This window comes from Telopea speciosissima, chromosome 1 (assembly GCF_018873765.1).
Source record: "Telopea speciosissima isolate NSW1024214 ecotype Mountain lineage chromosome 1, Tspe_v1, whole genome shotgun sequence".
Taxonomy (NCBI): domain Eukaryota; kingdom Viridiplantae; phylum Streptophyta; class Magnoliopsida; order Proteales; family Proteaceae; genus Telopea; species Telopea speciosissima.
The window spans coordinates 25,327,656-25,447,478 of record NC_057916.1 but is presented as its reverse complement, the minus strand read 5'-3'; the positions used below and the strand labels follow the sequence as shown (position 1 = coordinate 25,447,478).

General features: G+C 38.6%; 7 protein-coding genes and 1 long non-coding RNA gene across 13 annotated transcripts in view; 6 read left to right on the top strand and 2 right to left on the bottom strand.

The window, feature by feature from the left end:
- The first annotated feature begins 4,263 nt into the window (after window positions 1-4,263).
- LOC122658456 (protein FAM32A-like) lies at window positions 4,264-23,863 on the top strand. Of its 2 annotated transcripts, XM_043853441.1 has the most exons (5): window positions 4,264-4,269; window positions 9,625-9,627; window positions 21,752-21,759; window positions 22,683-22,835; window positions 23,376-23,863. In XM_043853441.1, the coding sequence occupies exons 4-5, from the start codon at window positions 22,688-22,690 to the stop codon at window positions 23,630-23,632; spliced, it is 405 nt and encodes a 134-aa protein (XP_043709376.1). In that variant the 5' UTR covers window positions 4,264-4,269; window positions 9,625-9,627; window positions 21,752-21,759; window positions 22,683-22,687; the 3' UTR covers window positions 23,633-23,863. The 2 variants fall into 2 exon arrangements, with proteins under 2 accessions (XP_043709376.1, XP_043709369.1); XM_043853434.1 differs by lacking the exons at window positions 4,264-4,269; window positions 9,625-9,627; window positions 21,752-21,759 and adding an exon at window positions 22,269-22,333.
- A 2,549-nt stretch (window positions 23,864-26,412) lies between these two features.
- Window positions 26,413-28,540, bottom strand: LOC122648750 (casparian strip membrane protein 2-like). Its single transcript, XM_043841970.1, has 3 exons — window positions 28,141-28,540; window positions 26,867-26,990; window positions 26,413-26,733 (listed from the first exon to the last, which is right to left on the bottom strand). Exons 1-3 carry the CDS (start codon window positions 28,446-28,448, stop codon window positions 26,518-26,520), a joined length of 648 nt encoding a protein of 215 aa, XP_043697905.1. The 5' UTR covers window positions 28,449-28,540; the 3' UTR covers window positions 26,413-26,517.
- Window positions 28,541-33,919: 5,379 nt separating this feature from the next.
- On the top strand, window positions 33,920-47,940 carry LOC122658501 (OVARIAN TUMOR DOMAIN-containing deubiquitinating enzyme 6). 2 transcript variants are annotated; one of them, XM_043853495.1, is made up of 10 exons: window positions 33,920-34,147; window positions 34,360-34,432; window positions 34,518-35,416; window positions 35,747-35,908; window positions 45,536-45,613; window positions 46,210-46,288; window positions 46,371-46,516; window positions 46,617-46,682; window positions 46,840-47,014; window positions 47,640-47,940. In XM_043853495.1, the coding sequence occupies exons 3-10, from the start codon at window positions 34,736-34,738 to the stop codon at window positions 47,861-47,863; spliced, it is 1,611 nt and encodes a 536-aa protein (XP_043709430.1). In that variant the 5' UTR covers window positions 33,920-34,147; window positions 34,360-34,432; window positions 34,518-34,735; the 3' UTR covers window positions 47,864-47,940. The 2 variants fall into 2 exon arrangements, with proteins under 2 accessions (XP_043709430.1, XP_043709437.1); XM_043853502.1 differs by lacking the exon at window positions 34,360-34,432.
- LOC122658494 (nicalin-1) lies at window positions 39,597-88,245 on the top strand. The gene is made up of 15 exons (XM_043853483.1): window positions 39,597-39,601; window positions 54,107-54,406; window positions 58,468-58,637; window positions 59,308-59,411; window positions 67,908-67,974; window positions 73,056-73,148; window positions 73,229-73,393; window positions 73,569-73,709; window positions 73,850-73,927; window positions 76,831-76,943; window positions 77,031-77,091; window positions 84,062-84,229; window positions 85,992-86,093; window positions 87,839-87,928; window positions 88,013-88,245. The coding sequence occupies exons 2-15, from the start codon at window positions 54,127-54,129 to the stop codon at window positions 88,073-88,075; spliced, it is 1,695 nt and encodes a 564-aa protein (XP_043709418.1). The 5' UTR covers window positions 39,597-39,601; window positions 54,107-54,126; the 3' UTR covers window positions 88,076-88,245.
- Window positions 70,334-71,186, top strand: LOC122658515. The gene is made up of 2 exons (XR_006332455.1): window positions 70,334-70,401; window positions 70,827-71,186. It is a non-coding gene; the product is annotated as an uncharacterized LOC122658515 (long non-coding RNA).
- Window positions 88,246-88,923: 678 nt separating the features above from the next.
- LOC122660461 (small RNA-binding protein 11, chloroplastic) lies at window positions 88,924-95,927 on the bottom strand. The gene is made up of 4 exons (XM_043855775.1): window positions 95,773-95,927; window positions 89,363-89,431; window positions 89,163-89,269; window positions 88,924-89,084 (listed from the first exon to the last, which is right to left on the bottom strand). The coding sequence occupies exons 1-4, from the start codon at window positions 95,900-95,902 to the stop codon at window positions 88,983-88,985; spliced, it is 408 nt and encodes a 135-aa protein (XP_043711710.1). The 5' UTR covers window positions 95,903-95,927; the 3' UTR covers window positions 88,924-88,982.
- Window positions 95,928-98,990: 3,063 nt separating this feature from the next.
- LOC122662721 (mRNA-decapping enzyme-like protein) lies at window positions 98,991-113,339 on the top strand. 2 transcript variants are annotated; one of them, XM_043858441.1, is made up of 8 exons: window positions 98,991-99,300; window positions 99,382-99,422; window positions 99,648-99,697; window positions 102,837-102,981; window positions 106,407-106,463; window positions 107,296-107,422; window positions 111,328-111,801; window positions 113,087-113,339. In XM_043858441.1, the coding sequence occupies exons 1-8, from the start codon at window positions 99,142-99,144 to the stop codon at window positions 113,141-113,143; spliced, it is 1,110 nt and encodes a 369-aa protein (XP_043714376.1). In that variant the 5' UTR covers window positions 98,991-99,141; the 3' UTR covers window positions 113,144-113,339. The 2 variants fall into 2 exon arrangements, with proteins under 2 accessions (XP_043714376.1, XP_043714383.1); XM_043858448.1 differs by having other exon boundaries at window positions 98,993-99,300; window positions 107,299-107,422.
- Window positions 113,340-117,630: 4,291 nt separating this feature from the next.
- Window positions 117,631-119,823, top strand: part of LOC122662703 (protein phosphatase 1 regulatory subunit SDS22) — a 4,280-nt gene continuing 2,087 nt past the window's right edge. For 2 of the 3 annotated variants that reach the window (XM_043858421.1, XM_043858412.1), the window contains exons 1-7: window positions 117,631-117,774; window positions 117,927-117,998; window positions 118,256-118,348; window positions 118,674-118,755; window positions 119,002-119,058; window positions 119,549-119,613; window positions 119,705-119,800. In XM_043858421.1, the coding sequence (XP_043714356.1) occupies window positions 117,676-117,774; window positions 117,927-117,998; window positions 118,256-118,348; window positions 118,674-118,755; window positions 119,002-119,058; window positions 119,549-119,613; window positions 119,705-119,800 (564 nt within the window). In that variant the 5' untranslated portion in view covers window positions 117,631-117,675. The remainder of the gene's footprint in view (window positions 117,775-117,926; window positions 117,999-118,255; window positions 118,349-118,673; window positions 118,756-119,001; window positions 119,059-119,548; window positions 119,614-119,704; window positions 119,801-119,823) is intronic. The other variant, XM_043858430.1, reaches the window with a different exon arrangement.

Here is a 119,823-nt window from a genome sequence, read left to right as displayed (position 1 = left end):
GACCCACCCAATAGTTTATTGGTCTGGTTTTGGATCTACCGATTAAGTTATGGGCCTCTCAGCGGTTCCAAAACCAATAGACCAACTATGATCCATTGGAACTGGAACTGCTAGGATCGTTGGACCAAAACAAATCCACATCTTAACACTCTATATTATATAATTCTTAAGACTTAAGGTCATGAAAGTTAAGCTTGTGTTCTTTTTCTTTGTTTTTATGTTTGTTTTAATCTTTAATTTTTTATTGGAAGAAGAAGAACAAGGATTGAGAAGATCAATGATAACTGGATAAAAGTGAAAGAGCGCTATTGATTTGTGCCTCATTCTAATCAACCATCTCTTCCTTGGCATTCTTAAATCCATCTAACCTTGATCTGCTACCTCTCCACTGTCAATCTGATCTGAAACTTTCCTTCGTTTGGTACATGTGGACTAGTAACTGACACAGAATATCAAAAGCTTATTACGTGGAATCCCATGTTTTTTTTTAACGAGTTGAGGGGTTGGGCATTATTGGTGGAGAAGAAGCAATAAATTGGGGTTTATCAGGACAAATGCTACGAGCTTCGGAAATCTAATGGGATCTTTGTAAGGTTGATCATTATGAATGGTCCGATGAATTTGATTGGGAAATTCAATTTGATAACGAGCTTAGGGTTACTCGCTCTAGTAGCCAGAGCAACAACTACCCGTACTAAAAAAGGGAGGGAGGTGCTTCCCTTGGCCACTGGAGTGAGTGACCCTAGAGAGCTAATTGAGTTGTGGTCCTACCCATAAGTTCCTTGTTGAAAGCAGGAAATAAAGGTTTCATTTAGACGTTTCTGAGGTATGTAAGGGTGGAGCTTCAGTCCATTCATCCTTTCGCAGGACCAGACCAATCATCCCAAACAATTGATTTATCAACTTCAAAATTCCTGTGCTGCCCCGAAGCTCGAGACGGGACTCATGTTTGAAGAGCATGTGGAGCACTTACGAGCTGTCTTCTAGATTACGTGACAACCAGTTTGATGTCAAGAAGAAGAAGTGCTTTTTTGCTCAACAAGAAGTCTTGTTCCTTGGACATCGGATCTAAATATAAAGGTCCATTTGGAATGTTAACTGGTAACTTAACAATATGCCTAAAAAAAAAAAAAATTAATCGAAATAAAAATATATAAAACTAAACAAAAGAAGAATACAAGGATATAGGAGGATTATTATCCTCAAAGTTACACCATTTAATATAAAACAAAAGAATAATATAAACTTTCATAAATAAATAAAAAACGAATAATATAAACTAGTTTATGTAATTCGCGGAAGAAAATAATTGTGGTGGGTTGTATATCTCATGTGATTGAAATTAGTGTCTTATGATATATCATTGGGTATGTGTATGTGTTGAGATCATGTACAAACAAAAGATGTTTGGTAGTTTAGAAGACTAGTTTTGTGACTGGATAAAAAAATTATGATATGCAACAAAACCACAACACCCACAATAAATAAATAAATAAATAATATATATAAAAGATGAACTGAATAAGGTAGCTTTGAAAGTTTTGGATTTTTTTTTTAAATATTTTGGAATGCTTTGGATCGTTTAGGAATCGAAATCGGGCCACCATTAATTAATGGTTTTCAATCTGGTTCGGTCTTGACCCTTTAGGGTCAGAATTGGATCGATGGCCAAAACCGAATCAATTGACACTCTTACAGTCACTCCACGCCTCTATGCATTTGCATCCTAGCAACATTGCTCCTATAGTACACAATGCATCTGTTTCTTGGACACATCTTGTGAGCCAATTTCCATATAGGCTAAGGGTCTCTTTGGTATGATTTGTATTTGTATTTATTCTATTAATTTTTATTTGAGAAATTTTCACATACCCCCCTGAGTTTTAACGAAAGGATATTTTTAACCCTCAGGTTTGGAAAATTCTACGTACCCCCCTGAGGTTTGCAAACGGTAACAGATAGGTCCATTCCGTCAATTCATGACTAACACTGTTAAAAAATAGACTTGAACTTGTTGGGTAACCTAGAGGGGGGTGAATAGGTTACCACTAGTGGATTTTGCCTCTTTTTCGATTGGTTGCACACTTATATTAAATACAAAAAGCAGAAGTAAATGAGGCACAAGATTTATAGTGGTTCGGCTAACTTAGCCTACATCCACTCCTCTCAACCTTGAGAGAATTCCACTAGTATTTCCCTTTCAATACAATAGGTGGGGAAATGACACCTTTACAACTCTTTTTAACAGGATAAGAGGATCCTTACAATCTTAGTTCCAGGACAAGAGTATCCTTTCAATCTCTTAAGGATGAGAGGGTCCTTGTACTAATCTAAGTACATCTAGATTAATACAACAATGCTTTATCAAATCAAAAGCATAAACAAGTAAATACAATAGAGGTTTGGTATAAATACCTATCAAAGAGTAGTGACACTTTTACCCTTTGAGTGATGGTGCTCAATGATATGAATGAGAGTGATGCACCTTGAGTCTCCTAGATGACTCTCCTTGATGGCATGAGTTGGAGAGAGTGGAGAGTTAAGAGCTTGGTAATATCTCTTTGAAGAGCTTGAATTGAATAATTTAGCTCAATGACAAATTCTCACTTTTGTACCTTCTCAAATGTACAATGCACTTTTTCTATCAAAAGTTGTGTTTTGTTCCTTGTTTGGATGTGTTTTATAAAGCCAAAAGTTGGAGTTTGTTTGTTCTCCAACGGATATAAAACTGTCATATTTTTAGGCCGTGGTCGACCTATAAAAGTTGTCGGTCGACCATCAAAAATCTAGCCGTTGAGCCCAAGTTTGGGGCTGTAGGTCGATTGTCGGTCGACCTATGGATCGACCTACGGTGTCGGTCGACCGATAGATCTGGTTGCTGCAACGCAGGCTACTGAAACAGCTGTATTTTTATATTACGTAGGTCGACCACAGTGCCAGTAGGTCGGCCGACGGATAGTTATCCTAGTTTTTGATTGTCCGTCAAGGGGATTTTTGGTCCACTTGCTTGGGGACTTCATAGGTTTTTGTCTAACACTTTAATGGCCATGTTTCTTGAGTCTAGGGCATGGGAATGAGTTCCTCCTAGGGTCTCTTGCATGTGAATGCAGTGTGTGTGTAATGTGATATGTACATGTAATGAAATGTGTTCTAATGCACTTGAATCTTCTTGGAGAGTCTTTGTCTTGGCTTCCTTTAGAAGATGTTCCTCAATCTTCAAATTTCTTATTTTCCTTAACTCTTCTGTTGTGAGCTCCGTTGATCAAGTCTTTCCTGGATGCTTGATGCTCCCAACGTCTGACTATGAGGTTTGCTTAAAGATTGGAATATTAGTATTAATCTTAATGTTTGTTATCATCAAAATTAGTTTATGGAGGAATGTGTTTTCCAACAATCTCCCCCTTTTTGATGATGACAAACATGTGATTCAAAATATGCATTACTCATGTATGTATGCAATTCAAGATAAATATATGCATTATTCATGTGGGCATGTAACTCAAGATGAATTTGTATTATCATACATCATAATTCAAGGTATGCATTATCATAAAATGAATATTTGAATCATAATAACTTCTCCCCCTTTTGTCAACACAAAAAGGAGGTGTAGAGCATGAACAAGCACAACAATCTTAGGGTGGCTCCCCCTAAGCCAGTGCTGGTAATCATGAACAAACAAAAACAATCTTAGGGTGGCTCCCCTAAGAAAATGACTTCTGCATGGTTAGAAGAACAGAGAGAGCAAATAATATGAAGCCTAATAAAGTGTTAATTTTAAAAGCATCACATGCTTCAAAATAGAAGTTCCATGGTGTAAAAGTATGTCATAAAAGTACAGATTAAAAGTTCTAATATAAAGTCGGTGATGTCAACTATCTCTACTGGGAGGAGGAGGAAAGAAATGCGATTGAGACGCCATTAAGATCACTTGGTTCTCTGTTGGATGCGAAGGATCTCGCTTGATCTTTGTGGAGAGAGGTGAAGTGATCATCAAAGCCCTTCAGGCGGTGTCAAGTTGTTGGCGAAAACTTGAAAATTCTTCTCTGTGACATAGTCCCCGAGGGTTCACCAACATAGTCTTCATCTTCACCGTCGTCCTCTTCTTGTGACTCGCTCGTCACTGTGACATGTTGGGTAGCTCGCTTCCTTCGGGCTTGGTGTGAGGGAGGAGCCGCAACAAATCCCGCTTCATCTTCTTGATGGTGGATGAGTCGATGTCAATCATCTTTGGGTCAATGAATTCCCAGAGAGATCCACGTCATGGAACTTAAGGATGGCGCTTATGAGTCGCCATATGGAAGGTTTCCCCTATAATGAGGTATCGCACGGTATTCCATGGTCTTCATAATCACATATGGAAGATTGATAGGATTGGCGGTGACAAGACACCAAGTAATGTAGGCTTGAAAGGGATTGACTTGGTCTCTATGGCCTCCTTTGGGCAAGATGTTGTAGCGACTATGAAGTGATCATCCGGGTAGTTCATGAAGTTTTATAGCTTTACAGTTGGTTCAAACCCAACATAGTCTTTCATGATGGCACCATAAACTTCATCAACATTCATAAAGATTTTGGCATCCCCTTTGGGAGGAAGATAGCTCATATCTCCTACGGTGGGAATTCCCATGATCTCTCCTAGATCTTCATAAGTGAACATGATGGGAACACCCTTTACTAGGGATGTGATGGCAAGCCTATCATCCACTATTTGGGTTCTCGATTACGATAAAAGTGTCCGCAAGGTCGGGATAGCAGGATCAACATAAACTAAGGTATTTTCCCAACCCAAATATTTGAAATATTCTTCAATGTCATATTCAAGAAATTGAGAAACTCTTCTTGTTCTTTCCTTGTCAACCTTTCTCTTCTCAAATCTTCCCCGGAGAATGGAAGCTTCTTCCGAGATGAAGAGAGACTTGTCATATGCGCAGAGCTCTCTCCAACTTTGGCTTTCTTCTTTGGTTGCTTGCCCTTGCTTTGCTTTGGAGCCATTTGAAACCTAGGGCTTTAGAGAATAGAGAGAAATAGAGATTTTTGGGTTGGAAGTGGGTAGATTGTGTAGGAAGAGTGATTTGGGGCTTGGATTTGGTGAAATCTCAAGGGTTTTTGCGGGTTTTGCCTTGGAGTTCGGAGAAAAAGGGTTTTGGAGAGGAGAGGTCTCGAACATAAGAGGAGAGAAATGAAAAAATCCTCTCGGTTTATGTTTAAAAGCGAAATTTTTCCGTGTCGGTTGACCGATACTGAGTCGTCGGCGGCCAGACGGTCAAAAACAGGGATTAATGGGATTTTAGCCGAATTCTCTAACAACCTGATTTTTGGGCTTTTTGAGGATTTCACTTTACTCAAAAGGGTTGCAAATCCGAGTTCTCTCCTCAAATAGCGAGAATCTCTCTTCACTTAATGGCTTGGTGAGTATGTCCGCAAGTTGTTTTTCGTTTCAATGTATTTTAGAACAATTTCCCCTTTTTGAACTGTGTCTCTAAGAAAGTGATGCCTAATATCAATATGTTTGGCTCTTGAATGGAGAATGGGATTTTTGCTTAAATTGATTGCACTTGTATTGTCGCAATTAATTGGAGATGACCTAAAATGTATCCCATAGTCCATGAGTTTGCCTCATCCAAAGGACTTGGGCACAACACTGCCGCCGCAATGTACTCGGCGAGTGGAAAGAGCAACGAGTTTTGTTTCTTGCTAAACCATGAAACCAAGCAAGATCCTAAGAAGTGACATGTGCCACTTGTACTCTTGCGATCAAGATGGCACCGCAAAGTCGGCATCCGAAAAGCTTATTAAATCAAAATTTTGGTTCATTGGGTACCATAATCCTACATTTGTAGTACCTTTAAGATATTTAAAGATCCTTTTAACGGCACTAAAGTGGGATTGCATTGGGTTGGCTTGGAATCTAGCACAAGCACACACGCTAAACATGATGTCTGGCCTACTAGCGGTGAGATATAGAAGGCTGCCAATCATGCCTCTATAGCGTGTAGGGTCTATGGGAGTACCTTCCTCATCTTTAGATAGCTTTAGAGAGGTGCTCATGGGGGTGCTAGATGACTTTTGACCATCAAAATCAAATTTCTTGAGAAGTTCTTTAGTGTATTTAGTTTGACATATAAAAATTCCATTTTTGGTTTGCTTAATTTGAAGTCCTAAGAAAAATTAAGTTCACCCATCAAACTCATTTCAAATTCATCACTCATGCATTTGCTAAATTCAACACAAAGATTTTCATTTGTGGATCCAAATATAATATCATCAACATATATTTGCACGATAATAGAGTCTTTTCCTTTATGTTTCACAAACAAGGTTGTATCAACCTTACCCATTTGAAATCCACTTTGGATTAGGAATTCACTCAATCTCTCATACCAAGCTCTAGGAGCTTGTTTGAGTCCATAGAGAGCTTTGTTAAGTTTGAAGACATGATCCGGATATTGTGTATCCTCAAATCCGGGAGGTTGTGCAACATATACTTCCTCCATGATAACGCCATTTAAAAAAGCACTTTTGACATCCATTTGACATAGCTTAAATTTTTTATGACATGCAAAAGCAAGTAGCATTCTAATAGATTCCAGTCTTGCTACCGGTGCATAAGTTTCATCAAAATCTATTCCTTCTTGTTGATTATATCCTTTGGCAACTAATCTAGCCTTGTTTCTAATGATTGATCCATCTTCATCAAGTTTGTTTCTAAATACCCATTTGGCTCCTATAATAGAATGATTCTTGGGTTTTGGGACAAGCTCCCAAACATTGTTTCTTTCAAATTGATGGAGCTCTTCTTGCATAGCTACTATCCAATCACTATCTTCCAATGCTTCTTTTATATTTTTAGGTTCAATTTTGGATATGAAAGCAACATTGTTGCAAATGTCTTGAGTTTTAGATCTAGTTTGGACTCCTTTGTCTAAGTCTCCAATGACATGATCCAAGGGATGGTCTTTCCAAGGTCTAACCTTTTTGGGTAGATCTTTTGGTTGGTTTTCGGGTTCTCTTAGAGAGAGATTTTCTATGTTCTCCCTAATCTCAACAAGTGTATCATCATCATCAACCAATGGCTTGTTTCTATCTTTAGGAAGAGATTCATCAAATTTTATATTCATTGATTCTTCAATAATCAAGCTTTTCTTATTGAAGACTCTATAAGCTCGACTATTTGAAGAGTATCCAAGGAAAATGCTATCATCGGCTTTAGCATCAAATTTTCCTAAGTTATCCTTAGTATTCAATATATAACATATACACCCAAACACTTTAAAGTAATCAACTTTAGGTAGTTTATTATGATAGAGTTCATAGGGTGTTTTGAGTAATATAGGTCTAATTAATACACGATTTAACACATAGCAAGCCGTATTGACCGCTTCGGCCCAAAAATATTTTGGAAGAGAGTATTCATTTATCATTGTTCTAGCGGTCTCTTGGAGTGATCTATTCTTTCTTTCAACCACCCCATTGGATTGAGGTGTTCTAGGAGCGGAGAAGTTGTGGGTTATGCCTTGTTTACGCAATAACTCCCAAATTGATTGAGATTGTCAAATTCTCCTCCATGATCACTTCTAATGGTTGTTATGAGATATCCCTTTTGGTTTTGTATTATCTTACATAGAGATGCAAATTCATCAAAGGCTTCATCTTTATGTTTTAAAAATAGAGTCCATGTGAAGCGAGAGAAATCATCAACTATTACAAAGGTGTATCTTGAACCGCCTAGGCTAGGTGTAGTAATAGGTCCAAACAAGTCCAAGTGTAGTAGTTCTAAGGGTCTAGTGGTAGACACTTCATTTTTTTGATTTATGAGATACCTTGGTTTGTTTTCCTCTTTGACAAGCATCACATACATGGTCTTTTCCAAATTTGAGTTTGGGTAAGTTTCTAACTAAATTCTTAGATGCAATGGTCTTAATCACTTTTACATTAACATGTCCTAGTTTCCTATGCCATAGGTAGGGATCAACATCATTTGTCACAAGACATGTATTACTAGAATTTGCTTCATCCAATAAGCAGATATAGATATTATGTTTCCTAATTCCCTTCAAGATAGTCTTATCATTTGAATTTTTTACTAAGCAATGAGAGGTTTTGAAAATGACACTATATCCTATATTACACAATTGACTCACACTAAGCAAATTATACTTTAAATTGTCAACTAGGCATACATTGGATATGATTGTACCTCCAATGGTGATTTCACCGATGCCAATGATTTTTCCTTTGCTATTGTCCCCAAATGTCACCATTCCTCCATTGTACTTGTTTAGCTTGGTGAATAGATTGGGGTTGGCTGTCATATGCTTGGAGCATCCACTATCAATATACCATTCAATTGCTTCACTGCTCTTCAAGCATACCTACAAAAGCAATCAATTATATGTTGGTCCCCATAATCTCATGGGTCCATTGAGGTTAGGATCGATCATACCCTTAGGTATCCAAGCTCTTCTGGAATTTTGACTTTGTATTGTAGGTGTGATAGATGTAGGTTTTCGATGTCCATATGATCTTTGGGTTCTTCTTGGCCCTTGAAATTCATAGTGTCTATATGGAATATAGTAATTTTGTGATGTGTAAGACTTATTGTTGATGTAGGCCCTTTGGTGATCATAGGGCCTAGTGTATGTGTTTGGTCTATAGTGATTTTGAGGTCTTTGGGGTGCATATGGCATATATGAAGCATTTTGCCTATATGGTTGAAATGGCTTAGGCTTGGGATATTGTCTTTGTGGCCGTTGGGGCACAAATTCTCTTTGAGGTTTGTTGGTCCTCTTTTGAGAAGTATAGTAGAATGCATGATGCTTCCTTTTTGTATCCGGTTCTTTATATATCACCTTACCATCAATATAAGCACCGATGCAAGTTTCATGTCCGGGTAAATGACATTTTTCACATACAATGGGATGTGAGGTTTGGCCTTGGTTTGATTTTCTCCATCTTGGAGTTCTCATCTTTCCCTTTCCTTTGGCTTAATGTGGTCTTTTACCATCATAGCCTAGACCTTCTTTATTTTGAGGTTCCTTTTGTGGATTTCCTAATAATGTATCTAAGGTCTTTTGACCCTTAGTAAAGGTGTGCAATGTGGAAGTTAGATTCTTATTTTCTTCTTCTAGGTTGTGTGCATGTGAAGTCAACTCATCAATTTTGTGTAGAAGATTGGCTACTTCTTTTTCTAAGGCCTTTTTAGAGGCTTCCTCTTGAGACTTACATTATAAAGTTCTTCAAAGGCCTCTTGAAGTTCTTCATATTCTAAATCATCATTGCAAATTGACACGAGCTATGATAGGGAGAGTTTACCTCGTCATCATCATTGTTGTGAGCCATTAGTGCCAAGTTGACGGTCTCTTCATCGGATTCATTATTTTCTTCTTCACTATCACTTGAATCCCATGATATCTCGGCGGTGCAAGCCTTTTTCTTTCTGCTTTCCTTTCCTTTTAGCTTGGGGCACTCGGTTTTGAAGTGTCCGGCTTTCTACATTCATAACACACAATGTCCTTGTTAGTATTGAAGGGTTTTTCCTTTGTGTATGTTTTACCTTTGTTTTCTTTTGATGGTTGTCCTTTGTAGAATCTTCCTCCTCTCTTTCTTAGGAATTTTTGAAACTTCCTTGTGATTAGAGAGATTTCTTTCTCTATATCCTCTTCATCGCTTTCTTCTTCTTGGATTCGCAAGAGGTCTTGAGTGCGATGGACTTTCTCCTTGGTTCTTTTACTTCTATGACTTTATCATCTTCAGGAGTTCAACTTCATGGGTTTGTAGAGTACCCATCAATTCATCCATGTGTAGAACCTCTAGATCTTTTGCTTGTTTGATGGCGGTCACCATTGGTCTCCACTTGGAGGGTAGTGATCTCAAGATCTTCCTTACATTCTCCGCTTTGGTGTATTCCTTTCCTAAGCTTTTCAACTTGTTAATAATGTTAGTAAACCTAGTAAACATGTTAGAAATACTTTCATCATCAAGCATTTTAAACAATTCATATTCATGAACAAGTTTGTCAATCTTGAGTTGTTTAACTTGTGATGTTCCTTCATAGGTAACCACAAGAGTATCAAACATCTCCTTAGCCGTGTTACACATACTAGTTCTATTGAATTCTTTTTCACTAAGAGCACATTGCGGGAATGCAATAGCTTTGTAGTTTTGTTGTATGTGTGTTTTATCCGATGGTGACCATTCGGATTTTCCTTAGGTACAATTCTTCCTCCAACTTCTTTTGTGATTTGGAAGGGACCTTCCTCAATCACGATCCATACATCGATATCATGAGCACACACATAATTTTGAACCTACACTTCCAGGTAGGCAAATCCTTCACCATCAAAGTATGGTGGCCTAGAAGTGTTGAGCCCCTCAATTTGGTGTGTAGATGATGATGATGCCATGGATCGTTTTTAGCACAATATAAAGACAATATGGTCTTAGTTTTGAGCTCCGCTCGATACCAATTGTTGGGTAACCTAGAGGGGGTGAATAGGTTACCACTAGTGGATTTTGCCTCTTTTTCGATTGGTTGCACACTTATATTAAATACAAAAAGCGAAGTAAATGAGGCACAAGATTTATAGTGGTTCGGCTAACTTAGCCTACATCCACTCCTCTCAACCTTGAGAGAATTCCACTAGTATTTCCTTTCAATACAATAGGTGGAAATGACACATTTACAACTCTTTTTAACAGGATAAGAGGATCCTTACAATCTTAGTTCCAGGACAAGAGTATCCTTTCAATCTCTTAAGGATGAGAGGGTCCTTGTACTAATCTAAGTACGATCTAGATTAATACAACAATGCTTTATCAAATCAAAAGCATAAACAAGTAAATACAATAAAGGTTTGGTATAAATACCTATCAAAGAGTAGTGACACTTTTACCCTTTGAGTGATGGTGCTCAATGATATGAATGAGAGTGATGCACCTTGAGTCTCCTAGATGACTCTCCTTGATGGCATGAGTTGGAGAGAGTGGAGAGTTAAGAGCTTGGTAATATCTCTTTGAAGAGCTTGAATTGAATAATTTAGCTCAATGACAAATTCTCACTTTTGTACCTTCTCAAATGTACAATGCACTTTTTCTATCAAAAGTTGTGTTTTGTTCCTTGTTTGGATGTGTTTTATAAAGCCAAAAGTTGGAGTTTGTTTGTTCTCCAACGGATATAAAACTCACATATTTTTAGATCGTTATCGACCTATAAAAGTTGTCGGTCGACCATCAAAATCTAGCCGTTGAGCCCAAGTTTGGGGGCTGTAGGTCGATTGTCGGTCGACCTATGGATCGACCTACGGTGTCGGTCGACTGATAGATCTCGGTTGCAACCGACAGTGCTACTGGAAACAGCCTGTATTTTTATATTCTGTAGGTCGATCGACGATGCAGCGTAGGTCGACCACGATAGTTATCCTAGTTTTTGATTGTCCGTCAAGGGGATTTTTGGTCCACTTGCTTGGGGACTTCATAGGTTTTTGTCTAACACTTTAATGGCCATGTTTCTTGAGTCTAGGGCATGGGAATGAGTTCCTCCTAGGGTCTCTTGCATGTGAATGCAGTGTGTGTGTAATGTGATATGTACATGTAATGAAATGTGTTCTAATGCACTTGAATCTTCTTGGAGAGTCTTTGTCTTGGCTTCCTTTAGAAGATGTTCCTCAATCTTCAAATTTCTTATTTTCCTTAACTCTTCTTGTGAGCTCCGTTGATCAAGTCTTTCTGGATGCTTGATGCTCCCAACGCCTCGACTATGAGGTTTGCTTAAAGATTGGAATATTAGTATTAATCTTAATGTTTGTTATCATCAAAATTAGTTTATGGAGGAATGTGTTTTCCAACAGAACTTACGGAAATGCCCTTACAAGAAAAGGAAAAAAACACACCTACAACTCATCTTCCCCAATCAATTGGGGAAGATGAGTTGCATGTTTCAAAACCCTTTCAACCCTGATTCTTCACCTCATCTTCTTCTTCTTCCTGGTTCTCACGCTCCTTTTCTCACGCTGATTTGGATTAGCACGGTTCACACCCAATCTCGGTTTGGAACCCTAAACCTGAAAAAATATATATTGAGTTTCAGGAATTTATCCTGCAACTCTGATTCGATAATACTCTTCTACTTATCAAAATTCCAGCAGATGATAAAAATAAAAAATAAAAAATCTAGGGGAGAGCACATAAGGAAGAAAGGGCATGAAGGATTTAGGGGTTCCAAACCAGAAACCTAAAGAGCGTTGTCATCTTGAACACCAGCAACACGCCAAAGAATATGGCGGCCATTAATCCCTTTCTGATCGATCGATCGATCTAGGTATGCAATTGTTGTCCATTGTCACGTTCTATTGCTTATTTGATGTTTATCAGGAATTGAGATTTGATTTCAGAATACAAAGAAATTCCTCCATTATCTAATAGTGACCATGAGTTTGATGGCTTGCTGCTAGAATTCCTCCATCTTCTTGTAATCGAAATTGCCCTTGCAGCTCCATTATCCATGGCAGCCTTCACTTAACATAGCAAGCCATCAAACTCATGGCTTTAATTTGTACGATATCAGTCAAATGGATGGAGCTGAGGATCCGAGGAATGGAAAGTGAAGAGAAAAGGAGGTGGGGGTAGGGGGCTAGGGGGTTACATACATCCAAAAATCGAACCGAGAAAATGAGAGAGGAGATGGAGATTGAGGCTAGAGAGGACTAGCGTTCATGGCCCTGATGACACGGGACGGTGAAGAACAAAGATGAGGGAAAGTTATTAGAGAAGATGAGTTGCAGGTTTGGGAATCTCAATCTCAGTCGCAAGGTATCCTTTCGGATGGCCTTCTGATCCTTTCATCCTGTTGCATCAAGAAATAGTCGAGCGGTCCTGCGAGTGTCATCACCTGCAAGTGGACCAAGGGGTCAACAGAGAGAACCGGTGTGGTTCCGGCCTAGGGCTCTCCGATGCCAAAGTTAGATCTCCTGAACAAATAGATGAATAGTGATTATTCAATATGAGTTTAACTGTCCCCTAATGGGGTTGTGTACCTTGCCTTTTATAGTAGTATATGGCGGTGTGGAGAGTCCCAGTTTGATGGCGATTGTGCCGTTGAGTGGATAGAGGCCCTGGGTAATGGGGCTCTATCCTGATTGGCCATCTCCCCGCGGGAGGGAGTGTCCTGGTGGTATCAAGATCCTTTGTGGATAGATACCCGCATGTGATGATAACGTCATTGGTGCTTGAATCCGTATGGGTGACGTGACTTCTAAGCGGTGGCCTAGAGTCCTGGTGGTGACATGAGTCTGTAGTGACACGATTGGGTCATAGACGAGTGGCCCCGGTGTCCGTGTACATCACGTCTGCGTCCCCGATGCCGCGCCTGGGTGCAGGCTGCGCCTGAGTGAAAGGCCGCGCCTGGGTGAGAGGTCGCGCCTGGGTGTGGCCTCGCCTAGGTGAGGCCACGCCTGAGTGCAGGCCGCGCCTGGGTGCTGGCCGCACCCGGGTGGGACCCCCGGTTGGTTCTCCTTGGTTCTGGAGCGGGTCGCTCGGTGACACGTGGCAGCCGCTGATTGGTCCGGTGAATCTTGGATGTATCACATCCCATGGTGATGATGCTAGAACTGCATTTGAAAGTTCAAGAGTTGTTTGTCTCCGCTACCCATCTCCCTGCTCATTGAACAACCAAGAATTTAATTGAAAAAAAAAAAACAAAAAACAACGGAAAAAAAAACCCTACCTGCTTTTTGGAAGAAAGAAAGGAAGGATATCTAAGGATTGCGAGAAACCTAAATCAAATGGAAGAGGGAAAGGAAGGATATCAGTCAAATAAGAAATAGATCAGGTAAAGGCTGCCATGGATAATAGTTCCTGCGCAGGTTCAGGTTGCTTGAGAATGCCAAGATTGATCAGGTGAAGGCTGCCATGGATAATGGAATGCTCACTCTTACTGTGCTCAAGGAAGAAGTGAAGAAGCCAAAGCTGAAGGCCATTGAAATCTCTGGCTAGGCGTATTCGTTCTGACAAGAGAGAGAGAGAGAGAGAGAAAGGAGGAGAGAAAGGGATGCCTGCATCCCATCTTCCCCAATTTGGGGATGATGAGTTGCACGTGTTTTTTTTTCATGTAAGGGCAATTTCGTCAGTTCAAGTCTATTTTTTAACAGTGTTAGTCATGAACTGACGGAATGGACCTATCTGTTACCGTTTGCAAACCTCAAGGGGGTACGCAGAATTTTCCAAACCTGGGATTAAAAATATCCTTTCGTTAAACCTCCAGGGGGTATGTGAAAATTTCCCTTTTTATTTTTATTTGTATTTGGTATAATTTATAATACTTATTTATATTTATGACAAATTAGAATAAATCAAAAATCACAAATTGGTCTGGGCCTATTTGTGATTTGTAACTATAAATCATTTATTCTTATTTTTATGTTTATCGGGAATTTTAACTCTCGAGTCCCAAATCCGTCTTTACCTCTCTCTCTCTCTCGCTCTCGCATTCGTGCCTCTCGCGAAGAAGGCTCTTGCTTGCTCGTGATCCTGAGTGAAGGTAAGCTCTCTCTCTCGTTCTCGCATTCGACGCCTGATTCGAATTCTCGGTCACAGAACCATTTGATTCAGTAATATCGTCCCAATCGGACTTCTTCTTCTTCGTTTCCGTCGACGCCTGATTCGAATTCTCGGTCACAGAACCATTGGATTCAGTAATTTCGTCCCAATCGAACTTCTTCTTCTTCGCCACCGTTGCCGTTGCCGTTGCCGTTGCCGTTGCCGTTGTCGCCGTCGCCGTCGCCGTCGCCGTCGCCGGCGGCGTTCTTGTTTTCGCATCATTCGAATTCTCTGTAACAGAAGAGGATGGAAATGAGGAGGAGGAGGGATTCTTGTTTGTAATGTAGGAAAGTAAGGAAGGATTATCAAAGAGATAGATAGGGGTGATAGTGAGAATAATTAGGGTAAATGTGACTAAGAGAATCAGTTTAGGGGTGCTGTGAAGGGCTATCTTCCAATGCGGAAGCTCATTCAGATGAAGCTTCTTCATTGGAACCAACAAATCAGTAAGAAAGATGAAGAATGGAAAACAAAGAAAAACAGAATCATGAGGGTTTTTGGTTAAGGGTAATATAGAAATTGGGGAATTCTAGAAAAATATTGGAAGATCGATCTGGGTTGGACTTGATCTGTCTTATCATGGAAGGAAAAAGAGCTGGAGTTGAAAATGTCAAGAGGACCCTTGCTTGAGCTGGTTTTCTCTTTGAAGTCTCTCTCTCTCTCTCTGTGTCTCAGATTCCTAATTTTCCTCTTGTTATATTTCTGTGGATGAGCAACACAATAGTCTTTACTGTATTTGCGATGCGGCTAAGGAAAAGAGGATATTGTTAAAATTACTAAAAGCCCATGATGGCTTTCTACAATGAGATATCTTAGAAGTAAACAATTGGATGGTGGGTCCAGTTCTGTGCACATGATCCACCTATACAGGTTTCCCATTGGTAAATAAACACAAATCTGGGAGAACTGCATTCCTCTTAACTATTTGTAGTCATTCTCATAGCATTCTAAGGGTCTCTTTGGTATGATATATCCTGATTTCATAGGGTTAAAATGAAATTTTTAGGACTTTTGCCATCGGGGTATATTGATAATTTGGGATTTAAAGCCCAAAAATATAGGACAAATTATGTTTTTTGTGTTGTTATGAAAAATTATGTTTTTAGCCACTGTACAGTTTTTTTTTTTTTAATCACTGTAACTTCTTTTTTGTTTAATTAAGTTCTTCAAATAATTCTAACTTGTAAGGGTGGTGGTGTTCCAATTATTCATTAGGGAAAAAGTTCTATCTCTCTCCTCCCATGTGAAAAGACACCTCTGCCCCTTTGTTTTAAGGATGAGAGAGATAGACACATGAGAGTGTTGGCGTAGGCCACACTCCCGTACAGAAAACTGCTTCCCTATTCATTAATACCAAACAAGATGTAATATAGATTAGTTATGTGATTTGAAAAAAAAAATTTATGAAGCATATCTCTTGTGATTGAAATTAATATCTTATTATAATTTATAATATTATTAAATATATGTAGCCTGTGTTAGAGAATTTTATTTTTAAATTTCAGATTGCTTGGAACCATTTAGGAACTAGAACGGACTCATCCATTAGTTAATGGTCTTGGATTTTGAAACCGATTAATTTATTGGTCTGGTTCTGATCCTATTCTCTTAGGATTGGAAACGTTGAGAAACCGGACCAATTGACACCCCTAGGTGGGGTGGTCATTCCGTCAACCCTAAGGGTGTCAATTGGGACAGTTCTCGGTATTTGGGACAGGATGGTATCGGTACTGGCACCAAAAGTGCCAATCCCAGTACCGTCCCATTTAGTTAATGGGACCAAACCTAGATCCCAGTCCCAATTACTAGCGGGACAGGACGGTACCGATTTTTAAACGGTTCTAGGCACTATAAAAAAAGGGAGAAGAAGTTTAATTGTTTCCAACAGGGCGGGTTTATTAGTGTTGTGAAATTTTTTCACTCTCATGAAATCTAAGTTGTCTACAGCTTTTTATAAAGCAACTTAAATTATGAAATCATAATTCGTACCAAAAAAAAATTCAAACTCCCTAAGATCATATGTAATAAGCTTCTTAATTTTTTAAATCTAGAGAAGTCCTACAAAATGGAAGAATCCCATTGTGTTTCCTCTTTGATTTTTTCAAACAAAACTCTATTTATCACACATGTCACATGGTAGTATGGTACGAAATACGAAGTATGAAGTGCAAAAAGGAAGAACCTAGTAGATGTAGTTGGTCGAGGGAGGAGGGAGGAGCACCGTAGCAGGTTTTGTGAGGAGAGATTTCAAGTTACGGCTGTTGACCTGTCGTTCCTCTTCGTATTCAAAAGGCAATTAGTGAAACCCTAATGAATCGTAATTCTTATACCCTTTCTTTAAAAAAAAAATTATTATTTACTCTTTCTTTTTAAATGGTACTCGTAGTTTCGGTACCATCCGGTACCTAATTGGTATTTCGGTACTGGTACCATTGGAAATCCCGTCCTAAAATCGTCCTGTCCCATTTATCATTCGATACCAAAATCAGATACCAGTACCGTCCCATTTACTAATGGGACGGTCCGATACTGGGTTTTAGTGGGATGGTATTGGGACGGTTCCCAATTCCGGTCCCAAATTGACACCCCGACTCAACCCCCGTGTCCGGGCGCAGGGGAGCGCAACCAAGCAGCGTTCTATAAAAAATAGATAAATAAAAACACAAAACCTAAACAAAACCAATCCCCAAATCGAAACCGAACACTGAAGAACTCGGCGGTCTCTGGTTTTGGAGCCCTAGCCCCCTGCCTCGTTCTACTTCTCCGTTCCCAATCGTTTGCAGCGGCGGCCGGCGAGTGTCCATCTAAGTGTATTGACTATTGAGCGTCCTTTCCTCTTTCTCCTCTCCTTCTCCGTTTCAGCTGATAGCAGCGGCGACTCTTCGTTCCCAACCCAGACCCCAGTTGATTTCAGCGGCAGCCAGCGACTCTCTTCTCAGTAAGTCCTTTCCTCTTCTATGTAATCCGTACTCTATATCTGTGTTTTTCCTCCCGTGGGTAACGGTGTTGAACGGTGAACCAGCTCATTATATGGTGCGAAGATAAGCCCCTTGCTTAGCCACCGTATCCGCCATGTCATTTACATTTTTTGGCCTCCATGGGAACATTTGATCTGAAAAGGGTTATCTTCATGGGGATGTTTTATTGAATGCCAGAAAACTTTACTAGTTACTAATCTCCTTCAGCTAGGATGTTGTCACTTGCCAAAAAACCTCGCAAACAGCAAAGACCAACCCCAACGGGATGGAAAGCAATTATACTCTGGGCTTCTGAGTTTCGCTCCCCTATTGGTTCTGATTAAAACCTAAAACCGTATCACTGGTCAATCTAATTACGCTCCCAACTCCGGAAGGTCCTGGTTTTTATAATGTTAACATAGAGGTCTTAGTCTGCCAGTTGCCATTTTAGAACTTAACCGTGCATAGAAAGGACAGTGGATGAGAAAACGCATTCACAGTATGCAAACTCGTCTGATTGGACAAGCAACCAGATTGAGACCTAACAAGATGGTACTAAGTGTTAGGCCCTGTGATTGATGACAATGGCGTGGATTAGGCATTCCCCATTGGTAATGGGGTGAAAACATTAGATTCATTAGTAGAAGTATTATGAAAGGTGGGGGGGATAACCTTGTATTCGTTGACCTTGACCTACAAGTCTGCAATTCAAAGTCTAAATATTAAGCCTCTTTTATGATCTTGGCTGAACACCTGTTGAACTGATATGTATTCATAGGTTTGTAACTCTAAACCAGTCCACCATGTCAATCCTATCATCCCAAAAATCTGTCCAATCTGGCTTGCTTCCGTTGACTTGTATCCCTGATGTTTGGCTTAGAGAATGGAGGGAAGTTCTTTGAGCTCTGTCTGCCGCTGGATTATTTGGTGGTTGGATGACTAAAGCTTGCTAGGCTCTAGCTTCTTTCCCTCTCTACTGAACTAAATTAGTTCTCAGCCTCTCCCTCTACTCTAATTTGAGTGCGATGAGTCCTCCGTTCACCTTCTCGAGTGTGATGAAACACAATGACGTTTATCAGTGAGTGTTGGGAAACCCTGCCTTTAAATACTGAAATTGACACTTCATAATGAAATTTGTTCTTTTAAAAAATCAATACAGTGGCTGTTTATTTTGGTTATTTTTTGCGTGTGAAAGCTGCACTGTTTTAGGTGTTGTTGTTGGAGATTGCTACACTGTTTTGGATTATTTGTTCACGTGTTACCTTTTATGTTTGATGAGATAATGTCATTGACATTTTGATTTTGTTAAATGTTAATCTTATGGATGGAATAGGTGATTCAGTAGTTATTAATTATATTGTGTTTATTTCAGTTGTAGAGGCTTCCTTTTGATAAAATCATTGTCTACATGCTATTATTTTGTTTATTTGGTTGTGTACATGCCTATATTTTTCTCCCAGATTTATACAGAGCAATTGTATAAAAAACGTACTATATCATTGCCATACGCACTTTATTGCGCTGGGTTATTGAAAAGTATTATTGCCGTCTAGTCTGTTTAATACCCATATGTATCTGTACCCTTCTTTCCATTTACATCTTAGGGAGTTTATGGTGCATTTGTTTCAAGTTTCTAAAGTACTTTCTTATCAATTAGATGAACCGGGAACTCTGTGATTTTATACTTTAATTTTTTTTTTTTTGTGCTTGTTTGTTTTGGGCTTGATTGTATGGAATCATTGTAATGATAATTGTGGCCGAATTATTGCATTATAGGAGTGAATAAGATCGTGTTTTGCCTTTGCTAAATGGCATTTATATGCAAGTTAGTGACTTGATTATTGTTGTGAATAGGCTATTAGGGATTTTCTACAAGGTCTGAATCTCTGAAAATCTCAGAAAAGAGGTACACCACCAAGATTCAAATCAAAATATTCAACAGATTTGGTATGGATTGAAAATCTCTAATTTCTGACCAAGAGTTCCACCTGTTTTGGGAAATCTTGTAGGCAATGTAAACTTTCATTAAACAGCTAACTAATGTAAAACTAGAACCAGAATAGGTCTTATCACAGGTAGGATTAAATAGAAAATCTCCAAAGAACAAGTAAGAGAGCCATGGGATTCCCAAGAGAACAATGGGATCTCAAAAATTTGGTTGGAGAAGAATGATGAGATCTCAAAAGATAACCAAAAGAAATAATCCCATAGAGTATTAACCTGTTGAAGCAGCAATCAAGAATAAATAATATACTGAATAGAGAGAAGCCGATCAGAATAGAGAACGGAGATCGAGCTGCAATTAGGGTTTTGAGAAAACCCTAGATTCTCCTATATCGATGTTTGGATTGCTCTGCTGATTTGGTTGATAGAGATGTACCATGACAGCAATGATCTTAATGTAATAATCTTCAAGAAATTGATGTGAAAATCAGTTTTAAAAGATCCCAAAAGCTTGTAGCACTCTTGAACTCGATTTGACTGACATTAAGGGTTGGAATCAAGAACCGATGGAAGGGGATGGGGGAAGGGAATGGGTAAAGGTGGGGTTGGCTATCTCAGCCTGGGCATCTCACCCATCCTATCTCAGGATTTTCACAAAGGCTCAACCCAATATTTCATTAATCTAATTTGTATATAATGTTGATAGAAGACTCAAAAATAGACTTAGACATTAAAAAGGAAAGGCCTAACCCAGTCCTTAACTAATAAGGGAACCTAAATTCACTAGGAAAGTCAAATAACAAAGAAAACAGACTCAAAACAGGACTCTAACTAAACTATTAAAGTAAATTCCGTTTTCCTACTTTCTACCTATACTTTAGGCTTATTAAATTGGCTAATTACAAAGTAAACCCATGGGATCAAAAGTTCAACACATATATGACCCAACCCAAAGCTTACTTTCAATAAAATAAACCCTTTTGCTCTGATACCAAATAATGTAGGACTAGAACCAGAATAGGTTTAATCCCAGGCAGGATCAAATAGAAAATCTCCAAAGAACAATGGGATCTCAAAAAATTGGATGGAGAAGAATGAGGAGATCTCAAAGATAACCAAAAGAATAATTCCACAGAGTAATAACCAGTTGAAGCAACAATCAAGAATAAATAATATCCGGAATAGAGAGAAGCCGATCAGAAATAGAGAACGGAGATTGGGCAGCAATTAGGGTTTTGAGAAAACCCTAGATTCTCCTATATCGATGTTTGGATTGCTCATGTTGATTTGGTTGATGGAGATGTACCATGGCAGCAATGATTTTGATGTAGTAATCTTCAAGAAATCGATGTGACAATCAGTTAAAAAAATCCCAAAAGCTTGTAGCACTCTTGAACTTGATTCGACTGAAATTAAGGTTTGGAATCAAGAACCGATGGAAGGGGATGGGGGAATAGGGAAAGGTGGGGTTGGCTATCTCAGCCTGAGCATCTCACCCATCCTATCTCAGGATTTTCACAAAGGCTCAAGCCAATATATCATTAATCAAATTCGTGTACAATGCTGGCCTCCCTTACAAACTTATATAGAAGACTAAAAAATAAACTTAAACGCTAAAAAGGAAAAGCTTAACCCAATCTTTAACTAATAAGGTAACCTAAATTGACTAGGAAAGTCAAATAATAAAGAAAACAGACTCAAAGCAAGACTCTAAACGGGATTGAAGTAATTCCCGTTTTCCTATTTTCTACCCATATTTGGGCTTATTAAATTGACTTATTACAAAGTAAACCCAAGGGATCGAAAGCCCAACACATATATGACCTAACCCAAATCTTATGTTTAATAAAATAAACCCTTTAGATGACTTATCTACATCACTAACAATAGTGGATGAAATTTAAATCCCTACCTGGTTCAGCTATTATAATACTGATCTATGATAGCTTTGAAACAGTAATACTTTACTGCTTTACCAGATCACTTGACTTGATGAAATTCACCTACTCTGTACCTAAACCAGAACCTAAGGTACTGACCAATCATTTGATGAGGATAAAACACTGGAAACCTCTCCGAGATCAGGAAGCCAAAACCAGAACCAAAGTTACCAACCAATCATTTCATGTAACATAGACCACTGATAATTACGACACTATGTATCTATTATCAACATAGCATTCATCATTACAGACTTGCTATCTCATACACAACCATCTTCTCTACTCATGGATTTAGTTTACAGTATCAGTGACGGTATCGATCACCGCTGACACAGATTATAACAGCATTTTTCATCATTAAAAAAAAATATTTGTACCGTATTGACCAATCCCTATCGATCAGGTATTGGTATCAATATCGGTCACGGCTGACACTGATACAAATGGCCAATATGACCAATCCAGTACCAATTTTTAAAATTGTAATTCTATTAGCTACATTTCACCTGTGGTAGTATTTTGCAAATTTGTTTAACAATTCATCTTAGAAAGTGAATATTTCTGTTCTAACAAGTGTATGTGGCTTGATACAAACAGTTTTCAAAAGTATCATAATTCTCATAGTGATAAGGCAAGCCAGGCGGTGGCCAGGCGTCTAGAGGCTTGCAGCCTAAAGAGAGTGTTTTGTGGGTGAAATACTAAATTTTAATGGGTGACTTATGTGTGAAATAACTTAATAATGTGTAAAAGTTGTATAAAATAGCGATGAAATATTTTAAAACGAAAGTGAGAAATCCAGAAGGATAGACGGCACCATCTTCTTCCCTTGACCTTCCTCAACCTCAGACAACTGAGTGAACAGGTAGATTGATCTGAATCCGCAAGGACAGCTAGGTATCTTCCTTCTTCTCCACTATTTCCCCTATTTCCATATGGACCATACGGATCCCATCTTTGCACTTTGTATTCCACAGAATTCACACACTTTCAATTTGGCTATCTATGAGTTATCATACTCCTTTTGGTTTACCCTCAACAAGGGCAGTCTTAATTCATCAAATTATATGCTTCTCTGGAATTTTTTTTCCTCCAGATTTTCTCACAACTGTCAAGCTTTTGTGGACAACATAAGTTGCAAAGAGGGGAAGTGGGTGGGATGTAGCCCCTGATATTTCGTCTATATTTCTGTAATCTTTTATGCTTTCAACTGTCATAATATTTCCAAGTTTTTTCTTTCTGGCAGGGAGTATGTCGGAATATGAAAATGTTGTTGGTGGGAAGCTGAAGCTGAAGGGAAAAGCCCTGGATGTTAAAGCTGGTGGAGTCAAGAAGAAGAAGAAGCAGAAGAAGCATTATGATGAAATAATTGAAGTCAAGGGGAATGAGCTTTCAACAGGTTGGTCGATTCTATCCTGTCATTGATACTGAACTTCGTTTCACCATTCTTAAAGAATTAAGAAAGAAAAGGAAGTTTGTTTTTCATCACCAATGGATATAGTTTTTTTGCCTGATTTATATGGTTTTGAAACTTATCAACGATATGGGATTCTGAGGAATCCTCTGCTTTAGACGGAAGGAATCTCCTTTTGGTTCCGCCGTACTAATGGCACACATGCATTTGGCATTGTGATTCCCTTTTGATGTGGTCACCAATCAGATGTACATGGTCAATGAATCTGAGGACCTGATGTATGCATATTTGCTTGTTTTCGTCAATGTATTATATTGAATCGTCTGATCATCTCAAGATGGCACTTAGGTTGAACACTCTGGATGGTGGTTTGTGCTCCATTTGCATGTGTATCTATAGTAACGGCGGCATTGAGGGCTCCCTCCTGTCATTTTTAAACTTGAGGTTTCTGGGATTTTCTAGATTTTTTTTGGGAGGGGCATTTCCTTCTGATCTTATGCTTATATTCGTTCTTCATTTTGTAAGGTGGAGGTACAGGGATGCCCGATACTAATGAGGCTATAAATGAGGCCAACCAATTGGGCGGGGATGGAAATGTTACTACTCATAATGATCATCTCACACCTGCTGAGAGGCGGTATCATGAGCAGAGGGAGCAAATTGAACTCCGAAGGCTGGCCAAAACTTCCAATAAATCGCACCGTGATCGCATTCAGGATTTCAACCAGTATCTGGCAAATATGAGTGAGCACTATGACATTCCTAAAGTTGGCCCAGGCTGAGTTGGCAAACTTATGAATGCAAATATTGCCCAGGACTCATCCAAGTATGAAATTTTAATGGTCCTCTGTGGGTACTTGCCCCTGTTTCACTTATGTCTGTACAGTGTATATTTTTCCATTCTCCCATTAACAGGATTGTATTGATTTCTGCTGGTATGAACTTTTAAAAGAATTTTTGTGCATTCTGAGATCTAGTACTGCTGGTTGATAGAAATCTACTTTGCAAGTTTTGTTTATGTTTTTTCCCCTTCACCCTTTCCATTTTCTTGCACACAATTTTTTATTTTATTTTTTTAATTGTTGAATTCTCAGATTTTAGCTTCCTGCACATGTTAAGTTGTTTTAGCCATTTTATTGATTATGCAATGAAAGCGATTTATATTAAGGATCTAAATTTCCTTGTTATATGACTGATTAATCATCGTTGTGAGATGGTTGAAGTTGGTTGAGGTGGAAATAAGAGCATTTAGGGAATGCTACCAACTCCTAGAATGCTGGCATGACTCTTGTAATTTTAATAACGGATACTTGTTTGCATAATGAATTATAATGGGTTTTGGTGGATACACTGAAGCATAAATCAAGAGTATTTTCTGTTGCAAGAAGACTCGTTGAGCAACCAAAAGTGGTGGCTGAATCAGTGGAAGATTTATTGGAATTTGCTGATCAACCAAAACAGGGGCTTGCATCTGTGAAGGTTTTCTGTTCTCAACATCTTCACAGCCACTTGGTGCAATTGCCCACCCAGTGTGGATCCTGAGCAAACATCTTCAAAAACTCATCCAGGCTCCATCAGGTACATGGATGGCAACCTTGTCATTTTCTCTATTTTTCCTTTAGATGTAGATTCATGTTTGTTGTTCTCCCTATTCTTCAGTCATTCTGCTACTTTACAGGCCCGTTTTAGGCCCTTTTCTTGTGCCATTACAGTGGATATTTTGAACTGCTCTGTTGATACAAATTTTCTTCTCTTGCAAAGTTTTTCCCACTTAATTCTGGCCTCAGCTTTGCTTACTGAGTTCCTTATGAGGCACTAAGCAGGTTGGTTTTTATCCATCCTCTAAAGACCCTTTTGACTTTGTTTCACTCTTCTGCTGCGTGTTAACGGTGTCACCTTGTCATTGTAGAATCTGTTAGTCTTGGCCATTTATTTCCATGTGTGCAGGACTGTGGCTTTTATCCCCCTCTTCTTAGGGAACATATTTTTTTCTTTATTGACATGTGGAGAATATGTATAGGTTTAGCAGTTAACTCACAATTAAATGATGATATGAATAACATGTTTCATTAAATTTCAATCCCATCAAATACCAGCACAAGACCAAAAAGCTACTTCATATGAATCTTAGACGAGTTTTTATTCTTAATGTTTGCCACCATCTAATAGAATATAATTCTAAAAGTGGCTCTGGCAAACGGTGGCCTGAACATGAAATCCATGGATTGGCACTTATGGTAAGTGGTAGATTTAGATAGTGCTGAAATTTTGGATAGCTAGACTCTTAAGGTCTACTCCCATGTCAAGATTCAGCCCAATAAGGTGGTGTTTAATGCAAAATAAAACAAAGTTTTCAGTGCTTAAAGGGCTAAGTCATTGGCAGATTCGCATTACCCAAGCACGACTTCAAAGCATACTTATTTTTCATTTGGCAAAACCAAGGAGCAATAGAGACTTCAGTATTTGATGGTAGACGTTTCAGTCTCCTCCACAGATTCTGCACCGAGAGTTGTACTCGTCTCTTCTCATGGTGGTGTAACAATCATAACCTTCAATTCTGTTTTTTTTGGGTAAGATATCCTTCAATTCAGGCCAACCTCAACCAAGAGTCTGGATCACAGTCTCGTACGAGAAACATTCTTGTAAGCCCCTTGGTTGCCACATCGATGTCATTCATTCCCTCTCCTCCATTAGGATAGGTGTATGGATTGAGTGGAAGCCATGTGGCGATCAAGGGACACACGAGAATGGTTCTCTACTTCTCTTGCAAAAATGTAATCTAGTCTTCTGAACCAAATGGAGCTCCCCATATGGATTCGCCAAGTCCATTACTTTGTGGATCCATTTATTCCATGCCATGGGAATTAGGAATGTCTCGACGATGAAGCAATTTCCATAAATGCGAACCCTAAATTACAGACATTCTCTCTCGATCTTCAATGAGGGGAATGGATTTAATATTAAGCATCTCTTTTAAATATGGTAAAAAATTATGAATTCGATCCATCAATGTATAGTCAATAAGACATCAAATTGTTGGTGCAATAAAACGTACAATGCGTAATCAAGTTGATAAGGACCTCTCAGGTCAAAGGATCGACTGTACATTACATACGAGAATTTTATTTCTATTCGACAGACAATAATACACATATGAAATTCTCATATGATCCATATGTTCTAAGATTATTACTATGGCTTTGGAGCGGTTGTTTAGACAACGTTTCAGATTTTTAATACCAAGTTAGCTAGTAGTTCTCTCGTTTGTCATTACCATCATTCTTACATGTATACACCGTCTTCACGGTCTTGGATTTTTTAATGATTGTTTTTCTAAAATGACCAACTCACATTAAACTAAAACTTAAAAAGTGTGTAGGGGACTACGTAGGTCAACCAATCAACAAAGTTGGTGCTCCAAAAAAGCTGCCACTTGGTAGAAGTTTGATTTCAGGTGCGATCAAAAGTTGCGAGTAAAGAGGCGTGCAACACAAACTTATATTATGTAAATGTATCACTCACCCCACATTCCCAACATAACTAAAAGTTGCAAAAGGTACCTAACCCTAGAAAAAGCGAAAAGTCAAAAGAAAACACAAATTAAAGAAGATTCAGATTGACGTAGCAATCAAACAGGAGGGGTTTCAAGTAAAGAAGGTCCTTGCAGTCAATGCTTCCGAAGGGCCAATGCTGACATAGCGACCAGCAACATGAGGATGACCGCTGCAACGAAAGACGCTACTACAGCCCCACTGATTTGATCACAGAAGCTATTAAATTGTCGACAGATGGGGAGCCAATTTGCGTTCGGGTTCCCATCGTGAGCTAAATAGACAATCGCAGCTGCCGCTGCAGCGCCTGCCGAAGTGATGCCAACCATCACCTTCAATTCATTACCCAAACAAGAAATATTTCACGTTAAATGCATGGGAATTAAACACCAATATTATCTTATGGATCAAATACGTTATTTCTAACTATCATGATTGATTCATATGCCATGTAAAGTAACTTACTGTGTCAAGGATTAGCAGAAGGAGCCTCGGTCCTCCTGCATTGGGTCGAACGATGCTGGCAATGGAGAAAGGCAGGGAGAGGACGAGATACCCACTGGCCACCGCATTTGCCACAACGAATAACCTGCATATATATATGTATGTAACAGCTTGAACTTCTCGTAGATTTGTAGAGATTCATGCAACAAGGGTTTTGCTTTGTGTAATCATGGTTGGTTAAGACTATAAAAAGACGGAATTGACCTTGTTCGCACTTTTTTTCCCCCCTTCTTTTGAGTCATTCTTTACGATGGTCCATATGCCAATACAATGGAATTTTTATCCTCTCAAGTGTTGTGTACTGCCCAGTGCACCTTCAAAGTACATCAAACATGTTCTTGGTTTTTTATCCTCTCAAGTACAGTGGCCATCGTCGGATCCACTTTAAATATGAACTAGACAGTGCACCACACTTGAGAGGATGAACATCCACTACGATGGCGTCCCAAGTGGGCGCCCAAGGGAGCATCACCGCAGACTCACAGAGGGTGGGGGACCCCAAGAGGGTGGCAATAGCAACTAGCTCTGCAAATGGGGGGGGGGGGGAAGAGGACTCAAACTCGAGACCAAGGCCCATGCCTATGCGAGGTGCCCCGCAAACTCAATTGTCCCCCGTCCAAACGTGTAGGGGACCGGTCTTCTTCATGCTATGTCTATTTGTAGGGTAAAAATGATATTAAACACCATAACCAAAAGTTTGTTCACGTAAGATGGTTACAATTTCAATGCAAGAAGACATTGTTATAGTTCACAATTCAGATCGTCTACGACACAACTGTCCGTAGCAGCTTGTGCGGCGCAGACTAGGCTGCACACACAATGACCACCTTACCCCCGCTTGGGCCAACAGCTCAGTTTGAGCGGCTCAGGCCGCTACGGGCAGCGTGCTGTAGAGGATCTGGATCCTATGGTTCATTCTGGCCAGTTTTCCCAAGTCCGAGTTGGTTGACCCAAACTCCAAATAATTTGATTGACTGGCCCTTGGCTTTGACCTAGACCCTTTATCAAGAACCATGGACAGTTCACTGTTGGGCCTTTTGGTTGGCCGACTGAATGCTCTCATTGGTCTGACCACCCGGTTTAGTGGCCCATAAGAACACTGCAGATGAGAGAGATGCAAATAATTCTCCAATGATAATACTTGAAGGGAAAAAACCACATCAGGTCTAGTTAGATCAAGCTTAATTTCTATATTATCTACTATAATTCATACAAAAAAAAACAAAAATACTTACGTGAAAGGAGGGAAATCACTATAGGTAGCTCGAAATTGAAATGACTGAGTGAAGAAGGGAAGAGTTTGATTGGTCGATCCCATTACAATAGCTCCAGTAAGAGTAGCCGCTAGAGCAATGAGCCTTATAAGGAAATCGAAGACGGCAATCCCTTTCTTCCATTCTCCCTTTCCGTAGTTGATAGACTTTAAAGACTTGATAGATTTTGTGGTGGCAACCACCGGAGCAGCGGCCGAAGATTTTCCTTTTGTGTCCACGGTTGCCTCTCCAATGACGATGGTGGTCGCTTCACCTTCACCGCTCTTCATTCTCGTCAAACGGATTCTATGGAAGACGAGCGAGGTGATGAGAGATAATGAAGAGGAAAGGATCAGAGGAAGACCTGGTGCTGTTAAGGAAATTGCAGGGCTTGTATGAAATCCTTTCATGGGTACGTGATGCCTTATATAAACAAAGATTAAACAGAAAATAGAAGAAAGAACATTATTTTAGTTAATTATCGCTTAGCAACATCTCTTTGTATCATGGAGGATTAGGTGTTTGAACAAATTGGGTAGCAGGGGGAGTTGTTAGTTACTAACTTAATCCACTATATCAAAATTAGTGAGTTGGTAACTTGGTAATGACTATGGGTACCCCTCAAGGCTCAAGTTTAGTATAGTACTATAATTTAAGAGTGTCAATTTAGGACCGATAAAAAATTGAACCGGAACTGACCTGTTAAGAATTGAAATTTATCCATCCATTAATTAGTTATTGGTCCGGTTCTAAATTTAGATTTTGAAACCCATTAAAAAATGGCACATGATTCTAAGATGGAACCATTTAAAGGTTGTTCCATTGTGACCAAGTGGTCATGGGTTCGAATATGGAAAACAGCCTCTCTGCGAAAGCAAGGATAAGGTTGCGTACGATATGACTCTCCCCAAACCTTGTAGTGACGAGAGCCTTGTACGCTACTAGGTTACGACCTTATTTAGAATCAGAACCACCATGACGCATTTGTAGCTTAAAAGGCATATAATCATATATAACGTATTAATGTAAGTTGGATTATGAGATGTTAGTTACCACAAAAAATAAAAAGATTATGAGATGTTGATTTTGGATTTTGGATTTATTTAGTGGTGTCAATTTTCAGTAACAAATAGCAACCCGATAATGGACCGGTTAAAGGCCATTAAGTGAACTGGATAAAATATCAAATTAGACTAAAACAGACCGAAATTGAACTTTGTATTAACAGTTTGATTTTGATTTTGCCTATCCAAAAATCGGATCGGACCGATTGATTGACACCCTTAATTTATTAACTGTTAGGTTTCCTTTTACATATTTTGATTAATATTTTTATTTGCTTGTTTATGGATTGACATTTAATTATTTATATGCTTAACAATAAATATTTAATTATTTTTATATCTTTTTTTTTGTAAACAACTATTTGTATTAAAAAAATTGATTCTGGACACCGTTATAGTGTCTGAAACCGATTAAGAGTCAGAATCGTCCCATTCAATAGTAAATGGTTAGAAAAAACTTAACGCAAAGGCTGGAGAAGTAAGATGATCAAAGTGGAACTTTCTTCCTTCATGAGATGACAATAAATGTATCCTGGAAACAGATTAAATGTTTTCTTGCAGGAAAAGTAGCCATCAAGGGTCAAAAATGTTCTTCCCCCTATAATACGAAGATGATAATGTTCTTACTGTTCCTCGATCCCCGATGGAGACCATCTGAATCTCTCCATAAGGTTCAATAACAGGACATAAATATTGACACTAAAATTTAATTAATAGATTTAGTACATTGTCATTTTCATAATTTTGATGTCACGTATGGGGTAATTAGTAATATTATTATCGATACTGATTGAGAGATTCTTCAAATAATTTTTTTTGTTTAAATATTCCTCAATGAATGGAGTTTTATATAAGTTAGGAGAAAAATCAAGCTTTAAAAGTTAGGTAAAGCTTGAAACTAGTTGAAAGTAATGAGTAGTCAATTAACAACAATCCATCAATCCCTCTCTCTCTCTAATTAAAAAGGGGAAAGTTCTTTTTGAGGGAGCGTGGTCCCTACGTGCATAGAAGAATCAACAAGATACGTATTTTTATTTTTCATGGGGGTGGGGGACAGTCATTTCACCCCCCTCCTGTGTCTAGACGCAGAGGCCACGCTCCTCCACAGAACTACTAGGGAAAAAAGATCTCTACTGGTTGTGTAGCCTGCACCTACGCACATTGCCTTTGCCCCCAGCCTTTGCAAAATGACCGGCTCACTCCTTGAAATGAAAAAAATTCACTTCGTTGATGCCCCTGTGCTTGTGTAGGGGTCACGTAGCTTGGCTGCGATCTTCTGCCCCTAACTTTATGAATGAAAGATGAGATTGATCATAACCTAAATGCACTTATAGAATGCCTTAAAACGCATAATTGATATGAAATACATAATCAGAAGTATTAAGTTTTCCATAGCCATGTGATTGGACTTTTGGACTATCATTACACTTCCACCTACCTTTGATGAAGTCAACACGACCTCTTCCCATGCAAATCTACTACCACGGCAAAGGTGAGGGGATTCCTCCTTTATCATGGATGAAAGAAAACTAGGTCCTAATTAAAATTAAAAAAAGAGATTGCTTGTGATGCCAGAGTGTAGTTTTCCATTAATGAGGGGATGGAAATGGAATTGTCGAGTAGGGGGGTTTTAACAAAAAGATAAGGCATAGGATCCACGGGAATGTGAGAGGACATGCACAGGAATCTGTTTATCGATAACATTTTTTTTTATGAAAGTGTAATCACACAAACCACACACCAATCGATAACATGATAATTTGTTTCCTTTAAAATTAATAAAATTCTAAAATTGACCACTATTAAATGGTACAAATAAGAGAAAATCCAAAATAAATCTCTTTAGCACATGATCTTGCTGTCCAGGCAAGATGTCCCAGAAAATGTAAAACTTTTGATGTATTATCTCCTTTAGCATAATGGAATTTTGTTTTCTATCAACAATATATATATATAAGAAAACTGTAAAAGTTCTGTCACTCCATTGCCCTATCAAGGATAACGACATACATCCATTCAAATTTTTGTTTAGTACAATCATTCAAATGAGTAGAACTACTTAACTAGCAAACTACAACTTAGATAAACGTAAAATAATTTCGATAAGATAGTAGATTCATAAATCTTTAAAATGACACCAATTTCAGCTCAAGAGCTGCTCAAGGCTCAGGCAGTCGTCATTGAATGATACCTCTACTATGAAGAGGCTCTAAACATTCGCACTTGGCACGTTTTTCCAATGGTGATTAGTGTTAAGAGTTGAGACATTACATATTTATAGATGTTTTTTGGTGAGGATTAAGTTTCCCTCCACCCATAGAGGATGGTTCACAAACTCCTCCTAGGGTTTTAGTATGTTCCAAAATACCCTTTGGATTACTAGCCTCAATCTTTAAGTTTAATAGTGTACTAGATAATTTTGTGTGCAATGGTTTTTAGATGGTCAAGCTTCAATCAATGAGTTTAGCCTTCCATTGTTAAGAGAACCTCAATAAGTCCACCTTATGCCATGGTGATGAGAAGCCCAATGGTGAAATCAAGCTTTCTTCAGTAAGACCATCTTTGAGATCCCCAAAGCAACAAGTAGATATTCTTCAAGGCAACTTCTGTAGACTTGGGATTTATATTATAATTTGTAATTCAATGTTGTAATCCTAGGGAAAATGGCCTAGGGAAACACAATGGATGAAATTAGGTACTTTGACTTAAAGAATTGCAAAAACATGATAATAATAAATCAAAATCATAGGGTGCTACCCAAGACTATTGCTTCCATATTGTCTCCTATACCACCAAAATCCGTCTCCACAAAAACTACTTGATTATGAACATATAGAACAACAATCCAGCTTGCCAAACGGTTAGTAGTATAGCTTGGAAATAAAATCAAGAAGAAGATTACAAGTGAATGGAGAGACAAAACAATACTCTCGGAATAGGACTCAAATATGAGATAATTAGAAAGGTTATTACTTAATGAAAGATCCACAATCCATTTGTAAACATTATGTAGAAGAGGCTTACCACGGAAAAGGGCTTGATTGCGATGATCCCAAATGAAGTAGAAGGTTATCAAGACTACACTAAAGAACCACTTACATTTCAAAGAAGATGAACAATTTGATGTCCCAGAAAATAAAGAAATGAAAAGGGCTGAGATAAAAATGTTTGACCAAAATTCAATATGAATACCTAACACTCTAGCAGCCCAAATTCTTTTAATAAAGGAGCACGATAAGAATAAGTGTTAGTCAGATTCTTTTTACTATTTACAAAAAACACAAGTTAAATCATTCGATATCATTTTGCAAGTCTACACTTAGTAGGAATACCATAATGGCACACTTGCCATAAAAAAATCTTAAACTTTGGATGGATGCTTAATCTCCAATAAAATCTCTACCATCTTTTCAGAGTACCATTCCCAGAAGAGCCCACATTATACCTGCTATTAGCAAGCATTTTGGAGGCTACAAGTTTTGTTGACAGGCACCCGACTTGTACTGGTACAAACAAATGCATCCCTACTTTGGACATTCAAGAGAGAAATCTTGATGATCGAAACAGCAATATGAGTAGGAAAAATGTTTTTAATCAAACAGACATTCCATTGAGAGCTACACAATAAATCAGTAACAAAAGTGTATAACTCATTCTGAATGTAGGACTTTGGAATAGTAAAAGAGGGCAACCCAAGGATCCAAGGATTAGACCAAATATAAGTAAATCTACCATTTCTTATACAAATGCAAATAAACTTTTCAGAAGTGGGAGAACACTGGTGATATTATTCCAAACCCATGATCTCACTTTTGAACAACCCTGCTATTAAGAAGATTCCTTGATGAGAAATATTAGAATGAAGGCCAGAGGCCTAAATGCTATCAGGGTTAGTTAAAAGCCACCAACCAGACTTGGTTAAGAGAGCCACATTAGCATATCTAATTCCTAAGCCTCCTAAAATCTTTGATCGACATTTTATGTCCCAAACAACTACATGAGATTTATTCTTATCCACAAATGTAAAGCATATTGGATCCAACTTTTTACAGACTCTAGCAAGAAAGCGAAAACAAATAATCCAATAAGATGGAATTACCGTAGGGACTGATTGAATCAAGTTATCTCTCTACCCACATAGGTAAAGTGAGATGCTTTCCATCCTGTTAGTTTCTTCTCCACCAGGTTTATGATGGGAACAAGGTCTTTAACCTTGGAGTGAGAATAAAAAATATTGATACCCAAGAAAAGCATCCAAACTTAATTCACTCGGTGAAATAAGTCTTGAAACATTAGGACTAAAATAAATGCCACACTTATTATAATTAATCTGTTCACAACATAAATCTCAAAATAAATCAACAAAAAAGAGAACTCTAATCTGAATTCTTCCAAATAAGCTCAAATGCCTATGCCACTTGTTATTCTCCCAATTTTTTGAGTTTAGTTCCTTCACGTTGCAAACCTAAAAAACAGCATAAAAGTGCCTCCGTATGCGCAAGAACTGTGTGGGTCTGAGAGCGTGATCTCACGCACGCTTTTCCATCCTTGCGATCGTGCACGTAAATCGAACCCTTAGCGTGTAACCACGTGTTCGTTAAACCGGCGACGAGACGTCGCTGGCAATCCTCGTCACGGGACAGTGCGCCTTCTCACGATAAAAGGCAGCCTCCCACCTCTCTGCAGGTCTGTTTTCCTCTGTGCGAAGAAAATAAATACTTTTCTTCAGCTCTACGCTTCTTGATTCCTCCCTTCTTGAGTGTCTTCGTGAGTGTGAGTCTGAGTTCGAGCTCCGTATTTATCTGAAAACCCTAGAGTTTCTCACCTGATATCCGTCATATTCTTCACTTGTCGTGAATCATTCGAACTGATTGAGCTTCTCAACTATTGCAGATCTCAGATGCTTTGGGGTCTATGTCTACCAGGTCAGTCTGTTCAATCTTGTCGGGGCTTTTGCGAATTATTGCGATTTTTTTTTTGTTTACTTTTGAATTTATCTGATTTCGTGTGTTTTGGACATTTTCCTCTTTTAAGTGGCTGATGTTATTGACGATTAAGGGGTTTTGGAAGGAAAACTTTTGAGTTCTTTTAGGGTTTTTTGGCTCATTTGCATGCATATTGATGGTTTTGGTCGCAGAGCCGCATATTCGCGAGCGGATCCTCGGTAGTTTTTGTTATTCGTTGGATTCCGGAGGAACTACTTCATTTGGGTTGGTGAATTGCTTGTTAGCTTCGAAGGTTAATTTGGTATTGCAAAAGAAGGTCTTTTCTGACAAATTTGAGTCTGTTCTTTAGGTCAAGGTCTGGGTCTCATGAGAATTGTTAGGGGGATGCAGAGATTGATTCGGGAGGAGCAGAAGGCGCTGGGCTGGAAAAAGTCGTTCAGCCAAGGTATTGGCGTCACCGTTCCCAAGGCCAGGGCGCGTGATAAACCTCGCACTTTTAACCTCTGAGTTTTGAAGGGAGACTGGAAACAAGAGTAGTTTCAGCCGGAAAGTGGAAATAGAACAAAGATGACTCGTATTTTGGTTCAGCGTGGCTCCTCTGGTTCTTCATCGAACCCTAGTCGGTCGTCCTTGCCTAGCTCTTCTTCGGCTCCTATACAGCAACTCGTCACACCGCAGCTTTCTTCTCCTCTCAAGGAAGAGGAACAGGAGGATGTGCAGGAACCAGGGGCTTCAGATGATCTTCTGGATCTTTGTGGAAATGGAGATGATGATAAGTCAGCTAAGCCTGGTGAATTACTGCCTGAAAGCAATCAGTTTGGGCAAAACGAAAATGTGTCTGATGAATTTTTTGACAAGGAGAAAACTATTGATGAGGATGCTGTGGATTTTGGGGTCGTCACGAATGAGTTTGGCAACATACGGATTTCAGAGAACCTCGAGTTAGATGAAAATCAAGGATCGAGTGGTGGTTCTTCGCAGATTGTCTCTAGTAGCTCCTATCCCCCTCCTCCTCCAGTCCCACCACCTAAGCCCCTGGTAGCAAACCCGAGTTCAAGGAGAACTGTTTTGGGCAATTCAAACACCGGTCGGATTGGATCTTCTAGAAGATCAGTGGCCTGGCCTGTTACAGCCCGGACTTCCCCATCTGGTTCACGACCTTCTTCTCCCAGGCCCTATGGTGAAGGGGAGGGTTACAATAGTGCAGATGAACAGACTCCATGTTTTGGATCCTCCTATGACGATGCGGTGAGTGAATTTGTTTTGTTACTGGGTTAGAAATTATTTAACTCAGTGTTGTATCTTTTTAATGACAACTTGCATCCAGCATGTGGAAACTTATATTTATTTTTCTGTAGATAAAAATTTTGTTTTCCTATAGATCAAGGTTCCAATTTGGTTTACTTGTCTTTGTAGTTATCTAGCTCTCTTGGAGACCTAAGCCTGGTGCCCAATTTTGTGTTTTCTTTTGTGTGTAACGTAAGAGGCTGATTGTTTCCTTTTTCCATTACAATGGAAAGGAAGTTTAGTAGCTTACTGAACTAGTGCAAAAACATTAAATTATTGTTTCCATTTCAGGAGAGAGAACGCCAGTTTGAGATTGATATAAGACGAGTCAAGGGTTTAGAAGTTAGACGAATGGTGGAGGATGGAAACTGCCTGTTCCGTGCTGTTGCAGATCAAGTGTATGGGGACACTGAAGCATATGATTTGATTAGGCAATTGTGTATCGATTACATGGTATGCCCATGAAAATGTTTCCTTCAGAAAAATGAATCCTTTATTCTTGCCTTTTTGCTATTTAGGTTTGTTTTTGAATCCCTGTTCAATGTTTAGCCTGTTCAATATCACTGTGACTTAGTTGGGGAGAACAGGTGCTCCAAGTGAGACATTTCAACCTCTAAAGTGACATAATACTTGGACCTCACTGAGTTGGTAACATGTTATAGCATGAATTGTATGAGATTTCCGTTTATAGATTTATAATCATTTCAGAATTTGATATTTAATCACTTTTAACTTGAGCATATGCCGTTCATATTAGGGAGGAGCTGATTTTGCCTAGATCAGCTACCATACGGGGGAGGAAGTCTTAATGACTACAGCTTAATGTTCATGATGCAGTGGAAGAGTGTAAGGAGTCCTAATTGTTCTAAGAGTAAGATTCCTTGTTGCAAAAGGCCAGAAATTATAATTCCTATTGACATAAGTCCTTGTTCCAATAGAATTAGGAGTTGAGAGTTCTAGTCAACTCAACTCAGTCTTATCCCAACTAAATGGGGTTGGCTACATGGATCCTTCCCCTCCTATCAGCTCTATTCAAAGCCATACTTGTAACAAGGCCTAAGCTATGCCTGTATTTCCTGGCCACTTCTGGAGTCATTTTAGGTTTAGCCCTGGCTCTTTTAGCTCCTTCAATCTGAATCAGATCTCTCCTCTGTACTTGAGCATCTAAAGACCTCCGTTGCATGTGTCCATGCCACCTCAAACGACATTCTCACAGATTTTCATGTATTGGAGCTACTCTTAAATCAGCTCTAATATGATCATTCCTTATTTTATCTGTTGTAATTTTACCACTCATTTATCTCAACATCCTCATCTTAACTACACTAAGTTTATCTATATGATGTTTCTTTACTGTCCATTATTCAGCTCCATACATATTGTCGGTCGTATGACTATCCTATAAAATTTTCCTTACAGTTTTGAAGGAATAAGTTGATTACACAACACTCCGGATGCAACTCTCCACTTCATCCATCCTATTTTAATTCTTTGTGTGCTATCATCTCTATTTCTCTTTCTTTATTAATGATTGAGCACATGTACCTAAAATAATCACTCTGCAGTATCTCCCTCATCAATTTTCATCACCTTACTATCCGTCCTATTGTCACTAAATTTACACACCATATGCCCTATTTTTTTGTTCTACTTGTCTTTGAGCCTTTCGACTCCAAGGTAGGTCTCCATAATTCCAACTTGACGTTTATCCCTTCTTTAGTTTAATCCACCAAAATAATGTCCTCAGCAAAAAAGCATACACTAAGGGATCTGATCTTGAAGGCTCAAGTCAATTTATCTATGATTAGCGTAAACAAATATGGGCTTAAAGCTGATCCTTGATGCAACCCAATTGTAATTGGGAATTCAGTACCTTGTCTCCACAGATTTCACACTAGTCGCCACACCATTATACATATCTTTAAGACTTCAACTATGTCCTCATATGTACTTGAAACACATCTCTTCTCTAATACCTGCCAAAATTAACTCTTTAGGGACTCTGATGTCAGTTTTTTCTCTGTCAATAAAGACCGTATGGAGATCCTTCTTACATTCTCTACATCTTTCCATGAGTCTAGGAAAGTAAATAAATAGTTTTGTTGTTGATCTTCCTAGCATAAAACCAAACTGGTTATCTGTAATATTTTCAATAACTCTCCCATAATATCATATTACGACTCATAAGATTTATGCCTCTAAAGTTGTTACAACTTTGAATATCACCTTTATTTTTATTAATTGGAACTACAATGCTTTCCCTCCATTCATTTGACATTTTTTGTGTTGATAATTATAACTTTATTAAACAACTTAGAAAGCATAGAGAAACCACTAATTCTTAAGCTCTTCCACACTTCTAATGGAATCCCATTTGGACCTGGTGCATTACCTACTTTCATCCTCCTTAAAGCTTTTTTTACTTCAAGCACCTTAATTTTTCGTATATCTATGACCTATGGTATATTTTTATTTTTATTTTTATAATATGACCTATGGTATCTTTTTATTTTTATTTTTATAATATGACCTATGGTATCTTTTTTATGGTTGTCCACTTTCCAGGACACTATTTCTTAAAATATCATCATTTAGTAAAATGTAGAATAGTTTTTCCATCTCTCTCTAATGTCCTCATCCTTTACTGAACTTTATCATATATCTGACATAGTTGAAATCTCCTCTTCCTTTCCCTCATTTTAGCTATTTTTTATAGACAGGTTTTCCCTCTTCCTTTGTGCTCAAATGCTTATGAAGATCCTCATATTTCTTCGCCCTTGCTTTTCCCACAATCTTCTTAGCTTCATTTTTAGTAAATTTTTTATACCTTTTAAAATCCTCTTCATCATTAGTCCTTTGCCATGTCTTCAAAACAATTATTTCTTAGCTGTAATGGCAGCTTGAACTTCATCATCCCTCCACCAAATTTCCCTAGGTGTCTATCATTTTCCTTTAGATTCACGTAGCATAGTTGTCAAGGCTGCTAGGCGACCCATAGCTTTACTTTGTAATTGGCCAATTTAATGATCCTAAAATATGGGTAGAAAGTAGGGAACAGGATTTGCTTCATTAGTTTAGTTAGAGTCTTATTTTGAGTCCGTTTTCTTTATTATTTCACTTTCTATTCAATTTAGGTTACCTTATTAGTTAAGGATAGGGTTAGGCCTTTCCTTTTTAGTGTTTAAGTCTATTTTTGAGTCTTCTATATAAGTTTGTAAGGGAGGCCAGCATTGTGCACGAATATTAATGAAATATTGGCTTGAGCCTTTGTGAAAATCCTGAGATAGGATGGGTGAGATGCCAATGCTGAGATAGCCTTCCCCAACTCCATTCCATCACTCTCCATTCAAGCTCCAGTTCTGCCCTAGCCAATTCTTGAATGAACATTCTCAGCTGCTGGAAATTCTCCGCATGGGTCAAGAATAATTTCAGACAAGTGAGTGCATCATCCCCAACCCAAATCCTTCTTCTTCCTCTAAACCAAACCCTAGTATCCCTTCCATAGCTGACATCATTCCAATAACCTAAATTCTGTCTAGACTAAATCAGCCTTCAAAATCCTTCCTTTTTTTTAGATCGAACTCTCCTCTCATCATAAGGGAAACTCAATCCAGGTATCAGCCCTAGGTGACCATCCTCAACCCTAGATACCCTCTTCTTTCATTTTTTCAAAACCCAGAAAACCTAAACCTTACCTGTTGTCCATTCAAGTTTATATACCTAACTCCATCAAAACATCTCAGGACCTTCACTTGAAGATACCTCTACATCAACTTACCCTAACCCTACCATTAAACCCAAGGTACCATCAAACCCTAACCGTAATTTACACTTTCACCAATTTTAGCCTAACCGAACTACCTGTTCAGATCAGAACCTGTTTATTTGGCTTCTAGTTGGTCTCCTACCAATCTAGAACTTCATTAAGTTTTTTCCTTTAAGTTCCACCACCTTATCCTGCAAATAATTTCACCTTTTTTACGAGTCAACATTTTGAGACACACATATCTATGACGACTAATCTATGTTGTGTGGTTAGGCTCTTACATAGCAATCTATTGGTCCTTCTATAGTTATAAAGAAATCTCTTTGACTACTACAATGCCTATTTTTTAAGGTTACTAAATGTTCCTCTCGCTTTTCGATGTATGTGTTTACTATGGAAAATCATAAGTCACCACAAAATCTAAAATTGAAGTCCTCTTTTCATTCCTTTCTCCAAAACCGTATCCTCCATGAACTCTTTCATAGCCTCTACTATCTTTCAAGATAAACATTTAGATGTTCCCCTATAATCTTTTCTCCTTGACTAAAACTTTGCACTAGTCCATCCATGTGTTCCTGAAATTGTCTCTTGCTATTTTCATCCAATTCTATTTGGGGTGCCAAAGCGCTAATTATATTGATAATCTCTTTCTCCAGCACAAGCTTGATGGATATAATCATAAAACCAACTCTTTTAGCATCTACAACATTATTTTTCAAATCTTTATCCGCTACTCTGCCCACCCCACTTCTCTTACTTCTATCCCCAATATACAAAAGTTTATAGTCATCCAAATCCTTAGCATTTATGTTCTTCTACCTAGTCTCTTAAATACAAGTTATGTTAATTCTTCTCCTCATAACATCTATCAATTCTAATCTCTTTCCTGGTAGGGATCATATGTTCCAAGATGCTAATCTTATCCTACACTTCTAGACTAGTTTCCTTACATGTTGCGAGAACCCTTTTCTACTTATCGCCGCAACCGGGTATCGAAGTAGTGTGTCGTTTACAGGGAACGCCCTAGCTAACCCTTGCTCACTATTCACTACACCTAGGTCAAAACAAAGCTTAGCGCGTTGCTTCCAGGGGATGCCCTAGCATAAGGCAAAAAATATAAGGTTCTAGGATCCATGCAAAAAAGGGTTTAACTTTTTTTTATTCTTTTTTTTTTTTTTTGGGGGAGGGGGGGGGGGGGAGGGGTTGCTGCTGACCTGATGCAGCAGCCCTTGTCTGGGCTTGGGACTGGCAGCATAAAACACTGGCTGAGTTGAGAGTCCTAGTCCACTAGGTCAAAATAATCCTAGATCTACTATTACAGTGCTAAGTAATTCAAAATCAAGTAGGAATAAAGAACTGTGAATAGTATCAATTCTTGAATCAGATTTAGTTTGAGTGAGAATTTAATCATTGTTATAAGTCAGCAAATCGGCAACTGACCTATTCAGTGTAGTTTCTTTGAGTTTATGTTGTATGCGTAGTTTAAGACTGGAGATTGAAGTAGAAGAACAGTTGCTGAAGAATAAAACAGATGCAAAGTAACAATGGCTGCTATTACAGCTGAGAGATCCATGGTTGATGATTTCTCTTTCAAATCTCTAAATGATTTCTTCATTCAAATTATTCCCCTCACCTCCCTCCTCCCTCCTCCCTCCAAAAAAGTACAAGAAAGGTCCAGACTCCTTTTTAAAAAGCTTGAACCCTACTGACAATGGAATTCCATAGACTCAGATTAGGTCTTTTGAAATGGTTTCTATTTTGTCTGAACATCTCATAAGCAAATTTATTACCCAAAAAGAATCTTCATAAGCAAATTAGACTATTTAATAATTGTCATGAGTAATGAACTTCGTATTGCGCATAGATACCAGCAGGTCAAAGATGAATGGCATTCACACTTATACTGGGTGAATGACTCTTAAGGGGAAATTGATGCGATCCCAGGGTTCAGAAACCTTATTCGGGGGGTTCGCAATGGGCCCAACAGATTAATAGAACTCAAATTAAAGGTTCAGTGGCTAATCCATAATTTCTGAAGCAGAATAAGTCCTTAAGTAAATATTAGCTGGCATATATCTGGAATTAAAATCTTAAGAGAATGGACTATTTTGGAAGTCAAAACAAGCATGGGATGAAATAAAAGAAACTTCGAAGTGGAGGGGCTTTAGTGTAAATACTGTAAAAATTGCTTTTAGTGGTAATAGGAAGAAGAGACCCTCTTCTTCCTCACAAGAAACTCGAACTGGTTTCAAGCGAGGTATCTTTGTCAATGGATATCCAATCCAAACAAAATTTTTGGGAGTGGTCCAATCCTTAGGACTATTGAAACGATTCAACAAACACCCAAATTAACAAGCAGAAAAGTAATATTTAATGATTGAAACTGAACCTGGTGGTAAGTACAGGTTTTGGTTCCAGTTGCAGATCTGATTCTCACAGCAGGGGATGAAAACAAACCCCAGAATCTCAGTTCCAACAGCTTGAACAACAATTAGTTTGATCCAATACTGTTGGGCTACAACTATCGCCCAAAATTCAAAGCACACCATATAGGTTTAAAAGAAGATGAGATAAAACGAGATAAATGTGGAAGAAAAAGGTTAGAAGAGTAAGTCTGACCTGAGAAAAGATGAAAGAATCGAACAGGAATGAGGGAAGAGGAGAACAAACGCAGCTCCACAACCACGAGGGGCAAACCGAACTCAAATCTCATTCAATCTTCAATTCAAGACTATCTTGCGTTGATTACATGTTTGTTTTTAAATAAGAAAATAAAAAGTCTCCTAACTGAACTCTAAACTGAAACAAAACTCTTAAACTGACTTTGAAACCAACTACTACTAACATTATCTAAGAAAAAGTCAAATTACAAAATCAACCCCCACAATTAAAAAAAAAGCACTCTTATTTGCCCTAGTGGCAAAGCTGCATCAGAGGCCCTTGGAGTTCTCCTTGATTCAAAAAGCTAGAATTTTTTAGTAGGAGGAAATGTTATATTTCACTAGAAATAACAAGCAGGAAGAGCTCCTTGGCTGAAGATCTAGCTGAGGGTGGAGTGGCCAGGGTGATTCATATGTGGGATATTCTATTGTGTAGTGCTGATTAGGTGCAAGAAAGAGTTCTTATGTCATGTTGTACCATTAGTTGGATCTGATATCAGGACATCCATTGGTTTTTTTGATGAAATCTGTTGGTTGCTCTCAAAGGTGTCACCCTTTGAGCCTGGGCTGAACTTAGTGCAGACACCACTGAAACTGGAGACCAGAATTTGGGCAAGTTCTCAAGTGTGTGCTCACTCTCTCTGGTGGGTCTGAACACCCACCCCTTTATTTACTGGAGCGGAAGGGCTAAGTGACATGACAAAGGGGTGAAACACCAACTCATGTGGCACACAGTTGGAGAGGGGTAGAGGCATGCAGCAATCATTGGCCCGCCTTCAATTTTAGGTTAGCAAGGCAAAGGTAGTGGCACTCTTTGGTGTACAAATGTTGATGCGTGCCTCTTTGATGTACAATTGTTTATGCCCACCTTCAATTTTACGTTTGAAAGGCAAAGGTAGTGGTACTTCTTTTTTTTAACCCAAAAAAAATATGTTGATGCGACTGCTGAAAGTCGGCCACTTTTGACTATTTCAAATTGAGGAATTTAATTAGGGAGTGCTATGGGGTGGCTTGAATGGACAACTGCTGCGTATATTAAGGTGTAAAAAGGCTCTTGGGGAGCATTACATTATGCTAAAACAAACATTGGTCATTGCCCTGAGCATTTATAGTCTATGTCTGTTCTATTTACTTCTTTTTATCACCTGTCTCATTGAATCTCTGCATTCTTTCTTGCCTGGCCATGTGGCTCTTTTGCCAGTTGGGCTAGATGCTAGATTCACATATGTGAAGTTTGGATTATCCACAGCCTCAGTGGTTGGGTCTTCTTCAAGAATGTGCCTCCCCTCCTCTTCAACCCCACCACTCTAAATATGGGGGCCAGATACTCTGTCTGTCCCTCTTTATAGAATGATAAAACCCAGAAACGTATGAACCAGGGTAGCAGTTCTCTGAGACTTGGCCTGTCCACGAATCCGTATTGGGGCCAACACAATGGCCCATGACGCATAGTGAAAACTAACCTGCACAAAAAGCAAACTAACCTGCAGAAAGAGATTAAATTCACTTGTGCCATCATGGTGGGAGGATTTGGTGGTGGAACATGGTACACCCTCTAAAAAAGGCTTTTATGGTACCTTGTTTTAAATGCAAGTTTGGTTCCAATAGATGCTTAAGAAGTGCTAATGGGGTGGCTGATGATTGGCAAAGCAAGGGGTTGTTCAAAAAGAATATGTTTTGGAGATGATATACTTCTATGATATGTCAGCCCAGGTTTGGGGTGGGTTTTAATGTATTGAGGTTAATTGTCATTATACTCATAACTCTGTTAGAGATTTCTTTGTTGTTCTTGTTGTTGTACTACTACGTTGTGTTCTCTTTCTCTGTGAATATCACCAAATAGTTGCTTACTTGCTTATCAAACACCCCCCCAAAAAAAAATAAATAAATAAATAAATGGAAGAATGGTAAGAAGGAAAGGAAGAAACTTACAGAATCATAGATGAGATCCGAAAACAAAATGTACAATTTAGATTTGTAGTTTTTATCAACTGTGATAACTGGACCCTCTACTAAATGTGCCTTTATCTGAGGCAACTTATGGATTTAATAGTGGAATGTATCAGTGATGCAGAATTCCAGCAAGAAAAGAAGACATTTTTTTTTTGGGGGGGGGGGGGGTCCAATTGATCCTACGATTCAAGTTTGGTTTAAGTTAGGCTTTATTTGAGTGCTCAATGGATTGTATGGGCTGTGGGCTTGATATTTTTGGGTTTACTGTTGTAATGGGTCAATTATATAAGCTTGAAATTAGGGATTTAAGTCCTATACAGGATTAAGTAGTAAGTTTATATTTTGTAATGTTCTAAAATAACTTCTATTTTAAAGAGAGACTTAAGTTGTAAGAGATCCCTCCTATGATACGTTGGTGTTTCCTACTTTAGTGATTGTTATGGTGTTATAAATAAAGGAGAAGGGCCTAGACCCTCCAATGATTTTTGACAACAAAATTATGCTCTTTGCTGTGAGATGCAATAACAACCTTGAGGGGATGCTAAAGTAGCTTGTTGGGAAGCCCAGTTGACTGGTGAGATGCTAGTCAAGTTCTATGTGGGAGGCCTAATTCATATCCTCCTCCTTCTATCTTCTGTGTTCTTTTCCTTCTTTCCTTAAGGTTATATTTCTCCATTAGTTGCACCTTGCACACATCAGTATTGTTTCGCTTTTCTGTTTGAATTTTGACTTGCTATTTTGTTCACTGATTCCTTGATGCAATGTTCTCAGTTTCAGAATTTTGATTACGGTGCAGGAACAACCACCTTATCAGTCCACAAATCCTTAGTAGCTGCAGTTCTTTGTTTTCTCTTGTGATGACCTGCGGCAGCAACTTGCATGCTCTAGTTTCTATATCTGTTACTCCTCCTTATTTTGTTTCCTTAGTGACTAATTTCATTCCCCACTTTCTATTTTGTTTTCTTTTGTTATTCTACTCTAGTTTCTATTCTCTTGTGGTTACTAATTCTGAACTCCAGTTTTAGCAAGTTACTATTTTTGTTATCAAACTTTAAGGGTTTATTGTCCTTCCCTGTTAGCCCACTCAACCAGAATTTTGGCCACATCAGACTCGCTTTTTCTCTGCTTAATTAAATCTCAGTTGCTGGTTTTGGTTCCTACTTCCTAGAATTCACCATCAGTCAGCTTCACCAAATCTGTATCATTTTTCTTTTTCTTCTTCCAAATTTCGTGTGCATGATAGTCTTCGTGTCAAAAGGTTTGGTGCTGTATGCAAAGCCCCTAGTCACACAGCCACATGGCCACACCCAACAACTTTTATTTTGCAGGCTGTGTGGCTTTTCTTTAATTCTAAGTGATAAATGAACTTATGAATATGAAAATTATTGATCCATCTTTTATCTTCTTGAAGGAGTCTATGGTATGCATTAATTGGAATTGTCTTGTGCACATTGGAAGATTGAAGAATGGTGGATTTACTTGCTCAGAATTAAGTGTTATACTGTTATTGACTATAATTGTGATCCTGTTCAGATGCAGAATTTTTTGTATCTTAAAGTTTTGATATATGATCTTAAGATGGTTATTTTGTGATGTTTTTAATTAATTCAGTTTTATTAATGGTTATTATGGTTGTGCTTTCTAACTGTTCTCAGATCTTTCCAAGTATTTCGTACTGATTATTTGTTTATTTTGATTCAGGAGAGGGAGAGGGATCATTTCTCCCAATTTATAACAGAAGGTTTCACATCTTATTGTAAGAGGAAGAGGCGAGACAAGGTACAGCTACTTAGCTTATCTCTGCTGCCCATGCATTCATTAGCTTATCTTTGTTGCCCATGCATTCATTCTTGTATTCTTGAACAAGAATCTTAATCTTTTTGTTATAGACTGCAATATTACATTATTCTGTGAGCTTGGAATGGTGATTTACCACAGTATTTTCAGCTTCTTTTTGGGTGTGTGACCCTACGATTTCTTCTTAAAGAATTCCCTATGGAAACAATAGTTAAAATGTCTAAATCGGTCACTTGTGGTTCAAGAGAACCTGCTGAATTGTTGTACCGAACTGTCGTGTTGAGGGAAAGTTCTTATTTAAAGGGTAATGTGGTTGATGATTTTAATGGTCTACTAGAATACTTTGTTTTTTGTCTCGCTGAATAAGTATTTTGGTGTAAGGTCTGGTTATTTGGTGTGTGAGCAAGGCATTGAATCAAATATTGTCTGGAAGAATCCTAGATCAGCTATAGCCATTCCTAGATGTTAATGTACTGGTGAAGATTACCTCATATAATAATCCTGTCTGCTGTGTTGTGAGCCCCAATCTATGCCCCCACTCGCCTTTCTGGAAGTAATGAATTGTTTTATTGTGACAGGTGTATGGAAACAATGTGGAGATCCAGGCACTATCTGAAATGTACAATCGTCCTATCCATATTTATTCGTATGGCACAGGTGCTAATCTGATTGACATGAATGAGTATATATTTTTACTGAAACTGGTTATTGCAATTGCTCACTAACACTATTGATGCAGAACCTATCAACAGTTTTCATGGTAGCTACAGTACAGATAGTCCTCCTATCCGTTTAAGCTATCATCATGGTAATCATTACAACTCTCTTGTTGATCCACGCCGATTGACAATTGGTGCAGGCCTTGGATTCAACAGTCTCCGTGGGGTAAGCCTTTTCACATGACTGGCCATTTATTTTTAATTCGCATCTCCTATATAGTTAATAATTTTTATCTTTAATAACCTGTGCATTGTTTGGTTCACAGACAAACATTGATAAAGATCAAGTCAAGGCTGCTATCAGAGCTCAACAAGATCAGCAAATTGATAATGCAAGTACCTTGATTTATTGATTTATCCCGTCCTCATGTGTTTGGATAAAGAATGGGGGCAGTGAACCAATTTTGTGGGTGATGAATTAAATTGGCATTGACATATAACATGTTAGTGATGAATTTGCTTATACTGTTAAATGTTGTCTAATGACAGGCTCTTCTTGCTGAGGGACGATTTTACTCAGATCTTGAGCTCACTGAGAAAGAAATTGAGCGGATGGTGATGGATGCTTCACGGGCAGAGTATCTTGCTAATGACAAGTTCAGGCAGCAGGTTGGCTTCAGGGAATCTTCCACTTCTAGTGCTGAGCCATCATCCTCGGGAGCTAGTAAGTACTGAATCTTATATCCTCAAATTCGTAAATCAGAAGGATCAAATATTGCTCTTCCTTGGTTCCAAAGCCAACTTGCCCTTGCAATGCAACTTAACATATGTTTGGTTGTCAAGAAATGAGAAGAAAAAAATTCAAATTTTTTTGAATTGGGGGAGAGGGATCGTTATCCCCTCAATTTCCTCAATTCCATCTAATAGGGGGTGGAAATGACCACCCTACCCTCTGCCCGAACACACTGCTCTAGTGGACTCCGCCTCCCTCTATTAAAGGAAATTGAGGAAATTGACGGGGAGGGCAATTGAGGTGTTAATTTTTCGGGGAGAGATAAAAATCAATCATTCCGTCATGGTTGTCTTATTATGTTTTTTTTTTTTTTTTTTTTTTTTCATTTCTTGACAACCAAACACTAATTTCGCGTCTAACTGGAAACTCCCCTCTAATCCACCTCCAACCCCCCCCCCCAAAAAAAAGAAGGGGGTGGGGGTGGGGGTGGGGGGGGGGGGGAGGAAAGGTTAATCTTCAGCTTTTTTTATTATCAGAAATTGATGTTTGACATCTAATGTTAAGACTCAGTTTCAAGCTATGCGTCGTCATTTGTTTCTGACGAGTGTGTGGGCAGTGACAGGGCCATCGAGTAGGGAGTCCAAGATGGAATCTGCGACACAGAGAGGTTTTCCTGATACTGTTCTTAGTAGCAGCATGGAGATGGTTTTATCAATGGGGTTCAGTTATTTGCAAGTGATTGAAGCATATAGCATCTTCGGGGATGATGTGGATTCGGTGGTTTGCTACCTATTAGAGACGGACAGTAGTAGTAGACGCAAAGGGAAGGCAGCAGAATAAGCGGAAGTAGGACCAGAGATAATTTAATGGTAATGGCTTCCTCCGGATTACAGTGTAGGGGTAAAGAGAACTGATTTGTCATGTAGAACTACTACTACTATATATATATATATATATATATATTATATAAATGTTAGAAGAGTATATTAGTACAATAAAAGATTATGGATATATCTATTTAAAAAAGATGGAGCTTCAATTTAGTACCTACATGTGTGTCTTCCCTCTATTCATCCTGGTCTTATTCTATCTATTTATTTCTTGCCAACAATGCAAATTTAGAAGAAAAGAGAGAAAAACTGAAACTAATTATTACTTTCATCATAACTTGTTTTATTTTATTTTTTTTTTCCTCCTATCCATTTCGTGTCAACCAAAACAAATTAGGCACGGCTGCTTCCCACGAAGAAAAATTTCTCGGAACATTTTTCTCTTATATAGCTCGGGTAAAATCTTACATGTACAAAAGTATTCCAATGCAAATGATTGTATGTAAAAGCACATTTCAGAAGAATCCGAAACAAACCATTTAAAGAAGAAAAAAAAAAGGGAAACAAACCATTTTTTGGATGCCTATGGAGATTATTGAACTCGAACTACATGTGGAGTTGTTTGATGTTTTTCGAATGGTGGATTATTGAGGATTATAAGGTAATTGCGTATTGGTTTCTTAATCTTTTTTCATATTAGATTTGTTTTTTTAAATGAGGCAAAATATAAGTGAAGTTTTTCTCTATTTAAGAAATCACTACTACTAAATTAATACATCGCTATAAATCTTTTACATAATCGTTCCAAACAAGTTCCAGTTCTGCTATAGCTGAGTGGTTTCAATGAAAACCCGAAGCTCATATGGGATCTTTATACTCCCAGGTTCCTGCCCAGTACGATTTGTCCAGTTTCTCTCATAGGGGGGGTTAGGGGTTCAATTTTGGATCGGATCCGGTAACCGAACCAAAACCATCCCGTTAGGAACCAAAATTGACCCACCCAATAGCTTATTGGTCTGGATATGGTCTTAGTGATAGGTTATTGGTCCGGATCTAGTCTGGTCCCCGGACCGTTAAGGAACTGTTGGAACCGGAAGAAATGCATACACTTGAACTTGTCTTGCACCAATTTTTCTGTTTTAAAATGTTAAAAGATGATCTTTGCTATTTTGACATATAGTTAAAGTGATTTTTATTATACAGTTGTTATCCAATTGCTATTAGAACATGACCCAAGACTAAGCAAGACACTTGGTCCCTCAAATTCTAGTATTCTACCCCTCTCAAATCTATTACACATAGAGGACACACACCAGTAGTTAATGAATTGCTTTTGAAAGATTCTAGCTCGCTTGAGATTTCTCGTTCCAATGGGAAAAATGTTTTACATTTGGCTGCTCAACAAGGGCATGTTTGGACCCGATTAGGAACCGGAACCGGACCACCCATTAGTTAATGGTCCTGGATCTCAGATTTAGAAAAGGTGAGCTTATTGGTCCGGATCTAGTCTTGACACATTAGAGTCGGAACCGTTAGAGAATCGGACCCGTTGACACCCCTAGGGGCAGAAATGACCACCTACCCCCTGCCCGAGTGGGGTCCACCCCCCTCTTATTAGAGGCACTAGGGAACTGTACCGGGCAGAGAACGTGAAAGGATAATTTTCCGCTCATATGCTGCACGTAAAATTATCTGCTCCATTTCCTGTCGGTCTATTTCCCCAAGTCTCTCTAATAGTGGGTGGACCCCACCCGGACAGTGTGTTTAGGAAGGGGGTAGGGTGGTCATTTCTGCCCCCCTATTAGAGGAACTAGACCGGGCATAGACATGGAGCAGATAATGATCCTGCGACTAGTTTAGTTGCAAGGAAATCAAAGGGAAGAGACGTGAAAATTTTCAAACTTAATAAGGAAATTTATGTTTCTAACCCTAGACCTACAACATATATTCATTTTTACCATAATTTTTTATTTTGATCAAAATGACCATTTACACCCTTCACTTTCAGCAAAATCATGAGCTCAGTAAAATATTGTAATCTGATAACTAGCAAGACACTTTTTTAAAAGGGATTTTCTTATTGACAGCCCCCCTTAAGGTGTCAAATAAATTTTAACATTATTTTTTATTTCTTTTTTTAGTGAGGGTAAAATTTTATTATTTCACTTGTATTCGAAAAAAGCATGCAAAACAACTACTCTTGACAATGATTTTATGTTAAGTAATAAATTAAATTTGAAAGTTTGTTTTTATCAAGACAAAAAGAACCTTTGAGAATAAGATGAGCAATCAAAAGAAGGTTATAAGTTCAAAGTACACCTATGAAGGCATTATCTAGAGAGTCTTTTTTAAAATGTTTATTTGATTTTATCTTGTTGGTGGTTGTTGTTGTTTTATTATTTTTAGAACATTTTTTATTAGGTTGACCCTATAGGAGGGTAAAGTGGTAAATCAAATTATCGAGAATATGACTAATTGTTTGAATTGGCCACATGTGTCAAATTTTATAGTCTAATTGAATTGAAGACCCTCTTACATATGCCAATGCATCCATGAGAAGTTTCTGGCTACACACGTCTTGCTAGTGAATTAAAATCCTCTGCAATACGCCAGTACCAGTGGGGCGGCACATGGTAGGTCAAATGCAGCTGAAATTTTGTCGACAAGAATATACCAAGGTCCCTTGGTCACTTGTCAAGTTTTAACTCAAAATGGAGTCTGGGATTGAGAATGAATTTGGCACAGGATATGAGAGTGAATACTGAGTTATTATCCGATGACTAAATTAAGATCTACAAAAATATGTTCACAGTAGCTAGGTAATTTTTGAATTACAATAGTTCCTACTCCATTTGTGGTGCAATCGGTACAAGTTGGGCGCTGCCTCTACAACGTTAAAATGTCACAATTGTTTCCGATTCCATTGTGGTCCAATGACTCTATGCTTCCATTAGCAACATCCATGGAGATGAGAAACAGAAAAACCGAGCCATGTACTCTAGGGTTTGAATTAACACACAAACGAGAGAGGGGCTGATTGGTAACGATTTTGCTCTCAATTTCGAGCAACAACGGTGTCCAGGTGCTCAATCTGAACAGCACGGAAGAGACCATGTTCGTAACTGGCTCTGCAACTTAGTCCCTGACCCATCTCCATTCCCCGCCCTCTCTCTCTCTCTCTCTCTCTCAAGTTGTTTTACATCCAACAGCGGGACCAGAGGATAAATCGCTGACGCCGTTGAGCTCCAACCCTCCAATGAGTTGAACGATCGGAGAAAATGAAGGGGGGCACCGCTGAGCTCCAACTAGGGTTGAGGGAGTGTTGATCGGGAAAGGGAAAGGGAGAAAGGGCGATTTGGGTATTTTGCTTTTGCAACTTCTATCATTTTTTGTTTTTTAACTTAAGGGCATTTTGGTAACTAAGCCTTATAAAAGGTATAATTGTTTCATTACCTTCTTCACGTTAGCATTTAACGCCTAAAATTAACGGCATGGACTTAAATGGCTTTAGGTTAAAAAATAGGGTTAAATTAAGCCCTCCTCATGCATGCTTAAGCTCTCATCTAATTTCCCATATCACCATCATTACTGCACTCTTGTTACGTTAGTTGCACATCTTTTCTTTACCATCTCATTTATCCATGCATGATATTACTTATGTTCTATGCGTTTTCGCTGTTCCTTTATCAATTTTTTTCTTTACTTTCATGCATACAAACCATTTTCTTGCAGCTGAACCTCTGGGTATTTCTTTCTTATACTCTCCTATGCCGTTATCTTCTTTATCCTTTCTATACTTTATTTCATTACCCGAAGCATGTTATACCCAAGCCTAGGCAAGTAATAGAAAGACCGGCTTGACTGGGCGAACTGAGGTGCCTAATATCTTCCCCGGATAGTAACTTGACCCGTACATAGACCAATGGACCGATTAGTCCCCAAAGGGCATTACAAGAGTCAACTCTACATTATGGGTCCTGGACCCTTACTATAGGTGGTGATTCCAACATAGCTTTCCATCTCTCTCTCTTTTCTCCAAAGTGGGAATGAGGTGGATGACATGTGGCGATCATTCGACCGCCATGTCATTGTCCTCATAGGAGGACAAGGCACGTCTCATGTCGCCTTCACTACTTCCTTCATATGATCATATTGTGACTACATTGTTGTTCACTAAGGATACTCTCAAACTTGAGAGGTTATTGTTGCTTTGCTGATATATGATCATGAGGGAAAAATAACAGTGAGGAGGCATCAGAGGAGGTTAATGCCTTGGTACGCAAGCACTCAATCGGGTCCACCTATGTGCTTGGGCAGTGCTCTCCGACCTTTAGACATATTTTGAAGACACATGGTGATGCCTCAAGATGCATACGATATCTCCTCAAAAAGGGATCTAACACTTTACTATGGTATGATCCCTGGTTACCTGGTGGTCCGATCTATAAGAATGGTCTGCTAGTGGTGGAGGTTGTTGGACGACACACATTTGATCACGTCAATGTCCTGCGTATTGGGGAGGATGAATGGGATACAAATGTTGATGACCCAACGATTCTTGCTCGTTGGGATGAGATCTCTAGCACCAGGACATAAAAGACTTTCTGAAGACTTAGTGGTCTGAATCCCCAACACTAATGGCATTTTCACTCTCAAATCGGCATGGGAATCAATATGGGAGCATGGTGTGAAAGTTGACTGACATAATCTGGTTTGGTTTCCCTCTACCCAACCCAGATTTTCGTTTATAGCGTGGCTGGCTTTTCATGAAAGGCTATTTGCGAGAAGTAAAATAGCATTGTGGGGCATTACCAACAACACCACCTGCGACTTATACAAGTGCTTCCCAGAGACCATGGACCACCTGTTCTTCCAGTGCGCATACACTGCGGCTATTTGGATGGGAATTCTTGAGCTTAGTGGGTTCACCAGGTGTGCTACTCTATCTTGAAAAGAAGAAATTGAATGGATGTCGCAACACTATAGAGGGGACACTATGAGTCACATTCAGAAATTCAGCATGGTATCTACAATCTATTGGATCTGGGCTAAGCGAAACAACAGTGCCTTTAGGCAGCAGGAATGCTGTTCGAGAGGTGTCTTTCATCACATTGCATGTGCGTAAGACTCGAAGCGGATTTATGGGACTGGAGGTTCGAGTTTCGGATTCTAGTGGTAACTTGGATTTCTTCCAACGATGGAAGTGTAAGGTCTCCTTCCATCCTGCTATAGCTCCACACGCTTGGCTACGACCCCCACCAAGCTGGGTGGCGATCAATTGCGATGGATCAATTAGGGGGGAACATGGGGGGGGGGCTATGCACAATCGCCCGTGATGCTGTAGGGACTACAGTATTCGCAATAGCGGGCACTACTAGTGATGACATTATTTTGCGTATGGAGCTCCTTGTGATCAAACAGGGTCTATTGAAGGCTAGCTCGCTAAGACACACCCACATTCAAGTTCGATCAAACTCGGTGTTTGCAATTCAGGTGATAACGGGGCAATTCAATGTTCCATGGAATGCTTTGGGCATTGTGAGAAACATTTATGAGCTATGTAGTAGCTTTTGTTGATGCATCTTCACTCATCATGTGTGAGAGATCAACTGATGTGCTGACTTCCTTGCGCGGTTCCTACTGTCACACTAGAAAGTTCACTTGTGTATAAACAGTCTCCTAGAGGGCCGAGGCTCTTAGCGATTTGATACTGGACAATGCCAATAGGAAGCAATTTATTAGGATATAAATATCCCATTCTTTTCATGCACGACTGTGCATGAAAACATTGTGCCTTTCCTATATTAATATGGGTCAAATGTTTTCTGCGCCAAGGGCGCAACCTGCGCCCAAACACACATGGGGGTAGGCAAAATGACCACCCTACCCCTAAATGGCAGGCCCATGTGTCTGGGTGCAGGCTGAGCTGCGGCACAGGGAACATCAGGTCACCAAAAAAAAAAAAAAAAAAAAACACAACAACAACAACAACAACAACAATACTCGTGCCCGAATGACTTCCCACAATGTTGGCGAAGGAAATACCCCGCTTCTCCGGCCTCCCCCCCACCCTTTTCCTAGTGCATGGTTCAGGCCGGGACCTGAGTACGCAACTTTCAACTCTCCTTCGGCAGTCCCCCAATTAATTTAATATTTCAGATCGGGGCCTGATAGAAGGCCACAAAGACACAAACCCTACGAGTAGTTCGTTCTCTCTCCCTCTCTGTCTCTCCCAGTCTCCCCCCATTTCGAGCTCTTCTACTTTTCTCTTCAATGACGGGGAGAAAAGGGCGCCAAGGTGAGATGCTGGAATCAGTATACTCAGTCCTGGCGTTGGTTTTTATACTGGTTGCCTGTGTGGAGCTCTGCGATGCTGCGACCGTTGTTGATGTCTACAGGCTTATTCAGTACGATCTCGCTGGTGTTCCTTTCGGATCTCGCCTTGCCGGCCTTAATCATCACGCTGGTTCGTCGCCGTTTGCTCCTGGAGCGGATCTTTCGCGTACAGTCGTTATAATCCCTGTTCGAGAAATCAATATCACTCTTCTCCGAGGTAGGCATCTGTTAAGTATGCAAGTATCAGTCTAATCTTAAATTCCACTATTAAACTCTTATCTCCAATAACTATTAGAATTCCATCGAGCTTCATTGAATTTTAACAAAGATATAGCGTTTGTTATAAGCATCTATCATTTCACCTTTCAAGTCACTTGTCTGTCATGCACACGCACTCTCCTCGCTCGTCACCCTCCCTCCCCTAATATTTATCCTTAGTTAACATCAATTACTTCCGAGTGAAGTCCGGATGCCTTTCTTTAAGACGAAGTTGAACTTGTATGTTTATTTATTTACCGCTGCTTTCCTTGCTTCACGCCCAAGTATTATTGGATATTGGCATATCACCGCAAATTGGGAAAGCCTTTTTTTTTTTTTTGGGGGGGGGGGTTTGTGGTTAGAGAATAAAAAGAGGAAGCATTTAGGTGTAATAAGTCAAAATATCCATGGAGTTTAATGGTATGCATACTGCTAGTTAGAGAGAGAGAGAGAGAGAGAGTTTGGTGATTCAGATTAAGATTTTCCTTTTATCAGTGAGAATTTTTTTTTGGAAAGGGAAAGAATTAATTATATAAAGAGGAATGTACTACCTTTGGTAAAATTGACCTGCAGCATCTTTAGAGATGAGATGCTGCAGGGAGAGGGGTAAGGAACCTAAACAAAAGTCAATCTCATTATGAGACTGTACAAAATTAGCAAGCCAATCTGCACAATAATATCCTTTCCTGTAGCAAAAAGTAAAGGAAGTAGATCTGAGGTTGTTAGCAATATATTTGATTTGATGAATGGTATCCCACACTTGCCAGTGGGTAGAGGTGATACCAGTGATACCATCTCGAGTCTGATTAAATGATCAAATTGAGGAAGCCCAAGTCTCTGGCTGTATGGAGACCGCAAAGGATTACTTCGAGCTCTGCCTGGTAGATGTTGACAGAAGGAATTGCTCCAGCTTTAGCAAAATGATACCCATCATGAAGTCTGCCCATAGATCCGTAACCTCCTAGTTCATTCCTGAAGGACCCATCACAGTTGATCGCTACCAGCCCGTTTGGAGGGGAAATCCACTTGTGGAGGGTGTGCTCTTGGAAGTGAGAGATTTGAATTCCCCATTAGTTGAAGAAGAGCCGGTTAAGGCATTGTCAACAACCTTCCCCTTATAATGATTAAACCGAAGCATTGTGTCATGCACTATGCTAGAAATAATCCTATGTTGCTGCTCGCAATCCCTAGAATGGAGCATTGCATTGCGCTCCACCCAGATTCTATAGATTGTGACACACATGTTGAACTTCTTCACAAGCTGGGCTGGCTGGTTACCGTTGAAGCGGTGCAAAAGCCAAATCACTTCATTGTGCCAGTCGTTTTCCGGGAGCCTGGTGTAGCCATTGATTTTGAGCATCTCTCGCCAAATAGCCGATCCAAAGGGGCAGGAGCAAATGAAGTGGTCAAAGGATTCCAGAGAGACGTGGCAAAATGTGCATAGTTGGTCTGGAGAGACGCCTCAAGCAAAAAGCTTGACCTTTGTGGTAAGAGCTCCCCGCATTGCAAGCCAGGCAATGAAACTGAGCGTGGCATGCGGTTTTTGAACCAAACCAGCCCGTGCCACCAGACATGGTTTGATCTCTGGCGAATAGATTCCCAACCTGAGGCTCTAGTGTACTGCCCTTTGGGATTTTTGGTCCAAATCAGGGTATTGTTGGCTAACCCCGGATGAATCTTGAGGGTAGAGATCTCATCCCAGTATTAACAATCAAAAGATCAAGGGGGGGGGGGGGGTCGATCCAGGAAGTACCTGCGATCCAGGCTGACAATTTATCAACTTTGCATCTTCCGAGAGCAGAGGAGATCAGCACTCCAGGTTGCCAGATAGGGTGGTGGCCAATCCATGGAACAAACCAGGTGGAGGTCTGCTGGCCATTATGAATCAAATATGAGGTATTACAAATGGCAAATGACCGAGTTTGTAAAATGGCTTTCAAGGTTGGGGCAGCAAAAGCAGGGGATGGGATGGACCATAAGGAATCTTGAGTCAGCCACTTACTTTTCACCCAGGTGACCCAGAGGATTGGCTTCTCTGTGATTAACGCCCAAAGATGTTTCGTAAGAGCGCAGAATTAGTGTCAGCAATGCGTTGGAGGCCCAGACCACCTTCATCATTAGGCACACAGACATCTTTCCAAGCAACTTTATAGACACCTTCGGTGAGAGAAAATATCTCTCTCCACCGCTGGAAACTAGAAAGATGCAGATATCTCTCTTCACCCCTGGAAACAAACACCCAAAAAAGAGTTCAGCTATAAACTTGCCTAGAAACTTACTGGAAAGATACAAAGATCTCCCTCCACCCGAGGAAACAAGCACCCAAAAAAGCGATTGGCTATAAATTTTCCTAGAAACCTACCTTGGTAGTGTTGACTTAAAATGCAAGTGATTAAGTACCATTTTTATTGGATTTTCAAGCTATCATGTCAATGCACAGTCTATGTAGGAGGGCATGATGTACCTATCCATTGACAAGGAAGGAATCACCATGCACTCATCAAATTTTTTTTTTTTAGGGATTCATGCCAAAAAAATAAAAAGTGATAAGAAGGAATCATCTTGCCAGATAAGAATGATCTCTCATAAACTTCATCTTAATACAATCTTTGTTGTTTTTGGATTCCCTTTTTAACTGTTTAATTGGATACCATTTGCAACTGGGGTGATTCATAAATATAAACAAAATGTTTCAGGTAGTGTATGATATCTTTTTTTCGTTATTTTACAGTATTATATTAAATTGAAAAAGCAAATTGAATAAATGATATCAATTGATTCAGAGAGAGAGAGAGAGAGCTGTTTTGTAAAGCATTTCTGTAATGTAATTTACCTGTACCGTACCCCTTTTTTGGGAAGAATCTTTGGCTGATCTTTTTTCTTTTTTGGTACTAATGTTTAACTGATCTTAGTATCTACTTATTTGGAAAGTATCATTGTTCTTGCTAAAATCCTATAGTTTTCCTTGAATTTCCTCTTCTAGCAAGTCCAGAGAAGCTCAGCATATAGTAATCCTTGAAAACTGTTGCCAGCCTTGTTTGTCCTATGTCCTTCTTTCACCATGTGTGTGCATTCATGCTGAGCAAGCTGGGATTAAATGTGCCAGTGCAACAACAAAATTTCAGGTTTAGCATATGATTACCTGTGCTCTAGTGCTCTAGTGCTCTATGATGGCATCGACCACATGCCATCTGCCATGTTATTTTCACTGTTCTTGTCTGTTGATTTCAATGCCTCTGTAGTGCTACTTTGGCTAAGTAATTAATGATCCTCCTTCAGTGAAAAATAAAAATGGCATAATATAAAAAAAGGAGAAAGTTTTTCGCCACCCAAGGTGAAGGGAGAAACTCTTCATTCAAGGTGATTTGACGCTACGATTGGACTCCTGGAATAGTGAATGTCATCATTAACTCCTGCCCCCTATTTACGAAAGTCCGAAATACTCTTTCTAAGTCTAATTGGAGGGTCAGATCCCGTGGATTAAGAGATTCTCTCTTCACTGTCGGGGAAGTGAAACTCGGTCTTAAAAAAATATATACCCCTGTAAACGTAAATCGCTGGATTTGTCATGCAGTAACCGTAATTTTTTAGTGTTAACTTCAAAACATTAATGATACTTCATTCAGCTAAAAAAATTAATGTTTCAAGATGTTCAATGTTTATAATACACGTACTCTTGACACTCCGAAAATTTAACTTTCTCTAAATAACCAGATAAAAAGAAACAGGGAAAAATATCTCAAATCTGAGGTGCTCTCTCTTCCCAGAAAATTCCCTGGAATTCAACTAAAAATAGAGCCTTGTGGTCACTCGTATCAGTAATTCCTCTAGTTGGCAGCTGATATGGCTTATCTAGGTACAGTGGTCAGAGCATGCCTGCATCTGGTTATGGGTTCGTTCGTACAGGTCATGCCACATTTATCTACCTGTTACTGGTTGATCAGTTATCTTGTTTTCTTTTTTATTGTCATTCTTATACTACCTCCTGATTCTTCTTATTTTATGGTAAAATTTTGGCAGACTATATTAGACAAGGACAGGCATTGGGTGGGTTACTGCTCTTTCTTCCTCAGAAGTTTATTCCTGGTATTAGAGAATACACAGTTGAAGGTGACCAAAGTCAAGGAAAAGAGCTGATGCGAAACATATTGTTTGAGCTGGAACAATTACTTATACATGCCAACATCCCTGTGAGTGAAACAGATTATTTCTACCATTCATCACATGTTCACCCTGTGACAGCTTATCTTCGCAAGCAAACTATTACATATTGAGTATTATTTTTTTTGAACTTCTTACTTTTCCATCTAAATTTTGCTTTTATTCTCTTACAGTCTTATCTGTATTCCGTTTTTAATTGCTATTGTTTTAGTGACTGGTAACCTCGACATTTACTTGCCCTTAATGCTTATTTGTAGATGTATGTTTATGGGAATGGTAGAATTGTTGATTAATCTAGTACTCAGTAAAACTTATAGCAATATTGTTTCTATCAGCATTGCCATTTATCTGTTACTGTTAGGCCTCTTGGTATTAATGGCTGGTAATCATGACTGATTGTCCTGTAATCCAGGAAAAGGGAAGTAGGGAACACAGGAAAAATGTTGGTTTAGATGTTCAGTTTCAACTGTATCTGATACTGTTTTTCTTCTTTCAAGAGGAAGAAACCTTTTTTTCTTTTGGGGGGGGGGGGGGGGGAGGGGGACAGAGGTTATAGTCTTATAGATGGTATCTTCTTGGTTTTTACTTATGATAATGATACATAACTTGGTGAATTTTTTTCTCTTCTATTGCTCTTCTATCTTTCCTTTGTTTGCTCCCTTCTTTAGTTGTTCTCTGATTATGGCCTACGGTTTACAGTACCCTGTCTATTTTGCTTTTGAGGATGACAAGATTAACGCTGTCTTAGCTGATGTCAAGAGGAATGATGCTATTGGCCAGCCTGCTTCTGCGACAACTGGCGGGTTAGTTCATAATTCAGATTTTATCAATGAGACCTTGGAACTTCTGTAGAGCAACTAGAATGCTATAACCCTCTGATTTGCAGTATATTGTGTCTTGTGTCTGCATGTTTGTAATGTCAGATCCCCCTTGATAACATCTACAATTATTTGGACTTTCATCAGCACCTCTTGCATGCAATCTGCTAATGTCTTTTTTTTCCTTCTATTGCACATTTTAATGTGGTCCAACTTTGATGTTTCTTATGCCTTAAGTAACCAAGTTGTTGTAGATTTATTCTTTTGACTTGCATTAGTGGACAAATTGTGTATAACACAAAGTCGCAAGAGCTCATTATGTACTTTAATGATCTAAGTAAAGAGTTAAAAAACCGGGGTGCAGTTTAGATTTTCTTCTTTTCCAAGGATGCAAAACATTAAACTGGGGAAGAAAAAATTGCATAATTCAACATTCAACAATATTTTAAAGAAATTTCTCTGGAATGTTCAATTATCAAAAAATTTGTAGTTCTTTCCTTGCTAGAGTTCCAAATATCAATCAGTATTTTGTGGAAGTTTTACTGATGTGAAAGGAAATTTTCTTTGACCTACACTTTTAAAAAAATAAAATTCTATTATGTGTTTTTATTTTATTTATTTAGAGAAAAATAGCAATTCCAATTCTTAATTGGTAAACGGTTTTTTATATTTGAAAATACTAATAAAGAAACCAGAAATTAACTTAACATTATTCCCGAGTTACATATTAAATAACATATTTCTAAAGTGTTGAGAGGAGAAATATGATATAATGATTATAATCAGCACTCAACTACCATATGTGACTTTTGAAAGAATAAGCTCTTTGAGTAGGATGGGTGACCCAGTCCAACAAATATGGATCACATCAAGGTCTGGGACTTTCCATACAAGGTGCGAATGTGGTCAAATAAGGCTTAGAGAACTATTAGGTAAAGACTTATTATGCAGGGTGAGACGATAGCTAGACAAGGTCAAAACACCCCATAGAGTATAGAGTTGAGACTTGGCAAACAAGGCAAGAGTGAAACCAGACAACTGGACAAAGTTGAGACGCCCTATTAGGGTGAGACTTGTGAGACAAGGTGAGAGTACAGCCAGATAAGGCCTAGGTGCTTTGTTGTGGGATGCTTTTCGAGGTTGAGGTACCCTTCAAGGGTGAGATTTTCGCCTCTAACGGTGGCCGGGTACCATAAAAACCGGACCACATCGGGTGCAGTCTTTTGGATACTTCTTTCCACGGTTCGATTCCCCATATTTGGATCCAGCGCGAAATCTGTACCCACAGATTCTCTGGCACACCCGATGAAGGTATCAAAATAAGTTTATAATACGTAAATATGGTTTTGCCAATGGGTGTTGAACCTCATAATGGTGACAGTACCTCGCAAGGTTGTGGTTTGGAAGAATATTCTTAAATTTTATGGTGACTCTGTGACAACCGCCAACTTTTTATTGTGGCTAGAATCCAGTTTTGGTAAGATGAATGGCTTGGTGGACAGAAAGTTATGTGATGTATGCCCCCGGTTATGTTCTCTAACATCTTTTAAAGTTTTAAGGTGAATCAGATTTTGGAAGTTAGTGAAGATCTATTATTGGGACATTATTAAAAAAAAAGAAGAAAAAAATCTCATGGATTTCAGACTGATCTAGTGCTTACCTCCTTTGGATGCCAGAGATTTATTGATCTCATTGTACCGGAAAAGAAGTGACAGTGTTGTGGGCTTGAGTTCTCCATAAATCTTACTACAGTTATTTTGGTGACGAAGAATCAGAAATTGATGACTAGGCATGCATCTGGAAAGTACAATTCCCCTCAGAGTTCATTCGTTCATTTGGTTTAACCCTTTAACAAGTCAAGAGGTTTAGTTTGACGAGCAGGTGCTTTCTTTGTTTTAAGGTTGAGGAAGCATACCAACATGATGTAGATCACAAGTCCACATGTACCCGCAGGAACAAGTCCCAAAACCAGCCCAGCAAGGTTGTGGGATTCGATTGCTGTGAGAGGCAGCCTGGTCTGATGATGTAGCAAGTTTTTGTTGGTTCGATGGAGCATCACCTAAGGCAGCCCCAGCCTAGAGAGAAGAGACCAAGACAGAAATAAATAAAAAAAAGAAGTTACTGTTCACATGAACAGTGATTTCGGGGCACATATGGACAGCTTTGTTCCTATTTTATGTTAGTTTACCTTCTTTCTATTTTCCAGTTTGGTTGTAATAGGAAATTACAAAGGAGGTATGGGGACACCCCAGTAAGGAGGAGTGATCTGATGCCGATTGAAGGAGCTAAAAGAGCTAGGGGCAGGCCTAAAATGACCACAGGTGAGGTTGTAAAGAATGACATGCTTAGTTTGGGTCTTGTGCCAAGTATGACCTCAGATAGAGCCTATTGGAGGGCAAGGATCCACATTATTGACACTATGTAACTGAGATTTTCCTGATTTCGTGGGCTATCCTCTCTCCTCTTACTTTCATTTTTCATTTTCCATCACTCACTTTTCTTATCCCTCCCCCCCCCCCTTTTTTTTTGGTGTGAAAGGATCCGTGTATCCGACCCCATTTAGTTGGGATAAGGCTGAGTTGTTGTTGTTGTAATAGGAGATTAGATAGTATTTAAATTCAGTTTTAGCAAGTTGGTACTAGTTTCTAATTTCAGATTTAGAAAGTAGGCTTAGCTTTTATTTAGAATTCTCTATTTCAGTCCTTTGTTTCCTTTTAGTTAGATTTAGTTTCTATTTTTGTGACTTTCTATTTTGTGAAGCTTAGGCCAAGCTATAATTAGGCATAATCAGTTGTACTTGAATTCAGACTGAATTAATGGAATTTCTATTGCTTGCTTGCAAGTGGTTGGTCTGAGAAGACTTGTGTTCAACAGTTGAGATAGCTGTGGGTGAGAGACCCAAGGCTGATATAGCCTACTGGCCCTACCCCCTCCTATCCCTGTCCAAAGCTTCAGTTATTCTATTTGATCATCCTTATTGTGTTGATTCTGGCTGCAATCAATCTCCCGCTGGTTTACCTGGTTCGAGTTCAGGTTTGCATTACAACATGAGCTCCACAATTATGAAATGGCTATTTATTTATGGACATTGTTTGGGTCTGATTGAAGAGTGTTGGAGGTAAACATTTTTAAACGGCAAGGCTGTGTTTGGATGTTGATCATCTTTTGGCTAAATGAGCAAGTATTTCAAAAGAGTTCGAAGGATTTAGTAGCTAGGAGCTTGGGTGGACTATTTTGGAGTGAGCGCAGCCTTGCATTTGAGATATGCTTTCTCGATCCTGTATTTCTGTATGTAGAATGTACTGTACATTTGTGATTTGTAAAGATTTATGTATTTTTAGGGCAAATAAAGCTTTATTTTTTCTCGCTGCAGGAATGGAATTTTATTTTGTTGCCAATAAAAAAATAAATAGAAGGCAAGACACCTGCTTTACAAAGGAGGAAGCCTTGGTCTGCTGTAGTTCTGGGCAACCTCGGAGACATATGCTGGTTAAGGTGGAAACAGTTGAGAAGTGGGAGTGAGGCACCCCGCTAAATATACAAAGAATGCAACTAATTTTGGAGCAAGTCTTCTGCATAGTAAGATGAGAATTACCAGACAAAGAGGGGTACACCATAGGAGGTCCATTATTTCTGCCCATAGTTGTCAAGGTGCCTAGGCTACCCAAGGCATTGGAGGGTCGTCTAAGCTCTTAAGCAACAAGAGGCCCACCTAGGCACCGTAGTAGTTTTTTTTATGCGTCCATTATATCTAGTAAAGCAATAATATCATCATAGTAACAATTCTCGCCGGAGATATTTCGGAAATCTCGACTCTACAGAGATGAAATTCTACTTCGAAATGAAAAAATACAAAATTTCGGAAATTTTAGTCATTTCGCTCATTTCGGTCTATAATATGCACCGTTCTGTCGAAATTTCGGTCATTTCGTTACGGTATTTCTCTCATTGCGACATTTTGCATCCCGAGATGGCCAAGCAAAACTCATAAAAAAAATACAGTGTTTTGGCGAAATTTTTACCGAAATTTCGGTATATCGAAAATTTCGATCTGTGGCTGAAATGGACCTTCGAGAAAAGATTTAGTACTATGAATACTACAGATTGAATATATGCACTAATTTACCATTGTATTTAGCAACATCATTACAACATTACACCAACAACTACTCAGCTCAATTAAATGGGGTCGGCTACTTGGATCCTTGCCCTCCAATCAACTCTATTTGAGGTCATACTTGATACAAGGCCTAAGCTATGCTTGTCTTTCCTCACCACTTCTCATAAGGTCATTGTAGGTCTGCCCCTGGCTCTTTTAGTTCCTTCAATATGAATCAAATCACTCCTCCGTACTGGAGCATCCAAAGGCCTCCATTGAACATGGCGATGCCACCTCAAACGACTTTCTTGTAGCTTATCATATATCGGAGCTACTCCCAAATCAGCTCTAATATGAACATTGCTTACTTTATCCTTACTAGTTTTGCCACTCATCTATCTCAACATCCTCATCTGTACTACATTGAGTTTATCGATATGATGCTTCTTAACTGCCCAAGATTCTGCACCATACATCATAGCCGATCATATGACTGTTCTATAAAATTCTCCTTTAAGTTTTAAAGGAATAAGCCAATCGCACAATACTTCGGATGCCTCTCCACTTCATTCACACTTGATGGATATAATCCTTTATCAGAATCTTTTAACATCTACCACATTATTCTTTAAATTTTTGTCCACTACTATGCCCACACTCCACTTTAATTACTTTTATCCCTCGTATATTTAAAGTCGTCCAACTCCGTAGCTTTTTTTTATCCTTCAAGTCTAGTCTCTTGAATACAAACTATGACAATCCTTCTCATAACATTTATCAATTCTAGATTCTTACCTGTTAAAGATCTAATGTTCCAAGATGCTAGTCTAATCTTATGCTTTTGGACGAGCTTCTTTACTCGCACTCGTCCACAGTGTGAGAATCCTTGCCTACTTGTCACTGCATCTAGGTGCCGACGCGGCACGTCGCTTAGAGGGGATGCCCTAGCTAACCGTTGCTCACTTTTCACTATCCCAGGGTCATAGACTCATAGTGTAGCGCGTCACTTATTCTGTCGGGGAAAGCCATAACATAACGTTTATAATATAAGGTTGTAAAATCCAAAAAGGGTTTGGCTAGGGGTTTTTTCCGGTGCCAGCTGCCGACCTGAAGCCCCAATCCTCCTCCTTTATCTGGGCTTGGGACCAGCAGCAAACACTGGCGGAGTCACAGCATTACAGCAATAACATTATGTTAACAACAACATTATTTAGAGGGGGAAAAATGAGTTAACAAGAGATGGAGAACAAGAGAAGTAAACTAGTGAAGTTTGATTTCTTTCTTAATTTTTTTAATGTGCTAAATGATCCCATGCTTCTTACCTATACACAAATTTGTTCGCAAGCCAATAAATGTTAGAAACAGCTTTATTTAGATGGAAAAAAAAACTTAAGTAAAAAAAATCAACCGCCCAAGGGCCTAGGCGTCCCGAGGCGCCCTAGGTGATCCCTAGGCGATGCCCAGGCTCCCAAGGCGGCGACTGCCCAGCCTTTGGAAAAGCTGACGCCTTATCAACTTTTTTTCTGCCAGGGAGGTGCCTTTGGAAAGAGTGATGCCATTGCCTTATGGAGAGACAAGTTCCACAATTAAGACTATTGAAAGGGTGCTTAGGAAGAGGACTGAATGAAGAGGGTTGGGGGATACAAAAGGTAATGTTTGGAGAGCAACAGGTAAGCAACTAAAGTGTTACCTCAGCCACAATCATGTACATCCTGGGCAAAAGGAGGCACCATTGATTTTGGAATTAGCTAAGCACAATTGAGAAGGATATCCCATGGAACTCGCTTTCAATGCTATTCTTCACTCCTAAAATCCTGTTAAATTTTCTGAGATTTATCCTATTTCCAAGATGATATACTGCTAATCACCCCTTTTTGGTCTGCTTCTGCTTATCTCTGAAGTATTTGCTGAATGCCTGAATGCTGCTGAGCTGCTATCTTCATCAGCAGATTAATGGCTCCCTGGGTTGTTCTCCTACTCTGAACAGAAAGTTAAGTGAGTGGGAAATCCTGCGAACTTGCTTGAGTTCTTGTCCAATTTTCAGAGTAACCCCTCTACTCCTGATGTTTGGAAATGGAAAAATGCCAGAAAAGGCAGTTTCTGGACAAATCTGTTTTCCCTCTGTTACAGGCTTACAGCCCAGCGATGAAGACTCTGATTATCCTTGGTTCAGAATCTTCAAAAAGCTAAAGATTCCTAACAATGTGAGATTCCTCCTTTTAACAGTTGTAAAGACAAGATCCCCAAGATACTGAGGGTGGACCATCGCATCTCTAGGAGCTGAACTATCCCCAACCGTTGTCCTCTTTTTCAAAGATGAATGGGAATCTGTCCCTATGTCACTGCTGGCCTGCCCTTTCTCCTGGAAGTTCTAGGTTCTCATTCTGTAAGCTTTCAGACAGTATTCGACTTGCGTTATTGACATTCCAAGGCTTCTCTTAAGTTGGAAAGTGGGTTGTCTACTTTAAGCATCTGGATGCGATGCTTGTACCTGCTCTAACTTGCTGGACTATTTGGCCCTGGAGGAACTAGACAGTTTTTGAAGAGCTGAAGAAGAACGACAATCCAATTTAGTTACTTTATCCTCAAGTCTTCAATATCATAGATTCCACCTTGAAGGAGTGCAAGAGTTACAGGTGGAAAGGGTTTCAATTCTAACCTGTCACTGTTGCAGGAAAGTGAATTCTCTGAATGTAATGCTTCTATTTCTTTTCTTCTTTAAGCAGTGAGTGCATGTGCTTTTTTATCCTGCCAAACACAACTTCAAATTTTAGAAAGAACTATAATCCAAACTTTCTACTAGGGATTTGAAAAAAGGGTGAAAATTAAAGAAGGCAATGGTAAGCCTTGTACCGAAGTAGACCTTATACCAGGCTACTCTTGGATGAGCTCAGAAGTCTGACCAGTGCTTGATGCTCTTGATGTTAAGGACTGCTCTGGACCAGGCCTTTGTTTGAATGGATTCAAATTGCATCTGGTATCTGGGCTGTTCCTGGCCCAGCCTGGGGAACCTAACAATTCATCCTAGCCTGACCAACTCATCAAGCCACAAACCTCAAGATGCATCTTGAACTGTTTAATTTTTCAATTGAACAAACATAGAATGTGTTCATTGTATATATGATTTGTGTCTTGAAACCTGTGTTTTGTGTTGGATGACAGCAAGACATAATTGCTGGAAAATCATGGCTATAAGTTAGATAAGATGGAGGTAGTTCTTGGAGGGATTCTCGAAACCCTGTTCTTTTCTTAGGAGGAAATATTCTTTTTATTCCCCCCAAGTTTGTTAGGATAAAACAGATCTATCTTCCAGGAAGAATGGGTTGAGGCATCAAGCACTTGTCCATAGGTAGGAAGATGCCGGGAAATAAACCCCCACCCCACCAAAATAAAGGAGGAGTTTGTTATAATATATTCTTGTTCAATAAAAGAGAAGTTTGGAGGAGCACAGATTTTAGTGTTACATGGATGCATGGCGGCGTTTAAAGAAAGAACTTGGTAATCTACTTTGTGGACTGTAGTACATCAGTCGATCTGGTATTCTGGTTTAATCAATTAATTTTTTATTGATAAGTGAGTTAAAGATCAAGGATGAGATTTTTCTTTTTCTTCTTGTTCTGTTAATCTTTGGTGAGTTTATTAATAGCTAAAATCTTGCCTTGAAGAAATTCATTGGGGATTAAATTGCTAAAGATGACACTAGGAGGGATCCTGAATATATTTGAACTAACCTTTAAGTCAGTAGCAATCAGTTGTATATAGGCATCTCTTTGGAGTGGTTGCAGCCTTTCAGGCCTTTTTGTCTGTATTCTGTCTTTGCTTGGTCTGATATGTATTGTATTTTTCTGTACTAATGGGCTATCTCTCTTATAGAATATTTTGGTGATTAAAAATAAAAAGGTCTTAGTTCATGTACATGGGTTTGGAATCTTGGTCATTGTTTTGCTAATCATCTCTCTAAAGCATTTCAGATTTGTTACATGACCTCCCTTGATTTTGCCCTTTGAGGGAGGATGTTATTTGGGCCATCCATCAGATAAGAGAGCTTTTACTTGTATTTTCTTATTGTTTTGTACCTATGGCATGGTCTGCCTCCACTGTTGTTCGGAGTTTGATTTGTTTTGTCTAGCCATGCATGTTATTCATTATCATTCTGGTTGTTATTTGTATTTCAGTTTGATCATTGACGATCTATCTTACTTGGAGTATTGTGAGCACTGTGCTTATATATGGCAATCTGTTTTCTCATCCTTGTGTGGGGAAATAGCAACATCTATTGTCATCCTAGTTAATTCTTCTCTGAAAAAGCTGGCTCTGAAGATATGGTTGTGCTTGTGAACTACCATAATGTGCTCGTCTAATGCCTTCTTGTAATATTGCAGATACAAGCTTGTTGTCTCAACGCCAGAACCTAAGAAGCTAACATCTCCCACCATCACAAACATTCAGGTTCTCATTCATCACTTCCTTCCCTTAATAATTTGGGGAAAAGAAATTGAAACGATAAGTTTCTAGAAAGATGCAACACAGATTTTGGATTTCTGTTTCTCTGTTATTTTGCATTGCTACCGTAATGTCTGTTCATGACCAAAGGTTTCTCTAAAGCAGTATGTGTTCTTAGTCTTCAAACAGCTTTTCCAAGTGTATGCTGGATAATTGATTCTTTTTTTCCCCTTTATACATTTCTCTAGTAAAGAACGGATTTATAGTCTTACAGTCTGCAAATACAGAGATTACAGAGACTCTCTCTCTCTCTCTCTCTTTCTCATGCAAGATAAGGTCCTGCTCATTATTACCCAAAACACAATTGAATTCAAACCCAACACCAGAATCAATTTAAGAAATTCACCAACAGCCTGATTGATATTAAACACCAAAAACCAACTCAAAATCTCGACCACTATAAGTTATTTTAGATGAATCTAGTGTTTCTACTAAACCAACCTATATGGATTGTATTTATTTTTAAGGGAGAGGGATTGGCATGCAACCCACTTACTTTGGCATCATAATTTCTCGAGCGGGAGAAAGAAAGTCAATGGGTGTCGGTTTGTCAATAGGGGCCAGGGGGCACATCATTAATGTGGAGGGAGGAGGTAGAAACTGTGAGGGGGTGTATGTTGCATAATTTAGTTAAGCAAAATCTGAATTGATTGAGAATAACAAATAGCACCATTATGCATGTCAAAACTTATTTTCATATCCATTTTTGGTGTACGGTAAGGACAGAAAAGCATTCCGAGCTCCAATCTGTATCTCTTCACAAAGAGCCACAACAAAACTAACAAAGATTCAACAATAACAGCAACATAGCCTTATCCCAACTAAGTGGGGTGGGCTTCATGGATTCTTGATCTCTAATCAGCTCTATTCGAAGTTATACATGATACAAGGCCTAAGCTATGCATGTCTTTCCTCACCACTTCTTTTAAGGTCATTTTAGGTCTGCCCCTGGCTCTTTTAGTTCCTTCAATGTGAATCAAATCACTCCCCTGTACTGGAGCATCCAAAGGCCTCCGTCGAACATGATCATGTCACCTCAAACAACTTTCTCATAGCTTATCATGTATCGGAGCTACTCCCAAATCAACTCTAATATGGTCATTCCTTACTTTATCCTTCCTAGTTTTGCCACACATTCATATCAACATCCTCATCTTTGCTATACTTAGTTTATCTATTTGACGCTTCTTAATTGACCAACATTCTACACCACACATCATTGTCAGTCGTATAACAGTCCTATGAAATTTTCCTATAAGCTTTAAAGGAATACCCCGATCACACAACACTCTGGACGCACCTCTCCACTTCATCCATCCTATTTTTATTCTAGAGCAACATCATCCTCTATATCTTCTTTTTTATTTATGATGGAGCCTAGATACCTAAAATAATAACTTTGTGGAATCTCCTTTTATTGCTGATGAATAACAAGGACTAAATCTATACCGCCCTAACTGAAGAGGATTGATTAGTAGGAGTTTCTCTAGTCGGATTATTGAGGGAGACTCAACCAACGTTATCTGATGTATGGAAACAAGTAGAGAACCTTGGCTTATACATCAGATATCAGGCCTATTTGGATCTTTGTTTCTCAAATGCAGCTTCAGTTCCGATCGAGACCGAGAACTGCTAATAAGGTGGCAGATGACTTATCCAAACAAGAGTTTGTTCGGCCAAGACTCTGCTTTGGGGATGACATTCCTTAATGATGTTGGGCTTATAATGTTTTTCGTTTTAGGAGCATGCTCAGTCTGTGTTTTCTTTGAATAAGGTTTTATCATTATTGTTTCTGTATATTCATTGTATCACGATGTTGTACACTTCTCATTTCTGTGGTGCTGAAATTTTATGGGCAAGTAGACCCCAAGGTCCCATGCTCCCATCTCAAATTTCAGCCCAAATGGACTTTGCCAAGTGGCAAATAGCGTTTAAAAAATCAGGATTATGAGAGGCATGCATGGACATATATGAAGATGCATGCCAATACATGGGAGGGCATTTGATTGAAATTAGGCCCTGAAATTTGACACGTGGTTAATCAAGACCACCAAATCACCTTTCCACGAGGCACAAATAGGTGCTCTAAATGGGGGGAGGGAATTTCATGTACATTTTTTAGGTGGCTTTAATGAAATAGAACTTTTACCTTTTATGCCAATTATATATATATATATATATATATATATATATATATATATATATATATAGAGAGAGAGAGAGAGAGAGAGAGAGAGAGAGAGTAGTTTACCCAATTAAAACCTAGTTGCCCTAGGATAAAATGATGGTGCAATTTAAAAGAAGACAATTTGGTTTTATGCCAGGAATATCAACCACAAAAGCTATTTATTTGTTTAGGAGACTGATGAAAAGGTGGGAAGTTAAGAAGTATCATATGAATAAACTGATCGTAGCTTAGATGAGGATGTTGAGATGGATGTGCGGCAAAAGTAGGAAGGATAAAGTAAGGAATGACCATATTAGAGCTGGACTCGGTGTTTCTCCGATTTAGGATAAGCTTCAAGAGAGTTGTTTGAGGTGGCATGGCCATGTTCAACGGAGGCCTTCGAATGCCCCAGTACGGAGGAGGGATTTGATTTAGATTGAGGGAACCAAAAGAGCTAGGGGCAGGCCTAAAATTACCATAGGTGAGGTGGTGAGGAAAGACATGCTTAGCTTAAGCCTAGTATCATGTATGACTTTGAATAGAATTGTTTGGAGAGCAAAGATCCATGTGGTCGATCCCATTTAGTTGGGATAAGGTTATGTTGTTGTTGTTGTAGGAGACTAATGAAAAGATTTAGAGAATGTAGAAGGGATTTCCATATGGTCTTTATCGACTTAGAAAAAGCTTATGATAGAATCCCTAGAGAATTAATTTGGCAAGTGTTAGAGAAGAATGGAGTAAATATGTGGGCATGGTTAAAGATATTTGTAATGGTTTAGTGACTAGTGTAAGCACTATGGTGGAGCAGGGTAGTGAGTTCTCAATTACAATTGGATTACATCAGGGAGCAGCTCTAAACCTGTACCTTTTTGCACTAATCATAGATGAGCTGACTAGAGACATTTAAGATCAGATCCCTTGGTGTATACTTTTTGTTGATGATATTGTTTTGGTGGATGAAACAAAAGTAGGGATAAATGCAAAGTTAGAATCATGGATATCCACTTTGGAATCAAAAGGTTTTAAGATAAGTAAAAGAAAAATAGAATATATTGTGTGTAACTTTAGTAAAAATAAGACTGAAAGTGGGGTGGTGAAAATTGATAGGGAGAGAGCAAAGTGAAAATTTTAAGTACTTAGGTTCAATCGTAAATAAAGGAGGACAAATAGAGGATGGTGTTGTACAATGATTTTGGTAGTGTACATGAAGTGGAGGGGTGTGACCGGAATGTTGTGTGATAGACGTATTCCTTTAAACTCGAAGGAAAATTTTATTGGACAGTTATACGACCAACAATGATGTATGGAGCCGAATGTTGGGCAGTATAGAAACAACATTTAAATAAACCTAGTGTAACTGAAATGAGGATGTTGAGATGTATAACGTAGAAAGATAAATAAGGAATGAATAAATTAGAGCTTATTTAGGAGTAGCTCCGAGCCTCCGACACATGACAAGTTGCTAGAAAGTCATTTGAGGTGGCATGGACATGTGTGACGGAGACCTTTGAATACTCCATTCCGGAGGGATGAATTGATTCAGATTAAATGAGCTAAAAAAAGCCAGGGTAGGCCTAAAATGACTCTAGGAGAAGTGGTGAGGAAAGACATGCATAGCTTAGGACTAATGACAAGTTTGGATATGAATAAAGCTGATTGGAGAAAAAGGATCCATGTAGCCGACCCCATTAGTTGGCTAAGTTTGAGTTGAGTTGAGTTGAATACCCAATTAGAACTTACAATGGAATCTTGCATGGCATTGAGTAAGGAACCACTGTATATACCTGCTACATATAAAATTGTGAAATAGTTAGACAAAGACATTATTTCTGCTTGGAATGTGATCAAAAAGTTGAAAGTCAGATATCTCCTGGGCTTACTATTAGCAATGCTTCCTTCACCAATTGGGTGGTCAAGAAAATCCTGTGGCTTCCCTTCATTCGGTGGTCACTTATTGGGACCCTTTTTGCACCTTTTCCCTATGTTTTTCTGTACTTGATTTCTTAACTTACAATGAAATAAAACCAGATTAATTTACTTTCCCAAAGAGCTTCTCTTATGGTTTACACATATATGAAAAATTTAGAAACTACTTGTCCTAGCCCTCATAGTTGTCAAGGTGTTGCTTAGGCGCCAAGGCAGTTTTCTAGGTCCTAGGTGACTGGCCGCCTAGTTGTCTAGGTGCCCAGTTGCAGAAACCATATAAAAAGGGAGAGAAGGAATGGGGGAAGCAGGGAAATGGGGGAAAAGAGAAGAAATGGGCAAAGAATGGAAGAATAAGAAGAAGAAAAAAATACAGAGAAGAAGCAACTACTGACATTAAAGTTGCAGCGGCATCCACTGTCACCACAGTAGAAGAAAGAGATGAAGAAGATGGCAAAACTCGCAACAGCAGCTGCAGGAGATGTGTTGCCATTGCCGTTGCTGTCTCTGCTGGAAGAAGAAGCAAGAGGATACGTTGCTGAAAATGTAACTGTCGCCTCTTCCAGAAGAAGAAGAAGAAGATAGAGGAAGGAGAAAGAGGGAGGTATGTACCTGTAACTCTTGGAAACATCGTGGAACTACTTGACTCTACATCTTCGGCTAGTGAACAAGTAGGTCCTGGTCCCAAATTCATCCTGTTTATCGTAGATTTGACTGTATACACTGGCCCTGGGCTGGCCTTCTTGAACTAATGGACTGTCTGAGAAATCTAGATTTGGGCTGAACAAGACATTCCATGTGCACAGTTTAATCTTGGAAATACATGTAGAGATTCAGACTTATGTATGTTCCAATTTATAATACACTGCTTGATGTTGTTCGTATGTTGTGAGCACATTTGAAGTATTTTTCATTAAAGACTTATTTCTGGTGGCAGGGATGGTTACCAGGATTAAAATCTGATGGAGATACAAATCAACTCCCAACAATTGCTATTGTTGCATCATATGACACCTTTGGTGCTGCTCCGGTATAGAGACATGTTATTTGTTCAATTAAATTATAATCTTGCTAGGTTGTATGAAGTTCTGAGGGTATTTGTTTTTGTAGGGATTATCAGTGGGAACTGATAGTAATGGAAGTGGTGTTGCGGCACTTCTGGAAATTGCCCGGTTATTCTCTCGTCTTTATTCAAATCCGAAGACAAGAGGTTCGTACAACCTACTATTTGGGCTGACATCTGGTGGACCTTACAACTACAACGGAACCCTAAAGGTGGTTAGCTCCTCATGGGGTTTTTCATATTTTATTTATTCTTTGTTAAATAAAGTTTCCTATTTTTATTCATTTTCATTTGTGTTTCTCATCCTTTAAGCCTCATCTGTGTACTTAATTTGTCCTTCACTTCTTAATGTGTGGCTCACATATTTCCATTCTGGACATTGTATAGTGGCTTCGGAGCCTTGACCAGCGTTTGCGTGAGAGTATTGACTATGCTATTTGCTTGAATAGCATTGGTTCTTGGGACAATGAAATGTGGATTCATGTGTCTAAGCCTCCTGAAAATGCTTACATAAAGCAAATTTTTGAAGTAAGTTAAATATTTAATGAGGAAAAAGAAAATTTGTGTTGATGGTGGCAGATAAAATAAATCTATCTGTCTGCTTGATGGTTTTTCTTTACATTTCTTTTCTTTTTCTTCCTATTTTTTATTTTTCCAATTCTTGGCAGAGTTTCTCGAATGTGGCAGAGGAATTGGGAGTCAAAGTTGGTCTGAAGCACAAAAAAATAAATGTCTCAAACCCACGAGTAAGGAGATGTGCCTGAAATGTGCTTTTCATGTGTTCAGACAAATATATCGGTGTTTCTGTTACTAGACAGTTTCACCCCTGTTATTGGCCTTTAATATGCATAATGACATATTCTAAAAATTGATCAGGATTTTGTTTTAGAAAACTGAAAATGAATGACCTTAATGCATAGTGTCGGGAAGATAACCCTAATAATCCAGTTTACTTTAGTATTCGCCTGCTCTTTATTTCATTCTTTATTATAAAATTGTTCTTATAGAGGCATACCTGCAGAACCACTGTCAAGCTGATGTGATGAACAAGATTAGAAGAAAGATCTTGTATATGTTTGGTTTGACAGTTTTAGAGTCCCTATTCTCATCTTCTTTCTTGCTTGAAAGTTGTTTTTCTCCCCCCCCAATCTTTTTGAGCAATTGATTGCGATCCTGCAATCTCTTTTTTAATAATTTGATTACCTTATTATAGGAAAGAACATGGCTGAAGCCTCTTTTTCCTTCTTTTCTTTTATTTTCTTGCGTAGCTGATGTAAAGTGAAACAAGTTAGTGCTGTGAGTATTCATCATAAGGGGTGGGAGGAGATAATGCTGTGCGACTTAAAACCCCTGTGATTGCATGAAGTAGTATGCTTTCAAGAATCTATGACAGCACTAAACAGTTGGTTATTTAGCCACCCAAAAAGGGGAAAGGGGGGGGGGGGGAAGCAATTTTTTTAGCTTCAACGAGTCAACCTAAGCTGAGACATTAATCTGTAAAGAGGGGAAATGGGAAGTAGTATACATAACAGCCACATAAAAACAAGCTGAATTCAAAGTACAGAAAGCTTACTTATTGTGATGTAGTGCTTGTATCACACCCCAACACTCAGGTAGGACCCAATGCTACTGGTGTGACACCCTGATCAATAGCTATGGTGAAAAGCATAAATTTAATTAAACTATTAACAAACAACCCTTGATCAACAAAACCCATTTAAGGCTAGTTTAGATCATATAGTCATAGCCTCAACGCATACAAAATAACAATACCTTCAAAAATACACAAAATACTTGTCTTCCAAATCTAAAGAGTTGTAGATCAAATCAACACCACCAAAAGGGTGTCTCCACTCAAAGGCTTTAGCCAAAGTACTAACCATCAATCTGAAAAATTCAATGACAATGGGAGTGGGCAAAACTAGCTCAATAAGTAACTAACCACAATCCAAAAATAACATGTATGCTATTATAGTATAAAACCAAGTTTGGAAGATTTTAAGTCCAAGTCCAATGATTCAAATTCAATGGGTAATTCCAAAATTAGAAATTCAACAAGGAAATGATCTAAAACTTGTACATATATTTCCAAAGGTTCACACCCTCTGCAAATATTCAATGAGGTCCAAATATACCACCTGGCCAGAGGTCTAAACATACCCCCACCGACCTCAGATGGGGTTCAAATATACCCTCAATTGTAAAGCAATTGAGGTCCAGAAACACCCTCACTGATGACTCAGCTGAAGTCCGAATAAACCACCTGGCCAGAGGTCCAAAATTACCCACAACTGATAAATCGACTGAGGTCTAGACATATCCTCATTGAAATTCTCGTATTTCAAAAAAAAAAAGATCCATGATCCCAAACAAATGCAATATCTGAATTCAAAAATAGCATGTAGCTTCAATCTTCATTGTAAGCACTAGTCATTCTCTTGAACAGCATTCACACACACCGAATAAGGTTTGGCCAGAATACAAGTCCTTCAATATAAATCAGATTTAGGGAATCTTGGATTTGTTGGGAAGCTGGTTTGATGCTCTGCCTAATACAAAAACTCTCATGTAAAAGTAAAATCATTTGATCAGTAAAACTTTCTAGAGAATAAGAACTTTTCTCTAAATTGAGAACGGTTTAATTATTTATCGATAAGATCATATTTTCCAAGAACAGTGTAAATCAAATATGAAACTAGGTATGCCAGGACAATGATTAATATTATGTAAATTTTATAAATATAAGTTGGGTTGTATATGTTGCGTCCTTACATCTTGGGCCCATCAGAACAGCAGTAATCGCTCACAAGTCACAAGCATTCCTAAGTGGAACATCGATGCAGTCAGCCCCATGGGCTTCCTATTTGTGATGGACTTATATATGTACTGGACCTTATCATGGGCCTGGGTTTTGGTTCTTATTTCATTTTTGGTTAATTAGCTAAACTAGAGGGGGTTTAGGACGTCTATTGTTTATATAGACTAGGAGTGTCTAGTAGGGAGGATAGTTAGTTCTTCAGTTTGATTAGGAAAAGAGATCAAGTCTACAAATACGATTTCATTCATATTTCACAGAAAGAGAATATGGTTTAACAGATGCTATAAGGTTTGATCTTTTCCAAAACCTGCTCTAGAATTTAACTTAGTTCCCATTTTTTGATGCAATTGGGCTGTGAAGTTGGACCTGTGACTCCTACCTAGAGCCCTCTGAGCTTGAAACTTCTACAGTTGGAACCCCTACCCGAGACAACACAGTACTGTATTCATTAGAAGGTCAAGAGACCTGATATCTTTGCATTGTTTTATAACATTTTTTTTAAAAATTTTTGCTGATCCAAAAGAAAATAGGAAAATGGGTCATTCTTCACAAATAAGTGGTTAAGGCATGCATTCACTAAAACAGAGAAATTATGAAGGCAAATATTTCATTAGAAGGTCAAAATTCTTCCTTGGATGTCTACATCATATTATTTTTATCATTCAATGTATCTTTTACAAAATCATAAACTTGCGTTACTGGTAGTTTATTTCCTTGAATTAATGAATGTTAAAATTTTTGTCATGTTGTCCTGACATATTATATGCATTTAATGCTCTCTTCTGTTGTAAGGTTTTGTTGTCTATCCTAATGCTGTCGAGTCTGCTGTAGGTAGCTTGGGAGCATGAGCAATTTTCAAGGTTAAGAGTTACTGCTGTCACCCTCTCAGAGCTTTCTGTGGCACCCGAATTATTAGAAAGCACTGGGGGCCTATATGACAGCAGGTAATATTCTAACAAATTAAATGATTCTTACATTGTTGCTAAAACTGTGTTAGGCCGCCATCATTAAGACTTCTGTATTTTCTACAGGCAATTTGTGAATGAAACTGCAGTTGCTAGAAGCGTCAAGTTAGTTGCTGAGAGTCTTGCGGTAAGATATACGTCTCACAAGTAATCTAGAATAGAAGTTGTTGTGGACATTTCTGTATTGTGATTACGTACTAGTTAAAGAATTTAATCTAATAGTTTTAAAGAACTCTACAGTACCTCTTCTGAATCTTTTTTTTTGGGGTGGGGGAGGGGGTGCGATTAGAAACCAAGTGCTTTCTATCATGATCCTTGGTAACCAAAAGTCTAAAACCTAAATGAACATGAGAGATAAACATGCAATACACCATTATATTAATTGCCAGAAGGCAATCTGGTGATATTTAGAGAGAGGCATGCATTATGACTTAAATGTAATAAGATGTTTTGAGAGAGAGAAAGTGGCATGCAGTAGGAGTTTGATGATGAGTAAAACAGGCCCTTTTCTTATTGGGGATCGAGGAACTTGAACCCTCACTGATATTGAGTGAATAGAATTCTGGATATTATGATGTTCATGGGAATGCCAAGTTTTTCAGGACCTTGCTTCACCAATTTTTGTTGAGAAACTTAGGAGAAGCTTCTGTTAGTATGCCTTTGTCAATTACCGAAGAAGGAGGATCATATGGTAATCTGATAATATTCATCTCATTCATTTCAATGAGTTTGATGGCAATGAGTTTTGAGGGGAGAAATCATTTGCAAGTTGATCTGTAGTTTCATGTATGTTTTCTGGTGCCAACCATAATGCAGATCCAAGGTTCAAGCTGCACTATTGTAGGAAGAAGACCAAGCACCAAACTAGCCTGTGGTTGCTCCGGTTCACTTTTGGATCAGTTTTTTGTTCAAACCAAACCATGCGGTTTGAGTTTTCTGGTTCTTTCAAAACCCAAATCATGGGTTAGATTAGGACTTTTATTTCTTTATTTTATGGTTATATGAACAAGATGGATTAGGATATTATGGCTTCATTAAATAACACTTCTGTTCCATCTTCCGTGGGAGTGTTCTAAGCTGATCCCACCCCCCTCTTTGAGGAGCACTTATGCGGGAGTGAAATTTGTTTGGTAACTGGGTGTAAGAAGTGTTTCTGAATCAGAAAAGAAACAAAAAAGCGTTTAAAAGGTACTTTAACCGAAGCACGTCTAGAGTATGCCGCGAACCCCTAGCAAACGAGGCCCTTGTTCTGAAAGGAACCTGTCTAAAGACCCCGTAAGCACAGGGGAACCCGAGATCAGCAGTTAGCGTCTCACCGGTGAGATGCTCTCTGGCAAGTAGGGAGCTGAGCTTCTCGGGTGTTCGAGCTGATCTACGAGCACCCTTGTGTCTCTTTCATATTATAGCTTGGTTACGAACAGACTCTGGAAGAATCTTTTCGTTCTTATTGATTATGTATGGAAAGATAGAAATAAAATGACCACAGTTTTGCGTATTCACTTAATCTTGTTAGGTGTAGGTGCTTTTCTTCTAGTACTCAAGGCTCCTTGCTTAGGATGAGCAAGCAACTGAAGGAAACTCGTATAGAAACACAGGTTTTGCTTCCGCATAAGAAAGGTCTGGGTGTCCCAGTTCATTCGGACCTCACAACCAAAAACAAGAAAAGCTAAGCAACAGCATAGCAATAGAGCGTGAAGAAGCCCCTAATACAGTAGCTTTAAGCGTGCTACAAACCAAACAAGCATAGCACAAATGAGAACAGCGGGAGGTGGTATAGGGGGTCAGCAAAGGTCTCAAATAAGAATAGATAGAAGTACTTTCTTCACCGCACACGAATTTCTGTCACAGGGAAGCCAGTCCAGCTTACACGATGGTGTGCGAGGACAGAACGCAGACAGGAATCTTCTTCGACCGGGCATTTGGCCAAGTTTTTACGCCGGAGCCAACCAGCATCATCTGAGCAAACCTGTAAAACAACACCCAATTTCAATTTTCAAAGCGCAGATTCACGCGGAAGTGCCAAACTATGAAAAAGGAACCTTTCCACGTCTGTCTCAGATGTTGATATCCATAATTCCATATAAGGGCAAATGCTCTCAGTAAATATTTTATTTCATATTTGTCCTTCACAAAATTATAAATATAATTAAAAAAAAAAAGAAAAAAATCCTATAAATAAAAAATGGACTGACAACCAAATATCAACTAAGCAAAAAAGGAACAAGCCGGTATGTTTCATCTTCTGATGACGATTTCCGCTGACTCAGATTCATTCTTCTTTATCTTTCTGTTCTTGTTTCTTCTTGGTTATGATTTATAGAGACTCTAACAAAGAAGAGTTCCCCGTGGTCGTTAATGGTGACGATGTTTCGATTTCCTTTTTTTTTTTTTTTCTCCCTCTTCTTCATCTTATTTCTTTGACTTGAACAGAGAAGGAGCTCTTGAAAAGGATGTTTGATTCAGACTCTGAAGTGCCTAAAAACATAGAAAAAATTACTAAAAAAAAAAAAAAACAGAGGAGGTTTGCAGATAGAACATAGGAGAGGAAAACAGAAAGAGATGGCAGATTCAGAGGGAAACGTTGGTATGAAGATAAAGATTGCTGTCTGCGTTATGGAAAAGAAGGTGAAATGCAGGCGTTTTTTTCCTTTTTCTCATACCTAGATACGTGCTTTTCCCCATTGCTTCCTTTCTTGTTCTCCTTCGATAGTGCAGTAGGGGAGGTGCTCTGTTTTCTATTTTACAGAGAGGGAGAGAGGGAGGGAGGAAGAAAGGGGGTTGTTGGGTTGGAGATGGAGGGGGAATGAGAGATGGGAGAGTGAAACACAGAAGAAGGGGAAAATACTGGAGCAGGAGAGGGAGAGGGAGAGGGAGAGAAGAAAAGGGAGCCAGACCGACGAGAGTACCTGCAGTGGTCTTTGCTGTTGAAGATGATACTTGTGACTATCGGGTTGGAGCCCTAGAATGGTTGATTTTCGTTTCCTACTCTTTCTTCCTTATTTGTTCCTGGAACAAAAAAGTGTATTTTTTCTTCTGTCCTTTTTGTGTTCCAAGTTCCAACTAACCGGTTCACTTCAGGAGAATAAAAAAATGAACCAGACATACCAAACGCATTTCTGTTCTTTTTATGTTCCCGCAAATCTACAAAACACTGGAAACACTCCTGCCGAGTGTTACCAAATGCAGCCTATAAGGCGCTTTTTTATAACACTCCTGATTCTTAATTCCGCTGATTCCTATTCTTCAGGAATAAAACGGGAGTGCAATTCTGTTTGGCAAAGCCGGTCTAATTTCATGCTTCCAGAGAACAGACTGGCCCCAAATGCCCTCCAAAATCAGGAATTACGGAACATCAATCTGTTCCAGAACAACCCAAGTTGGAACATCCCGATACGTTTTGGTTTCTCAACCCTCGACATCCATACCCAAGTTCTTAGATCTGGCATTATCCATTGATTTCAAAAATCCTTCTCTTATTAAAATTTTTCAGTTCTGAGTTCTGAAACCTGGTTCTTATCTCTATTTTCTGGTCACTGGTTATTCTTTATATGGTTGTTAATGCATTTCTATATACTGATCTGAAACCCCATAGACCTGCCCATCGAGTTCTGCAGTTTTCCAACTTTCTTACTTCCAGTAGGATTGTTACATTGTTGAGTATCTAACCATCAGATTTGTCTCATTTTCTGCAGAATTGTTCTATTATCAGAGCTGTGCACTTGACTAGAATTTTGTGAACTTCTAGTTTGTCTTTGCTAAGTTATTGATTTTTCTCTTGAATCTGGGTTTTATCCCTTTCCTGCCATTCTGGTTTACGTGAGTTTTCTAAATCCTAATCCTGAGGTGGTTAGATTCCCATTAAACCATGCAACTAGTGCCCAGTGGTACCACCTAGAAGATCTATAATGTCACCCAATTCCTGACATTCATTTGGGTAGCAAAAAGTGAACGAGAGGCCTCTGTTGAACAATTCATAGAGGAAGGTGTCATAGTCATTTTTATCCATGAAAAGTTTAGGCCAACCCTCACCCAATAGATGGGGACAAGAATCTGTTGCTACATCTGATATAATCCGAGGCAATTGAAATTTGAGATACCTATTTCATATAGGTTAATATAAGTGAAAATTGGCTGGATGAATTCTTTAAATAAAAATCGAATTAAGCAACGGGTGATACACATTATTACCCTGACAGAATTCTATATTTTCAGGAAACCTGAGCAGTAGTCCATGCTATACATCTGGATCAAATTGTAAACTAAAGAGCTGCAAGTTCTTTAAAATAAGGTAGAGGCCCTACAAATCACTACTCTCAAGCGAGAGCATCTTCATCATTATCCGAAGCTTTTGGATCTATCAAAGGTTCAAATTTAAGATTTCCAGAGCATCTGCATCATTATTTCAAGCTTTTTGAATCCTAAGGCTTCATATTGGGAAAGGAAATGTGGTGAAGATCCAATCAGATCTTTGGGTGAGTGGTAAGCCTTCGAATGCAGCTGTCAAATATCTCCAAATTGCGTCAATCAAGGAAGGTACTCTTCAGATCTTCATTATCACGGCATCTAGGCAACCCAAGGCATTGGAGGGCCCCTGGACGCAAGGCATCGCCAACAAGGAGCCTGGACGATTAGGCATTGACGACTATGCTTCAGATATGTTTTCCTTTTTTTTTTTTTTGGATGGAAAAGTGATATGTTTTACTTTGCATGGTTGCCAGAATGGGGGTGGGCCTTTAAGATGCAATGTTAATGACTAGACTGGCAAATTCATTTCTGCCTCATGCTATGGAAAAGGATAAAGTTTTAACCATGGATCATCCGACATTTAGAGGATTGGAAGATACCCAATGGGTGTAGCCTCTGTGAGCAAGAAATATGATCAAGTCACTTGTTTCTAGCTTACCTATTTTTTTTTGGGGGGGGGGTGGTTATATAATGAAAGTTACTAGAAGAAAAAGTATATTGTAGAAGAAGGGAGCATTGCTCCAACCAAAACAACAAAAAAGAGAAAAAGAATAAGATGAAGCAAAAATTGGAGGCTCTCTTATAAAGAAATACTCTTCCTAATACATAACCGGGGATGAATTCTTAAGGCCAAACTAGATTAGTCTTTATAGTACAAGCATGCAGGAGTGTTGCAAACCTAATCAGATATATACAAGCTTGAGTGATCTGCCTAACTTGATTCATTCCTAGACATGGTTTGAAAATTTTTGGTTTTGACAAGGTTGAAATTGACTCACTAGGTATGCAAAATTTCGGCCGAAATTTCAGAGTTTCGACTCAGTTTTGATACAAATAAATGCATATAAAAGAACTGTTCCGATTGAAATGGGTTGAAATTTCGACCCATTCGTTATTTTCGAGTGGTTTTGCCCTTTAGAGGGGAAAACTTAAAAAAAAAAAAACTGAGGTAGTATTTTTTTGCCAAATTACCTACATTTCTTGGTGGAATAAAGCGTTGGGGACTACTACAATGCATCTAGATTGAAAGTTGCTGCATTTGTGCAAGATTCAAACTTAGAGTTATCCTCCTTTTTTCCCAAAGTTTTCGAGCCTTCCCAGAACTGTGTGGTACTGACATAGAGTTGAAGAAATAGTTTCGTAGGGGTGTATACTTGTACTTGACTACTTGTACACTTATACTTGACTACTTGTAACACTAGTACAATTGTACTTGTACTTGGAACACTTAATATCATATGGTTTTTCTTCATTTCTAATGCATATTTAGTTGTTTCCATTGAATTTTGTGTTGTAATACCTGTTGCCAAGTCGTCTCCTAGGCAATGCCTTGGCGTTTAGGAGCCTTATTGGTGTCATTTTACGTTCAAGCCCCCTCCAACACCTTGGGTCACCAAGGCACCGTGACAACTATGTCTAATACTAAATTTTGTGTAGAATAGGCTATTTTTCAGAAAGTATACAGCAGGGTATGACATACACTACCAAAGGGGGAAAAAAACATCTGGAGATATAGGAGCATCGCTCCATTTCATCACCATCTAGTTTTGCTTTGGGCACATCTACTGGACTAGTAACAACTAACAAGAATCAGAGCATTTGTTGTCTCTAGGTCAATTAATGTAGCTGTAAAACACTTCTGGTTTATCACCCACTTGGTTTTGTTTAGTTCTCATGCTCTTAGTCATTACCTTCTCAAATTCAACCAATGCATCTTTGGATCCTTCACTTTTACCTTTAACTATGTCTTTCAATATGGGTTCTTTCTCTAAAACATTTCACCCTTTGATAATTTCTGCTTCAGCACTTCTTTGGTTTTTTTTTTCCTCGATTGTTTTCACAAATGACTTCACACAGTTTGTCACTTTGGAGCATTGGTACCATAAATATATTTAAGTTCTCAAGGTGTCTACCAGGTTTCTATTTAATCTATTATTATAGGATGATATTAAAGGAAGGTTTTTAGTTTCTTCTTTGAATGTTTAGATTGTTATTGATTCCAACATTTAGTTATTGAAGTGCTCTTTATATATTTTTCTGAGATTATTACTTGCAAATGATTAGTCTGAGAGGATCTATCTCAATAAGAAGCAAAAAAAGCTTAATATGTTACATGCTGTTTCTTTACTAATTTTTGCAATTAATCCTTGTCAAATAGATGCTTCTCAGATTGAATCTGCCTTACATCCAATACATTTATTATTTTGTACCATAAAGATGCAAAATTACACTTGTTTAATTGTTTATGAGTAGCCAATGTCATTTGGTCTGATATAAATTGTCATAGGTTTCCAAAGCACATTTTAACAAGACGGCCGATTTAAATAATTGCATGCTGTTGCACATTCTTTAGAAATTATTGGCTCAACTGCACATTTTCACAAATATACTTAAAAGGAAAAGATAAGTCGATGCACTTCCTCCAGAGAGACTTCCCTGGATTGTTGCCCCCTTAGCCTTGTATAGGAGGACCAAGGTTCCCAGGACATATTGGTTGATTACACCCACCATAACTAACCCTCTCCCCCCCCCCCCCACCCCCGCGGTGGAAAGTGCAACAGAGTGTAGGGATATTTTAATAACAGAGATGTATTTGTTATTGGTTCCTTATCTCATTTCTCTTTCTTTTGCAGAGGCATATTTATGGCCACCAAGGAAAGAAGACTCAAATCTTTGCAGATGGTAGCAGCTTGGCAGTCAATCCCTTTTACATAGAGTCATGGTTGGATCTTCTGTCTCGGACACCCAGAGTGGCTCCTTTTCTCAAAAAGAATGATCCATTCATATTGGCATTGAAGAAGGTTTTTATCTTTTTATAGTTTCATTTCTATTTATTTGGTGAGCCTGTCTTTATGTGCTTGGTTATCTGCTTGAACACTCGAAAGTGAGATGACAGCTTGTTGGAATGGTGAATTCTGTGGAGATTAATACCTTAGACCTGGGGTTAAATCCAATTTTCACCCTGACACTAAACCACTGATCTACCATCCTGTCCAGAAAGCACTCATTTCACTGTTTTCATCCAACGTATTGATGTTTTAGTTTGCATTTTCTGCATACATGTTCTGATATTTTCCAATTCTAGTCCCTTAATATTTTTATAGACGACTGTTACAATACACATTTGCTGTAAATTCTTTATACGTATACAGCTCACTGTAATCTCATCTGCTGGTTTATTGTTGATAAGCCATACTATTTTGAGCTGCAATATTTGTCTCCATATCTGCTACTCTACCTTGGTGGCTGTTGCATGGGCCATATGGAGCCATCATTTGTTTGTCCAAACTATATCTCTGGTGAATTAATTGGATCTGCTCATCATGTGCTATCTTGTGAATTAAAAATTTTGAAGCAATTTTTATAATGACTCATTTTCATTCTCCGATGTATTCTATGAAGATTGGTGTATTTTCCAAACCAAATATGTTATATCATGATGCAGTTTAGGGTTCTGGATAGATTTTAGGAATAATAATTATAATTATACCAGGTATGTAATCAAGAGAAATAAGAAGACAGAAGAATGAAGAGAAATAAGAGGTCAGAACCAGAAGAATAGTAGAAGAGAAGAGGGTAAGATCACTTTTGATAAGAACAGATCAAAATAAGAAGAAAGAGATCAGGTTTTAGGATACCAATCCTGTATGCACAGCTCAACAACTCCAAAACTCTTGGAAAAATTTCAGTTCTTTTATTCAAATCATCTCTAATTAATGTGGAATTTATTATGTATACATATATGAAGAAAAGTTTTTTGATTGGTGGAGCAGACTTGGTTGGGAACAATCAAGCGCCAATTGCCAAAATCTCCCCCCTATTGTTTGAATTGCCCAAAATGCCTCTCCCATGAATCTCAACCCTCCATTTATTTCCTCCGCCGAACCAGAGAATCTTCCCTTGTATATATATTATATAAATTTCCTTCACTTACTCATGAAAGGACTCCTAATCACTCTTTTGTAATGGTTCCAGTAAAAAAACTCTAAACATAATTCACAAAAGCTATTAAGTTTTCCTAATATAACTCAAGCACTTAACTACTAATCGGTGGCCCAAAATAAGGTATTTCTAAGCCCAATTGGGAAGTTTTAACTGCATTATTTTACTCATGAGATAAAAAATGAATCCAGGCTGGAAATTCCTTGACTGTTAATTGCTGAGGTTTTCCATTTGTTCTCTGCTTCTATTGCTTTTGGCCCAATAAAGATGAAAATTCTATGCTCGATGAGTGATTATTCAAAAATACTTTTTTGACACTATGAAAAGGCCTATTTAATGTCCAGAAATTTTGCAGACTTTTCAAGTGGTTCTGATTTTTTTGTAGATCTGGATGGAATCCTCAATTATTTCCAGCCAGTGCTTTCCATCTTAAATGTTCTACTGGTTTCTTCTTAAAGTATTACTGGTTTCTTCATATTTTTTTGCAACAATTCTCCATTACATGACAAAACTTCTTTTTTGCCTTTGCAAGTCCACCATTCCCTCTCAATACTACTTGTGCAATTTCAGCATTCATCTTAAACTTTGCTGTAAAACTGAAGCATTATGCTTCTTTGGCAGGAATTGTCAGATCACACAACTGAGGTGAATGTGCAGCATGAAGTACTTGATGGGATGTTCACTTTCTATGATTTGACAAGAGCCACGCTTAATATATACCAGGTACCGATCAATATGCCCTGTGTTTGCATGCATGGAAACTCGGTTCACTTGAATTCTAACAAGTCAAGCAGATCTTAGTTCCTCACTAGTTTGTCTGACTATAGTTGGAAGTTAGAAATATAAAAATTAACCAGGAAAATCAGAGGGGAAGAGGGAACAATAAGCCACTGACTGCAGTTCCAGCACACACTGTTATTTTTTTTATTTTTTTTTTGGGTTAGAGCAAATGATGTTCGATGTTAGGGTTAGATTTGTAAGTTCAAACAATGGCCATATGGGGGGTCCTCTTTGTGTCTTTAACTGGTCTAAACTAGAATCTCCCCCAAGGTATCCGAAAACCAAGGAGTTTGGCAGTCGACCTTATTTAGTAAGAGGGGAAAGCTTATGTGGCAATTTGTTTTCCTGGGGAACATTTGGACAATCTGGGAAGAAAGGAAAAAAAGGATGATTAGGAGTTGGGTGAGGACCCCCTCGGGAGGTTAGGTCATCATGTTGACAACTGTGAGAGGCATTTGGGAATACCTGTGTACTATTTTATGAGGCATTGGGAACCTCATTGTATCTCTTCTTTGGACCTGGATCAGGTTCACCAATCTTGGATCTTGCCACCTCCTAATACCATTAGGTTGAACACTGACAGTAGTTCTGTTGGCAACCCAGGGGCTGGCAGGTATGGGAGGCATGTTCAGAAATTGGTATACTGTTGCGGGCTTTTTTGGGTCCTATTGGTATAGCTGACTCCATCACAGCAGAATCAAGGGAAATTATTCAAGGGCTGGAGTTAGCTTTGGCCAATGGTTGGAGCCCTATGACCTAGAAGGTGATTTTTCGTTAGCAATTCGGTGGCTTCAAGCTCATAGCCTGGGGCTTTGGTGTTACTTATATCTTATTAGGTAAGACTAGGCTGCTCAAGGGCATTTCTCTTTTTCTTGGAAATCAGCCAATTCCATTTCAGTTGAATTGGCTGGGGTTTGCGTGGTACCAGTCTTTATGGGTCGTTGTCCTCTGATGGTAGTCCTCTTGTGTTAGGCGTTGGGCCTATTCTTCTGCCTGTCTTATTCTACTTATAGTACCATGCATATTTTTCTATCAATAAATCTGCTGTCTATTTACTTTAAAAAAAAAAATGTCTACATGAACAAAATAGAAAATATAGAATGCAGGTTATATTTCTTATGATCTTTTTCTAGGGGTTGGTATTGGATCGGCCATATCAGCTGAGTTAACTTGATATTGGCCGGGACTGATCCCAATTCACTTGTCGATCCCTCCTCCAAAATCGGTGGAAACAGGCATTTAGGACCACCAAATGGCCCGAGTTTGGACCAATCCAGCCAATACCAGGCCTCTGTTCCCTAAATCCTTTGGTGGTTTCCACCGAAACATAGCTTTGGCCTTTGAACTTGAAGTTAATATGGAAGACAAACACGAGGGACCTTGTCCTCTCTCTCTCTCCCCCTTTTTTCTGGGGAAAGGGGGTTGCTGGGCTATGAATGGAATCTAATTTGGTATTAGGGTACTGCTTGGTTGTAGGATCCCGGCCAAAAAGCATGTATTTATGACCAAAAGCATTAAAAAAGGGTGAAAATATGTTAATTTGGTTGGTTTGTGATCCCATCAAACGTTGCTGAATAGTTTGTGCAACTCTACACAGCCTACGAGTAGGATATGTCACCAGTTGGGAGGGCACTTTGTTTTCATCTTTTCTAAGTAGACCCTGACTGAATCTGATTTTACTACTGCAGGTAGGTAGTGTAGCGTTTGATCTGCTTCTGCTGCTTGTGTTGGGATCATATTTGATACTGCTTTTCAGTTTTCTTGTTGTCACAACCAGGGTATGCTCTCTTACCTGCCATTTTTCTTACTACACTGCCAGGAAAAGAAAAGTTATCTAACACCATGAAACATGTTTCATGCAGGGTGTTGATGATCTCATCAGTTTATTCCGCCGACCTCCCTCCCGCAAGGTTAAAACAGCCTAACCAGAGGTTTCAATGCACCAAAGCCTTGTATGAGTGTTGCTGCAGATTTATCATTGTAGCTTTTAGTTGAAAGCACCACAAACAGTCCTAGAGTGGTGCATAGTTGGCCCACCTTGTAGCTTAGAGGGATTGTTTGTCGCATGAGAATGAGGGTATTTTTTCAATGCAAGGAAATTTTGGCAAATACTTTGTTATTTTTTAGAAAATATTGTTGTACCAAAGTTGGTGAAAAATAAGTTTTTTTTTTGGGAAATCTTGTTGCAAAAGTTGGTGAAAAATAAGTTGTAAGTTTATTTCTTTTTTTGAGTATAACATTTTCCTTTCAACAAGGGTAAAATTGTCATTAATATGTGGAATAAAAAAGTATGCAAGACAACAATGGCAGCTCTAGAGAATGGCATGCAAGACAATGGCAGTTCTTGAGAATGGCATAATTGTAATTTATAAATAACTTTTTAAATTATATGGATAACCTTTTATTTTTTTTACCTGACTTGAACTTTTGAAAACAAGACACAAAAGAAGGTTAGTTCACCTCTTTGGCTACAATAAGATGCATCTTTTAGAAAGGGGAAATTGCCAGATCTACCTGGATAAGAAAATCAATTACAAAACAAGTAGATTTGACTTTTACATTTCGTATGTTAACTTACTTGTTTTTGTAATTCTTTTTCTCATCTCGTTATCAGATCCAATCACCTATTCATTTGCAATGTTTTATGCATCTGAACAATGTCAATTATAGGAGAGGAGAAATAATAAATCAAAGGGGACTACTGATGTCAATATCGGATCCAACAACCTACTCATTTGCAGTGTTTTACAGATCAGAACATGTCAAGTATATGAGCTGTGCAAGTTAGGGTAGGGGCAATAACAAATCAACCAAGGGGTCATATAATGTCAATCAAGTGTCAATTGGTTCCGGTGGCCCTCTTGCTATAGGCATTCCCTCTCTGACACGCTTGGATTTTGCAATGTCCACAAAAATAACACGACCATTGAGTACCTGCCAATGATTTCCTATGTTATTTACCAGTAGATGTGCATCACAAAAGAACAGGAAAGGGGTGTTTTGGAAAATCACCTTGCCATTCATTTCAGTTCGGGCATTTTCAGCTTCATTTTCAGAGGCGTAGGTAACAAATCCGAAACCTTTGGATCTGTCAGAGACTCTGTCCATCACTATTTTAGCTGTAAAAGTGAACATATAAGCGTAAAATGCTCGCATATTTATTCAGGAAGGTGATAGTTTGACACAAATAGACATGAGAGAAAGAAACACACCTTCAATCACTTGACCATACTGTGAAAATGCTTCTGATAATGAGTTTTCTGTGGTGTAAAATGATAATCCTGCAACATTTCCGCATTGTAAATGTCCAAAGCTCACCTAAAGTTTTCAAAAAGTTTTAAGTGGTGAGAAGAAAATTAATGCATTTTCATGGACCAAAGTTTAAGGGAAATAATGGTAACCCTGCTTTTAGCTGCAGCATGTAGCAGGACAAGGATTCCTTGGTCGCTCTATCCAATAAATGTGATCAGAAACCTAAATTCTATTAGGCAGTCCACTCTAATGGTAAGATCCTGTATCTTACCTCAGTTCAAAACCATGAGGGTTTCTCAATTCCCATATTCAGTCCCCATTTTTTGCTTCTCATATTCAGTTAGATATTCCCCCAGTACTTCTACAACTGCCTCAAAGTATATTATAAATATCATAGGCTCATAGCTCCCAATATGGTGAATAGCAATCATCAAAACAAGCAGCTCTACAAACATTTGCCATTTTAGCTGGGGCAGGAAGACTTGATATGCAGAACTGGGGAACAGTAGCAAATATATGGTTATTCCTCGCCTAATGGATCTTTACTTGGTATGCCAACGTTTAGGTTCACTGTACCCCTTCTCAAAGTTAAGATCCCCCTTTATGTTCTGTAAGAACTTTGAGATAATCATGTTACACTCGAGTAGAATCTTAATAAAGTCAACTGAGTCATTTAATAAAATAAAATTGTCCTTGCATTGGTTCTACAAGATTATGAATAGCACCCACAGAAGATCAACCTGATCGTTACAGCTGGGGGGCAACTGGCTGACTTTTCTGCAGCTGATGGTACCATCAATGTGATATCCACTATGTTTATAATGGTCAGACTATTTTGCTGTCAAACTGCATAACTAAGTACTACTAAAACAAGGGAATGGACGAAAACTTCACAAAAACAGCCAATTTCTATTCACCGGAAAAGGGATGAAACAAAAAAGAAACCTGCTTAAATTAATGATATGTTGATGTTTTCCTTCCCACCCACCCACCCACCTCCAATATTGCTTTTGTTGCAGCAATTCATGATGGGCAAGCAGGTGTAACACTTATGGATTTGTCTCTGTTAGTACCTAGGAAATCATTTGATAGAGAAAGTTAGGAATTTAATCGTTACCCATTGTGTTCTTAATCATCTCACTGACTAAATTACATGGATGTCAGAGCAACATAAAGAATAACAGATTCATCCAATATCATCAATTAAATGAATTATGGAAAACACCACTGTAGCATGGGCAAGAATCTCTGGCTTATCTCTTGGGTAATTGTTGCCCTCTGTTACAGGCAAAACAATGTTTCTTATTATTATCATTATCACAAGTAGAATCTATTCTTAAATTGAACTACCAAATAGATTTTTTATTCTTGCAATATTTTCCATTGATGCAACCAAACAATTTCAATTCCTTGACCAAAAAACAATTTGTAGACTGATTTTAATAAATCAATCTGAAATTGAAAATGAAATCCAACCAAAGAGAGCCCTAGCTTTCCTAATCAGGTAGGAGTATCTCCAAGGACCAATGGAGTGGCTTGCATCCATCTATTCACAACTAGTTAGTCTCCCTAAATAGTAATATGAACCCAATCATTTTCTAAGGAGAATCCCAGCCTTCATTGCCTTGAGTTCCCTGTGATGGTGCAACAAAAAAAAAAAGCAGATTAAAACTCATGCCATGCTGATTGCAGCTGAGGTTGGTTTTCTTTCTCTCAAGTAGTAGAGCATATTCATACAGCCCAAAATCCAGTTGGGCCACAACAGTTCCTGCCCAGCTGATGCAACATCCATTCACTAAATGAGCAAGAGCTATGAAGGGAACTGCAGAATGATACCCATTAGCAAGGAAGAAGAAGAATTGTAGTTCCCCTTTCTCCATTTCCCTTCTCTTCAATACTCCGTAAAATTTCTTAGAAGGGGCGTGCCCCACTCATCTACAGATAACAGCCCACTGGCACAGGGAATAATATAGTTCCTTCATTCCTTAAAAGCAACACCAATACCAGCAGGGCTCACATTCCATAACAAGCTTCCATCAACAATGATTTTTTTTTTTGGGGGGGGGGGTGTTTTGAATAAAGAATTCATTACCAAAAGAAGGAAGAGATACAAAGAGCCCCTATAAAAGGGGAAAAAGAAGAAACAGCACAAAACAAAGCAAAACCCAACCAGCAAGGAGAGGGGACAAAGGGTTGCAGTAAGGAGATGGGCAAGCCCCAGAATACGACAATAAGTCTGTTCCTTAGAAATCATCTACACTACAAGGGGAGACCAAAGATATCTTGCTACTCACATCAAAGGAGATGGACTTCCAAATCTGCTCCAAGGATCTAAAGCTAGAGGACCATCTTTTGAGATTACGCTCCATCCAAATATGCTTGATAGTGGCACCAAAGGCAAGCTTACCAACGACGTCGCAGATTGACTTGCCGGCATAAGTCATATCCACCCAGATCCATTCTCTCGGAAATGGAAGAATTCTTCTTTTCTTGGCTAGCATTTACTTAGAAGTCCTTTACAAACTGCGGAGGAGAAGGGGCAAGCAAAAGCAACAGGAAGGGGAGACAGCAATCTGGCGATGAATGAGAAATGACTGCATTGGGAGGCAATTGGAGAGGGGCCGCCAAACAATGAAGCTGTGATGGGGGGGTGTTACCCTTGAACCAAACTATTTTACGCCAGGGAGACAAAGGGCCACGAACTCTGATGAAGTCCCAACCAAATTTAGAGCTAAAAATCTCAATAGAAGAAGCTGACCATACAACAATATCCCCCTACCACTAGGCCTTTCTGGGAATAGAAGACAAGGAATTCCACACGGTTGATAATAGGGGACAGGAAGTAGGGGGAGGGGCCCAATCATCATGCCCGACTAAGCGGAGGAGGACGTCAATAGGGTAACAGTTGTCAAGCCAAAGGGAGGTAGAAGCACCATCATCAATTTTAGAGGAAATGGCCCGAAGAACAATAGGTCCAACATTCAAGATCTTCCGCCAAACCCAAGAAGCATTAGAGATAAGAGGAACCGTCCAAATAGAGTCCTAGCGAAGAAAACCAAAGTAAACCCCCAAATACTATTCTTCTTAACTACAACCTTCCAAATCAATTTGAGAATACTAGCAGAATTGACCTATTTGATTCTTCTCAAACCCAAACCCCCCTCATCCTTGGGAAGATAGACTACGGCCCAACTGGTAGGATGGAGGAAAATTGGATGAATCAGATCCTTTCCAGAGAAAGGCACACATGAGGGACTCCAATGCCTTAATGGTGGACTGAGCTAATTCGAAAACCCCAGACTAGTAGATGTAAGAGGATTGAAGGACTAATCTAATCAATTCCAGACGACCGGCATAAAAGAGGCGCATGCCCTTTCAAAGATGAAGTCTCTTGCGAATCAGATCTAACATAGAAGTGCAGTGATACTGTTAACCTGGTAGGGATCAAAGGCAACCCCGAGTACTTGATCGGGAGGTAGCTTAGGGAGAAACCTGTTTTCTAAATGAAAGTAGCCTAATCGACATCAGAGACCCCTACTAAAAACAACTGAGATTTCAAGAGATTGATCCAGAGGCCCAACAACCCGTCAACAATGATTTAATGGAGCTTGGAGAGGGGGATCCACTCATGATGATCTGATGCAGTCTGAGAATCCAAAGGGTATGATTCTCAGTTGCAGACATGATGCGATACAAATCGATACAACATTTTTTTTTTTTAAAAAATAGACTTCTTGCAAATCTGCAATACCGATACATATCGGCCAAGACAAGACGAGACGGCGCGAGACTTAAAACTCTGGATAAAATGGTCAAACAAGGAAAGTGGGACTTTGAGGGAGATACTAACACGATGTGGAATGTCAGCTTATATTAAGAAGACTGCTACAGAGGTTCTAGGGGAAACGAAAGGTATACGTCATGCCCCTAGGGAGACTTGTGGTGGGATGATAAGGTCCAAACAGCCATTAAGACTTGGCAAAGGACCTAAAAAGGTATAAAGTAGCCAAAAACAAAGCTAAGAAGATTATGGGGAAAGCAAAGGTGATGAAATATGACGAATTTTATAAAATAATCTAAACACAAAGGAAGGGGGGAAAAACTATCTATAAGATATCTAAAATGAGAGAAAGGAAGAGTAAAGATTTAGACAATGTTAGATGTATTAAAGATGATGAAGGTAGAGTACTTATAAGGGATGAGGTCATTAAGGAGAGATGGAATAAGTATTTCTACAGCCTACTTAATGAAGATTATTTGAGTGATAAAGCCTTGGAAAGCTCCATTACTCAATCTGACACCTCAGGTTGTAGATATGTACGAAAAATCATGGTATCTGAAGTAAAAGAAGCTTTAAGAAAGATGAAAGTAGACAAGGCCCCAATAGAAGTGTGGAAGAGCTTGAGAATCTATGGTTTATCTTGGCTAACCAAGCTGTTTAACGTGATTATGAGCTCAAAGAAAATGTCAGATGAATGGAAGAGAAGCATGGTGGTCCTAATTTACAAAAATAAGGGTGATATTCAGAGCTGCAATAACTATAGAGGGATAAAACTAATGAGTCATACGATGAAATTATGAGACAGAGTTATTGAAACTCATCTGAGAAAGGAAACTACTATTTTGGGAGACCAATTCGGTTTAATGTCAGGAAGATCCACGATGGAAGCTATCTTCTTAGTTCTTACTTAAGAGATTCATGGAAAGATAGAGTGAAGGCAAGAAGGATCTCCATATGGTCTTTATTGACCTAGAAAAATCCTACGGCAGAGTCCCTAGAAAATTAATCTAGCAGATGCTATAACAAAGAAGGGTGGCATGTAAATATGTGGATGTAATTAAAGATGTGTATGAAGGTGTGGTAACTAGCGTAAGAACTGTGGGGGGTCAAGGCAATGAAGCCCCAATTACAATGGGGTTACATCAAGGATCAGCTTTAAGCCTTTTATATGTTTGAGCTTATTAACCAGGGACATCTAAGAGGAAGGTCCTTGGTGCATGCTTTTTTTTTTATGGCATTGTTTTGGTGGCTGAGACAAAAACATGGATTAACGCCAAGTTGGAGGTTTGGAGATTAACCTTGGAATCAAAAAGTCTTAAAATAAGTCGAACTAAGATGGAGTATCGGAGCATATGGTATGTAACTTTAGCCACACTAGGACGTCTAATGAGATGGCGAATTTTGAGGAGGAGATTCCTCAAAGTGATTATTTTAGATATCTAGACTCGATAGTACATAAAGAAGGCGATATTTAGGATGATGTGGCCTAGAGGATTAAAGTAGGATGGATGAAGTGAAGAGGTACGTCCGGAGTGCTATGTGATCTGTCGTATCCCTTCAAAGCTTAAAGGAAAATTTTATAAGATTGTCATACATCCAACCATGATGTATGGTGCAGAATGTTGGACAGTTAAGAAGCATCATATTGACAAACTCAGTGTAGCAAAGATGAGGATGTTGAGATGGATGTGTGGCAAGACTAGGAAGGACAAAGTAAGGATTGGACAGATCAGAGCTGAATTGGGTGTAGCCCTAATCCAAGATAAGCCACGTGAGAGTTGTTTGAGGTGGCACGGCCATGTCCAGCAAAGGCCTAGAGACACCACAGTACAGAGGAGTGATTTGATTCAGATTGAAGGCTCTAAAAGAGCCAGGGATAGGCCTAAAATAAACATAGGAGAAGTGGTAAGGAAAGACATGCATAATTTAAGTCTTGTTTCATGTATTACGTCGAATATAAATGATTAGAGAGCAAGGATCCATGTGGCCGACCATATTTAGCTGGGATAAGGCTATGTTGTTGTTGTTGTGCATGATTCCGATTCCAATTCCAATTGACCAATGTGGGTTTCAGACCATCATAGTACAAACCAATCAATACAGAACCTTTTAGCACTGTCCTAAATTTCTTGTTTGACCTTTGCCACACCGGAAACCCCTCGCCAACCTCCCCCCCCCCCCCCCAACACCACCCAAGGAATGGAAAAAAGTACATAAATCCATTTTTTCTCCTCAGGCTTTGCTTTTGCGGTTGATCAGCCGTGCATAGACTAAAGATAATAATGAAAAAATAACAACTATTTACTTTTAAGTCCATCAATAAATAAATAAAAACGAAGGGAAACAGAACAGAAATGATGGGTAAAAGATATCTTGTCTCCATCTATCAAACAGCTTTTTCTTTTTTCTTTTGTATACACATCAGTTGTTCTCATAAACCTCAGGAATCCCAGAGCAGACAAAGAAATAAAAAATATACTCAAACGGATTTAGAGAATAAAAGTAAGCAGAAGCAAAACGGCGAAGCGAAGAATCACAGTAATAAGAAACACGATGAAAACAAAAGATAGAATAGAGGGAGATCATTACCTCCAACGAAAAGTTTCGAACTGATTCCTCTGTAACAGATGAAGAGCGAGGGACGAAGAGAAGATGAGTTATTACAGTCTAATCGAGAGAGATGCCTGAAGAAATGCAGTATTCTTCTAGACGCCGCCATGAGTACAAGCAACAGCTGATCCTGCTTGGGATTAGTTTGTCGACCGTGACAAACAAATTTGAGAAGATGTACGAGTTCCCTTCTTCTTCTTTGTTTTTTTTTTTTTTTGGAAAATTACAAAAAACCCCTGTAGTTTGAAAAAATTACATCGATCCTTCTCAAAATTACATTCACCTCCCCTTTGGAGGGGGTAGGCGTAATTTTGAGGGGGATAAGTGTAATGTTTTCAAACTACGGGGGTAATAAACGTAATTTTCCTTTTTTTTTTTTTTCAGAGAGGAGGGGGGCGAAGCATACGTGGCCACGTCTCCTCTGGTCCACTTCGAAATCTGTTTTGCCACATGGATGAATGACGTTCATTCTTGCCATTGGATAGATCAGGATTTCTTTTCTTTTTCTTTTTTTTTTTTGGTAAAATGATCTTTATAGATCAGGATTTCCTTGTGAGAATTTTGTTTTTTTTTTTAACAATTCTGTTATACATTTAAGGGGCCGTTTGTTTGCCAGTAAGGGTGGGAAATATAAAATGGTGAGTCCCATGTGTAGTGAAGTGATCCAATAAGAAAGGCAAGAATGGGAAAAATAAGGGAGGTAAAATGGCGGATCTCACCATTGCATATTTTTCATGAAGAATACAAAAATCCCACCAATTTGATGGGATTTGAAGGAGGGGGGGGGGAATAAAATGATAAATAAGGGTGTCACCCAAATAGACAGAATTCTTGATTCATGGGACCTTGTCAGTGGGGGGGGGGGGGGAATAAAATGATAAATAAGGGTGTCACCCAAATAGACAGAATCCTTGATTCATGGGACCTTGTCAGTTAATATCCCACTCCATGCATCCAAGCTACCTCCATTTTTTGTATTCTATGGAAAAGTAAGAAATTTTCCCACTCCCTTTTGCCCACCGCAGTGTATTCCGTCAAACAAACATTCCCTTTAAGGAGAGGGTTTCCAATATGCTATTGTCGAGAGATATCTACATGTCACATTAATAGGTGACTCAAAAAAATATCATTTATGGGAGATGATCGTTTTTCCATACTAATGTGTTAAGGAGCAAAACAAAGCTTCACTATGTCTGGTGAAGTGTTACACTAACTATCTCACTCTCTGTCATGCCTTCACATGTCAAAGAGAAAAACTAAACATCACTATGTCCGATGAAGCTTATGTAGCACAAGGGATGAGGCCATGCGATTTACATTAATGCATAGTAAAGCAATTTGCAATTTGCAATTTGCAATGATGCATAGTAAAGCCTAGAAACGACCGTATGGGGAAAACTACATTTCAAGAAGAAGAAAAAATGCCTAGTGATGTGTTATGCTTCGTTCTTTGTGGCGTGATGAGGTCACATCCAGTATAATGCTTTATTATGCATATCGAAGCCTAGGAGGATGACTATGTCAAATTTGGTAGTCAAACTTATTTGAATGATTCACTATATAGGTTTTTTTTTTTTTTTTTTTTTCTACTGTCCTTATGCTTCAAGAAACTTCAGCATTTCGATATTTTGATAGTTATGATTGGTCATGTTTCTATGTTCTGAGAATGTTGTTTCTGCAATTGTGTAATGTGAATTATGTTTGTCTATAACTTTGTCTTGTTCCTATGTTTTTGCAACAGTGCTTTTATTTTTTTCATTGTTTTTTTTTTAAATTTTTTTATCAAAATCTATTGTGTGAACCATAGAGTATAACATTCAGACTCTCTACATAATCACATTTCGTTGTACAGTTAATGTGATTTGGAAGTTGTTTTTATCTTGGACGTATAAACATAAGGTCAACCCAAGTTGCATGTATTGGGGCATTTAAAAACCTTAAAGGATAGTATATTTCATACGATTCAACTTTATTGTCTGCACTTTTGCTAAAACAAGAGAACTAATTTGATCAAATCTTTTTAGTGTTGCTTGTTCTATATCAACTATTACTTAAAATATTTACTTTATGTGATATACAATTTGCAATATTTCTTACCAAAAAAAAATACATAATATACATTTTGCAATACAAGAAATATAAAAATTTATTTGTAATATAGGAAATATATAAATTTATTTGTAATATAGGAAATATATAAATTCTATACTTATTGCCTTTTACATCATATATCACTACAGCTTCTGTTGTGTTATACCTAGGATATCTTATGATACAACCATCTCCATCCATGTTGAACAAGCTGAAAGCCTCATATGAATGTGGAGATCATTGTCCGTGAGCTAATCCACCATGACAATATTTTTCTCTATTTCATAAACCAAACCAACCGAGAGGGAGAAATACTAATCTTACTTCAAAAGTTATGTTCTTGGAAGTTAGGGTGATGCTCCGAGTCTTGGTAAAGGGTGTAAATCGGTCCAGAACTGAATATTTGGTTATGTTCCAATGAGTAATAGTATGATCCAAATCCGTTGGATCTAAAATTTGGTATTCATACCGAACCTGTACGATTCCAAAATTTGATTCCTACATGGTTTGGATCTGGTTCATGTACTTGGTTTATACTATATATATAGTATAACATATTACTCTATAATATAATAGTATTAAATCTAATATTAATACTGGTAAAATATATAATAATATATTAGTATTATTGTATATTAATATTATAATAGTTAGTATTATATTATATGTATGTATTACAATGTATTGATATCCAAATTTGGTTCGGTTTTGGTTTTAATAGTTGGTTTATATGTTAGATAAAAAAATAACCAAGTTCCACCTCAATTCTATTTCTTTGTAACCAAATTCTATTCGGTTTGTTTTGGTTATTCAGTCTGGATCCGGTTTTGGTTTTAGGTTTTGGTTCCAATTTGACACCCTTACCCGGTGTAAAACATGTTGTACAAATAGGGTATTTTGGTCATAATGGAAATACAGAGGACAGCTTGTACGCATATTATACCAAAAAAACACAAAAAGCTTGTACGCATAGCTGGAGTATTGAATATATTTGTTATTATATTTACGTTGGAAACCACAGAACTGAATATTGAAGTAATTTTCCAGGGAAAAGGAAAATCTATTTACCTTATCAAGATTCCCCTTAAAAAATTAACAAAAAATAAGTAAATAAGAGCGTAAATGCTTGCTTTACAGTCTTCCGTCCATAACTGGTCTTCTCCTTCTCGCTTTTGCTCGCGGGTATCGACTCACGATTACCTTTCAGTTGATGATAGAAGGCCGTGCTTCTGACAGTATTAGGGTTTCTGAGCGGAGATGTCGCAGAGTGGGAAATTGATGCCGAATCTTGATCAGCAGAGCACCAAAATGCTTAATCTTACGGTGCTTCAGAGAATCGATCCCTTCGTTGAAGAGATTCTGATTACTGCAGCGCATGTGACCTTTTATGAATTCAATATCGAGCTTAATCAATGGGTTCGTAAAGCTTTCATTTTGCTTTATTTACATCGGTATCGGTTCACTCGCTGATTTGCTTTGTCCTCATTGGTTTTGCAGAGTCGAAAGGATGTCGAAGGATCTCTCTTCGTCGTGAAGAGGTAGATTCATGTATATATGTTTTTGTGCTTTTGATTATGTTATGTTTGAATTACCTTTTGGGTGAAGGTATATAGATTAAAGACTAGGGTTTCAACTTTTTCAGTGGTTTATTTATTCGAATCTCTAACTTTGTGTGTTAAGTCGATATTTTGGGCCTTCTTATGTCTTTCTGGTGGCATGATCGTCCAGACTTACCAATTAATCTCTCATCGCTATTCTTACAGGAATACTCAGCCTCGTTTCCAATTCATTGTAATGAACCGACGAAATACAGGTCCACATCTTTGACTCATGATCCCCCCCCCCCCCACCCCTTCTTCTAGATAATTTGGTTTTTTGGCTCGACTGTTGATAACATTTCTACAAATTTTTGGTTTATTGTTGCGACTTTTGATGGCTTACAGTAAAAGCTTGGAAAAATAAGTCTTTATGGATTTAAGGAAGATGTCGGTGCCCCTCCTTTCCTGGTTATTGTCTTTAGCTCCAGAGTTGGGAGCTATGCACACCTTTGAATGTTTAAGGTCTACATGGATTGAATCTAGGCATGATGAAGTGACTCGCTCCCCTTTCCTGGAAATTAGTCACTAAATGAGCCACAGAAGATGCTTTTTGACTAATAGCTACATAAACACATTACATTTTGCCCTTTTTGATTAAGAATAGTATCTGTGGCTACTGCTGTTTTACCCGTCTGTCCCCAATAATTAATTCTCTGGCATTATTATTACCGATTGGTCAAATCCATATCTGTAGTAAAGAAAGAAATATAGGAAATAATTCTTTATATGGTAAAGAATCATTTATCTCGATTATTTCAGAAGAAAAAGAAAAAGAAAACGCTAGGAACGATTAGGGTCTCTATGTCAACTAAAAAGTAACTGATCCACAATTGAGTTAGCAACTTAGCATGTAAATTTAGAATTCATCGGGTGCCAAAACACGCCGTTCAGATTTCTTTTTGGTTTTCTTGGTTGTACTATTTTGGTCCATAGTTGTCACAGCGTCTACGTGACCCAGGGGATTGAAGGGGACCTGGACATTAAAGCGAAACCAACAAGGTCGCCAAGGCACTCTTCCAGCAAAGGGTGTCTGGATGCCTGAAAACTATGAATTTTGGTCAGCATATTCAATTAGTTCTGTGCATTTGTGTAATCATGACATCTCGACCAATGTCTTCCAAATCCAGGCATGACGAATATGTGTTGGAAAAAGAAAAAATAAAAAAACTGATTTGGAAATCATGCATGAAAAGGAAATATCTGAAAAGCATCTCAAGTCATAGATATCTTAGTTGTCCAATCATGCCATTCTAACTTACATTGTTGTAGTCTGATTTATACTTTGTGGTTTTTATTCATATTTGATGCTTGTTTAGTTTATAAATTTAGTTGGGGAGATTGAATGTATTATGTGGTTTGCATGAAATTATATGGTGCAAGAGACTGAGATGTTTTTGTGGACTTATATATTCCAATCCATTGTAAGCCTATGGTAGTTATGGTTGTGGGTGAGTTTGGACGGCGCAATTGTTAGACCTTTGCACATGAAATGGTTGTCACATGGTGTTAGTGGGTTTAATAATGGGATTATGTTGTAAGTATATATTGCCAGGATATGAGAAGGGAAGCTTGTTTGTACTATCACTCATGAAATAGTAGTTTACATGTATATTACCATAGTCCTTAAGACTAGAGGAAATTCAAGTTCACTGAGGATTTTCTTAGATGTTTTGGTCCCCCAATTATTGAGCCTTTAAGTCAGTGATGGATGGAATGGCTAACTGATAAATGTTTTGTGAGAGTTGGGAGTTACCCAACTAGATGATCTGCAATTGGTAGAAGGGTAGGTACCTTTATCTTAGTTTTCAAAGTGAATGATTGAAACATCCAAATTGAGCCCATGCCTTTGCATAACTTGGATTGTTTCAAAATAGATATTTATTTATTTAACTATTTAGGGAATGGTTATATTTCTTGTAAGTTCCATTCAAATCATCGTTATGGATAACCCTTAGTTTATGGTATTCTACAGTTTTGACAGCATTTACAACTGTGGATAAATCAAATGCAGAGGAATACTTTCCAAGAATAGACCTGAGATTGGGTGTGTCCATGATTAAAAGTTTAAAATTTACAAAAACCCCTAGACAGTATGGTGGTGTTATGGGCGTTATATGAAACTAGAGGAGCATTCAGGTAATTTATCATAAAACAGAAGCCCAAGCCCATGAAATCCTTGCATGGAATAGGGAGAGGTCATTTTTTTTTTATGATCTATATAAAAGGGAAATAAGTTTGCCAGACCTATGTCACATGTCCTAGACCCCTACATATCAAAGGGATTATCTTTAATGATTTTGGATCACCGTTGGGTTTCAAGATGCGAAATGCTGTAACTATCATATTCAACCTCTCTTCAACTTAGAATAATGGTCAGATTTATCACCTTAAAATGAAAAATTGCAGCCAATCATCCATATAACATGAGAAAAGGTAGAATAATTCCTCGGGACTGAGTTAAATCAACCTGAGTTATATATTGTTGGTACCAAGTATTGTTTTTGCGTATTCAGAATTGCTGTTGGCAGCACTTAGTAACTGGGTTGACGTATAATGTGGGACATAAAAACAGGGAACTGTTCACTATGCACATAAAGATTTGCTGATAAGGTTCGAATTTCGGTTTCAACTTTGGGTTTCGACTGGCCATTTTGGTGGTCAAATGTCCATATTTTGGCCCAAAACATCAGGAAGCCTTAATTAAGCATTTCTAAGCATGGAACGTTTAGATTGTGAAAAACCTCCCAAAATGGAAGTTTGGTTTCGTACCCTAGGTTGGTAGTGTATGCTGTACCCTACTGTATACTTTCTCAATTAGGCTCCTACTGTATACTTTCTCAAATATAGCCTATTCTACACATAATTTAGTATTATAACACACAAAATTCAATGAAATCAGTTAAAGTATGCATTAGGAATGATGAAAAACCATTTAATATTACACAATGTCAAAGTGTTACATGTACAAGTACAAGTGTACAGCCAAGGTTAGAATATCCGTACAAAACCGTTCTTCCAATTTTATGTCAGTACCACATAGAGTTCTGGAAAGGGTTGAAACCAATGGGAAAAAAGGGTATCCCTTTAAGTTAGAATCTTGCACAAGTCTTGCTCAAATGCGGTAAATCATTGCTGTAGATGCGTTGTAGTAGTTTTCAACACTTTGTTCCGCCAAGAAATGTATGTGATTTAGTCAAAAATGCTAAATCTTGGTTTTTTGTTTTTTTTTTTTGAGTTTTCCAAGTCATCTGATTTTATGTAGTTATCACTTTGTGGTGACAACTTTCATATATTGTTCCCTCATCATTTATTTATATATTATTTTAACAAGTCTCTACATACCTATGTGGACAGACAATTTGGTGGAGAATCTATTAGGAGATTTTGAGTATGAAGTACAGGTTCCGTATCTGTTGTACAGGAATGCTTCTCAAGAAGTTAATGGCATTTGGTTCTACAATTCTCGTGAATGTGAAGATGTTGCAAATCTCTTCGGCAGGTACTTCTATATAATTGCATTTTATAACGATGACTTCAATTCATCTGGTTTTAAGTAGTTTATGCCTTGCTTTTCATTGTATCCTGATTAATATCTGCAAAAGAAACTTAAATGAACTCGTATCGTATTAACAGAGGTGGGATCTGGATTGGTTTGCCTATTAAGAGGTGGGTTTCGAGCGAAACCCCTGCATGTTTCATCTGGCCATTTTGGTGGTCAAATGGCCATACTCAAGGCAAAATTGAGCATTTTTAAACATATTGGAACCTTTAGATTGTAAAAAGAAATGCCCAACATAGTAGTTTGGTTTCGTACCCTAGGTTGGTAGTGACGTAGTGTATGTCGTACCCTTCTGAATACTTTCTCAACTATAGCCTAATCTACACATAATTTAGTATTAGAACATACAAAATTTAATGAAAACAATTAAAATATGAATTAGGAATGAAGAAAAACCATTTAATATTACACAATATCAAAGTGTTACAAGTACAAGAATACAAAAAAAGGGCATACCCAGTGCACGAGGCTCCCGCCACTCCAGGGTCTGGGAAGGGTCATAATGTCTGCAACCTTATGCTTTCACAGAGAGGCTGTTTCCAGACTCGAACCCGTTACAAGTACAAGAACACAAGTGTTAATTCTGTTAAAAGTAGTCAAGTACAAGTGTATAACTAAGATTAAAAGTTTAAAACACCCCTATGAAACTGTTCCTCCAACTCTATGCTAGTACCACATAGAATTCCGGGAAGGCTCAAAACCTTTCGGGAAAAAGGATAAAATACCTAGTTTGAATCTTACAAAAATCTTGTTCAAATGCCGCAAGTCGCTGTAGGTGAGTTGTAGTAGTCCCCAACACTTTGTTCGATAAAAAACAATGTATAGGTGATTTGGTCAAAAATATCAAATCTGTTTCCCCCCCCCCCCCCAACCCTAGAGTTTCCCCCATCTAATGGCGAAACCACTGGAAACTCATGAAATGGGTCTCGACTCATTTCGGTCATAACAGTGCTTTTTTATATGCACTGTTTTGTACCGAAACAAGTCATTAATGAAATTTGGGCTCAAATTCAGTCCAAACCCTGCATTCCTACCGTCGTTTTGACCTTCGTCGAAACTGATTTTTTTTTTTTTTGGGGGGGGGGGTTGAAATCTCTGTGGTTTCGACTGAGATTTCGAACTATGATATAAACATAAGTTAACAAATTAACTAAAAGTGACCTTTTGTCATTGCAATACAAAATTGAGTTAGATTTTAGACCGCTTGTTTTGGGAGTCTATACTACTTTCATTTTCTGAGATTTGTGAAAATGGTGACACTTCGGCTCTGAAATCAGATTAGGAAGCCTCTGCTCTACCTTCCTCTTTGTACTTCTCACTTGGTGGATGCTTAGATTGGTGATCTTCTGTTTTTTTGAAATTGAGAATCAGTTCAATCAAGTGATCCTTTGAGTCTGTTTTCGTCAGGGTTTTCAAGACTAAAGAATTCAAGTGTACTCTTGAATTCTGAAATTCTATTGGATTTAGAAATCAACAGTGAGTTTGACATTGGCTCTTAAAAAAGAGGGTTTGAATGGGGTTTCTTAAAATTGACTCTAAATCACTTGAGTTGGAGGGGTTGATTTTATGTCTTATGGTCAAACCTAGACTATTTTATCATATTCTTTGCTTCATTGCTTGCAGGATTTGATGCCAACATCCAGAAAGTTTGTATAGTGAAGCCTAACTATTAGAAGCATAGTAGGAATTAGTTGTTGAAAGGGAATGAGAGAACAGTGGTTTGAATGGGGCTTCTTAAAATGGACCCTAAATCACTTGAGTTGGAGGGTTGATTTTATGTCTTATGGTCAAACCTAGATTATTTTATCATATTCTTTGCTTCATTGTTTGCAGGATTTGATACCAACATCCAGAAAGTTGGTATTTTAAGTGAAGCCTAATTACTAGAAGCATAGTAGGAATTAGTTGTTGAAAGGGACTGAGAGAACAGTGGATAAAGTGGTTCAGCAGTTAAGCAATTCAAAGAAGGATCTCTTGGGTGGTTTCCTCCCAAGGATAGTGACCTAAGGATAGCGAGGTTGATGATTCAACAACAGAACAGAAGGATATTCCCAAAAGGGGAAAAATATCATGTGGGTTGTGTAATTGAAACGCTTAATGTCTGAGGACAGCAGGAATTCATTCTGATGGATCAACATGAACACCTGAGGTTTTGAATATGATTTCTTGAAATTGACCTTAAATCTGTTAGATGTGTGATTCTATGCCTCAATGTTAAGTCTGCGAGTTCTATCATACCCTTGTGTCTGTTCCTGCAGGATTTGAATCAACCTGCACTGTATCTTCTTAGTGTTGCGGTTATTACTTTTTGTTGCGAGTATCCAATAAATATTGGTTGACTAACACTCATCTTGTCACCTTTTGGTGCTACTCCTTTGTTCCCACGAATGCATATTTATTTTGGATACATATCCCAAAGAAGAAGAAAATTGTACACACAGCACCCTTGTGTAGAAGCAGTATCAGGAAGGTGGGTTGCCAGCTATAAACAGTTTTATGCTCCTATTAGTAAAATATCCCCTTCTTCTTCACTGTTCTGGAACTGAAGTGGGTGCTTTTTCTACATTGTTTACCTTAGTGACCGCCGGGGGGGTTGGGGGGCGGGGTTCGGGGAAGCCCTATGTGGGGCACCTTTTGGGTGTGGGATGCTCGTTGAACCTCTGTAATGTAAATGGCTTCTGTGTCGAAGTTACTTTAGTGGCGGAGAATTATTTCAAGATTTTATTATCTTGCGGTAGTAGATAAATTTCTACATTTGTGACAAATTTGGCCTTGATTTTGTAGTTTGGGAGTATTAAATGGTAGCCTTGATATTATTTTGGTGTTGGGGATTGTGGTATGAAGAATGGAGTGACTGAAGGTGATGCTGCCTTAGTTACTAAGTGGATGGACTTGAAATGGTGGGCCTTGGAGATATCTTCATCTTGTTAGAAGGGTCAGATTCCTTAGTGCCTCTAGAAACTATTCGCTGGAGGATGTGGTCTGCTTAATAGCCTGGTTCACAAGTTAGCCAAGTATGGAACAGACAGGCCTCGCCTGTTCTTAGGATCCACTTAATTGTATAATAGCATGGGGTTTCCTCTTGTATCATTTCTGGGCTTGTTCCAATCCTGTCAGTTATGTTGTTGCTGTAGTACCATAATCTTCTTATCTAGTAGTATTTTTGCAGTCTAAAAAGTAGTCTCATTATTGATCTGGGGCCAAATGGAGAAGGTTGAGTTTCAATCAAGGGCTGAATGTGACGCCTTAACTTTGATACCTAATGACTCCGTTTAATGAATCAATACCAAATGTATATTTATTGATGTATATGATTACTTGTATATTGTTCTGCTTTTTAGACTTACTGATTCTTTTATGTCCAGGATACTTAATGCATACTCCAAGCTTCCTCCAAAGCCTAAAGTATCTTCGAGCAAAAGGTAATGTTTGTTACTGCCAAAGCTTCATTATTTTTAGATATGTCATAAGTGGGATTTATTCCCCCCCCCCCCCCTCTTTTTTTTAAAAATGATGGGATTAAATGATGAATGTGACTTATTGATAAGAAGAAAAGGGATACAAGGCTAGTGTACAACAACAGCAGCATCAACTGACATTGGGGTTTATTTTCTTATGATTGTGCAAATTGATTGTGGAACTGAGTGGGAAATAATTATAATAACACTATTGTGGAATTATGGACAGGTATTTCTGTCTTTTCCTTTCCGCTTTCTTACATCTAACTTGTAAACATTACATAGGATAAATTGTGTCCTAATTTTGTTACTTAAATAGAGACTCTAGAAGTTGGAAGTAAGGAAGAGAGCCCTGTTTCTCTATAGCCCTGAGCATCTTTTGTTTTGATGCAAAATGGTGTTATTACTGTTTTTTAAGCATGTGCAACCAGGCAAAAACAAGAAAATAAGGAGTTGGTTTCCCCCCGCCCCCCTATTTTTGAATGCTCAAATGTTTGTTTCATAAAAGGGGTGGTTTTTTTTTCGTATTTTTCAAATGTTATTAGAAAATACTAACCATGCATTTTTGGAACCAAGATCTCTTTTTTAGCTTTCAAGAACCCCCTCTCCCCCCCCCCCCCCACCAAAAAAAAAAGAAAAAGAGAGTGCTTCTGATAACATAATACCCAGATATCCGCACCTGTAGTTATCCTGTCTGACATTAGGTATATTTTCTGGTTGATGATTCTTACATTCACTGTGTCACCTCCCTTAGCAAAGTTGCTCTAATCTTGTTTCTTCTTAATTTGTTGTGCAACAGTGAGTTTGAGGAACTGGAAGCTGTCCCAACTATGGCAGTGATGGAGGGTCCACTGGAGCCATCATCAACTGGCTCTACCATCAATGATGGTCCAGATGATTCTTCTTTTGTGAACTTCTTTAGTGTATGTACTCTTCTAATCTTCAAATTATACTCCATGCCAAGCAATACATTACATTTGGATTCCTTGTTTGGTGCTGAACCCTTCCTACCCCTTAGACTGAAGTTAGAGGAATTTGAACTTTCCATGTATATGTGAGAATCAAGAATGGAGGGGAAAAGAAGGAATTTCCATGGGATCTGTATGAATGTGGAGAATGACATGTTGATGTCCCTATTAATTGAGAACATCAACTTATATTTTTAAGGAGGGGGGGGGGGGAAGAATAGACTCACCATCCTAGAAATAGAAGGAAGCAGTTTGCAAGGTTCCGGCAGTGGACAACTAACTGATTAATGGCTTTCTTTTTCCATGTCACAACTTCACCACCATGAAAAACCAACCAAACTCGAAATTTCATTCCAATCTTTATCCATTTTGTTGGGTTCCTTACTTATATAAAAGAAAAGACTCCTGGCAAATAGAAACTGCTCCGAAACTAGGAAACTAAGTAACTACGAACTAAATCTAGTCCCCTATGTAGCTAACCCAAAATAGAACATTATAAATTAAAAAGATTGCAGTGCTGTCTCTCTTTGAGGAGCTCAGAAGGGTGATAACCATAAACACAAAAACCAGGCGTGGTACTTCCTTTCCTCTCTCTCTCTCCACACACACACACACACCCCACCCTTTTTTACTCCCTCTTCTAGCTCTTGAATCCCTTTGTCATTGCCCAATTAAATATAAGGATACATGCTGCCTTGCATAGAGCTAGCAGACTCTCCTCTTCATTCAGATGTCTTGCGATCGCTCGCCAAACCATTGGATACAGGATCCTCACCCACAAACATCCTTCTCTTCGGCTGCCAGCAGCACTTGAGGCCAGGAAACTTTTTTCACCTATCCCTGGGCCAGGAGAGGAGCCTTCAGCCACGCATGCAGAGATCAATAGCTCAAAAACTATAAAATTCAATTTCTATAATCAATTCATGCTTAATTGATGTGGGTGTATTCATCTATATGGCCTTTTATCACAGTCTTCTCGCTGACTTGATTTAATAGACTCAAAACAGAACTCTATGTAGCTAATAATTATCCCAATCAACACTTAACTTTAACTACTAATATCGTCTACTAACTTCACCCCCAATTTATAGGCTTATAATTTAGGCCAATTACAACATTAACCCCATAAACAAGTGGCACAAGGCCCATAGAAACCATCTGTGGCCCAAAATAAGGTCTCCCTAGGCCCAATTGGGCAGTCTTGATTGCATCATGATCATTCTCTATTATCAATCTTTGACTGTGTTACTATCTGTATTTTTTGACAACTCCATTACTGTGTAAATCAAGAAAAAAATATGGGATGTTTAATATTTCTGTATGTGTACTCTGTTTTTGTATGCAAAGATTTTTGAAGACTTCAATCTGACAGTAGGCATGACCTTGGACTTGGATGGATGCCAGAATGTGTTACATGTAGCTAACACCCGGGATAAGTGATACTGTAACTGGACCATCTCTATCTTTGAAGGATGTTTAGCTATTGGTTGGTCTATTTCCGTCACCTTTTTTTGGATCAGTTTTTGGAAGGTCAAGACCTGTATGTTAGGTGAGTTTTAGGTGCCACTTAAAAGCCCATTCTATTAGCTTTCCAACCAGACCAAGATCTTGCATTTCTGAGTTGTTTTGGAAAGTTTTGGAAATGTTATTAAAGGGTTATCATGCCGTGACTTAAATCCTGTTCTTACTAATAAAGTCAATCAGAAGTTCTGATGTAGATCCAAGCCTCCTCGAGTTGAAGAAGCCACCCTAAGCATAGGGTCATAGTAGGAGCCGTAGTATAATCTTATACTTAGTTTATTTCAGCCTTAGATTAGTTCTATACTTAGTTTTATTTTTGTGTTTTAATTGAACCGGTTCAAATTGGTTGCATCCACTTGGTTCAATTTAAGTGAAGTGTTCCTATTGGGTAGTAGGATCTTATATCCTATTGGTTAATTAGGAATCTCAGGTATCTAAAGTGTTTTAAGTTGTTAGGGCAAATAGGTCTTTTATTTTAAGTGTTTTATTAGTCTCACACTCCTTCCACGAATTTGGAAGAGAGAAAGAATTTAGTTTGTATTACGATTTGGCCCTTAGGCCTTTATTAATAACAGAATCGTGGGAGGCTCCCCCACAACTTAGATTTTGAAAATTTTGTTTGCTGTTGCTGCTGCTACTGTTTAGCTCTTTGAGAGTATTCCTTGTGGGTAACATCAAGGAAACCTTGTGAGTCATATCAAGGTGGAAGGGTAGGTGGATCTCCTACGACTCCTTGCATCTTGTAGATCAGGAGGCCATTCTTCAAGTGTTTTCTTCAAGCTGCCATTGAAGATCTGTTTAATCCAATAAGTTGATTAATAGTTTCAGTCATCCCCTTCTTCAGCCAACCCTAACACCCCTTTTATTTTATTTGAGTTCCATAAACCCTAATTCTTCTAAAATCTGTCCAGCACCATACCCTCATTAGAACAGCACCAGAATTGGACCACAACTCCCTCTCCTCACCCCTTACACTTGATCTGAACCCTTGGGCCATTCTCCTTTCAAAAACCCTAATTCCCTTCAACCCTATTAAAACCCAAAAACCCTAACTACTGCCTAGACCTATCTAGCCATCCAAAACCTTTCAAAACACAGCAGAACCTCCCCCTCACTGCCTAGAATACTTGAACCAAAGCCCTCTCCAAAAATCCAATCCTAAACCCTAATTTCACCTATTTTCCTATTTTCCAAAACCCAAAACCCTAACCCTAATTTCTGAAATTTGAAATTTTTTTCAAACCTTGTTCAAACCTACACTATTAGCTTCTCCTAGACCTGCCTATTAAAACCATAGAAGATTTAACCTCATTCCCATAAAACTAACCCTAGAATTGCCCTAATTTACATCAATTCTGCCCCATCGAGTTAGCCATTCAGCAGGTCCTGGATACTTGGCTCCTAGTGGATCTATCCTCCATCTAGGACTACATTAAGTTCTAGTTTAGTTCTTTTTTCCCCCTAGTTTACTTGGGGAGCACGCAATGGAGTTGCTAGATTTGTGATTGGAGTCTAAATAGTGAGTTTTGTCATATTCACAAAATTATATAGTAGTATAGAGAACTAAAACGTAGTCTTGAAGTTTGATTTTTGATTAGTGACAAAGTTGTAAAGTTTCTATTTTTCTGCTCGGTTTTTTGCAATGTCGTCACCTATATAAAGGCAAGGGTGCTGGTGAAGTTAAGTAGTTGGATTTTTTGCTTATTGAATTGAATTTGACTGGTTACTTGTTACTCTACTATGTTGGTCCTGTGGTTGGTCAGTTAGTGCCTTTGAGTTCTAGACTTCTAGCGCTAGTTGTAGCTTCCGCTAAACTCTACATAAGTTGTTACTTATCCAGTTAATCTCCATCCTTGACTTTTTTTTTTGCTCTTCATTTTCTTCTCTCAATGTCTAGGCCTGTAGGCAGTCTTTGCAGCCGTACATCAGTAGTTTTGATATTCGTGAGGGAGGTGAAGATGGTGATGGCAAATGCTGATACCTGCCACCTTTCTAGACTTCAAAAAAGGCATTTGGGTCCTGGCAAGGGATAGTGGTTGCCTTGGATATGTGTTAAATGCACATTTTATCTTACAGATCAACATTTCTTTGGAGTGAATATAAAGATCAACATTGTTTTATGACGCAAGCTAAATAATGGGCTGGATGGTCAATTGAATTTCTAAAAGTGACTTCTTGCTAGTTCCGGATGTGCATTTTTATATAGTTTCTCTTTTGGAATTCTTGTTCTGTGTGTGCATATCTACATTATCTCTTTCCATTTGCTGTGTCTTTCCATAATGGCTTAGCTCTTCAACTGTCTCTAACTGTAAAAAATTCTTCCAATCCTGTTTTGGCAGGCAGCGATTAGTTTAGGGAATGCTTCAAATGCAACAATTTCTGGACAAGGGCATCAGTCAAATGTAGCAGCCCCTCTATCTTCCCATGCACCCAGCATTGTTCCCTCCCCTGTGGCAACCTTGCCGATACCATGTCCTCTTCCAACTTCATCTACTTCTCTAATGCCCCTCCTTGATACACCTGAACTAAGCAACAATAACCGTGCAGCGAATCTTGTCAAGCCTTCTACATTTTTCACCCCACCACCATCTTCGTCTGCATTGATGATGCCACCCATCTCTTCTTCTATGCCAACTGCTCCTCCTCTTCATCCTCCAGTGAATCTGCAGCGCCCATATGGTGCTCCCCTGCTTCAACCCTTCCCGCCACCCACTCCACCTCCATCTCTTACTCCTACCTCTTCTTCTACACCAAGTTATGGACCAGTTATTAACAGAGATAAAGTCCGTGATGCACTACTGAGGCTTGTTCAGGTATTTTGGTCTATTGTTTGCTTTTGTATGTTTGCATGTGAGTGTGTTTTTACATTTACTGTTAGTAATTGTTATATTTTTTATTCTTCCTTTTGGCGATGTATATCCATGAGGTTCGTAAGAATAAATTTTTTTCGTATCACAAACTTGAGTTATGTTCTCAGTGCTTGATTGGCAATAATTTGGCATACACTATAGATCCTGATTCAAGTTTGATTTCAAAATATGTTGATCTGATTTTAAAAGGAAGGGTTATCACTATATACGCTGGAGGATAATCGGCTTCTTTTTTTTGGGGGGGGGGGGTTGTTGGTGTTGGTTCATACAGCTTTTGATTTGGGGATTTTACCCTTTTGTGCTATCAATCACCAATGTCAATTTCTTAGGTGCTTGTTTGATCATATTGACTGAGCCTAGAAATGCACTTCAACATTCGGACTGGGGGGTATCATGGCAGAAAAAGACAACACCAGTGAGCCTGTAAAAGATTGATGAATCAAATGGCTGCTCTAAGCCTAACTCTATTATTCTTGTGTCTGTCAAATTACATGAAAGCTTATGCATGTATCTTATAGGCTGGTGGGAAATAGATTTAGGTTCTCTAATCTTGATGGGTAACCGGGGAGGATCCCCCAGTTTGCATTAAATTATTGGTGTTTGAGCTAGTATTGTCATTCACACTTGCCTACGGTCTTGTATAATCTCGTCTCCACCTTCCTTGGTGTCTTCTTTTATTTTATATCCGTTAGTTTTAATTATAAATAATGTGGGAAACCACATCCCGTTCAGGTGCATGGTGTTGGTAATGTTATATATATTATCCACCCACTTTTTTCTGATTAGTAGAGATATTTGCAACACTCGTTAATTGCATTATGATAACTATGCCGTCACCATTATGCCCATTGCATCCTCCAAACCACAACCTTTGTTGTCTGGCATTCAAGATATAACTAATTTTGTCAACCATGTGTGGTGGGCATAGCTTAATAACATACTAGAAGAATTGTGATGCTAGCTTGGACTAAAATTGGAGCTGCCATAGAATGGTGGTCTAATCTGAAGGTCTTCTGGTTTTTCCATCCTCTATGGTATTCAACCCCCCCCCCTTTCACATTTATATAAAGCCAGTTACCTCAAAATAGCTTATCAAAAGAACGTTTTAAGATGTAAATGTACCCACCATCGTCGTAGATTTTTGCCTGTGTAGTGGTTGCTTGTGGCTTTATGCCTTTTGATTAGGGTTTTCTTCTGTTTCATTTCTGGTGTTCTGTATGTGCCGCAGGACAACCGCTTCATTGATATGGTTTACCGGGAGATCCTGAACGCACATTATTCATGACGTCAAAGAGGTCGTGCCAGTTGAGCCGTCACATTGGTTATGTAGTTCTGATAGATTAGAAGTGCCTGTAAGATGGGTTTTGTATAGCCTTTGTTCTCGTCATTTGCTTTTGAATGACAGGAACATCACTGGTGGGTAAATATGATCGGTTTGTGTTTGTTCGGCTTGTAAAACTATGAGAAAATACTTCATTTTATGTTTTATGGACGAATTTAGGCCAACTTGCTGTCACAAGTTTGGATAAATTAGTTTTAAAGGAATTTAAATAGGAAAAACATCAGAAGTTGGAGCAGAATGGTCAGTGTGACTGCCGTCAAAAGAACTAAAGGCACCATGGGAACAGTGGATATCTTGAGGGAAGGCATCTTGATAAATTCGTAGATAATGTGATCGTGCACATTCTGCCGGAAAAGTGTAACTGATGGATGATGAGCTCATTTTAGTATTTTCTGTTTCCCCTCCTTCCCTTTTGTTCTCCTTTAGCCGGCAAGAGTTAGAGATACCGGTGAATTCTTTATAGGACTTGAAATTCATTTGCACAAAATGGAAATTCACTTCAAATAGTAAACTGTCTAAGGTGGATAAAAACGGGCCAAAGGTTCGCAATAAAGTGGGATAGCATATCAAAAACCATTAGGGTGAACCCAAAAAGGCCTTAAGTGAAGATAGTTTCTCAAGTATATAAAAGCATCACATTAAATGAAGATAGTTTCTGTAGTACATAAAGGCATTAGGACCTGAACAAAACCATGTGAGATTGTAACTTTATAATTCTTAACAGCTGTAGCTTTAGCATACTAGTTTCTAGTTCTGCACGAGGATGGATATACAATTTAGAGAGGATAACAAAAAAACACGTGCCTTAATAAAATGCTGAAGTGTTTAATTCAAAATCTTGACCTATTAGCTGGAGGGTTTCAACTTGTATTTTTACAACTCTCAACATAACAACACTCTTCCTGTTTAGTTTTAGTGTACCTGGTTCTACATGTCGACAGACAAAATAGGAAGGACAATAAACTCATCTTGCTTGAATACCATGTTAAATATAGTGGGATAGGTCTTGAAATACCACTTGGGGGTTCAACTTAAAACATTAAGGAATTAGGTAGAGATAGCACAATGGTTCATGAATCCATCTAAGGTCTTAGATAATCGGTGTGAGGCTATACCCTCTATAATTCCCAACATGGGAAGGTCTCAGACAAAACCTTGAACTCCATTCAAGGTGGAAGCAACTACAATTTGGATCCTCTACGGCCGGGCAGCCAAGCAGCCACGGTGCGGCCTCATACAGGGATGGCATGGACCCCACCTGGGCAAGGTGCTCAGGCAGTGGATGGAGTGATCATTTTGCCCCTGCATGTGTGAGGCCAAATTGTGGCCGCTCGGCTGCCCGACCATAGAGGATCACGATCCAAGGAACTACTATCTCGAAGTGGAAAGGAATTGATAAAAGGATCAACAACGGGTCTCCAACATTAGTGATGAGCCATTTCAAGCTTCCTGCTCCTCCATGTTAGAGAGTAAACTAGAATCTCGAGGTCTTTGAGTTCTTGACGCTGATATTGATATAAATGAGCCTTAGAATGGATTTTTAAGTTGGGATAGTCTCTGGAAGGCTTGAGCTATGGTGGTAAGGACAGAATGATGGCTTTGCATGCCCGTGTAGGGTGGAAGGTCTGGAAATACGTAAATGAGGTAGTCATTGTTTGAATTTTTATTTTTATTTGTCTTTAAACTTAAAGATTCAAAATATTTAGAGGATTATATTGTTTCCTAATAGGCACCAATAGGCACCTAAACGATCAATAGGTGTGATTATTGGACGACTTATTTGAATGGTTAACAAACAAGTATTTTGTTACACCTTATCAACGGATTATTCATATTGATGACCTCATTGATCTTGTTCCAAATCCTCCTCCCATGACATATAATCATCGGGAGATGTACAACAAGACAATGGAGATGCAAATGGTGATGATGATATTCCTAGAGTTGATATAGGTGATATGAACAGAGAGAGTAATCCCTTCAAAAGCCATCAGTTTAACTTCAGTTGATGAAAAGATCTACGAAGGAACAATAACCAGTCTACTAGAGTTCCACCATATCAATATATACAAGTAAATCAGAATGGCTTGAAGAAGCAAAAGTCAACGAGTGTGAAAACCGTACAGGTGGAGTAACTCCATGATGGAAGTAATTGGTGCGAAATTGGATTCGACTTTACATAGGGTGAAGAATAAAGCAAATAAGTCATTTGTGGTGGCGAAAGAACTATGTTCTATGAATGACAAGATGCGATGGATACTCCTACAACGTAAGAAGTTTGATATATGTCATGGTAGAAAGACCATGTTGTAGGAATGCACAAATATTGACATGGTAGGTTTGGTAGATCTCTCTCCTTGAGTCGAAGGGAGAGCTTGTTGGGTTTTCTTCCTCACAAGGAACCAAAGATGCAGATGATTTGCGAATTCATTCAGTATGTACTATGGAGACTAATTCATTAATAATTCAATAGAAATAAAAGAAGGAAAAAGAACACTAACCGGTCACATGGTTAAAGTTGTTCATGCGCCTAGACACAAACCAGTGTCTTTGGGTATGAAAAGACCATTTAACCCCAGTTAAATCGAAAGTCGCATCCAAACCAATGCCTCTGTGTGCACTTTCATTGGCTACCGTTGGTGCAAGGGCTACACAATCTGTTAGTGTTCTCTTGCCCAGAAAAAATCTACATTTAGGTCTCGAATTTTTAAACAATAAATCCAAATGTTTAATACTTGATATTTATGTTTTTCCAATTTTTCGTAGGCATATATTCTGTTTATTGTAAATCAAAATTCTACTGATCCCAAACCTTCGCCGCTACATAATTTCTTGGGGCCACCCGCCTGAGGCTCACTAGGGCCCAGAAGCTCCCGGTTCGTGTGTGGCACAGGGGTCATGTACGAGCCCAAGGGGAATTTAGTCGGCCTAAAGTCGGATAACCCTTCTGTCTCCCAAAAAAAAAAATCTAGTGATCCGAATCCCAATTTTTAATTTGAAAACCATTTTTTTGGGTTATTTTCAAATGCCCCCTAAAAATGGCCAAACTTACAATTGCCCCCCTAAACTTTCACTAATTCCATGTGCACCCCTGCTTTCCAAACTAAGTACCACTATAGTCCCTGTCATTAGACAGAGATATTATGTTATAACGGATCCCAGTTTTTGAGCTTCGATGGACCATTCTGCCCCTAGATAGGGTAAAATGACCAAAATGACCTTACCTGAAGAAAAAAAAAAAAAAAAACCTGCAACTCATCTTCCCCAAATCGTTTAGGGTTTGGGGAAGATGAGTTCTTGAATCAGAACCCTAACCGCCTTTCTTGTCCAAAACCCTAACCGTTCTTCCAAATCTAGTTTTTTAAAATCCTATAACCTCATCACCACTTTTCCTTCCAACAATGGCCACTTTGCCACCTCAATGCGCACAAATAAGCCTCTCTCAATCACCTGCACCATCCAAGTTCAAGATCGCTCAACCACATCTCAAAAAGCCCAATCTCAAGAGCGTATTATCAACTTCGCCGTTGGTCCTGCAATTCTTCCTGCGAATGTCTTGAAGAAGGCGGAATTAGAGTTCTACAATTGGCAAAATTCCGGCATGAGCATCATGGAGATGAACCACAAAGGTAAAGAATTTCTTTCCATAATCAAAAAGGCAGAAGCAGATCTTCGTAAGCTTCTGAATATTTCTTTCGATTATGCGGTTTTGTTCTTGCAACAGATGCCACCATCCAATTTGCTGCGATTCGTTTGAATCTCTACAAACCCGATGATTCGGTTGATTATTTGGTCATTGGGTATCTATAGAATCCACTACTTGCATCAATAGTATTGTAGAGAATCTCTGTAATTGAATATGTCCATCCTCTGTAATTAATAAGCAAAACGATTCAAGAACTCATCTTCCCCAAACCCTAAACGATTTGGGGAAGATGAGTTGCAGGGGTTTTTTTTTTTTTTTTTTTTTTTTCCAAGTAAGGTCATTTTGGTCATTTTACCCTATCCAGGGGTAGAATGGTCCATCGAAGTTCAAAAACTGGATTCGTTATAACATAACGTCTCTGTCTAACGGCAGGGACTATAGTGGTGCTTAGTTTGGAAAGAAGGGGTGCATGTGGAATTAGTAAAAGTTCAGGGGGCAACTGTAAATTTGGCCATTTTCAGGGGATTATTTGGAAATAACCCTTTTTTTTTTTTATAAACATTTGAAAACCATTGGATCGAACATAAAACCTTCTTATCAACCAAACGAACATCGTTGGATGGCCTCGGGGTTCATCCTTAATCGATATGAAGTAGGTTATGAACTAATAGAGATCATCTCTCTATTATCTCCCACTTTCCTCTCGGTCTGAAGTCTTACTTGATTGTCTGCAAGTCCCTGTTGGAGCTTCTTTAACCCTTTTCACCATTATCAAAATCTGCTTTTGGTCAAACAAGGGTTCTAAAGGAAAGGCGAAGTCGAGGAAACCATGAATCGTTTAACCACCAAGCAGATCTTACAGGAGAAGCAGAGCGGCGACCCTAACTCTGTTGCTGTTCTTCTCCTTCATCACAAAGCTCTCTCTGATGTACATATTCTGAGCTCTTTCTCGCTCTCTCGTCACTGTGGTCGAGTTTTGACTCTTCAGCATAAACAATTGCCTTTCTTCGTTTAGAGTTTATGAGTTCATTAGGCGATTGTTTGAATCCCTAATGCCTCCTATTATTGTGTGTCATGCAGGTTTCTTGTTTGAACGACTTCAAGAGCTTGGAGAGACTCGACTTAGGTTTCAATAATCTTTCATCTCTTGAGGTACTGTTCTTCCCCACTCCATAGCACTTTCTAGTTTGTAAGATACCATACCTCTCTCGAGCTCGAGCTCGAGCTTCCTACCATCCCTTAATTTCTAACTTGTCCTCCTATCGTATTGTTGGTTCGATGATCTTATCAGATGAATTTCTCAAATACTTTAGTGGCTGAACTGTTCAGCTTGTGCATTTCCAGTGACTACATTATTAAATCATTAGATTTGTTCGCAAGGTAACTTTGCACTTTTATCGTTAGAACAGGGTTTAAGGTCGTGCGTCAATTTAAAGTGGCTGTCAGTCTTACAGAACAAGCTCCAAAGCTTGAAAGGAATTGAAGGCCTTTCTAAGCTTATGGTAAGTTGCTACATGTTTCCCACATCAATTACATGCCATTGAAGCTGATATATCATCATGTTTTGTTCTCTCTCATTTGTTACTCTTTTACTAGTATTGAGTTTTATCAGGAGGAGGGGGTGGGGGGGGGGGGGGGGGAGCAGATATTACACCCAAGTAGGAAATAGTGAAATGCAATCATACCATGTTCCTCCAACACTGCCCCAAACCACCTCTATGGCTATTGATCTAACGAGTATTGGATATTACTGTTCAATTCTGAATTGACGAAGTAAAAGATCCCAGTATTCAACTCTGACTGCTCTTTTCTCTTCTCTGTTGATAGGTCTTAAATGCTGGCAAGAATAAGTTGAAAGCAATGGATGAGGTCAGGTCTCTCATCAGCTTACGAGCCCTGATTCTGAATGGTATTTATCATAATTCAAACTAGTCCTCCCCTGCCCGTTTCCTTCATCCCTACTCCCCCCCCCCCCCTCCTTTTTTTTTTTTTCCTTTTCCTCTTGTTGCATACTGAACTTGACAAGTTATACTATTTAACTTGGATTCTAGAATTTAGTCTGGAAAAGAAACCTTCTATTGTGTTTATTTTCGAGCATATGTTGGTTTCTCTTTTCATTTTCTGATTGTTTCTTCTATCCTTCATGTTTGTACAGATAATGACATAGCTTCCATTTGCAAGCTTGATGGACTAAAGGACTTGAACACTCTTGGTATGAGTGTCTTCATTCTCAAACTGTTTTCAAAGAAAAAAGAAATAGATGATAATGATTTGATTGTCTCCTGCCTCTCCTCCCACTTTATATGGTTAATTAATTACAAAATGTTTAGTGCATGTTGCATGTCTATGATGATCAAGTGACATTATAGAATACACCCTGATCAAAGTTAAGTAGAATGACTTGTCACTGGCTTTAGCGTTTTAAATTGGGGAAAACATACCATTTAAAGGGATAGTTGTTTTTCTTTTGTTTTTTTCAGGGAAGTTATAGAATTACTAAATTAGTTCTAGTTTTGACTTCTGATTGAAATAGACAAACTTATGCATCTATTCATATTTCTCTGAAACTGTTTATACACACAGAAACTTGCTCATGGCTTGTTCAATGTGAGTTTTTTGTGCTCCATTGTCGTGTAGAAGTTTATTATCTAACACTGCCTACATAATAACAATGTGTTTTGACTCTTTGGATTTCTCTGCAGTTCTTTCTAGAAATCCAATTTGTGAAATTGGTAACTCCTTGGTCAATCTGAAATCAATCACAAAGGTGAGCAGAACTGTCGATTTCTTCCCCATTAAGAATCAAATCCTTTGTTTTTTTAAGGAAATATCATCAGAGCTCTTGTAAAATTTTCCAGCTGTCACTCTCCAATTGCCAACTTCAAACCGTTGGGTCTTCCCTAAATTCATGTGTGGATTTGAGAGAGGTCCGACTTGCTCACAATGGAATCACGGTATATTTTCTACCCTTTAGCTC

Excerpts from the sequence above, each read along its gene's own strand:
- LOC122658456 (XM_043853441.1), top strand. The coding sequence starts at position 22,688 with ATGTCGGAATATGAAAATGTTGTTGGTGGGAAGCTGAAGCTGAAGGGA. Across the intron at positions 22,836-23,375 it reads GGGGAATGAGCTTTCAACAG|GTGGAGGTACAGGGATGCCC; the intron begins GTTGGTCGATTC and ends TCATTTTGTAAG.
- LOC122648750 (XM_043841970.1), bottom strand. The coding sequence starts at position 28,448 with ATGAAGAGCGGTGAAGGTGAAGCGACCACCATCGTCATTGGAGAGGCA. Across the intron at positions 26,991-28,140 it reads AGTGATTTCCCTCCTTTCAC|GTTATTCGTTGTGGCAAATG; the intron begins GTAAGTATTTTT and ends ATATATATGCAG. Across the intron at positions 26,734-26,866 it reads TTCTGCTAATCCTTGACACA|GTGATGGTTGGCATCACTTC; the intron begins GTAAGTTACTTT and ends AATGAATTGAAG.
- LOC122658501 (XM_043853502.1), top strand. The coding sequence starts at position 34,736 with ATGACTCGTATTTTGGTTCAGCGTGGCTCCTCTGGTTCTTCATCGAAC. Across the intron at positions 45,614-46,209 it reads AGAGGAAGAGGCGAGACAAG|GTGTATGGAAACAATGTGGA; the intron begins GTACAGCTACTT and ends TTATTGTGACAG. Across the intron at positions 47,015-47,639 it reads GCCATCATCCTCGGGAGCTA|TGACAGGGCCATCGAGTAGG; the intron begins GTAAGTACTGAA and ends GTGTGTGGGCAG.
- LOC122658494 (XM_043853483.1), top strand. The coding sequence starts at position 54,127 with ATGACGGGGAGAAAAGGGCGCCAAGGTGAGATGCTGGAATCAGTATAC. Across the intron at positions 73,149-73,228 it reads ACACCTTTGGTGCTGCTCCG|GGATTATCAGTGGGAACTGA; the intron begins GTATAGAGACAT and ends TTGTTTTTGTAG. Across the intron at positions 77,092-84,061 it reads TAGTTGCTGAGAGTCTTGCG|AGGCATATTTATGGCCACCA; the intron begins GTAAGATATACG and ends TTTCTTTTGCAG.
- LOC122660461 (XM_043855775.1), bottom strand. The coding sequence starts at position 95,902 with ATGGCGGCGTCTAGAAGAATACTGCATTTCTTCAGGCATCTCTCTCGA. Across the intron at positions 89,270-89,362 it reads GTATGGTCAAGTGATTGAAG|CTAAAATAGTGATGGACAGA; the intron begins GTGTGTTTCTTT and ends TCACTTTTACAG. Across the intron at positions 89,085-89,162 it reads GAACTGAAATGAATGGCAAG|GTACTCAATGGTCGTGTTAT; the intron begins GTGATTTTCCAA and ends AATCATTGGCAG.
- LOC122662721 (XM_043858441.1), top strand. The coding sequence starts at position 99,142 with ATGTCGCAGAGTGGGAAATTGATGCCGAATCTTGATCAGCAGAGCACC. Across the intron at positions 99,301-99,381 it reads ATATCGAGCTTAATCAATGG|AGTCGAAAGGATGTCGAAGG; the intron begins GTTCGTAAAGCT and ends TTGGTTTTGCAG. Across the intron at positions 107,423-111,327 it reads CTTTTGTGAACTTCTTTAGT|GCAGCGATTAGTTTAGGGAA; the intron begins GTATGTACTCTT and ends CTGTTTTGGCAG.